Below are 144,179 nucleotides of genomic sequence, written 5' to 3' on the forward strand. Positions count from 1 at the left end.
TTGCGGTGGCTGAGGTAACACGGGGAGCATTACGAAAGCCAACGGCTGGCGGCTGATCATCTCTTTGCCTGTGTTTTCAGGGGACTGCGTTTGAACCAAAACACTTCGTAATTCCCCAGCTCCCGGCCGGGAGGAGGCCGCGGCCCGCTGCTCTCCCCGCCCCCGGGCTGACGCGCCGCGCTGCCGGCGCCCGGCATTGTGGGAGCGGGGAGGCGGCGCCTCGGAGGAGGAGGAGGAGAGAGAGGAGGAGGAGGAAGGAAAGAGGGAGGAGGGAGGGGAAGGGGCCGGGGCTGCGGGTTCCGGTGTCAGGCGCGGACGTGTCGGCCGGGGCCGCGGAACCGCAGGCGCTGCCCTGTCCCCGTCAGCAGCAGCAGCGCCCGGCCCTGGCGTCGCCATGTCGGGGACCAGCAGCCCCGAAGCCGTGAAGAAGCTGCTGGAAAACATGCAGGGGGACCTGCGGGGCCTGAGCCTCGAGTGCCGCAAAAAATTCCCCCCCGTCAAGGAGGTGAGGAGCGGCCGGGCCCGCTCTGGCGCCCGCGGGCGATCGCTTCCAGGCCGGGGGCAGGGGGGAGACGGCGCCGGGCGAGGGGAAGCGATCGCGGCGGCCCCCGGAGCCCTCCCGGCGGAGCCCGGGGGGACAAAGTTTGGGGCTGGCGGCCTCGCATCCTCCGGCCGGGGGCAGGCGGCTCGCTGCGGGAGCGGTCCCCGGGGAAGGCGTTATCACCGGGGGGAGGCGGGCCGGGGGCCTGGGGGTGCCCCCTGCTGCCGCCTGCAGCCCACGAAGCCCGGGCTTAGCTCGCTTTTTCCTCCCGCTGTCAAAATTGCTGCTCGTGTCGGGTCGCTGCATCAAGTCTCGGTTTGCTCCGCAAGCATCCTGAGTTCAGTGGTCTTAAAGAGGAGGGGTACGTGAAAACAGAGAGAAAAAGTCTATTTTCCCCTCGTTTTATGTATATGTCTTAACTGCATGGTTCTCTCCTCATGCAGTCAGTTCAGCTTCTTCCCAGTCGGTAGTTGGTCACTTGTTGGCTTGGAAAACGTTTTTGAAGGAAAAACACTGATATATTTACTGGGAACCAGAAGGGTAACTGGGAAAATATTAAAAGGCTCTGCCAGTTTGGAAGAAAGTAATTATGTCTGTAATCTGATGTTCGCTCCAATTAAGTGATAGCGTATTTAATGTCCCATAAAGTATTACGTGCTTGAGCAGATGAATTGAAACTAAGTGACCGTGATCGCTGGGAAAGGCTTGGAGGCATACACACCGTAGCAGAGCATGATACCTATGGTTGTAGGTCGTAGGGGATTGCCAGGATGATTTGAGGAATAGTGTGTTGTCATACAAAGCCCAGAAATGTGGCAGTCAGATAGACAGAGATCTGCCTCTTTTTTGAGGAGAGGTTCAGGTGCCTCTTCCATGGCCTCCTGCATGTTACTGTGTGACTCCAAATAAGTTGTTCAGTCTCTGAACAGGCTTCCCCACTGTGATGATGTTTACTGTCTTCAAAATCTGTGGAGGGGGTGGACAAGATAAATGTTAACTTAGTGTATATTTGCCATGCTGTGGGTTAGGATAGCCGCTGCACGTGCAGTTCCTGGTTTTGTTTAGCACACTTATAATCCTTGTGCAAGTATGACTTCTGTGTTCTTGTTTACATCTTGACGGAAAGTTGTGTTGCTTACTTTGTTAATGAAGTGCTTTGAAGGAAGCTGTTGAGTTGCCTGGAGTTCAGGTAGGTTTCCTGTATGGAACAGTGCAGAAAGGTGTTTGCAGAGAGGGGGAGTGTGTGCTGCTGTGAGTCGTGGCCTCTTGCGGGAGGTCTGGATGAGCAGCAGTTCCTGCAGGAGGATGGGCAGCAGTTGCAGGAAATGCTCTGACTTCCTCGCTGCTGGAAGCTTCCCCCCTGCCTCTGAGGGAACAAATATCCTTCTTTCCTCTCAAATAGCAACTGCTGGACAGGTATTTTAATTACATGCGTTTGTTCTACTCATGATTAGATTTGGCTAGAGCCATCAGAGGAATGGCATGCTCTTCCAACTGATTTGGAACAACACCAGCTTTTTGAACTGCATTTAAACATAGGCTTTTTAAAGTAAATTTCTACTACTTATAATCTCAGCTTATACTTTCAGTGTAATTAGACTGTTCTCACAACCACTGCCTCCAGTGTAGTTTACGAGCTTACCTTGTGGCTAATATGTATGCTTCTGTGTCACATTGTAAAGTTGTCCTACTGTCATAACTTAATTTTGGGCCAGGAGTTTTTCAATAGGTTTGAGCTCTGTTGTAGTTGCTGGTTACATTTGATAGCTACTTTATGTAGGTAAACTGCTTCTAATAGTCCTTCCAGTTTCTGAGGGAATCTAAAACTTTGCTCACAGCTCTTTATTACTGTCACCCCTTTCTGAAATCACACATTCCTACTTTGTTTATTTTTTGTTAATATTGTTAAAATTCTGCAACGTGAATTTAGCTGACAGTTTTGCTGCTGATAAAAGTGGTGGTGTAGTTCTCAAATCTACTTGTTGCTCAGATGATTTATTTGAACAAATCCTTTTTTGATCAATACTGTAAGGACTTAGAAGCTGGTATGATCAGAAAAACAGTGTCCCTTTAATTCAATAGGGCTTTAGGTTTCACTCTTTAATGGTGCTTCTAATGCATATGTTACTAAGAACTAATGCTATGTTTATTAGGAACAGAGAGACCAAAATGCCATGAAGTGTTTCTTTGAACAGGCAGGTAGATGACACAGCTGAGGAGCTTTATGGAATTTTGGGGCGTGCCAGCAGAAAGGGGACAGCAATTGAAGTCTGTAGCATTGAGACCTTCTTCTCTGTTAGAAGACTGAAGTAAGGTCTTAAATCCTGTTGAAAATGGAACTTGAACTCTTTGCTGTTTTCAGCACTTCCATCTCATATATTTCAATTACTTCTGAGTCTGTAAAGTTGTGTGTTTTTTTTTTTGTAAGTCATATTTATGTGGAAATCGGGTAATTCTAACTCTGATCACCTAACAGTAGCTTCTAAGGTTGATGCTGACACTTTGATAATCTGTCAAGAAACCTTGAATTTATATTTTTTCCCCTCTCAGTGTTAAACTCATGACACAATTATGAGGCAAACGTCTTTCCCCCTAGTTAGCATATTGTTTTTAATTAAGAAATAATGGAACGTACATCCATTATTATTCCATGTGAATGGAGTTCGCACCTCTTCTTTGCTCCATGTGACAAATCATGCCCGCGAGCACAACAGTTGGTTTTCCCAGGTGATGTCACTTGGGATGTTGTAAAATGGGAGCTCCAGCAAGAATCCCTGGGTTTGAAATTGTGTTGCTGGCAATATTTGCGGACTAATTAGTGTGGTAGTCTACCTATTTCTTAGGAGTGCAGCAAATAGCGATTACTACTTGATTCCAGACCCACATCTGTTCATCGCTAGGTGTTCTCATCTGCTTCTGTTGGATAGGTGCGTGAAGTCCTGCATGACGCTTCCTCAGATCAGCACTGACTAAAGCACAGCAAGCATGAAAGCTCTGCACAGTGACCAAAGAGTGATTTGCTGGTTATGGCTGTCGTATGCCAAATCTGCTTATATTGGCAGATGTACAAGGAATGACGCTGCTGGGAAAAAATAAGTATACTTATTTTCACAATTTATTTCCATTTCCCAGTTGTAAAAGTGGACGCCAGCCTGGGATATGATAGAAGCTGTCAGGGTGAGTGTGAATTAAGCAGTGTCCTTGGAGTTTGAAATTACAGAGGCTGAAGCAGTCTTTAGTACCAGCATCAGTCATGCTCCTGTTATCTTAAGTAATCTGACATTTCTCCTAGAAAACAGAATCGTGTAGCTGTTATTCTCTTGTTTTTAATACTCTGGGCTCTAAGCTTTGCTCTGTGTTAGAGCACTGCAACGCCTAGCTTCTGACTCTGGACTGAAGTGTGTGGTACCCATGCAGAGCTTGACAGACCATTTTAACTTGTTAGTGATTGAAGTTTCAGTGTCCTGTGCTGGGTGTGTGGGAAGCTGGATTTATCAGAGTTTGTGCTGTCATCCTTAGTGATTTAAGAAATAAATTCTTTACTATGAGGGTGGTGAGGCCCTGGCACAGGCTGCCCAGAGCAGCTGTGGTTGCCCCATCCCTGGAGGTGCTCCAGGCCAGGCTGGATGGGGCTTTGGGCAATCTGGTCTGGTGGGAGGTGTCCCTGCCCATGGCAGGGGGTTGGAGCTGGGTGGGCTTTGAGGTCCCTTCCAGCCTGAGCCATTCGGTGAGGTACTTTATGGCTGAATTTTAAACCAAAAAAAAAAAAAGAATCTTGAGTAAAATGAGTCTTTTTAGCTCAGTGATCTGGAGTAAGAATTCTGTCATATCAGTGCTAAAGAAGTTACCTACTGTTTTGTATACTGGATGAAAATACTCATCAGTAAGTTGCACCTGAGTTGGGTAAGTGCTTTTACGGGGTGAGAAACCTTAGAAATATGAGGAAAAAATATTTATATTAAGCAGAAGTAAGTGAGCAGAAAGGGAGAAAATAAGCATACTAAAAGTTCTACTCTGAAGTCTGAATTTGTTTCAGCCATATCTAACTCCTTGATATTTAGTTAGATCCAGTCCAACCATCTAACTAGGCTCGTAGTCTCTAGGTTGACGTGGGTTGGCTTGTTTGTTTAAGTGAACCGAGCTTTTTTTTTTTTTTAAATAAATAAATAGCTAACAAATCTGATCAGCTCTGCACAGTTACAGACACGCTTGCTCTGGTAGGAAGGGGAAGGGAGGAAGCAGGCGGGTGGAGAGTGGGACCAGCAGCCCTGCGGGGCAGGAGTGTGCTTTGTACTTGGTGGTCGTGTGGTGTCTGCGTGTTTTAGGATGTTTGCTGCTGGAGTAATTTGGAGCAGTATGTCTGGAAAAGGAATAATGTTCAACTCCCCTTGGCCTTATGTGGCTATTGGAAGAGCAGCATTTCTTCTTTTACCTTTGAATACTTCGGTTAGTTGAAGTGCCCTCTAGAGACTCCTGAAAGGTAGCTTTTGATATCCTCTCTGTGCTGTTTCTCTTCCAGACCTGTGTTTGAGATGGAGCAGGATTGCTCTTGTTTAACTGTTTATTGAGTTATATATACCTTTGGCATACTGAAATATTTCAGGGGCAGTGTTGTAAATAGATCTGCCATGTCTAGAAAAAATAACAATCCAATTTTGCAGTCTTATTTTCCTTCTTTTATTAATAAACCTACTTGCAGACAAGCAACATTATTAAGTTACTTGAGTAAAAATGAGAAAGGTTTGAGCGGCTTCTGAATGAAGCAAACTTTTGTTAAAATACTTTAATTGCAGTAGAAGTGCTGTGGGCTAGCTGAGCAAAGAGCTATTTCTTTTTTTTTTTTTTTTTTTTTTTTTTTCCTCCCCTTTCTGAGGGGCTTTCTGTTATGTCCTATGAACACAGCTTTAGGTCGTGCATTTCTTCCCTGTCGTCCACTCCTGCCCGCATCGAGATCCACGTGGCAGCTCTGTAAGCTGGGTTAAATCCGTCCGCTTCTGGAATGAAGCACTGATAATGAGCACATCTTAGGGCTAAAACAAAAACCTTAGTTTGGAAGCCTGCCTTGCTAGGGAGTCTCTCTGATGTCACTGGGTAACTATGAAACCACGTGTATTGCAGAATGGAAACGTATGTTAAAAAGATGCAGAGCGGTTCATTAGGTTTTAACGTTGAAGTGCTACTCAGGTTCCTAATGCAGCTGTCAGGAACAGTTTAAAATCGAAGCTAATGTTCAAACATTAGAACTTACTTTTTCTGTAACAGTAACAACATTTCTGAAAGTTTGTTGAGTGTCATGCAGGACGCAGATCAGAGAAAGCTGAGGAAGAAAGCAGCATGCTGGAATGCCTTGTGGTGGGGGTATTTGAGTCACTTGATGCATTGCTAGCATTGACGGTTTTCTGAGAGCTCTGTGTTCATGCTGGTCTTGCAGTAAAAAGGCAAGAGCCAAACAGACCAGGCAAAGAACACATCCTTGTACATAGACCATTCGCTACAGTAGTAAAAAGTTTTTGGGGTTTGTGCCTTATTTTGCTATTAAAATGAATTAAATAATTCTGAAGTTATAGTCTACAGGGAACTTAAACTATAGGGAGCTTTTAAGGTCAGTTAATTTTCATGTCTTCACAGTATTAGTTCAAAAAGATGCAAGCACTTTATAGAGTTTTTTTTTGTTTGTTTGTTTGCTTTAATGGGTATTCACTTATCTCACATTCTGAAGGTTCATTTGAAATAGAGCAAGTGATCTGTAAAATGCACGTTGTCAAAATTTGGTAGCATGCACTCAAACATATGTCTCGTGAATGTGACTGGAAATTTTTCTGTGGCATTATTTGGTTGCCGGCCAGTAGCTGAGCTGATAACTTGCAACAGGTGAGTGCTGATATTTCCTACATTTCCTCTGCTTAACCTTTACTGGTTGCCACTTTGGTTAGCTTCATGTTTAGGATCCATCAATTTTGCAATGTTTTTTGCTCAATATTGATCTAGATGCAGTAATACTTTTTCAACATTATTTTTTAAAATGTACTGCTGTGTTTCTAGGGGACTGCCATCTATTCAAATGTGTTCTGAGTTTCAGTACTTGAAAATTCTAGGTTTCTTATTTTAATCTGTGATAAGAAATACCATGTTTTCAAGAATGGCTGTGATTATAGACCCATTTCCTCCAACATGTAATACCTTATGATTTAATGAATGAACACATGAGCAATATTTTCTGTGCCTCACTGTGCCTGTAAACTTTTCAAGGTAGACTTCAGAGCAGGTGCCTAGCTGTGGGTGTCTAAGCTCCCTTCATCAACCATGCAGGGTCTCTGTGTTATGCAGATACAGTCAGTGGAGCGCATGACCAGGGGATTGGTTTAATCTCACCAACACATTCATGTATCTTTGCCACGATACGTTAATGTTTCTTCTTTAGCTTCCAGCAGCTAGTCCAGAAAACATGGATCTTCCATCTGCATGGAATTGTATCAAATACGGAGGTCTAAGGTTAGATGACTGTATAGAGCCCCTCCTAGGGGGTCAGCTGAGTTAGTCCCAGCTGAGTGTTCCTTAATTCTTGAAGCCTCTCCTTAAACCATCTCCAGTTCAGTGGAAGTGCAGATGCTTAAATTTGTACACCTTGATCTCTGACTGAATCCCTGCCTACAGCCCTGAAGATTAAACAGGAAACCTGTAGCAGAAATTGGAAATACTTGGTGACTCGAGCTCTCAGCCTGAGCCCAAAATGTTAAATGTTGTTTCTTTTCACCAGGTGCCAGGCAAAGAGCCATCGCTGTCATGGGCCTACGGTCTGTGACTAGGTGATTGAATCTCGTATTTGTGGTGATGCCTCAGAGGTTTCCTAGTGCAGTCTGCTCTGATTGACAAGCTGAAGGCAGAATTAGTTTGAACTTCAAGTTCAAACTCTTAAACCTCTGAAACAGGTTCTCATGTGCTGATGAGTGTTGTGACAAAAGTATATCATGAAAATTCAAGTGCTCTGTTCCAGTGATTTATAGTCATTTATGTTCTACTTAATGGGTCTCTTCAGAAATGCATGAATGCTTGACGTGGGCACTGTCAAGATGTCTGTACACTATATATAGGTATAATATTACTGTAATTTATACTTATAATACAAAACTAAATATGGGCTAAATCCTGATTCTATATTACTGTGCAAGAGAGAAGTGTAACTTGAATTTGTTGCTTACTAGCTGTATTTCTTCTGTGTCAAGTCTTGGTTAAGTTTTTTTTCCCCTCTGTCTACATTGTTGCTGTTCAGTAATGGATTGTTGTGTGTTACTCCTTCTGATTTGTTCTATTGATTTATATGTGATGGCTTTCCAGCAGAGGTGTACTTCGATTGTCAAATGAAAACTCTTGATACAAAATGTTGGCATTGCATTATCTTTACCTCTACATTCATGTCAAGTGAGTTACCTCCAGAAGTATCAGCTCCGAAGCAATTTAGATAACAGTGGCACCTCTCCTGGCATTACTGATGGTTAACCTTCAGGATTCTGAATTGGCTGCTGATACTGCAAGCTGACAATTTCAGAAGATTGATGGACCAGAGGAGTAATGATTCCAGTCAAGTGAAATAGCTACTTCTAACATCAGGGCAACTAATACAGTTGCATGGAGAGTTGAACATTTTTGATAATACTAATAAAAAAATCTGCAATATCATGTCTTGAATTGATGGAGAAAGTGTATAGGAGAATCAACTAGTGCTCCTGTTTTCTTGGCATTGGAGTTCCTGTAATTGAGACTGGCACCATCTTTAAGAAGAGTGAAATCTAGCATGAATTAGTTTGATATCTTCAACTGTAGTCCCTGTTCTTGGGGCTGGAAATGTAAACTAATTATTTCCTTCATTGAGTGCTAGTAGATCATGACGTAGAATAAACCAGAACTATTTTATTTCCAGGTTGTGTGAACAGTTAAAGAAACTAATTTGTATATAAATAGGGACTGACCATCTGCTGCAATTTCTTGTCTCTAAATGTGAAATAAAGGAGATATGAACTTGAAAATGGAAAGTATAATAATTTCTTGTTTACTGAGGGCTGTTTAGTAGTTCATACAGATAACAAATTCCAAAGTTAAAGTTGAAAAACTAGCTGCTGCTACTTTTGTATGGAAAGTTTTGTTATAGTGAAAGTGGTTTACTAAAATGCAGTTTTCAATTTATAGAGTGAGAAACTTGTGTGAGAATTACAGAATTAGAAGTGGTTTGAAATTATTATTATTTTTAGTTTTACCTGCTTTGTTTCTCTTCTTGTACATATATCCAGTGATAAACACATCTGAGCAGTGATTGCAACAGGTGCGCATTCTCTACAGCCTCCCATTAGTAGCTGTAGGCATTAACAAGCTCTCCCCTTAACTTTGTCATCTTCAGGCTGAACAAATGCATCATCTCCTTATATGCTGTTCTCCACCCCTCTGACTATTTTGGTAGACCTTCACTGGACTAACCACATCGTGTCAGTGTCTGTGTGGGGAGCCCGAAGCTGCACGTTGTATTCCAGCAACACTCTCACAAGAGCAGGAGCAAGGGGGAGACTCCATCGCTCAGCCTGCTGCCTACATTCTTGCTCATACAGCCCAATGTGCAGTTGGCCACCTTTGTGTCACGGACTTGCTGACGTTCACGTTCATCTTCATTGTACGCCAGGACCCTGCGCCATTTTTTGCAAAGCTGGAAAATCAGTCTAGTTAGTCAGCCCCTAGCCTCTACGGGTGTGTGAGGCTGTTCTCCCAAGTGCAGGAATTTGCACTGGCCTATGTTGAATTTCATGAGGTTCCTACCAGCCTGGCTGGGTTCCTCTGAATAGAAACCCATCTCTGCTATATGGGAGTGGATACCTGCCTGCAGACCCTCTTCCATTACCTAGGCTGCTAATGATGTTAAATGGTATTAGCCCCACTGTCTGTCCCTGAGGAGAACTACTAGTAACTAGTTGCCAGCTGGACTTCATACCACTTGTAGTAACCCTTTCAGCTCAACCATTTAGCCAGTCTTCCACTTGCTTTATTGTCCCGTCTGATCTGGCTGTAAGAATACTATAGGAGAAAGCATCAAAGGCTTTGCTGTAGTCATGCTATAGGGTATGTGCTGCTTTCCAATTACCCGCACAGCCCATCATCCCGTTTTATAAGGCACTTGGGTTGGTCAGGCTCATGCTAAATTCACGTTGGCTGTTCCTAGTCTGCTTCTTGTCCTGCGTGTGCCTAGAAATGCCTTGCAGGAGGATTTCTTCCATAACCTTCCCAGGGCCTGCTGTGGAAGTGACTGGCCCAAATGCTCTTCCTTGGCCTCCTTTGAGATGTGTGTGGTGCTTAGCTCACCCCAGTCACTGTGACCTGGTAGAGGGTGGCCTTCCAGTGACATTGGCCCTTGGGTGTGTGGGCTCCTGTGTTGAGGAACTGAAGTACTGAGCTCACGTACTCCCAAATTGTGCCCACCTTTCCAGCAGGTGGTGTTACGTTCCCAGAGGCTTTGCTAGTACCTTTGCTCCAAGCCAGAATGTGAGCAAGCTCTAATCCAAGCACATTAAATTATCCAATATAGTAATTCCGTGTGAGAGTCTTCATCAGACCAGGACTAACTTCACCAGTTTAAATCACAGATGGAATAAACTTATATGAAAGAGAAGGGTCTGAGCAGGGATTGTACTCCTGAGGAGGATAAAAAAGTGAAGAGAAGGTACAGTGCTTTTTTCTCACAGCTGTGGTACACTCGAGTGCTCTCATGGGGTTGGTTTATTGTGCAGTTTTTTGTGTGCATGTCCTTTTCCAAATAATAGTTTAGCAGTGCAGTAGTGGTCCAGAATGTGCTTTTGCAAAGCAAGCTGGGATAACATTGATGTGAAACTGCACTTTAGGCAGGAGAATCTCTGTTCTAAGCTATTGGCTATAGGGTTAGTGTTCTGGTTAGAAAGGCAAAAAACGACAGATAGAAAAAATTGCCCTTTTTATTTCACGTAATGGCTGTGAAAGTGACCATAAATGATACGTATTATTCTCATCCAATCTTAGTAAAAGCTTTGCAAACAGTATGATGTAAATGCCAACACAGGCCATCATACCTGAAATCACTGAATGCTTTTCCTTTCAAAAGAGAGGAATCAAAAACTTGCGTAGCAAATTTAATGGCAATTTTGATATCTCTGGAGACAGGAGTTTGCTTTGAGCATATAATTGAAACATCAATAGTCATTCAGTGCACTTGTGGTGGAAACTTCAGGGCTGATAGTGTTTTGGTAAGAATACTATCCAATCAGAAGCTCATGTAAAATATATATTTAAAGTTGAATCAGTCCTTAGCAGAAATGTCCATGCCTGGCTGTTTATGTGGTAATACCATTTTTGGTTTTAAATAAAAAAGGTGCTGGCTTCTGGTTCTGATTGGGAGCCGCCAGTTTCTTTGAAGATCAGCAAGATGACTCTTCATAAAACCTCTTAGAAATCTATTTTGAAAACTTTTAAAGGTTGCTGAAACATTAAAGACAAAGGGAAAAGGGCCGCTGATGAGAAAGAGATTCAGGGTTACATTTTCTTGTCATCTTTCCCTTGGGAAAAGTAGTCAGCTGGAGTTGTTTCTCAGGACGGGTAGCTCGTTCATGCTTACACCAGATCAAGAATGTAGGGATCTCTGTGGAGCAGCCAAGTGCTGTCAGATCCCATCCCAAGTGGCCAGGTGGCACCTTGCATGCCTCTCCACGTGCATTGCCTTGTTGTAGTTGGGCTTCTACAATGGTTTTGCTTGTGAGAAGTGAACCACCACCCTAAACAATTACACAGTTATATATTCAGGGGCACTGTGTGCCATTGTTCCTTATGGCCTCTCTTTTCTTGGGCTGCCAGGTAACACTATCATCGTGCTGGTAGCTATACTGGCATCTCTTGGTAACGAAGGCTGATCCACAGCAGTGAGGTTTGAGAGCTTTCAGAGAGACAGATTTGAGAAACTGGTGCACTGCAGGCACAGCTGTCACTGGGCTGTGGAGATTGGTGGTTTCCCATTTCATTCAGTAGAATTGCATACCCTAATTGTCCCAGTATTTAATTAGTGCTTGTGGGTTACAGATCTTTATATTCCATGCATGTGTGATTTGTATGGAGAAGTTTACATCTGGGACTCGAACGCTACCGGTTGTTGGAAGATGTTGGTTCTGCATGAGGCTGGGTCAAAGCTTTGCCTGGCGGTAGCTGGGCACGGAGGCAGGAGCAAACTCTGTGCCACCCGCTTGGTGCTTCTGGCCCTGTATAAGGGCTGACGTTGCCAAAAAGCTGGAAGATTCACACCATGCATATCTGAACTGAGGACTGAGAAATCCATGAGATGGGGAAGAGTTCTGGATCTGAGAAACTCAAACTCCTGATTTTTGTTGATAAATTCTCCACTTGCCTTTGATTTCAGAGAACCATAGAATCATAAAGGTTGGAAAAGACCTCCAGGATCATCTGGGCCAACCATCCCCCCCACCAATGTCACTCACTAAACACATCCCTAAGCACCATGTTCAACCTTTCCTTGAACACCCCCAGGGACGGTGACTCCACCACTTCCCTGGGCACCCCCTCCCAATGCCTGACTGCTCTCTCAGACGAAATGTCTCATTTCCCACCTGAACCTCCCTTGGCACAACTTGAGGCCATTCTCTCTTCTTGTCCTATCACTAGTGATTTCCAGGTAACCAGCAAATACGTGGCAAGTTGCAAGGAAGCAGAGCCATGGTGGGACAAGTGCTTGAACCCAGAGGATCCTGATGGATTTTGCTGTGAGATTATAGACTGCTTGATTAAAAGCAAATCAAAGGATCCAGAAGAGATTCATTTGAATATAGGCCATCACTGAGCATCCATCTCTGCTCCTCATCAATATTTTTCTTGCCAAAACTGAATGCTACATTTACTGCAGCAGAAACATCAAACAAAACCCACAGTGGCAGGTGGGCATCTGAGGCATTTGATTTCAGTTCATTTCAGTTATTAGGGTAGCAGAATTGGAAATCGAATTGACTGACGTGTTCAGGTACACTTGAGCTTTTTTATGTTACAGGAATTATGTATGTATTTGCTGCTTCTGAAAGAGGTAACTGACTTGCTCATTAGACTGCTGTTAATTGTGGTGCTAACAGAAACTCTGATTATGTTACTTTTAAAGTGGTGACTTCTTAAAGAAACGATGCCTTATGTTTACATGAAAATAAATTACTGTATCTATACTAGTAGATGCACAGCTTGATGCTGGCCATCTCCCTGATTAGTGTTTTTACGGTATCCTATTCTAATGGGGCAGTCACCCATAGAGTGCTGCAGTAATGCTCAAATTGAAGTAAATTTGTAAACATAGTACCTGATATTGACACCTATTTTCTCTTGCCAAGTTAAACTGAGGCTATCCAAGTACACTTTTATATTGATGTGCATGGGATAACCAGATAACTGCTTATAGTCTCATTATTTCTATTGTTTATTTTTAAACTAAAGACCTTTTTTGTAGATGTTATGTGATTATTTTTTGCATATGTAGTGGAGTAGAGTGTTTGTTTTCCTAATAGGGTGTGTGCAGTGTAGTTAGCTTTTAACTGTAAGTAATTTGATTTGGAATTCTAAATAGAAACTGGAAAACAAAGCATAACCCAGAAAATCGCAGAAATTCTTATATATTTTGGAGAAAAACTGTCATATTTAGAGTAGTAAAAGCTCTAACACCTGTTGTTTTGTTTTACCTTTTTTTTTTTTTTTTATCTGTGATATTTTACGTGAAAGGTAACAGACAACTCAATGGGAGACGTGCTGTTGTAATTCAATTTTTTCCTTTTATGTGATGTGTTTGGAGTATGTGCAGGTGCTATGTGTGTGGCAAGCTCATTGTTTGTTTGATTTGGAGGGAATTTGTCAATACTGGCAAGAAATAAATCACTTGCCAGTAGACGTGATGAGGCTTAGTTTGAAGATAATTGAAGATGGACTGTGACGAATCCTTCATATTAATGAGCAGGAGCAATTTGTTGTGACAAGATTCCCCTCTCCCTCCCCCATTAGCTGACATTTATAAGTGAAGTAGAACAAGGATTGATTTAAAACTTGGACACTTCAACACATTAAGTTAACATAATTGAAATAAATGAGAATAGTCTTTGGCATTCCTCATTTTAATTATGTGGAAGATAAATTTGCATCTTGCTTTGTGTTCATTTGAGCGTGTTGCATGTTACTTCAGGCACTGTTGATACTATTCTATAAATATTTTTTTTTAAGTAGAAAGACTGTTCAGCAAAGCTTATGTAATTTCCCAGATTTTGACAAGTGTATTCAAGTGGTGGTAGGCCTGTGTATAGTCTCCCTGTGGTTATGTTTGGAAACAAAGAAAATGTTGGAAATGCCATTTTTTAAATGGCATTTTTTAGCTCTTTTGAGAAATACAAAATCTTAATGAAAATACTTGATTTTGAATTTATGCAGTCATCTTAGTCTGGCTTTTTGGGAAGTCTTATTGGAACAGTGTTCCAGTGGAGAGGAAATGTTACTACTTGGTAGAACTACATACGTTCACTTTCATATGTCTACTGCCACAGATTGCTTCTCTACTTGTTTTCATACAGTGATAGCACACTTCTCTGAACAGTGATGTAAAATCCATGGAAAAGTGGAAAAGCTTAGTATGTAAAGTACACAGAAACATGAAGCTGAGTTAGAAAGTGCTAGTGTACTTCCAAATTTGGCCGAAAAATATTCTCCAGAAGCGTGTGTCCTATAATTTGCAAAAAACTGCTGCATTTATTTTGGTGCGCAGTGTGCTCATCGAGATTTCTTTAATTGTTTCCGGAGGTTTAAGGTGTATTAATGGAATTACAAAAAATGGACAGAAGCCATTTGCAGTGTATTTTGAATTTTTTACGTAAGACTTGTCAGAAATCTTAATTTTGAAAGGGAAAGAAAGCATCAGTGTTAAATTTTCGGTTTGACTTGACTGTGTTAAGTCTTAGTGATTTACGCTGGAAGGTGTTCGTGGAGGCTAAGCGGGGAGCTGCTGATACCCCTTAGGGGTACGTCACCTCCTTGTGCTGCCCTTCGGTGCAGCGCTGGCGCTCAGCTCCCATGCACATCCCTCCCGCCCAGGTGCCCAGCTGGGATTTCAGGTAGCGCTCGTGGGCAGGTCAGGGTGCTGTCTGTGTGGCATGGTGGCCAGAACTGAATATTGTTAGGAAGGCTTGTAGAAGTTGGACGTGCTGCTGCATGGGGTTAATTTGTATGGGGAATTCTAGACACAAAATACATGGGAAGTTGGGTTTCATTCCAGAAATGTTAGTAAGACTGTTAGCTTTCAAACCAAAAATGCTCTTACCTGGCTTGAAGAACAGTGATAGATTTCGAGTGTGGTGTACCACATCTGATTTATTAACTCGATATCACTACTTAAGTCTTAGGTGTTAAGCATTGATACAATTACTGATATTCACAATTCCTTTAGCATTTCAACCTGATGAATGTGACAGGTTATAATGTATTGTGGTAGTTGTTTTACAGGTTGAAGCTGTACAAAGACTACTTGCCATTTTTTGTTGTTGTTGTTTGCTAGTGAGTTTTCTCTGCATTTATAGGACTGGAAAATAATACAATGAAAATTGTGTCTTCTAAAATATCTGCCCCACAGATTATAGCCTTTTCTGTACAGTTCTGGAAGGGAGTTTCAATTCTACAATAACGCTGCTTGCTGAAAACACTACAGAGATATTTCTTCTCTGAGACTATACATTTTTATTTATCTTATATGCTTATTTCTTTGCAGATACTGATGTGTGAAATAGCATCTAAACTACTTATTTTCCTTCCCCTACAGGCTGCTGAATCAGGGATAATAAAAGTGAAAACGATAGCTGCACGGAACACTGACATTTTGGCAGGTAACTATTTGCAGTACAATGGGAAAAATAAACTTAGGTTACAGATCAAAACATTAAAGATGAGTCTTGGTTATGTGTTACGATGCTAAATGCCTTTTTGTGTGTGTTACATCAGTGATACCTGTTGGCACCTAGCAAAAAAATCCAGTAATGTTGAAAAATTCTACTTCTCTGTCATGCTCGTGCTTTATTGATGCTGAGGAAGGTCTCCATTTTCAGTGGTGGTTCTACAAAAGTAATTATCCACTTAGAAAAATAACATGAAATTATTAAGCTTCAAATTCTCCGTATCTTACTCACTGTCTACGTTCACCATAGCTGTTGTTGAGAGCTCTGTGTAGCATTCTACAGTGTGATCCTCATCTGTGTGTTTACTGTGAGAGTCTAGCCTTTGGAGACTTGTACCTCGCAGACAAAAATCCATCTTAATCTGAGACAAGGTCGTTCAGTTTGAGATGTACCATTGCTTTGAGGGACAGGAGAGTTGCAGCTTTGTAAGTGCTTAAAACAGTATCTCTTGACTTTCTTCAGCTGTATTAAGTAGTATGTAAATCGATGGCTTCTTACCAATTGCCGGTAAAGCCTTTGGCCAGATTTGAATACCCCTGTATGCTTGAGTGTCTACCCTAGCTGTAGTCAAAATCCTTATGAAGCTAAATTATTGTAAAGGTCCAAATGAAATAGATGTAAAACTGTTTCTTTTGAGGTATGTAAATCAGATATTGTTAAGGAGGCAATTTCTAGAATTATTTGAAGTAGCAGTCCCACCCTTCAATATTTCACCTTAATGCCTCGTTTTTATTTGTTTATTTTCTTTGTTTTTCCTGCTGTCATGAATGCTGACATAAGTGGGAAAGCTATGCCAGGTAATGTCAGCCATGCATCAAAATACATAAATGAACAAGAGAAATCTCTAGTTAGCCATTTGGGAAGTAGCAACGTTCTTTGGCATATTACTCCATAAAGATCTTTACATGTTAGAAAGTCAGTTTGTGATTCTGCCAGGATTTTTTTTTTGTCTTTTTGGTTTTGTTTGTTTTTAATCTTCATTTGAATGTGCAGAGATGCAAAAGATTATTGGTTTGGAGCATGGATAGACAGTCATTTATATTTCTGAGGGAACACCTGGTAGTTGGTCCAATTTTGTCATTAGTTTTCATTTGTAAGGTTTAAACTAGAATGTAGTTAGCATTTGTTTCATTCACGAAGAACAGACAAAAACCTGAACAATGACAGTAGAAAACTAACGCTGTCTGGTGACATGCTTAACTTGCTGGAATTCTGAGGTCACTGATGTAACTTGTTGCCTTCTCTTAGGAGAAAAAAAAATAAACAACAAACAAACCACAACAATATCAGTCTGCATTCTTGGCAGTCTGTATGTGCTTTGTAGTTTATTTATGAGGATTTGAGTAATTCCAAAGAGAAGTGAGCCTGTGATTTATAGCGTGGCAGACAAATGTGAGAAATTATTTCCATGTAGCTCTGAGATGTGCTATTTTTAGGTAATTCATGCTTTTAGTTTTATAAGTTCTTTTTTAAAAAAATAGGATTATGATCTTTCTGATAGAATGAAGTAAGTCAGTCTTACTTTCCCCGTCGACATGGTTTGTTATGACAGGTGTCATTTTTAATACACTCTTATGTAATTTTGGTATAGCAAAATGGAAGCACAAACAGATATAAGAACATTTTTGTGTGTTTTAAGACTGAAACTGATGTAGTAGTTGGTACCAAACCAGATCAACCAAACATTCATTTCAGCTTCATAAAGTAAAAGTGCTTATATAGATCTGGTTGTGAGATTGCTTCTAGTGGATTATAGGAAAAATACCAAGTTTGATTTTAAAATCATGATTTTTAAATCTTATATTAACAATAAAGATTTTTGGTATCTTTTAAAAAAAATTTGCTTTCTTCTTTCTGTCAGTTTCTGACTTGGTGGCAAGTCGGAAAGTTGTATGAGTAAGGAAGCTTTTGTATCCAATCCAGCATGAGCTTCCTGAGCTCTCTCAGCTGTGTGTCGTGGGCTCTAAAGGCAGCTTAGTCCTCTTGTTCACACTAGACACTGACGGATTGGCATGTCTTCATTCATGTTTGTGCCCACATTTTAATTGTCTTTGGTGAGGTATTTGGTGCAAGGTCAGCCTCTGTCAGCTGGACGTGAAGACTCTGACATGACTATGGGCTGTGTGTGTGTCAGTATTACCTTGTGAGAGCTACCACATTACAAAAAAAAAAAAAAAAAAAAAAGGAAAAAAAAGGAAAAGAAAAAGGCATCTATTTTAGCCTATAGTTTACAAAGAAATTTGTTGGTCATGTGCTAGTACTTCAGTTTAAAGTATGATTAAAATATGTTTTTATAGTTTTTACCCTGATGTTTGTGTCATTTTTTTTCAAGTCGATCGTACTGGTACTTAAAGAACCTTCATGAGAGCCAAACTTTATATTGTTCAATAACATTCCAACTTGATCATCTTTGCATTTTTATGTGGGAATGTATGTTTTGTTTGTTTGTGGTAAGATCTGTGCTCTAAAAATGTGTTAGTTTTTTCATAGATGTATATTTATTATTACACATAGACTAAAACACATTGGAAGATATTCAGTGTAAGAACACAATCAATTTTCAGCTGTGAGGAAATTTTTATTATCTGAAATGAGCAGCTGAACTCCTAACGGTTTTCATGAATGAACAACAACATATGTGGAATGATATATTAATTGCAATTTTTCTTCTACTTAAAAAAAATCCTGAAACTCGTCATTTCTCATGAAAATGCTTCATTTTAAGAATCTGCCATTCCTCACAAAATCACTGGTTGAAGAGTTCACAGCCAGGTGTGTGTATCCAGGATACAAACATTTGAGTCTCCTTCTCCTCCTGCTTTATTGATGGCATCTTGTTCTTCTTCTTCCTTTTGAGAACTTGGTACTTCTTGTGCCACACATTGTGTTGCTTCTGAATTTGGTTCTGAGGTGACATAGAGCAGAAGGAAAAGGCTACCAGAAGGAGAGTGGACAGAAAGAGCTTTGGGGTAGGCAGAACCTTACGATTTGTTACAAACCAAAAGGATCCTAAGTGGACATTTTGGATTTGGAAAGAGAAAGTTGCTCAAAGAAAGGCAAAATGTTGAGAAAGGAGAGGGAAAGTGCTTGGAATTAGAGAATCAGGGTAGCTGTGCAGGTGAGCCTTGGAAGTTGGTTGTCTTTCTCCCCCGTGGTGCAAAAGTAACTCACAAATTTCCAAGACTGGAGATTGCTTTTATTTTAATAGGTATGATTAACAAATTTTGTATTCTTCGGAGTGTTAAAAATTGACTGCTTCCATATCTCTTTTCATAAGCATTGAAAGAGAACAGCTCAGAGGTAGTTCAGCCTTTTCTTATGGGTTGTGGAACAAAGGAACCAAAGATCACTCAGCTTTGCCTAGCAGCCATCCAAAGGCTCATGTCCCATGAAGTTGTTTCAGAGGTAAGATCAATCTTCATATAAATACATAAATATTTCAGTGTGAGAAATACAGACCCCAGGCTGATGGTGAATACTTTTTTTAGGAGACTGTTTATATTACAATCAACATAGCTTGCAAATTATATTGCTCATTTAGATTATAAAAAATGTAATTTAAAAGAAAACCACAATTTTGACTATTAAAAAAAGTGGTGGAGAAAAATACTAATTTCTAGAAGGAACGCATGAATGTTCAAAACAGCTTATTTAGTTTGTATTCATATAGTGCAGGAACGGAACATGTAACGGTCCTTGATAAACATCACACTTCAAATTACATCCATAAAAGTTACTGAAGTGATTGTGTTTGTTACATACTACTTTCAAAAATAAAATAAAATGGATGTACATTTTCTGCAACTTTAAATGTCAATTGATCTATTATGGTACTGCATATAGAATATGGTAGGAAGTTGGTGAAAATAATAACAAAATATATCTTTGTTTCTGCTTGCATCGTATAAAATTATACTGATATTTCTCTGATATGAATGAATTTTGAGGGTAAAATGTCTTAATGTCTTCATACTATCTCTTTTATGTTTCCAAATAGAAATTAAAGTATCTGTTTTAATTTGGACTAAAAACTAAGAGATTTCTGCTGTCAATTAAAAAAAATATTTTATGAAGACTGTGACAATGAAATTAGCTTTATATTCTGAATGTAGAACTATGGTATGGACAAACAGCCAAATTCACTTAAGACACAGTTACAAGAGTGCTATTCTTAAGTGTGTACATGATACAAATAGAATATAAACATCTTAATTATTGGCACAAAATGTTTTTTTGTAGGCTGCAGCAGGAAACATTATTAATATGCTTTGGCAACTGATGGAAAATAGCCTTGAAGAACTTAAATTGCTTCAGACAGTTCTTGTACTTTTAACAACAAATACAGTTGTGCATGATGAAGCACTATCCAAGGTAAGAATTTGTTACTGCCAATTAGAGTACTTATATCCAAGAGGAAAAAAACAGGAAGAAATTCTACATATGAAGCTTTTGAAAATAATGGAAGAAGAGGGGGGTATCTTGATTCTGTTTTATCTATTGGCTTTATGTTTAGACTCTGAAACAGAATTTCTTCTAGCTTCATTTTTAGTCTGTTTTTTAATTCCTCCACAACAACAAATTCCTGACTTAATGGGGACTTTAAATAAAAAACACTAGACTAATGCTTATTCTTCTGATCTACTAAATTAGTCTTTTCTATTTGTGAAATCAGCACATAGCACAGTGTAAGTTGGCACTACTGCAGCAAATATTAGAAGAAACTGCCCCCCCACTCTGACCTGAATCTCTTCCCTAAGTAGTCCAGCTATTGCTCTTTCAGTCTGAACTGACATAACATTATGAACATTTTAAACATATACAGTTTCAGATATTATGTTACAACTAAGACAAAAAATAAGTATACTGATCATTTTAATCTTAAATTACAAGATGAGGAGCAACACTATTTACCCATCTGTGAATTGTAAAGTTCTGTTTAAGTTCCTTTTCTAGACTGAATTTTATTTGTTTTCTCTCCAACATAAGGAAGATTTTTTAAAAAAATATAAAAATAATAATTGTGAATTGCTGTTGTTGTTATGCTCTGCATTCGGTGTGTCAGTTTAAAATAATAAGTTTTTTTGAGAGAATAGAATTCAAGAATATTTTAAGGTGTTATTTTCTGATGTAGAGATTTCATTTTTTCTTTGCTTCAGGTTTTAGAGAAATAACTACCCAGGTTGTTAAATGTGTAGATATTAAAAGCATTATTAATTTACTTAAGCAAGGAAAAGAAAAAGATGAAAAGAGAACAAAACCAGGTTATAAAGGTCTGCTGAACACAGGATGATAATGGAAAATTTTAAAAATGTGTAAATGAAAAAATAGAAATTAAATAGAAAAATAAAACTAAATAGAAACTTGGTGAGGACTGAAGGATTTGTCAGTCAGTTCATTTTGACTTGAGTATGCAAACTATGTCAGGCTCTTCATCACCACCTTGTTTCTTTTGTTCCAAATGATGCTCATTTTCAAAATTAGATGCTATGTTTAGGGCAGAAACATCATTTTTGAAGAAAATGCAATTCATTTAGAAAATGGGATTCTTTAACTGGGTAGCAGATGTTCTTTAGCAACCTGCAGTAAATTTGTTTTACCAGGTTTGAATTCAGGAGACAATTGCTGTTTAAGGCTACCATAACTTTCTCTTCTGCATATCTCATACCTTTTGTGGCAGTGTGCTACACATCTCATCCCTTGTTTATTCTGATTCCCCTTCCTCTGTACCCTTCCTCCTTTACCCTTAGGTTCCTGGTATCTACATCCTAGTTCACTTACTCTTTTTTTTTTTTTTTTTTTTTTAATGTGTCTCCCAAACACATTTTTCAACATCCTTTACTTATTTCTTCATACCTCTCTTGAAGGTATGGAATTACTAGAGTTTCTGCATTAACCAAATATGAGTCTTACTTAACATGGATTGGTTTGTTGCCCCCCCCCAGGATACTTCCAGGATTTTTTGAGAAGTATTTGAAAGTTACGTCGTTTTTTTTTTTTTTTCCCTGTGTTGAAAAGTTCTTGGTGAAAACGAATGTGAGGCAAACGTGTATTGCATACTCATGTTTCAGCTTGACTGACTGAAATTAAGAAAGCTACTAGTAAACCGTCTTGTAAAGGCCCTTAATATAGGCATTGCAGTTAGGTTAACCTACACAGTCATGCAATGTCTTCTGAAAGTCTAAAGTGTATGATGTATTGTAAAATTTCAGACTAAAATGTTGGGGGTGGGATGCAATCTGAGCAGAGTCCACAAGAAAGGAAAGTTGTGCGTATCGTGTGGCTCAGAGCATACAGCACCATGGCTGGGTGTGGCTGCAGTTTGTGCAAGAACATGAAATAAGGACAAAAGAACAAGAAATACAGGTTTTACCACACATACAGATATTACATTTCAAAATTAATTTTAAAATAAATAATTATTATGTGTTAGAGGTAATACTAAATCCAATGGGAAACACTATTCAGGTCACTGCCAGCACAATGACACATTAAAATATACACCTTAGTGAAGAGTAATAGCAGCACAGCCAACGTGGTTGTTAAACTATTGCGATTTAATTTAATTTAATTTAATGGTGTAAGATTATGTCCATTTTAGCTTTGGAGTTGCCTGACCTTTCTACAATTAACTTTATATTTCCAGTGTCTTCTTTTGGCGTTAGTATTCATACAAGTTGTTTTATGTAGTGATTACGGTGTATTTTCTGTATGGTAGTTACTGTTTTATTGCTGCATCATAAAGTCTTTAATACCATTTCTAGTTCACTTTTAGGGAGGATTACTAAAGAGATTTTTGGCTAGGATAATCCATAAACATATTCCAATTCTGCAGATTTAAAGTTTTTAAAGTAATTTTTAGGCAACCTTTTGACAAGCTATAGTGGAAAATATTCCCCAATCAGCTGTCTTGACTCTTAGCTAAAAGATAATGATATGGTGTTGTAAGGTGTGTGTTTTGTTCTATGTGTTGTTTTTTTTTTTTTTCCAGGCAATTGTACTTTGTTTTCGGTTGCACTTCACAAAAGATAATATCACGAATAACACTGCAGCAGCTACAGTGCGACAGGTAGTTACTGTTGTATTTGAGAGAGTGGTTGCTGAAGATGAACGATATAAAGGTGGGCATACTTCTTACTCTGCTTGCTTTTATTAACCTGTTGTTTGGACACACGTTAGATGTTTATCTTTTTTCAGATAAAGAAGTAGTAAAAATGTCTATAAATTTTATAAAAACGATCACAGACATTATTCATTTTTAAGGTCTTTTATATTTAATCACCTTTTGTATTCAAAGGTGATGAAATCCTCAGCCATTGTGTCAAAGTCAGTACACCACGTATGCATATATAGATAGGTGTATATATACACACACACATAGATATGAAAAATATATTAAAATCTTTTTTTTTTTTTTTTCAAATTGTGAGAGATGGTCTTTGGGTTAGTATTGCAAAGGAATTGGGGGTGAGGGAAGAACAACTTACATCATCTGCCTGGACTTGTGCAAAGCATTTGATACTGTCCCCCATTATGTCCTTGTCTCTAAACTGGAGACACGGATGTGATGGACCACATGGTGGGTAAGGAATTGGCTGGGTTGTGGTCGATGGCTTAATGTCCAGTTGGAATTCAGTAATGAGTGGTGTTTCTCAGAGGACAGTATCAGGACCAGTGCAGATTAACATCTTTGTTGGTGACATGGACAGTGGGATCGATTGTACCCACAGCAAGTTTGCCAATGCCACCACGCTGTGTGGTGCAGTTGACACACTGGAGGGAAGGGATGCCATCCAGAGGGACCTGGGCAGGCCTGAGAGGCGGGCCTGCATGAATGTCATGAGGTTCAACAAGGCCAAGTACAAGGTCCTGCACTTGGGCCGGGGCAATCTCAAGCACAGACACAGGCTGGGTGGGGAATGGATTGAGAGCAGTCCCGAAGAGAAGGACCAGGGGGTGTTGAGAAGCTTGACACGAGCCGGCAATGTGTGCTTGCAGCCCAGAAAACCAACAGGGTGAGGGAGGTGATTCTCCCCCTCTGCTCTGCTCTCATGAGACCCCACCTGGAGGGCTGTGTTCAGCTCTGGGACCCCCAGCACAAAAAGGACATAGATGTATTAGAATGAGTTCAGAGGAGGGCCACAAAGATGCTCAGAGGGCTGGAGAACCTCTCCGATGGGGATAGGCTGAGGGAGCTGGGGTTGTTCAGCCTGGAGAAGAGAAGGCTCTGGTAAGAGACCTTACCGTGGCCTTCAGGCACCTAACGGGGGCCTGCAGGAAAGCTGGGGAGGGACTCTTTGTCAGGGGGTGTAGAGATAGGACAAGGAATAATGGTTTTAAACTAAAAAAAAAAGGGTAGATTCAGATTAGATATTAGGAGGAAGTTCTTTACTCTGAGGGTGATGAGGCACTGGAACAGGTTTCCCAGAGAAGCTGTAGGTGCCCCATCCCTGGAGGTGTTCAAGACTGGACTGGATGGAGCTTTGAGCAACCCAGTGTAGGGGGAGGTGTCCTAGCCCATGGTAGGGGGTTGGAATTAGATGGTCTTTAAGGTCCCTTCCAACCTAAACTATTCTATGATACTAAGTGAGGGTAACTTAGATTACTTAGTGTGAAATGGGCAACAGTAGTGGTCTAAAGAGAACGTTCATTGTAAAGAATTGCTTGTTATTCATGATCTTTGGTATTCAATCTAATCCTTATATCTGTAGAAATTGTAAGTTGTTGAATAATTATCTGGCCATTTTTATCTGTTTGTTAGTAAGAACACTTAATATGTACTTGATTTTGAACAGGTCTTTTAACAAAACTGACTTCTGTTTTTACACAGACACAATCGAACAGCCAGCTGCAGTTCAAGGAAACAGTAACAGAAGATCTGTCAGTACACTGAAGCCATGTGCTAAAGATGCATATATGCTTTTTCAGGTAGTTGGGCAGCATATACTTACACATTTGCACTTATGATTGGGTGCTTCTATGTCTCTGTAAGAAATTTCAGAAATCTGCTTTGGCATATTGGTAAGGTCCTTAACCAGAGCTTCTGGCCTTCCTACATGTGTTTATTGTAATTGACAATGATATGCTGTACCTGAGAGGGATGACTGGAAAAGCTAAGCATGCATGTTGGCATTAACTTTGAGATTCTTTGCCAAACACTGCTACCACAGTCTTAGTTCTTGTGTTGGTACTGTATATTAATGTAAATGTATAATGAAAAGTGATAATTTACATTCATCATACCAATAAAAATCTTCTTGACTTAGCAAATTCACTGATTTTGAGATATCTTTGAGGGCATGAATAAATACAATTACTACAAGGATACCAGTAAATTAACATTTTTTTCATAATAATATAAGTAAAATATTTGAGGAAAAATTATGTTGAAGTGGGAAAATTACTACTTACAAAAGAGTGAGAGAGTAGATTTTTTTGTAGACTCAAAAATTATCACTGTAAAGGACTGTGCAGAGAATGTAAATGTTATTGTATTTCTTTTTAAGGATCTTTGTCAGTTAGTTAATGCTGATGCTCCTTACTGGCTCGTGGGTATGACGGAAATGACCCGAACGTTTGGCCTTGAACTTCTTGAGTCAGTCCTCAATGACTTTCCACAAGTGTTTTTACAAGTGAGTAGTTCTTGTAGAGAAAGTTAGGAAGTCTTTTCTTCACATGTGTAATCATATTTACACATCATTAACTTCTCTTTAATTTAGCGGGAATACTACCTTCAAAAGGACCTGTAGCTTTTACATGTTTGATTTTTCTTTTTATTTGATAGAGAACTATTGCATGCTTTTTGTCCACTTTTTTTCTATCATTCATACTTTGTGCATTTTGTGGAACATGTAATATTATGTTACACTTTTTATTTTGAGTTGTATTTTCTTATCTTGTGTCATTTGTGACACTTATGATGATACAGCTTTGTAATTTAATTTGTAGTATCTCAATGAAAACCGTAATGTTGCAACACTTGCAAAGCAGTAGCAATCACAACTATTTGTGTGCATCTACAACATATAAAGGCACCATAATATTACAGTAACACATTTTAGCAGATACTAGATAAATTAAGAAGCTTAATATATAATAAATCATGTTTTAGCAGGCTATTTTAATTTTCAAAATACAAGAAGAGGAGTGTACATATGAACTTGACCATGTATTTCATCATGTTTTTTGGTAGCTTTAAAGTCATGTCTGCCTTTCTTCCTTTTGATTTCATGAGCTTTTAATTTACACCAAGATTTACATGACTTCAGAGTACTTGATCTTAACAGTAAATGTAAATAAGATGCATAATCAGAGCTACTGAAGTCAACTGAAGTGTATCTGTTTATAATTTGTGTGTTTTTTTTTTCTTTCAGCATCAAGAGTTCAGTTTTCTTCTTAAAGAAAGGGTATGCCCTCTTGTTATAAAGCTCTTCTCCCCAAATATCAAATTCAGGCAAGGTTCTAGCACATCATCTTCCCCAGCACCAGTGGAAAAACCGTATTTCCCCATCTGTATGCGCTTGCTGAGAGTAGTTTCTGTTTTGATTAAGCAGTTTTACAGTTTGCTGGTAAGATTACATTCAAATTTTCTTTATGCAATTCTGTTTTTCTAGATATATGCTAGTACTGTGGTGAATTAACATTAATTACCTGCTGGGAACTGTTGACCTATACTGAGGGAAGAAAAATCTAAATATTGTCTTCTTCTTATGTGTGTTTGTGTTTACGTGTATTCTACATGTATTATTTTATTAAATGTGGGCTTATGCAAATTCTCTGAGTCTTTTCTATACTTCACTTTCTTTCAATTAAGATTTTGGGAACCTTTTTAATCTTCTTATATTGTTTGTCTGGCTTTAGATAGCATTGATTACTGCATTTTGACAATAATTGCTAAGAGGCTTTTGACTCCTGTTGCTAAAGCTGTTGACAGAATATTCATTAAAAACACATGTTCAGCTGTTCTGTACCTCCCAAGTTTTAGGAAAAAAAAAAAAAAAAGTTTTTTTTTTTTTTTATTTTCATTTGTTTACTGTAGCACATTTATGAATTTTGTTGAAATATCTTTAAAGAACTCTTTCAATACAATTGCATATGTATTAGCTTACCAAAACACATTATTAGGTATGTTTTTTCCATAATTTTGAGTAAATACTTAGTGAAGGTATTTTTTAGATCCTGTGTAAAATTTGCACAAAGATGGGACTCCTAAGATGAAACAGAAGATTTTTGGAGAAGATATGCTGCAGAAGGCTTTTTCTTTTAATCTAATGGCTATAAACTGTATCTTTTTAGGTAACAGAATGTGAGATCTTTCTGTCATTGCTGGTTAAGTTTCTGGATGCAGACAAACCACAGTGGCTAAGGGCTGTTGCAGTAGAATCTATTCACAGGCTTTGTGTGCAGCCTCAGCTATTAAGGTATAACATACATCAAATTTCACTTCTACTTACATTTTAAGAAGTCTTTTTATTTTTCTCTGGTGGAAAACACTTCCTAAAACATCGTAAATATCTTGAATCTTGAAATTTACATTCAATAAATTCTTCAAAATAATTTTGTATAAATGAGTAGGCAATACTTATTATCCAGGAAGGACTGAACTACAGTTATTCCAATACGGTGTATTCTAAACCCTCTCTGTCTCACCAGCATCAAAGAAACATTTACTCAAAACTGAAGTTTATTCACCTAAATATTTGCAGTTAAAATGTGCTTTTAGTCTCCAAATTGTCAAATGCTTATTATATTTCCTAAAATACTTTTCAGGTCTTTTTGTCAATCCTATGATATGAAGCAACATTCCACGAAAGTTTTCCGTGATATTGTGAACGCTCTGGGGTCCTTCATCCAGTCACTATTTCTTGTACCAAGCACAGGGAATACATCAGTGACACCAAACCAAACTGGTAAAGCCTTGTCCTTACTCTCGTTTTATTTTATTTTATTTTTGTAATGATCAAATTAGAATTTATTTGGTTTGATACAATTCTCTACTTTAGTATTCATTTAGGTGATAGCTCGAGACAAGCTAGTTTTCAAGTCTGTTACACTAAATGATTTTACATATGTATCTGTATCATGGAGAGGACTCCTCACAGCCAGCAGAGTAGCAGTCCTACCTATCTGTATCTGCTTCTACAAGCTCCTTGGTTTGCAACTTTTGTGATGGAAATTATGAGGGATGTATTTCTAATTTCTGACTATTATAAACTTGACTGAATTCTGTGTGATTTGGGGTGAATGTCATGGAGGGTTGCATGCAACTGAAGTTAGTTAGACAGTGTGTTCCCTTCCTCTTTGAGAGGTGATAGCAAATTCTTCTGGATTTTTAGGGACAAAACTGGACTGAGGAAGACAAAGGGTAAAAAGATGGATCTGTGCTTTATGGATAATCTTTTTCTGTAAGCTGAAAACAGTTGCTTACTGAAAATAAACTTAATTATCTTCTCTTGCAGCCAGGCTTGTGGTGTTTCACATAGTATATTTATATTTGGTATAGGAAGAATTGTTTTCCTATTAATACTTTTGCAGGTAGTCACATCTGAATTAGGGCTTTCTGCTTCTTCCCAGGGTTCTAGAAGCAGAAACCTCAGCAACAAACAACATAAGAATTTCTAAGGCTGTCTTTTGACATGCCTTCTTAAAAGAGATAATTATATTTTAATTACGTTTATTATCTCTCATGTCTACTACTAAATTAGCAAACATTAAAAAGTCTGTGTTTAGATTCATACCTCCCAGGATTCCCTCATGAAGTTTGAATTACAAGTTGGTGTTAACATTGCTTACATGAAGAACTTTATGTCACTTGTTGTTTGATAGTTATCTGTATAGAAGCTGATAGAAGAATTCTATTATTTCTAGGTTAATTTAATGCACTTAAGTAAATTAGAAAAACATAAAACCTCATATTTTCATCATATAACACATACCACACACACAAGAAGCCATTCACCAAATACTCATTCTCCTCAAAACTTACATTTTTTTCTTCACATGAAACAGCATTGCAAAAGGGACATACCCTTAGTGCTGTCACTATTTTTCTGGATTATCGTTCCAGTTTGTTTGTCCTTTACCTTTTCAATTCCTCTTTTCTGAGCATTTTTCATGTCTCTTTCTTACGCATTTCTCTGTGCTTTTTTCCTTCTGTGGCCATCCCTAACGAAGAACATATCAATGCTTAATTTTTGAACTGAAGCTTCTGGCTGCAGTGGTAGTCCTGTAGCAGCAGGCTGTTCATTCAGTTGTGGTTGACTTTAGAGCCTCAGTTTTGCAATGGGTAGCCATTTCATGGGAGAAGGTGAAAGCTGCATCTGCATAAGTTTTGTGTCACTATTATATTGGTGTAAGCCTTTTTACCACTGTAAGGAGTGAATTTGATTAAAAAAAAATAGTAAGTGTGACTGCTTGGTGAGATCGCAGAAAACTGCACCAGTGCAGTTGTGTTCATGTCAGTGGTAGTGCTTGGTTGACCAGTTTAGCAGTATGATACTGTTTTTTTAACCTGGTAAGCTTTACTGTACTGAAGTGTATTTGTTTTTGCATGCATTCATATTGTCTGGATTAGTAGTTTAGCCTCTCTACATAATTAAAAGAGAGCAATAAAAATGGCAGTTGCTGTTCTGAAGTTAGGTGTTGTGAGTCACCTTTTTTGGGAATCTGCACCTGTGGTACCTTCTCCGAGTATGTACAGATTCCTGTCTATGTACAGGAAATGTATATATACAGACTTCCTCTTTTCACCTGTGTTTGTTTGTTTCTTTTGTATTTTCGTCTTCTTTCATTGGAGCCAAAATTTATTCCATCCTAGCTGTTGTTTGGCAGACTGTTGGCTCTTCCCTGATGATGTTAATTTGTACCTTGGGATGGTGCAAATTCACACAGTGGAGTTCTCTGAGTTTCTTCACATGGCTTTTCAGTTCTGAAATCTTTAATGTTTGCGGTAGTCTTCATTCTTGGAACGATGAGCCTTACTTTCCTGCTACTTCTAAATGCAACTATTCAAATGGTCCTTACATTTTATTTAAATATGTCTGAATCTTCAATAAGATATATATTATTTCACTGAGTCTATTTAAGTTCACTTTATTCAGTGTGTTATGAATGCTGCTGCTGAATGCCTTTCACAAAACTTTTTATTCTGACTGAAAGTAGGGCAGTTAGTATCAACTACACCTTTTGAGCTGATTCCTTTGCACATAATACCATGTTCTAGACAGCAGGGGGAGCTCAGAAATAGTTTTTTGTGTTGGTGATGGTGATGTATTGAGCAGGGCATCTCTGATTAATCTAGATGTCTCAACTTGAAAACATAAGTATAGAAAAAGGATGTTTGCTGATCATTAAAATTAGCCTGAAAGAATGGTTAATTTTAATACTTTGATTTCCTGAACAGGAAGCAATGCGTCTGGGAGTACTGGATCAGCACAGACAAACCCTGGAGTGCTTGGAATGGGGGGTGGTGCAACTGTATTACCTGCCTTTGAGTACAGAGGAACTTGGATACCTATCCTGAATGTAACAGTACAAGGCAGTGCTAAAGCTACCTAGTAAGTACCATTATCTTTTTGTATGGAACAAGTACTTTTTTTTAATAATTTGTCTAAGGATTTTTTTATTAGTGATGATTGATGGGTTCGTTTAGCTGGCATTGAGGTATATTATGGCCTTTCTTGTGCAGTGAGGTGGTCTGATTTTTAACTGTTTTGTCCAAATGCTCTGGTTTCTGATCCAAATACCCCCTATGGCTCTAGCATCTGTTGGATTTTTTTTTTTTTTCTACCATACTGTTGTTGTATAACTCTTCTCTTTTAGGCCTTGCTATTGCATATAACAATTTTAGAATGTCTTCTGGTGGTCTCTGCGATGACAAACATTAAGGACATTAAGCCATCAGTAGAAGTGAAAAAACAGTTTTCTTAAACCCACTTTACTGCATTTACACTTTTTATTGAACAGGATGTTCTGGTAGATACTGCTCAGGTTGTCATTCCAAGCAATGTATTGACCTGTAGACGAAGGTTAAATTGTGAATGCTTCTTAGAATGACCACTTACTGGTCTTTTTGTGAAGACTTTGCAGAGTGGAGACGGTTCTAAATTTACAGAGCTGTGTTACTAGGTTGCAATGCTTTTTGAAATAGTGGAAATCTTTTCACAGCACTCATGACCGCTGAATGTCCATCTCTTCCAAATTATTATACAACCTCTTCCAGATCATTTGTACAGCCAATGAAATTTTGGCACACTAATACTCAGTGACATCAGTAAATAGCATGCATCTCTGCTTTAAGGTACTTTACCTGCCTTTCAGATTGAGGACAAATTCATCCTTGGATTTCAAGACTAACAGCAAATATATGTTGACTTTTTATTCCAACAGTGATGATGAATATTCTTTTAGGTTGCTTGGCTGTTCTCAGGACCTGAAATTTTTAAAACAAAAGTAGATAAAAACTGTTTCATGCTTTGTCCAGCTACTGCAGCGTCCTGCTTTCCTACCTTTTCATTTTTCTTAACTTAATTGTTAACTGTAGCTTTGTGTCTTAACTACCTTATATTTTTGTCGTTACTGTTCCTGTATAGAATGAGTATTGTTTCTTCCACACCTTTTTATGCCTGACCTCTGCTACGTTAATAGGAGAAAAAAAGTTGAACATTAGATTTACCTATATTGCATATGCCCTCAGATATGTCTGGCAGCCATCTTCAGGAAAGTTGAAGTAATAACTGAAGTTTTATATTTTTGGAGAAAGAAAGCTTTTGGGGCAGAAAGGAATAGTGGCACTACAGTATAAAAGTGTCTGGTATACTGTAGCTAATATGTAGACTAGGAATGTCTGTCTAACAACGTTTTGTAAAGAAAACCATGAAATGGTAGTTGTTGGGGTAGTAGGTAGTTTCTGTAACAGACTACCTTGCCTTGTGCAGACACTGCAGCTGTGGCAGCTACAATCTTGTTGGATTTGTAACCCAGAAGTTCTTTATGGGCTTGTATGGTAAAATATGAAGAAAAGTGGCAATGAGGCTGAAGTTCCAGAATAATGATGTTTTAACTATGTGGTATTCAGCAGTGAATCATGTAAACGTTTCCTCTTTGTACAAGTAACTTACATTGTCTACCTGTGCATATAGGTGATGGATATTTGGTCATACATTATCTTCTTATGGCAGGCTTTTCCATTTGTATGGACTCAAAAGATAACAATCATGAAACATCTGACTTGTTATCAATTTGTTATAACCATATTCACACTGTCATGACTTTCTGACCTATCATCTCTGTTGTTCCTATGTGCTTCTGTTCTTTGGAACAGCCTTAAAAGTAAAACAATAATGAAAGTAGAATAATTCATTCAGTGATACTTGCTTAAGTGTGTTAATTTCTTAAAATATTTATTGACAGGTCTAAATACTGTACTCAGGGTACCCTTTCATTTACTATTTTATTTAATGACTCATTTACTCTTTTCATTAGTGATGACTTAATAGTCAAGTGGTTGATTTTCTTGAGTTGAGAATGTTTGTTTTTGTCACTGTTCTTACTCACAGTTGTACTATTAAATGATTGCTTGTCATGCTTTCAACTTTTCAGTTTGGAAATGCTGGACAAAGTAGAGCCACCTACAATTCCTGAAGGCTATGCCATGTCAGTGGCATTTCATTGTTTACTGGATCTTGTCCGTGGTATCACTACCATGATTGAAGGAGAGCTGGGAGAGGCAGAGACAGTCAATCAAACCACAACAGAGACAACTTCATTACCAGCACAAGCTTCAGAGCGGCAAGACTTGCAGTCTGTATCTGACCAATCTGACAAAGAGCTAGGTATTTGAAAATGCAAATATAATATAACATACAACAATTTTATGTAAAGCAGGAGTAAGAGAGTTGATGCTTTGTTGCTTGAATTTATTTTTTGAAATCTTATGTAAAAAATTTTAATGAAGTAAGGGTTTTTTGTTTTGTTCATTTATTTTGTAACATTTTGTTCATTTATTTTGTATTTTGTTCGGTAGGTACCTTAAAAAAATTGACCTGATATACTGCTTCTGTCCTCTTGCACCTTAGCCCTACACTCCTCATGGTGTATTAATGCTGTTTTACCTGTATGTAAGTTGGATGTGAGGGAGATAATAGACATTGTCCTCCAGAATTACTGTTCTGCCTTCCTGTGTTCTTAGCTCTTAAGGGACAGCCTGAATGAAAGAAATGTGGCAGTTATGGCCATATTACAGAAAACTGTATTTCTGCTAGCAAGATGAAAAGACAGATGTTTTAAAGGAAAGACTTTAAATAAAATGCAAGTATTTATTTAGGGAAGAACTTAGCTTTAAAAGTGGAAATAATACCAAGTATGTCTTGTATTTGTATTCCATATGAGGACCTTGTATATGTACATACTAAAAGACTTGGGTCTTGAGTGATTTTAGCTTGTGTACAGGGAAGCTGAGGGTCTAGAGCTGAAGTTTGGACTGAGGCATCAGCTCTGCAGAAGGGAGAGGAAATGGGTTTGTCTGGAGCAGGTTCTGCGGCCTCAGCAGTGCAGAGCTCTCCATGGTGCTGTAGGCATCGCGCACTGTGCCTGGGGGCTTGCCATGGCCTGGCAGAGGGAGGGAGGAATGTGGGAATCCACATGGGCAGATTATAGCTCTGTTAGGCTATATTGGTTTTATACTAGAGAAGTGAAAAAATATCCAGGAACCTGGGGAAATGTAAATGTGAGGAGAGAGATTTTTCCTTCTCAGAAAAATTTCAGTAGTGTCTTTCTTGTTTACCCAATGTCCTGCACTTATGCACTGTTTTTGCAAACAAAGATTAAAAATAGTTCTATATACCTTCCTAGGGTTTTAAAAATGTAATTTAGAATAAGTATTGCACTGGTGACATTTTTTACTTTAGCAATATTACTCTAAATATGGCTGCTTAAGTGGTAGTGGTGTGTGTTTGTGTACACATGTATGTGTGTTTGTGCATACATATAGATATGTGTACATAAACCTGAAAAGTTCTGGTAGCAAACATTGAATGTTCATGGTAATGTTTGACTTTCATAACTTTCAATTACGCATTTCTACTATAAACATGTATATGTATTTCATTCAAGTTAACAGAGCTGTCTGGGAAGAAATGGTCAATGCCTGTTGGTGTGGTCTTCTTGCTGCATTATCGCTCCTACTTGATGCAAGGTATTTGGTCTTCCATTTGTCTAGATTTTTCAATTCTAAGCTGTATTTTGAACTGAGTTTTTATGTTGGTTGACAGTTGTTTGAGAGAGCTGTTTGTAGTGCATAAGTAGAGAGGTGTTTGTGGGTTAGTGATGTCTAGACTGATTTGTTACAAGTAAACTACATGAAGGTCCCCAAAATACAAAAGAAAACCTTTAATATATTTCAATATATAAAAATTAATTAGATTTTCAAAGACTTGTATTTAAACTATTTAAATTAATTTTATTCCTTTATTACTTTGAAAGTTTCAACATGTTGAAATTATTCTACTCATGTTGTGACTAATGTTTATAAAGGCCTAAATAATATCTCAGTACTTTTTTTAATGCACAATTTTTCAAGTGGAAGAGCTGTTTATTAAGTAATAACTCTGGTAACTTTCCTGTTGCTTTCAAAGAGTCTTTTGCTATCAGACACTAATTTCTGAAATTAGTATCTCCTTATAATTTCCTTTGCAAAGTCATTCATAACTAAGGACCAATTTTATAGAAAATTGATCTGGAGAATTCTGTTGATTGGTTACACTTGCTCTTCAGTATTTGTAGTGTTGCTGGTTTCAAAGTATGAGTTGTCACTGATTTCACCTTTGGTTAGCTGCCTTCTCTGCCACGGGTTAATTTTTACTAAACTGTGTATACTGTTTTTTAGCACTGATGAAGCTGCTACTGAAAATATTCTAAAAGCAGAATTGACCATGGCTGCTCTTTGTGGAAGACTGGGTCTTGTAACATCAAGAGATGCCTTTATCACTGCCATTTGCAAAGGTTCCTTGCCTCCTCACTATGCCCTTACTGTATTAAACAGCACAACAGCGGCTCTGTCCAGCAAATGTAAGTATATAGATTTTCCTTTATTACTTAAATGTGTTTAATTTTGTTCCATATATTGTCCATAAATCTAAATCCATATTTTAATCGGGATATGATTGCAAAGGTGCACAACAGTATTATTGTTTGGCATAAAGCACTTGGCTGTACTAAATTTACTCAAAAACTATAAAATCTAAAAAAATAGTCATGATCTAGACAGCCTTCTTTCTAGAACTACTTAGTCTTGCAGCATCTGCTAGGTATCATTCTAGTCAACCTAAAACTTCCCTGGATGCTTAGCATATATCAGAAGTTCAGTTCCAAGGAGATCTGTCTGTCATCCTAAAGATCGGTTAGGATATGTAATTAAGGCATTCAAATTCCAAAAAAGTCCCTGTCAAGAAACTCGGATAATTAGTATCTGACTAGAAGATCCTACATTTGTGGTGTCTTTTCTACAATTGTATAGTGAGTGGGAGTACTTACTAATTAAATAGAAGGTCTTAAGTTCTGAGCTCTGTTGAACTTCCAAGAGATTCAATTGGTTCTTCCCATATCCTGAGATAATGTTGTAAATCATGGGGCATGCCAGGTGAGGATATACTCTATTTCTGATTTTGAAAATTAGTTCCTATGTAACCAGAATTGCAACTACCTGGTGAATAGGCAGATGGATTTAATATTAGACCTCTTAATATGAAACAAAATTACCGTAGTATTAGAACAAGGAGTGGAACCTTTTCTCCAGCTCACATGCTAAGTGTTAGATCACAGGTCTGTGAAGCAGTATATGTGACCGACCTACACTAATCTCTGTGGAGTTGAAACAGTGAACTTAATACTATTTTAGTTAGGTTACTCTTCTTAACAAGTGAATTATAAAAAGGTTACTCACTTAATAAGTGAATTATAAAAAGGTTTGCCTGTAGTCCTGTATTGGGAAGACTTTACTAGGTAGCACTTGTGAAACCTTAAATCTGAGAGCAGAAGTAACATGGTAGCGCACAGTTAGATCATTTACAGATAATAACCACAGATGACTGAGTTGAGACATAATCTGAGGCTCATACCTTAGCATCTTAGCACTAATATTTTAGTCTCGACACAAAACATATTAATATATTGCAAAAGAGAGGGAGAAATTACTACTAGTTCCTTTAACCCCATAATGTAATGACAATAATCTAAATATAACTAAAGGTTTCAATTAAGTATTTCAATGAAGTGTAAGCTATTTTTAAATTAATACTGTGAAAACATTTTTAGGAGTATGTTTGCCATCACTCAGGAGTGGTGGTTGTTTTTACTGCAGTAAGTACAGGTTTTAAAATTTGGATTTTTTTTTTTTTTCATTTTCCTCTAGCATATTCCATTCAGGGACAGAATGTTCAAATGATCAGTCCCTCAAGTGAGTCTCATCAGCAAGTTGTAGCAGTAGGGCAACCCTTAGCTCTTCAACCACAGGGAACAGTAATGGTAAGTACAACTTGTAAATGATCTGGCCTTCTTACCAGCTTCTTTCTGCATCTGTGTGTCTCTTTTCATCACAAAACCAAAACACAACAGCATATGAGCCACTATGAAGAAAGTTAACTCTATCCCAGCTCACCTAGAAACACTGTTATTACAGAATAATAAATGTCATGTTTTTATTTTATTTTTATTTTTTGCCAGCTGACTTCAAAAAATATCCAGTGTATGAGGACATTACTCAACTTAGCTCACTGCCATGGAGCTGTTCTTGGTACATCATGGCAACTTGTCCTGGCTACTCTTCAGGTATGTTACGAAATATTGATGGTTTCTGATTTCTTGCATTTCTTTGTACTTTAGTTTTGAGATTTTGTGTGACTAAACAACAACAACAAAAAAGATTCTATTCATGGTGTACTTTGAATTGTCTTGAGTAAGTACTGTAGCATTTTCCTGAATTCTGTTTAGTTGGAAGGCTGTAAGCTAACTTGAGTAGAATGTTTGTTTCATCTCAGCTTTTCTGCTGAAAATCATCCTTTTGTATTTCAGCATCTTGTGTGGATTCTGGGGCTGAAACCTGGTGTTGGGGGTGCCTTAAAACCTGGAAGAGCTGTGGAAGGACCCAGCACAGTAAGCATGATTTTACATTTTATAGTTAATGATTATGCGGTATTTTCTGTTGCAATCTATAAGATAATTATCTGCTTATTTTCAAGGTTCTGACCACTGCAGTTATGACTGATCTACCAGTTATATCCAACATACTTTCAAGGCTTTTTGAAAGCTCACAGTAAGAAATCTTACCTTACAATTAAAGTAACGTGTGTGTATCAAACTTGGTTGTGTTTTGATAGCTGTTATTTTTCAGGTACCTTGATGATGTGTCTTTACATCACTTAATAAATGCCCTTTGCTCCTTGTCTCTGGAAGCCATGGATATGGCCTATGGAAACAATAAGGTATTAAAAGAGTTCTCTATTTTCTTCTTATGTGCTTTTGTGAAAAAAGCAGACGACTTGTGCATTTGTTTTTCAAACTAACTACTTCTAATGTGAAAACAGTAATACATTGTATTTTTTACTCTGGAATAAAAAATAAACCTAAGAATGTCATGTTTATAATGGCTTATTACTAAATCCTGTGGACATTCTCATGGTGTTATTGCTATGGGTTTTGTTCAGTAAGGAATGTCACGTGTTTCCATTTATCAGATCGTGGATGGATAAAATTTTAAAAATCGTTGTAATTTCAGAGGATGGGTATTCTGACTGGCACAGTATGTTCTGTGAGGTGCTAATTTTCAAGTTTTTTAATTATATATTTCAGGTAAAGCATAACAATTTAGGTATTAAATAAAAAGGTAATTCTCATTTACCTGGGAAAATGGTAGTATTCCTGTCAGCCTCAGAAAATAATCTTTAGCTCAGAAAGCTTAAAGACCATGTGATTGAAGAAAATTGAATATGTCTTCTAGTCATAATCTAATCTCAGAGGAGGATTTGTGAAAGTTTTCACTTGATCTATTACACTAGAGATAATGATGACAGAAAATATACTTGATAATATTTGACAATTACAGTAACAAGGCAAAGAAAAGATAATGAATTAAAATAAGATCTTCTGTGTGCTTAAAAACCGGTTGAAAATGAGAATGAAATATCAACAGAAATGTGAATGGTGAGGAGCAGAATAATTACAGTGCAACAGTCAATTTTGAATATGTCTATTGATTTATTGGAGCTTATAATAAATATTTGCATGTGTATTTGATGAATGGGAAATTCATACCATATTCCTGCAGGGCGTTCATGAAGCAGGTGGAAGACAGAGCATAAGGGCAGTCTTAAACTTAATGTTTTATATTATTTGTTCATATAAAATTTTAACTTTAAAAGTTGTGATGGAAAGAAGGCTGATTTGCTAGTAAAATATGTAAAATAAAGTAAAATAAAACTGGTTGGAGAGAGGACTATGTAAAAACGGGAGTTTTGAAAGGATTATTAGGGCTCTGGCTTATTGTTCAAACTTTGAGAAAACTATATAAAAAATATGAAAAAAAGTATTCTTCATGATAGGCTGTTGCTACCCCCTTGTGGCTTCTCATGAAGTACTGCAGAGGCTGTGGAAACTTCCAGCCATACTACCTAGGCTGTGAATGCTGTCACAACAGCTTGTGTAATGCAGTACTCCAGTGGAAACTAGTTACATCTTAATTTACAAATTAGAACGTAGTGAAAGGCTCTGACATTATCTAAGTTACCTCAAAGTCATGTGTTCAAATTCCCTTTTACTAAGGAACCATCGCTTTTTGCTGTTGCTAAATTACTGGAAACAGGACTAGTTAACATGCACAGGATCGAGATCCTTTGGAGACCTCTGACGGGTCATCTCCTGGAGGTAACTAACTGCTTTTATCAGTTGTCCTAGAGCTTAGTTTGTAATAAGGAAGAACTTGTGGCAATACATTTTTAAAGTGTCAATTTTTCTTTTAACCTGAAGTACATTTAGGTGTTCTGTTTTATGTACGTTGTTTTTGCACTTTGATTGCATCACAGCTTGAATTTAAAAGTTAATTTAAATATTAAAATTCCTGTATTTTATAGTTCTTACTGACTGACTGACTGGTGCTGTTGGTCTTTATATATATGTGTTTTACGTACGGTAACAAAACAGGCTTTATTTGGGGATTCATCTAGGGAGATTTTAAGATGTGGTTTTATGTCCATGCCAGATGGATCGAAGCCATTAGGTTACTAACGAAGTTTGTTTGTTTTTAATAAATGTAAATTAACATTTAAAATGGTTTCTTAAAGAGAGTACTAGCAACATAGGTATCATAATCCCATTTCAATTTGTAGAGTAAGTATTTTGACTCTTCCATGGAAAATGTGTTTCAACAAGGAAAAACTCTTAAATTCTGAATTTGAAACTAAAAACAAGGGAAAGAATGTAATTGTAAAGTTTTATTTCTCTACAGGGCTAGGTAGAAGAGTGAAATACAAGAACATGGTTAGATTTAAAGAGGGTAGAGGACTGTAGTGGGTTAACCTTGGCAGGCTGCAAAGTGCCACACACACTGCCCTCTCACTCCCCCTTCTAAGCAACACAAGGGGAGAAAATACGATGAAAAAAGCTTATGGGTCAGGATAAGGACAGGGAGATCACTCAACAATCATTGTCATGGGCAAAACAGACTTGACTTGAGGAAGATTAATTTATTGCCAATTAGTAACAGTTTAGAATAACGAGAAATAAAACTAAGAGCACCTTCTGGCCAGCCCCTCCCTTTTCCCCAGCTCATCTTCTCTCCCGATTTTTCTACCTCCTCCTCAGCCACAAGCCATGCAGGGAATGGGGGCTGTGGTCAGTCCATAGCACTTTCTCAGCCACTCCTTCCTTCTCATTCTCTTCCCTTGCTTCAGTGCAGTGTCCCTCCCTTGGGATACAGTCATTCACAAACTGCTCCACTGTTCATCCCACGGGCTGCAGTTCTTCAAGACTGCTCTAGCATGGGGCCCCGTATGGGCTGCAGTTACTTTCAGAAAACCTCCTCAAGTGTGGACTCCTCTCCACAGGCTGCATTTCTGGTCAGGAGCCTGCTCCTGCGGGGGCTCCTCTCCATGGGCCTCAGCCTCCTCCAGGCCACATCCACCTGCTCCACCGGGGGCTCCTCCACGGGCTGCAGCGTGGAGATCTGCTCCATGTGGGACCCATGGGCTGCAGGGGGACAGCCTGCGCCACCAGGGGCCTCTCCACAGGCCGCAGGGGAACTGCTGCTCCGTGCCTGGAGCACCTTCTCTCCTTCCTTCACTAATCTTGTTATCTGCAGAGTTTTTTTTCTTTCACATTTTCTTACTCCTCTCTTACAGCTGCTGCACAATGTGTTCTGCCCTTTCTTAAATATAGTGTCACAGAGGTGTGCCAGCAGCATTGCCAACTGGCTTAGCTTTGGTCAGCAGCACGTCCCTTCTGAAGGTAGCAGGAACTGGCAGTGCCCACCACAGGGCAGCTCCTGGTCTCTTCTCACAGAGGGCATCCCCGCAGCCTCCCACCCCCATCACAAAACCTTGTGATGTAAGCCCAATGCAAGCAGAGAGATTTTCTTCCTCATTTTCCAGAATGTCAGGTGCTTCCTTTGAACCACTGCATTATTTCGAACAGTACAAAGGATTGGCCACGTCTATATGGAGATCATCTCCACTCAATCTTTTATCTAGGAAAAAAAAAAGGATACTTGAAGGTTTAAAGACTTAAAGCACAGGCATCTCTTTCTCTTGTCCTTTTTTTTTTTTTTTTTTTTTTTTTTTATCTCCAAGACAGTAAGGTTCACCATCCACATCTTGGGACACCGTGTTTTCATTTAGTAAGCAGTCTGTTTCAGTATGTTATCCATTTTGGATATTTGTCAGTGTTTTGTAGGAAATGCATAGTCTATCTCAATTTATTTAAAGTCCTGCCTTATTTACTTTAAACCTTTGTCTTTTTGGTATAGTGAGGAAGGAGAGAGCACCAGCTGCAAATTCAGTTAAAAACAGCCTGAGGGAAGAATTTCTTCCCTGTCTCGTAAACTGATTATCTAATAAGATTCGGAGCACAATGAAGTATTTCAAATTTTATCATCTTATATAAAGTAACAAAAATCAGTAGAATAGCTATTTATTTTCTTCATTTTTTATTTTTTTTTTAACACTAAGCTACCTTTTCTGCATAGCTCTCCATTTCAGTTTAGCTAGTGTCCAATAAGGAGACAGTCCACCAACCCAATCCAAACCATCTGCCTTCCTTATGATCCTGCCTTGGATTTTGAAAGGTGCTGGGTTCTCACACCACCTGAGCTAGATCTGGAAGGGTGGATATCAAAAATTACATAGAGGTGAATGAGACTGTAGCTACCTCATTTATTTGAGGACAACAGATACGGGATTACAGTTCATACTGCGTATCTATGTAATGGGTTTGCACAGCATTTTAATTTTATTCTGTTCTAAAAAAAACTATTAGAAAAAATACTAGGTTTAGATTACAAGGAGACAAAGTGAAAGGAATGAAGACATTTGAACATAAGCGTGAAATAACATTCACTGTTGTTTTGTCAAGTTTTTGAAATAATGATGCATAAACACTTATTTTACATTCAGTAAGTAGTCACTTTTTGTATTTGGGACCATTGAAAAATAGACGCTTATTGTGTTGATTAATGTCATGCTTCCTTATGTGATTGATTATGTATTTTAAGCTGTGTGTATGAAAGATGAAACTTCAGAATTTTATAGTAGCTTAAGGGAGAGTTAAACCTAAGAAGAGCTGTTTGGTACCTTTTAGCCCATCAATATCTGAAACAGTAGTTAGTATGTTGATTTTGGAGAATGTATTGACTTGAGCTGCTGTGGTTTTCAATTTGTTTCCTTCTGTGTCTTTCACTGCTTCCTGTTGCTTCCTTATTCAGAAGGTATGTCCATTCAAAAAAATAATTTATTATTTTTTTACTATTAAGTCTAATTTTAACATTTAAAGATTTATTGTATTATAAAATATTTTACTAAAATACTGTATGTTAAGGTCCACTACAATTTAAATACCCAATTTTAAATATTGTATACATTCAAATTTTGGTTAAATAAAGGTGCCTTTAAACAGAACACTATTGTGATTTCAGGTCTGTCAGCATCCCAACTCCAGAATGAGAGAATGGGGAGCAGAGGCTTTAACTTCTCTCATTAAAGCAGGTCTGACATTCAGCCATGATCCTCCATTATTACAGAATCAGGTAAAATAAGTTTATAGAAAAACTGCTTTCCTCCTTTTCTGGAACTTATAATGAACATAAAATCAAAATCTTCCCTAGAGGAAGTTTTCTGCAGTTCAGTGAATAGGAGGCATTCATAAAGCAATTTTACCATTGAGTTTATAAAGCCTACAGCTGTAACATTCGGTTGTAACTATTGAAAATCACCTCATGCATTCTAATGAGCTACCCTCTCCTTCCTTTTTCAAATACATAACGAAGAGTGGTGATGCTTGCATATCATGTCTGTTTGTTAGAACAAATTGTGGATCACCCTCATGAGTGCAAAACAATTCCAGAATGTTTAGAAGTATGTACGTGATGTAGTGGCATGTAAAAAAAAAAAATGCCTAGCCTTTTAAATCACAGTTATTCAACCCATTATTAATAAAACATTCTAATATTTTTACCGAGGTTCAGTGGGTAGTATTTTCAAGGTCCGTTTAGTAGGAAGCTGAGTCTGGCCCTCCTGAATGAGCATAAAGTTGCATGATGACTTTTATGCAACTGTGACAGCATGTGGTAGCTGCTCTCTGAGGAACCCAAAGACCTGGTAGAAAAGCAAAGGAAAAATGCAGATTTTCTGCTGAGTTCCTTTACAAAGAGCTTTTTTTAGAAGGGCCAGTCTGACACTTGACTTTCAGCATTAAACATCTTAAGAATCTTAGATTGGTATTACGTGGTTTCACATATTGCACATTAAAATAATTAAGAATCAGTTAAAGCTTATTAAGGTTGATAAAACTTATTGTTTACTTTTAGAGACTGCAGCTGCTTTTATTGAATCCACTGAAGGAACTGTCAAATATTAGTCATCCTGATATCAGGATCAAGCAGTTGGAGTGTGTGCTACAGATTTTGCAGAGTCAGGGTGACAGCTTAGGACCTGGTTGGCCGTTGGTCCTTGGAGTCATGGGGGCAATCCGAAGTGATCAGGGGTAAGTGGTCAAAATAAAATTTTAAAATCATGTAAAATGACAACAGTAGAAAGAGTCCTGCTTTTATTTTCATACTTTAATAACTACTTCGATAATAGCATAGTTTTTGCGGTCATTTTTAGCTTATGAACAATTTTACTCATCAGACATACAATTTTGGTAATTTTTGATGTAGTGCATGCTTTTATTTTACTGACTTACTCTTTCAGAAGACCAAAATAATTGTTATAGCTAGGGAGCATGACTGGTCTTCTTGCCCACAAGGGAAAGTAAGAGGTGAAGTTGCAAGTGGTTATTTTGAAATGAGCAGTGGAATGAACATCTGACCCTGGAACTGTAAGCATCAAGAAGTATTTACACACGTTTGGACTGTGTTATTCCTTCTTCTGTATTAGTCATGACTCTGTGTACCATGATAGGTCATCAAATAACTTGGGTATTGAAAGAATTTGCTTTGGCCTATATCTCTTTTCTATCCATCTTAGCTTCTGTCTTCTGGTTGTATGAGCACCTCTTAAGTCCCTTCTTCAAATGCTTGGAGGATTTTGCTCTTGTAGCAGTACTGCTTGCTCTGACGGTAATACTTGCCAAACTCCCCAAGGATATTGGCATACTTGGTTGCAAGCATCCTCTTTTTGATAGCCATGCTTCCCTTCCTATAAAGAATATAGAATACTTTTCTTCAAACACATAGCATTGTTTGATCACCTCATATCAACTACTGTAGGAAAAAAAAGATTAAGCAAGCCTTCTTTTCCTTGGGAAACTGATTATTTTGCTTTACTTATAGCTGTGATCTCAAAATGTGGGCACTATCATACTCTAAGTATAAGCTGTTGACTATTAGACTTTATTCACAAGTGTCTTCCCTCTGCTCAAGAGAACTTCCTGGAGACCAAGGTAGAGATCCATTTTATTCCAGAATGTCTTGGCAGGCTGCTATAAATACAGAAGAAGCCATTTTGAAAGCCACTGATCCTGAAGTTACTTCTGATTGCACAATGCCAGCCTGCAAAACAAAAGAAAATCTCTCTTTGAAGAATTTATTTTCAATGGGTTGTCTGTTCAAGGATAGATAAGGCACTACAGAATATTTCAAGAGCTAAACTTAGGCTTCTTACATTTGTATTTACGTTTTGGGTAGCTATCCATAACATTAAGGACAAATTTACATTTTGATCAGCTGTATTACTGTTCCAACTTGCATGAAGAACTTTGAAACCTTTCTCCAAATGCATAGTAATGCGAGGACATTAATTGGGAAATTAACTTCTTTGAATTTGTTCTAATGGCCTTGCATTTGAATATAGAAAAAGAGGTTACTTGTCCATTAATGCAGTTCTTCAAAATGAGCTGTGTAACTATACTTTCATTTCCTGCCTCCTTTCCTTTTCCTATAGAGTCCTTGAAGATCACATACCTGTGGAGTTTTGTAGTGGAGAGGGAACTGCAGCAGTTTTGGGTGTGTGTCACTTCATAGACTCATGTAATGAATGCAAAGGAAAGTAGTGTGTGAAAATTTCCTCCATAAGTTTAGCAAGGATATATCCTTTGGTCTTAATGTGGTGGGATGGGTGCCTGGTTGCAGTATGCATATTATTACGTAGAATTATTATACTTTTATTGTCCATGTGAACTTTTGCGTGCATTTCTCTGGCTTCCATCTCAGGCTGGCTGGTAAAATACAGTGGTCTACCTATGATACTCATTCTGAATTAATTGAAAAAAAAAAAAAAGAAAAGGTTCTTTTATTTGGGATTCTGAAATAAGTAATTGACATCTCTACTCTGATTGTTTTGGTTTTTTCCCCCCTGGAATATATAGTCTGAAGGACACTCGTTTTCTATGTTACAAACCTTTGGATTTTTCTTTTGTACATTAAGCATTATATAAACTATACTTAAATTTAAATACAGTTATAGCAGTTTGTCTTCCCTATTTTGCATCTACCTATACTCCACTGCTCTTTTGTGATTCCTTCATTTTGTCTCTCACTAAACAAGATTTTGGTTGCGGATAGTCTTCCTTCATGGAGAACTCCTTCTCACAAACCTTTTCCAGACTACATTTTTATTTTATCTGTTTGTGTTCAGAATTTAATTCTGAAGGCAGAGTATTTATTAAATATGTATTTAATGGCAGATATTTTCAAAAGACTTTGACTAACACAATATAGTATTGAAGCAAGTAAGACTACCTTTGTATTAGCATGCATCTTTCCTAATAAATAAAAATACATTTTTCCCACCTGTTTGGCATACTTTAGGTACATATTTTAAGTTGAAGCTTAAACTGAATGTCCTATCTCAAAAAAAGTATAGTTGAAACATTTTAAATCTTGTAAACCCTTTTCAAAATTTATATATATGTGTATTTCTTTTCTAATATTGCTATCTCCTGAAGTACTGTATTCAAAAAGTTTCTGTGCTCTTGAAGAAACTTTAAATTAGAGTGTGTGTATGTGTTTTGTTTTTGTTTTGTTTTTTTAAGAGAGTCCTTAATTCGGACTGCATTCCAGTGTCTTCAGTTGGTTGTGACAGACTTTCTTCCAACAATGCCATGCACTTGTCTACAGATAGTTGTTGAAGTTGCAGGAAGCTTTGGACTTCACAATCAAGAGCTAAATATTAGCTTAACTTCAATTGGTTTGTTGGTGAGTGTTACCTTAGCCAACAGTGATGCTGCTTCTAGCTTTTTTTTTTTTTTTTTCAAATGAAAATCAGTCTGTAGTCTGTTCTACAAATGACAGCCAAAACCCATTTTTCAGGTTGTTACTGGCATCCCATGCAGTCATTTGGAATTATATGTAAATTGAATGAGCACAGTTTATCTTTAATCTTCCTGACTCCAAGGTTGTATAAAACAAATAGTATTGTGTTGTAAATATGTTCACCAGTATCATATTTTTGATACATACTTTTCCTTTTTAGTATCTCATGTATAATTGTGGCTTAAAAGCTAAGATTAAGAAAATTACTTTCTGTACCTTACAGCGTTTATGTGCTATCTAATTCCATCATTGTAGGGAACCTTATAAAATACTTTTAAATGTGAAAATGAGAAACAATTTATTTCATGATCATTAAGTGCGTTGTAATATTTTTATTGTGCAACAACATATCTTATTTGTTTTCTAGTGGAATATTTCCGATTACTTTTTCCAAAGAGGTGAAATAATTGAAAAGGAACTAAACAAAGAAGAAGCAGTGTTGCAGAAACAGGCAGAAGAAAAGGGGGTACTGCTGAACAGACCTTTTCATCCTGCACCACCATTTGACTGTCTTTGGTTATGTCTGTATGCCAAACTTGGAGAACTCTGTGTGGATCCCCGACCTGCAGTTAGGAAGAGTGCTGGGCAGACGTTGTTTTCCACTATTGGTGCTCATGGAACTTTATTGCAACATTCAACGTGGCACACAGTGATATGGAAGGTATGTCGTGTAAGCTTCTTCTGAAGGTTTTTAAAATTTAATTTTCATTCTAGTAACTGTTGGCATATTATTTCAATATCCGTTAGCTAGTTTGTTAACATTCTTTTAAATATAACATATGGTTGCAGAAGTCTGACTTCTCATTTTATTTTTTATACTTTTCTCTTGTCCTTAAAACCTCTTAAAAATGTAATTTTTGTATCTTGATCATTTATTTCGTACACAGGAGTTGTATGAAAGGGCTATTCCTTTCCTGCACAGATGAAAGACTCCTCCTGTTATGTGAAAATATGGTGACATTTGAGTTATCTGATTGGATTGATCTTACACTAGACTGAGCTTTGTTTTGCCCTCTGTTTTGTCTCTCTTCTCTGAGAGGGTCAGTGAGATACCTTGTTCTAGATCACAGTCATGTTGGTTGTGCCTTATGGAAAAATCGGGCTGTGGTTGAGTCTGTTGCCTACTGTACCTGTTGAGGTATCTGAGATCCATAGGTTAGTACAGATCTCTACCAGTAGCTTTCTGCTAGTACTAACACTTCTCAGTGGTTCTGATCACGCCATTTCTAACTCTTCTTAAGTGAACATCAGTTAGCTGATAAGTACTCTTAGCTGTTGCAGGGACTGTGTAGAATAAGGGAATTCCCAAGATGACACAGGGACATAAAGATAACAGAAAATTTGCTATTTTTGTTGTTTTACTAAGAATATAACAATGTTATTTTAAAAGTTGCTTCTTTTTTCATTTTTTTTCTGACTATTGCAGGTTTTATTTCACCTCTTGGATAGGGTTCGGGAATCTTCTACTACAGCTGACAAAGAGAAAATTGAATCAGGAGGAGGGAACATCCTCATCCATCATTCAAGGGATACAGCTGAGAAACAATGGGCAGAGACATGGGTGTTAACACTGGCTGGAGTTGCAAGAATATTTAACACCAGGAGATATTTACTGCAGCCTTTAGGTAAAATTTATGGTTTAAAATTACTGAAAGGTACAGTAATGAACTTCCAGCTTTGTATATTTTTTCCATTACAGTCCCAGGCAAGAACCTTAATCTTAGCTTGCAGGTGTGTTTCTATTGTCTCACCTCAAATGTGAATTTGAGACAATTAGAATTTTTAATTCATGCTCCTTAGAGCCCAAAATCCTAAATACCGATTTCATCCTCCATGTCATGGTACTTGAGTTGAAATCTCACTAGTCACAATTCTGCATGCCAAATAACTTTAACTTACAGTAGCATGATAGCAACAATAATTTTTGTGTTTGGTTGGTTGCCAGAATATAATTTTCCTCTTGTCTTGTTAAGGTTACACAGGTTAATGAAAGGTTAATGAAAACCCCAAACTCCAAAAATGAAATCTTTCTCTGCAGGACAGTTATCATAGAATTTTAAAATTCCTTATAAAATGCATTACATGACCATAGATTTGACCCTTAATTCCTTGTGTATGCCGAGCACTTTTTGAAATCAACAGGCATCTGCTGTGCATAAGAATTTTTTTTTCACTATCCTGAATAAAGAAAACATTTTTTTTCTGGTATGAGATATGATACATGATATATTGCTTGTAAATTTGGCATAAACATTCATATATCATTGCGTTCTTCATATTTGTGTGTTGCATTTGTCTATTGCAATCATTCTCTTTAGTTACAAGCAAACTGATATATTTTGAAAGGCATTGAAGCCATCCTGTAACCTCATGAAATTTCTCTGTGTTTGAGGAACAAGTACATGAACAGCCTTTCAGAGATGGAGTTGGGTTGGGAGTGAATTAGCAAGCTACTACCAAGTTGATTTTTTTTTATTTTCCTATTTTTAATAGGAGACTTTTCCCAAGCCTGGGATGTTCTTCTTGATCACATCCAATCAGCAGCGCTCAGCAAAAATAATGAAGTTTCCTTGGCTGCTCTGAAAAGCTTCCAGGAAATCTTACAAATCGTTTCTCCTGTCCGAGACTCAGAGAAGCCTGACACACCACCTGCTATCAATGTTTCTGTACCTGTGGTGGTAGGGACAACAACTGCCACTAGTCTTGGCAGATCGTTCATGAGAACTGACTCCATAGGGGAAAGGATGGGAAGATACAATGGATCTGAACTACCTGTAGTAACAGATGAAATTGAAGATTTGAATCTTTGGTGGGCAGCTTGGAACAGCTGGTATAGGATTGGTTCAGAAAGTACAAAGCCTCCAATTAATTTTGATAAATTGACTTTCATTCCCAGCCAGCCTTTTCTTACAGCTTTAATTCAAATATTCCCAGCTCTTTACCAACACATCAAAACTGGTTTCAGCATGGATGATCTCCAAAAGCTGGGTGTCATTTTGCATGGTGCTGTTTCAGTTCCGATCAGTTCTGACGCTTCCCCTTTCATCCTTCCATCCTATACTGAAGCAGTTCTGACAAGTTTACAGGAAGCAGTGCTTACGGCTTTAGATGTTTTACAAAAGGTAATAATGGGACTTCAAATGTGTGGTGAAAGGTAAACTACGCTCTCTCAGTTCTTCTTCTTGGAAGTATAGTGCGGTGACATAAGTGTTTACTTATTTAAATTTGCACAGTGTACTGTTTTATAACAATCAGAATTCCGTTCCTGGTGCGACCCAGGTGTTCTGCATTCAAAGGAGTGGTGTAATCTTTATGGAATGCATTTTTGCTAGATTGCAGAAATACCTTAAGTGTGGTGCTACGTTTATATCCATTACTGGTCTAGCTAATGTTTAAGCATTGTACCGTTATGAGTGTCTGTACATGGAGCTGGGGAAATAATCTCCCAAATGGTATTCCTTATGTTGCCCTGGCACTACCATAAACAAAGTCTAGAAGAGTGATGATCATGAGAATTTTGAGTACATGCAAAGCATAAAACCTAAAAAGGTTTCTAGCAGACTACCTTCTTAACTCTTATTAATTACTCATTTAAGGAAAATGCCACATCACTGCATAAAAAATTCTTAATGTAGAACTCATCCTCAAAGAGCACCCTTCATGCAAATTAATTTGTAGACAGCAAATTAGGGTGCCCTTTTACTAGGTAGTAAAAAACAAAAAAGTATTCTTGCTGGAGTTGTAAAAGACCTTGCAAATATGATAATTCAGAAAACATTTATTCAAAAGAAACAAAGTTGATAATGAATGAGGTCATGTGTTTAGATTAAGCACTGCTTAAAGAAAAAAAAACTTGAGAAATGCCAGAGTTAAAACTGTCCATGTGAACTGACTTCATTCACTTTGGGCTTTCATGTTATGAATGTTTTGCCACTACGTGGACATAACGTTTTAAAAATTCTCTTGTCAGACAGGATCCTGTCTCATTCAGCTCAAAGAATGTATGGTGCCTACTTAATGAGCAGCGGTTCAGTGTCTTGTTTTCTTTTTGCTTAGTGAGGGTTGGCTTGTGTCATACTTACTTCAACCCCACAAGAAAGGCAAAATCATTATCTTGCAGTCATACCTTTAGTTTGTGGGTTTAAGAAATATGAATTTTGAGAACATAAGATTAGAAGTTGGTATTAAATTTCAGTGTTGTATGTGGGAATATAAGTAACATGAAGCTTTAAGATGAATTGTATCCACTAAACCATCACCCTACTCCAATCAGGCTTACCTTTTTGTATCCTTTCCGTTCCTGCAGCTCAGCCTTGCTGAGTTAAAGTAAAGGCTTCTGGCACTTTTCACAGAAAAGGTTTCCACAAATTATAATATGGGGAAAAACTGCACATTTTTATCTAGTCTTGTTCTTGTCAAGGTGCTAAACTGTTTTAGCTGAAGTTTTCTAAGACGGCAAAAACAACTGCAACAAATCCATATGAGAAACAGAGACATGTTGACATTATGGGTCCAAGCCTTTGAAAATACAAATAGGAAGTTGTTGGTACACTAATATCAAACAGTACATCCCATAGTTGGGATGTATATACATACATTACTAATAGAACATCACTAAGGTCATAAAAAAATAAGTTAAAATATATTTGGAGATTAGCAAGTTCTGTGAAGTCTCATGATCTTCCCTGTGGGCTGCGTAACCCACTAGAATTCACATGACAAGGCAATCAGCCAGTGCTACGTGTGAAGCAAAGGCTGGCTGTGAAGTGGTTTTGCTGGATGCTGCAGTGTCTCCTTCCTGTGTTGAAATGAATTAATGCTCAGGAGTACTCACAGGTTCCAGTGGGATAGTTAAGGAAGAGCATGTAAATATTTGCCTGCTTCTTGCAGGTTTGAGTATGGGATCAGATTCAAGTTTTGTTCTTTGTCTACGTAGAAAGATTTGGGTCAATTTTCACTTTGTAAGAAGTTCTGGAACAACATTGCAGTTGGAATAGCATGAAAAAAAAAATGTTAAGAATGAACCCCCGGCTGTCCTGATAGAGATTTTATTATGTGATTGCATTACCAAAGGGCACGATAACTCAAGAAGACAGGCATGGAAGGCAAGCTTAGTTCTTGTTTCAGATTTCCACGTTTCGAGTCAAATTAAGACCCTTTGTTCATTTTCTTTTTTATTCCTCATTAGAATTTGTTTTCCAGGCTTTCACTGTTGTAGTCTAAATGCCTGCTTCATCGTATTAGCTCAGTTAAACTTTGTGCCCAAGCCTGAATTCTCTGATTGCGCTCACTGCCTACCTACATTCACTCGGGGTCAATGCTGCAGTGAGCCAGCTGGCTCCTCAGACAGAGGAACACAGATACATATTTGGTTGTCAGATACATTTGAATTCTGCTTCTGCAGGCAGTATGAATGTAAACCCCTTGAGCTGTGGGTGTGGTGCTCAAGGATATATTTACATTTACAACAGAGTTAGCACAGACTTAGCCACTGAGACCTGTAACAATAACAGTAGTCTATGACAATAGCTGCAGTGGGAGTTGTTAGATAAATCTCAAACTATACAAAAATTTGAAGGTTTGTATTAGAATGCTTTAGAGCATAAACTTCTAAAACTAAAGTACCATATCCGTTTTTATAGCAGTGATCAGCCAAGTATTATGTGTTAGGGTTTCTGTGCATTTTGTTGTTGCCTGAACATTACTTTTTGATTTATATGTCTCCTTACTTAAGGATGGAAACAAATGCACTCAATGCAGTAAATACTACTCTATTTTATAAGCAGCTCTTAAAGATACTTTCAGCATCCTTGGTCACACACTTTGCAAGGCCATTTTTGCATTTTTCATAATGATGCATTTTTCATTCTTAGATAAAGATTACCTGGTGTCAGTCAGAAACATAAACTTCTTTGAAAATCAGTTCTAAGTAGGTGGCTTTTCAAAGTAAGGATGGAGTACCAGGTCAGTTACTTTTAATATTATACAGCTAATGTTAGGAGCTGAAAATACCTCAGTAGACTGGATAGAAAATGCTTCTATTTGTAAAATAAAATTTTACAAGAGTTTCATAAAACATTAAGAACAAGAACCTACTGATGCGCAAGCTTTAAGTAGTAGTTATTGCTTTTGTTCACCAGTACAGAAAAAGTAGCATCTGAAGAAGCTCTGGTCATAAAATGAGTAATAATAACAATAATAAAAATTTAACAAGCTAGAATGAACAGCAAGCCTAATTTGAAATTTTACCATTGCAGATGTTAAGTGAGTCTTCTGGGGGTAATGGTGATGTTGAAGATATGTGTACATAAGTTAGATCTGTATGAAACTCATATAGGAATTTCTGGATGCTCCTTTTCCCTTTCTAATCCATGTGGTGGTATTTAAATCATTTCTTACATATATTATCTTGCATTAACCTGTTAAGATTTAGTGTAGTGACTTTGGTCTTGCAGTGTGTCGAGTACTTCAGATCAGCAATTAACCTTCCGCATTCAGCCACACAGGGGAGCATCTAGCATTCAAGTGCCTTTTTCTGAGGTCATTACAGTCTTGGACTTGAGAGAAGGACAGCTTTCTTAGGAGGAGCAGTATTCCACTATATTCATAATGTTGGTTACGTTTTTGGGCATTAGACATGTTTAGAATTGCAGGAAGCTGTGGGAAAGAGAAAGGCCGTTAGTGATTCATAGAGTGCTCCGGTGCAGGTTGTAGATTGCCTGAAGGTGCAGCTTGGTTTTAGGATGATCTAGAGATGGCAGTGTCTGTAACCCCTGTTGGCTTGCTCCATCTCACGGCTGAGGACTTAAGATATTTGCTAGCCACTCGACTGTCATGGCTCAACACAGCCCCAGCATGGAAGCTGTGCTTAAACAGCTTCAGAGCTGGTGGCACCTGGAGTGAGTTTGGACACAACTTGTCATGAATGAGCTTTGGTTAATGGAAAAGGGGTTTGACTCCTCCCCAGAGGAAAATGACAGTAGAAGCTCAAGGCCTTTTTGTAAAGCAGTAGACTGTTTCTTGAAGCTTTGAGAGAAGGAACCTGGGGAGGAAAAGCAAGACTTTAAAAATGACAGAAAATAATTGGAAAAGCTTCATAGAATTGTTGTATCTGGCTTTGAAAATAGACGCCCTGCCTTTTTCTTGGGATTTATTTTGCAACAGGAAATCATTATGCTATGGCAACATGATATTTCTTTGACATCTTCTAAGTACACCCTTCCTAAAATGTTTTCCATTTTAACACAAGATTATGTGTTTCAGCTATGCCAAAATGATATCATTCTGATTTTACTTATGTTTCTTTCTGTAAGACACAAGTTTAACTACTTATGGAAACTTCATATGAATTACTTGTGAGATTTAAACGCTCCTCAAAGTAGAACTTAAAGAAGATGTGGCTGAGTGAGATCAGTAGTCAAGACTTGTATATGACCTATAAATACGTCATGTCAAAGCAGAGTTTGTAAAGAAAATGTGTCATTTATTAGACAAAATGAGATACCTGGCCATATATGGATTAGTAAATACCACTATCTTTCCATATAGTTTTCTGTAATAAAATAACAAAATTTATTTTAAGTTAAATAAGAACTACAAGAACTTAAACTATTAGAACTATACATTTTCTTTTATACAGCATAAATCTTGCATGTTCCAGTTCCTGCATGATACTGTAGTAATCATTCTGTATTTCTGCAATGAGGTTATTTTTTTATTGGTGGTGTTGTTACAGCTTTAGCATTATGTTGGTATAGCAAAATAATTTGTGAGCTAAAATAATAGTAATCCTTACAATTCACAGAGGTAGCTAAGAGGCAGATATGGAGATTTTTTTGTAGGAGCTCCTTGGATTGGGGCAGGTTTTTAAATGCTGATGCTCATGCTTTTGTATTTTCTTTTGCTATAGGCTATATGTGTAGGCTCAGAAAACATGCAGATAATGTATCCTGCAATCTTCGACCAGCTATTGGCCTTTGTCGAATTTTCCTGCAAGCCTCCCCAGTATGGACAGCTGGAAACAAAGCACATTGCAAATGCAAAATATAACCAGGTAATTTATTAGAAGTCTCACTTGTTTCATTCGGCTGGTGAACACAACTCACCTTCAGATGTAGATTGTATAGCCAGATGCACTTATTCTATCTGTAAAAATTTTGCTATGCATGTTGTGTAGTAAGTTGATTTATTAGTATTTTTACATGCTTTTATTATCTTCTTTTGCTCCCTTTGAATTCTACTTTTTTTTTTTTCTTTTTTTTTAATATTCTATATTCCTCCATGTAGGAAGATTCTTGCCTGGACACCAGACGTGGTGACTGTGTCTGAATTTGTCCAGTGCATTAAACTAAAATAACTGCTCCTATATTTGACACTATATTAAATAGAAGGGCACCATAGTTTTGAATGGAGAACATTCCTTCAAACTGCACATTTTTGAATTGCACATGCAGGAGAGAAATGGGACATACTCAATAATTCTTTATATCTGTGTACTCTGCTGTTCACTAAGCATGAGCATCTGATTCGCTGTAATCTAAGAGGTAACTGTTATGTATGTATTAATTCTTCTTGTTCTATTTGTCCTGCAACACAATGGAATCACACTAGATACAACTATTTGCACCGGTGAGTTAAATTTCCTTAAAGATTGTCCTAATGTAGTTGTCTTGCCTAGATTGCAACATTTATCCTACTTAAATGTACTTTACTTCAATGTGGAGTACATTTTCATAGTCAGACCACACTATATTTGCAGTTTTGTTGCTTGGACTATATTCTTAGCAAACCTTGCATGCATTAAACTGAGAGTTCAACGCAAAGCATACAGTTTTTGTTCCTTAATTAATATTTTCTCACAAATAGTTCAGTAATTTACTATTTTTTCCCTAGGCTGAATGGGTAGCATTGAATTATGTACCATTTGCTGAGAGATCACTGGAAGTGGTTGTGGACTTATACCAAAAGACAGCTTGCCATAAAGCTGTTGTAAATGAGAAAGTTCTTCAGAACATTATTAAGGTAAAGCTTTGTCCTGCTTGTGTGCTGAATTAATGAGTTTATTTTGAAAATAAAGAGTTTTATTTTGAGATAGTGTTGATAAGCACTTTCTGGAAAGCTTAAAGCTTTAGTTTTTAAAAAATACTTTGTGAAGATAGGCAGCAGATAACTTCTTGTGATGCTACAAACGCTATTAATTGGGCTGTATGCATTGGTCTTCAGCTGGATGATACAGCATCAGTATTTCAATATTAATGCAAAAATCAACAACTGTGATTTTGGCCAAACAATAGGAATCTTTGAAAGTACTGTGCACCGGAATCTGAGTGCAGGCTTCTTAGTAAATACAACTGAAGGCTAAAGACAAAATTGGCATATATATTTTTGTGGAGGTGTTCTCTAGCTAGTACTTTTGATCTATTTTTAATGTCTTTGTGTGCCATTAATGTAGTTATAAAATGTTAGGGGTGCACAGATGTGCCTTTAAGGTGCAAGTGCCAAACTCATATTTTTTGACCCTGTTTTTAGCAAATAAATTTGGCAAATAATGGAAATAGTGGTAAATGTCTGGGAAAAAACTATATGGGTCCTAGGTTTGTTCATAATGACTTGGTTGACTTCAGGTTGTTCCTGTATAGAAATTTAGCAACATGGATGTGTTTAAAATAGTTGCATGGTATTATTTGGAATCTGTTATGAATTACATGCTTGTATTTCAAAATTAATACATTTGGTTTCCACTTCTGTTTTAATGGGCTAGGTGAAACAAATATAAATGCTATTTTTCTCTGAAGTTCACAGTTAATAATAATGTGGTCTACTGCAGTAGATGAAAAGACTCCTGAAATGACTTTTCATGTGTCTGAAGCCCATGTTGATTTAGAATTAGATTTGACTCATGAGCAAAAGCATCAGAAGAAAGTATTCTATTTATCTGTAGGGTTATATCCTAGCTCTGATAACTATTGCAAAAAAAAAAATAATTATAATTAACTTAATCCCGAGAGGGAGTTCTCCCTTTGCTTTCCTCAAATCAGAAGCTTCCCTAAAGGTATTAGGGACATATGTGTAATGCCCAAATTTAGTTAATATATATTTGAAATATCAATTAAAGAATTTGATTTCCAAGATAACTTGGTATCAGCTCCTAGTTAGGTCACTGTTGACTAACAATGCTAAAAGGAGTAGATACAGTGCAAGTAGTACATAAGCTTGAAGTTTTAAACACGTTATTGGGTTTCTTTTATAGATACTGAAGCTCTCTTTCTGTCCAGAATTTGCTGTGTTTTAATCTGCTATACATTTGTGCTGTCTAGCAGCCTTTATCTACAGAATTTCATCAACTCTTTGCTTTTAAACTTCCTGTGGTTTAACAGTCAGCAATCACCAGATGTTTTGCAGTGATTATGTGTATAGTTCAACTTTTGCATTTTAGGAAAAGTTTAAATTTAGTGTGGCTTTTTTTTTTTTTTTTTTTTTTTTTTTTTTTTCTTTTAAACCTTTGGGAGCACTTGAGAGAACTTTCTAGGGACAGATCTAAACTCTCCAGAATATACTTACGACAAAGAACTGGCAGCAATCTTGTAGGTGTTAGGTGAGCCCATTTGTCAGAGTTGGCAGAAATGGTGGATGGTAATACAGAAAATTAGTAGGTACTTTCGTAGTGTAATTGGTAATGGATCAGATCTGGCTTCTAACCTTCTATTTGTTAACAGACCCATGCTTTAGCAAGCTGACATATGGTAAATTGTCTTTATAATCATATTTTAAAAAGACCATCTCATATACCAGCACAAAAAATAGAGATGTGTACTATCATCTATATAAAAGTCTGCTGAGATCTACAGAAGTGTGTCTTGTTCTTTGATTTCTCTGAGCAACTGTGAATTTTATTTGAACTTGTATTTTGCAGACACTGAGAATACCTCTTAGTCTGAAATATTCCTGTCCTTCGGAAAGCACATGGAAGCTAGCTGTTTCCTCCCTTCTCAAAGTTCTCTCCATTGGACTACCAGTTGCAAGGCAGCATGCATCTTCTGGAAAATTTGACAGTATGTGGCCAGAGCTAGCCAATACGTTTGAAGATTTTTTGTTTACTAAAAGGTAAACATTTTTTTTCTTAGCTGGAAAATACTAATAAGTAATTTGTTCACTAAAGTAGTAAAACAGTGTGCCAGTAGAGTTCAGTATAAACAGCCATATCATTAGTTATTTGAAGATAATTCTAAGGAATGAAGGAAAAAAGGTAACCAGTTTTCTACTTTAAAAAAGCATGCTTTCAGAAAGTAGTAGAAAAAAAGTTCATTCAAGAGGTGAAATGTCAAAGCAAGAAAAGAGCTAAGCTGAGCTCTGAATACAAGGTATAGCCATGCTGGTTAGGCCAAGAAATTCTGTATGGACTTCCAAGCACGCTTGCTGTGGATTTGATAGAATTATTGATGTGTACTCAAATTAATCAGAACTGCAGCATATGTCTCTTGACATAGCTATATGTCTCGAGTTCCATCTTAAAGTACTCCACTTACTACGAATTTTGGAAAAATATTTCTTACCTTGCTGTACACTTAGAAGCCTGTAGTTATTTTACATGTTTCTGCTCTTGACTGCAATTTATTAAATATGTTTTATTTATAATACTTTTTGAAAAGGGTAGCAGGCAGACAGGTGAATATGCATAATCTCCCAAGAATGGAACACTGTAGATGTGGACATGTTGAGAAAGTTCAGAAAGGAAAAATGATAATGATCAGAGATCAGACACTTTGACTTATGAATTTGTTCAAACAAAAGAATGTATTATTAGGAAGACACATTAAATCTTCATAATATGGTAAAAGATTGCTCCAGAGAATAATTATTTTGCTGTAAGGAAGGTTAGAAGATTGTTTAGGAAGGACAGGAAACTTCCATCTCCTGTGAACATCTATGGATAAACAGCTTTCAGCAGTAGTTAAAGTATATCTAATTGCATCTCAGATTAGAGGGCAATATGGAATGTGAAAAATTTAATTCCCTAATTTTCTGTGTGCATTGGTTTCAGTAGCAAATTAATCTGTCTTTTTAACAGGAAACAGTAGGGTTCTTCTGTACCTAATGCTAATATTCTTTGTGTATTTGTGTTTGCAGACTTTTGTGCGCAAACACAAAAATCAGCAACCAAATACAGCTGTACTTATTAGTGATGAATAAATAGTAGCTTATCCAAAACAGATGAAAATTATATACCAATGAAACTTAATTTTAGAGGCCTATCTGTTAGTAAAAATGTTTGTAATAATGAGTGGTTTTGGAATTTCACCAGTAGGGTTGTAAGACCATTGAATGAAAAACCTTTATTTTGTCTTTACATTTACCTGAAAGAAATAATACTAGATAGGAGGACCTGAAAATCAAAAAAAAAGATCATTGAGACTACAGAAAAGACTCTCTATTCACCGCAAATTTTTGTTTTGATGCTTAGCTGTTTCTTGAATTTAACGTATCTTCTCAGTATCTTTTTTTAGTTTTGTTTTCATCTGCGATTAGTAGTCCTGCTTCCATTCTGAGACAAGCCATCCAAATCAGCTAACACTCTAAGACAATATTGTTGGGTTTAGAAAACTAAAATGAAGATTTTTCAGGATATTTAGGAAAGTGTATGTTCAGTTAGCAGTTACTTTGGGAATATGTACTGCTATTTGCTATAACTCAATTATTCCTAAGTATCTGTGAAAAAGATGAAATATTTATTTTCACCTTTTCAACTGACCTGTATTGGTCCTGCCACAGTTTGGGCTATTAACCATTCTTAAGTCAAGGAAAGTCAGATTATCACAGATCTTCAGCGTAATTCAGGATAATCCGTTATCATCTGCATGACTTTTTTGGCCAAATTTGTCATCTGTTTTTCTTAACTGTGAGTGATTTCTACTTTTCTTGAAAGCTGTTCCAACCATAGAAATTCCATCTTAACATGTTGCTTGCTAAAAACAATCAATATCGGTATTAATAGCTTTTGCCAGCTGCCATGCATGGGAGAATGTTCTCTGGAGGTAAAGGAAACATGCTTCTGTGGATATAATGCCCAGTAACTTGTTTGTCTTTGATTAAGAGTCTGATTTTCTCTCTCTAGAGACCAGAGCATATTCTGTAATTTTATATATAAGAAGTGTGCGTAAAGGAATAATCAGCATTTCCATCAGAATCAGCAAAGTTTTCTCAGAGAAGCTACATGAAACTTTTTAGCTCTCTCACTTCGAAGCTTTAAGGTTCAAAAGAATTTGAAGGACTAAAAGTAGGCCGGTGGTTTGTGCACCTTAGGGAAACAGCAGGGTAACTTCCTGGTTATCCAGCCTTCCAGTTAAAGGCCTGGGTCATTACTCCTTCCAGGGTTGTTATCTGTAGATGTTTTTTTGCTTATATAGTTATAGGTTGTGTGGTTATTGGAATGTCTGGTTTTTTGGTTGTGTTCCCCCCTCCCCATCACATCCATCTAGATTGTCTTCCCAAGTGCATGCTCCTCCTAATTACAGTCACAGCCCAATCCTTTGGCAGCCTTCTACCTTCTGCTATAGGATAGTCTTCCTGTTCCCTCCATCAGCCTGAGCCATGTGGTCCTAATATAAGTTAAAGCTAGGAAGGGAGCATATCTGCATTATGCCAGTAGTCATCACAATTAGCAATAGCAGTCATTTCTCCTTTTCGTCCTTCTGTTCCTCCTCTTCCTCCCCACAATGCTCCTGAAGTTTGCCACCCTCACTCTGATGCAAGGAGGGTTCTAGAAATAGCTGTGGAAGTTCCCCACATGGAGGTAATTCTCTTCTGATTTCCTTTGGTTGACTCCTTCTGCACGTCTGTGCAAGATGCTGTGAAACAAGCCTGGGCAAATAGGATAACCTGTCCCTTTTGTTTCAGAATTTTCTAAATTGTGTCTATTAGTGGATTGTAATTGGAGTACAGTCAGTGTCTTACGTTTGTAGTTGTTTCGTAAGGAAATTCAATTCAGAATTTTCAAATTAACCTTGGTTTATTTCTTTGTTATAGTGCTAGTAAAAAATATATGTTAATCATAGTGGTGACTTATTCCAGAGTAATTTGGGAGGATCTGGTTATGGTTTTGAAAGTAACAGCCAAAATTTAATTAGTGAGTTGAGGTACACGCCAACTTTCAGATTACAGCAAAAGGCAGTGGAAAAGTACTTGCTAAAACTGTCCATGTTGGTCCTTCATTTTAGGTCAGCTAGGTGGTATAAAGGCTGTTTTTTTGTGTGTACTCATTGATTTAGATATATTCATGAGTTGTAGTTTTTGAAACTTTTGGTAGTACCTAGACTTTTGTCTGTATCCCCAAAAATAGATTAACCAAGCCACAAACACACCCTGTGCTCTCAGTTAGATTAGTGACTTGGTCATTTGACTTAGTTTTAGTGATCTGGTGACCTTAACTATAGTTTACAGACTCACAGTCGCAGTAGCTTTCCGATGTGCAAATAGGTCATGCAAGATGAGGTCTTTGTTAAGTCAAGTGTAGAGCTGTTCAAATCCGACTGCTTTGCTGGAAGACCAGCATGGACTGAAAAGGTTCTGGAGCTCCAAGCGTTTGGAAGTTGCAATTCAGAGATACCCAGGAGGCTATCAGTGAGACATTATTGCATTACCTGGATTTTTACTATTATCTAACGTGTCTAGTTTCTCCTGTCACCCCTTTTCATAATGACCTGAATACAGTTGGAACTGAAAATTGACTGTCTTACGTCATCGTTCTGTAACTTTTGCTAAACTCTCAGCTTCAAGGAAACTGAAACGTTTTGTCAAAAATAAACTTACTTTTCTTCCCTTCCTTGACTCCTGTACACCTTCCCATACTCCACAGTTCCCACTGTTTAGTGTTGTACATGTTACATGCTGTTTTCTGTCCAGGTTGCATTCAAAACTAGGTAAACATCCCTGGAGGTCTTTAAAAGACGTTTTGATGTAGAGCTTAGGGATATGGTTTAGTGGGGACTGTTAGTGTTAGGTCAGAGGTTGGACTTGATGATCTTGAGGTCTCTTCCAACCTAGAAATTCTGTGATTCTGTGATCTTCCTTTTGTACCTGCCCTTCAGACCCTCATTCTTCAGAGCTGACTTCACGCTTCTGCGATGGTTCTCAATATGAAATGTCTTTATCTCTGCAAACCTTGGAAATGTCTTTCTGTAGTCAATCCTAACAGCAACACCACATAACAGATTTGGCTGAGTTTTCCCTCTAGCTTTGTTCATTAAAATATCCCAGTGTATACTGTCTCATTTTTCTATGCACATCCTCTAAGTCTACCTGGCTGAGGAACCCAAAATTCACCTAGTGTAGAGAGAAAACAATTTCTATTTCACTGATGTTTTCACTGATGTTTTTAACAAAGATTTTAAACATTATTCCAATCTAATTCTTCTAATCACTGTGGTCCTAGAAATCACATCTGTAGATCTTCTAATCTAATGTAGATCTTTTAATCTAATGTAGATCCTCTACCTGTGAAATTGAGTTGGTATTGGTTAGGCAAGAGTCACTGTGCTAAGAATAAGAACCCTTAAGAATCTCCGAACCTGTCTGTTTAAAATAGTGAGCCTCCTCTGCATGGCCTTTTGGACAGGAGCTGGTTTTCAAGCCAGCAGTGGGGCTGAGTGTGAGGAGACACACATTGATATTTGACACGTACAAAGGCAGCAGAAATGGTCTTCGCAGCTTTGTACATCACGCAATTAAAAGCAATAGAGCCAAAAGAGCCCAGGTAAATGAAAAAGGAAAATGTTACTGTCATAGGGAATTAACAGCTTCCAAGCAACAAGCTCTGGCTTTTTATTTTGTTTTGTTTGTTGTTTTTGGTTTTGTTGGTGTTGTTTTTTTCCTTTAAGCAAGCTGCAGCTGAGGGCTCAATAATCTTGATTTTTATTATAAATAAAAGTGACATTTAAAAATTAATACATTTCATGTAACTTAATTTACGCAAAATTGTCTTCTAGTAAGAGGCTGGTCTGTTTATTATTTCATATCATACTTATTTCCCAGAGGCTTTCACGGAAGCATGTCAAGCCATTATATAAAATAAAATTCAACAAACGTGCATATATATAATTTACTAGAGCAGAAGTATGTGCTCACATGAGGGAATTAAATCAATACTTTCCAAAAAGATGCTTGAGAGCAGAGTGCTGCTGTGCACAGCAGGACTCTCAGTGCCTGTTAGCTCTTTGTTGTTAGGTTTTAAAGCCCTCCCTAGACAGTGGGCAGCAGCTGGGAGCTCTTTACCTGGGAAATCCTGCACAGAGCCATAGTGTGCATTGCACTGTCTCTTACCTGCACTATCTTGACCCTTCCCATACGGTTTGGCTGTGTTGCATCAGACAAGCAAAGCTTTTTCCTCTAGACAGATGTTTCATATAGACACCTTTCCCTAAAGGGGGCCCACAGGGAAGCTGGAAAGGGATGCTTTGTCAGGGAGTATAGTGTTAGGGCAAGGAGTAATGGCTTTAAACTAAAAGAGGGCAGGTTTTGATTAGATATAAGGAAGAAGCTCTTTACTGTGAGGGTGGTGAGGCCCTGGCACAGGCTGCCCAGAGCAGATGTGGCTGTCCCATCCCTGGAGGTGCTCCAGGCCAGGCTGGATGGGGCTTTGGGCAACCTGGTCTGGTGGGAGGTGTCCCTGCCCATGGCAGGGGGTTGGAACTTGGTTGTTTTTAAGGTCCCTTCCAACCCAAACCAATTTATGGTTCTGTGATTCTGAGTCTTGGGAGTAGTTTCCTACATGAACAAAAGTCTAGCATAATTTGTGGCATATATGGTAGGCCAGATATGGATGACTGGGTAGAAAAATCATAAAATGTCCGTAAATAAACCTCAGCTCAGAAAGTCAGTAATTCATAAATTAGGAAGTGTCAGAATGAAAGCTTTCCAACATGACCTGCGTAAGTGTATGAGCATCATAATAGTTTGTATTACTATTTAAAGGGTTCACACAGTTAACTTTTTATGTTACAAAAGGTACAGGCTGAACAGCTACTTAATATTTTATTCTTTGCTTTCAACATGTAACTCCAAACTTGCTGACAGCCTAATACATAAGCCAATAACAAATATATGTGTTTTTTTTCCTGTGTGTGTCTTTGGTCATACACATAACTCTTGAATATTTCACAGATAGTGGTGAAGTTATCTACATAAAACCCCTTTGAGGCAAGGAGGTATCTTTATTTTCAAGCAGGAACATTAATAGATACCGTCATAATCGTCAGAACTGAAAATTAGCTGTAGGCGTGCAGATCGGACTCCAGGTGTCTCATGCTAAGCACCCAGGAGACAGAAAAAAACAAGCCTACTTTGCAAAAATCTCTTATTTGACTTAGTGAGCATCATTTCAGAGCACTGGGAGGGGAAATTTTTTTAAAAAAGCTGTTATCCAAACTAACCAGATTTGAATGAGACTTAGAAGACTCCAGCCTTTCATGAAAATGAAAGCGGGATAGAGAAGGCAGGCCCAGATGAGTACCCCCATGAAAAAAAGGCTGGCACAGCTCCATGGTCATATATTTAGCAGCTGCTTTGCCAGTGAACAAAAAAAAAGAAGACCTACCTCCAAAGTCCCCGCTCGACACGTCTGCTCTTTCCTGGGGAGGGGTGTGGGGGTGGAGGAAAAACTCAAAAATACGGGGGTGGAGGAAAAAAAGGGGTTGTGCAGAGGGAGTTTGGAAATGAGCCAAAGCATGCCGGTCTGCTCGCCGCTGCCATACTTGACTGCTTCCTCAGCGCGCAGGCCAGCTCGGTTCTTTGTTCAGCCCAGGGCTCTGTTTTCCTTGCACCTGCCTGTGTGCTGCAGTAAATCAGGCAGGGAATGTGGCAGATCAGCCATCTCATTTCCCTTCCTTTTCAGTAGTGACCATCCTGTGTACTTAATCAGATGGTTTCTCTAGAGAAAATAAGGCATCATCTAATTTAAGATGCGTTGTAACATGCAAACATAGCTACAGTAGCAAGCTGAAGTACCACAGGCAATCTTAATTCCAGTATTTCTAACCGTTCCTTTCAAGAGGTCAAATTTCCAAGCTGTTGCTCAGCTTGAAGATTTTAAAATGTTATCTTAAAAAAGACAAAAAGTCAAATTATGGGAAAAGGAGATAATTTAATCTGTGGAATGATACTGAATTTTTATAGCTCCTTGTCTCTGATTTCTGTTGCTAATGCTGTGAGTCATTCCATTAGCTCGAAGAAAGTTACCTTCCAGGCAGGTCAGACACTACAGGGGCACTGAACCCACAGTCCATTGAGTTTTGCAATTGTCTTTAAATTTCAGAGGGACATAGGTGTGAAGATTTTGACTTCTGCTCTTTGTCAGAAAATTGAGAGCATACCTAGGTCAGAACAGACAGGTATCTAGACCTATCTGCTGTTTAGGAGGGATTACCAGGCTATCTGCTGAAGAGTGCAAGGTGACCACAGAGCGATGCTTTCACGAGCTCCTTCAACCTCCCAGTTTCTGTTGCTCAGAAAGTTCCTGTACCACAGGCTGTCATTGGCTCATAAGGGATTTTTTTTCTAATACTTTGACTATTTTGAATCTGTGTAGATTTTGGCAGACAAGTCCCATGATACAGGATTATAAACAACGTCTTTCAGAGTTTGTCATGTGAAGTACCTCCTTTGATTTTTATTTTGTTAATCTTTTTTTCTTTGAACCTGCTGCTTAGTTCTCTGCCGTCAGTGCCTTACTTGTCAGCAGAAATTATACTTAAAGTACTTAATTTGTATTAGTAAAAAGAGTACAGCGCAGTAGGAGCAGGTCTGTAAAGCAAAGCAGCTCATGACAGAATCATAAAATCATTAGGGTTGATGAGGACCTGTTACCCACAGAGTGCTCACTTTAGGTGCTTTACTCTGGAGTGGCTCTAGTCTGGCTTCCTGTCATGCAAATGTCTTCTAGAGCTTAGAGCTGTAGTCTTTTGGTTTGGTTTCATCAAAAAAGAATCCAGTTCTGTGCACTCTGAGACCAGATGTGAACCTAAGTTTGTAAACAGGGATGTCTGAAAGATGAACTTGAAAAGCCCATGTGGGATCCAAACTAAAAGACTGATGAAGGCACATCAGCAGAAATAGTTGATTGCTTAGTAGGAAGTCCTTACTTTTTCTGTCCTGCTGAGGAGCTTGGCCCGGTAACTCAACAGTAGCATAGTCCAGCAAAGGAAAGAGAATTTGAATCCACTTAACAGGTGGATTAACATAGGATCTTGTAAAGTATGGGGTAATATTCCTGATTGAATTACTTCTGGACATATTATCAGTAAATAGATTTTTATATAAAATGGAAGAATTGCAGAAAGTTCTGAAACTCTTCAGAATTATTCTTTGTAAAATGGGTTTGTCTCTTCCTAAAATTGATTACAAATAAGTATCAGTTATCAAGAAAAGAGACAAAATAATGTCCTGTTAATGAAATGTGTGTTCCTTCAACAAAAAAGAAAATGTAAAATTAGTTCTTGTTCAAATAACTGCTGAAAATCAAAAATCTCTCTTACTCCTTCATAGCGAGAGGAAAAACTAAAAAATAATGAACTGCAATGCCTACATGATACTTTCACAGATGCATCTAAACAATTATTACGACTTTTGCACATATAAGACAAAAGAGATTATTTTGACATTCATGTGAAAAATGGTATTGGTGTTGCAAGTCCTTAAACAGGTCCATCAGCTGTAACTCTTCAACGTAGTGCTTACTGCTGTTTCCTTTTGAACCATTTTTAGCGTTATTACATTTTATTAGATTATTAGATTATTTATTATTAGATTATTTAAATTTTATTCTGAAATGTTCATCATTATCATATAACAGTATCAACTCGATGCATGTAATAACTTTAAATGTGCTGCATTTTCTCTTGCTTAGCTCTGTACGTATTCTGTGAATTTAAAAGTATAATGTAGTATGTTTTTTTTTAGTACACCTCCTGATAATCTCTCAATCCAAGAATTTCAGAAGAATGAGAGTATTGATGTTGAGGTAAGGAGACTATAGCAAATGTATTATACTGTCAAACGTACAAGGTAGTGACGTTCACAGGTAGCATTTAGTTCCTAAATATTTTTTGGAAAAGTTTCCTGTTCACTATTTTATTGAGATTTTTTTTTCCTTTGGAAAATTAGACTAATTCAGAGGCTCAGAATTTGGCTGCTTCAGGGTTTTGCAAAGGATAGAAAGCTTCGTGCCAAAACCTTCTTGTCCACTTGAGTTCAAAACAGCATTGAGTGGAAAACCCAGAAAAACAGAACGTCTTTCTTTCTGTGACCCATTATCTGATTCTTACTTATTATGTTATTGCCAAGCAATTACCCAGGTAATTGTAAACCAAAGGAAGCTGATGATTGAACCTAAAGTGAATGCTTTCTGTGTTGAGGGGTGGCATTCATTGTTGCCATCCAGATGTGTTCTCAATTCTAAAAACCTTGTGTATAAATGGAGAAAAGATGTCTTGTTTGTGCAGTACAGAGACCACTATAATTGTAAGGGAAGTCATGCTTGATTGGATGACACCGAAGAAAATTAAGAAAGATAATACTTGGAGTGAAGAGAGACTGGTCCTCCTTCACTCCAGGACAAAGAGATGTGTTAGACCAGGGATGGTTTACAGAGGAAAGGGAGTTGCAGAGAAGGCATGGCAGTATCTGTGGGTTTGATCTCCTGTCATCTCTCCAGAATGGCAGATAGGATGTAAAGATTTCTGGATAAAAAGTACAAACAATTCTGTCTGCAGTGGGCAGAACTCTGAAATTTAATACTTGAACTTAGGGAGATGTAATCCCACTTTGTTCCCGTGTGTGAGCATCAAGACCAAAGATAACAGCATTTCAGTTAACGTGCCTTGCTTTTAAGCTTGTTTAGATAATAACTCACATGTTCTGTTTCACTGATGTCACGCCGTAAGCATGTGATATATGTGTTAATGTCATTGTGACGATATTGAATTGGGTAGAGAGAGGGAGATCTCTAACATCAGATCTTCTCTTTTCAAAACTGTAAAGAATGTACTTGAAGAATATACTTGAAATGTCAGTGGAAATCTGAATGATAACAGCTTCAGAAACTCAGAAGTAGGGGAAAAATAAAGTTTATTAGTTTGAGTTTAATCTGTTACACACAAATCCACAATTTTTAGATGTATTTGTAAATTATAAAACCTATCATTGGAATATTTTGTGGAATTATATTATGCATGTCTCTCTTGTTTACTGTTCCTTTTGCCTTCTACTAGAATATAATTTTAATATTCAGAAAACCAGTATAAATATATTTAATTTATTTTAGGTGGTGCAGCTTATTAGCACAGAGATACTACCGTATGCTAATTTTATTCCTAAGGAATTTGTTGGTCAGATAATGACTATGCTCAACAAAGGCTCGATACACTCTCAGTCATCCTCATTTACAGGTATGGTAGCTGAATGACAAGATATAGAAAATGATGTTTAAATCTACTAGAAAGTAACAAAAATGTTGGCAGTACGTATTCTAAAAAGACTTGAAATTCCATGACATGTATACGCTACAGATAATTTAATATGCAGCCTGTTTTTATAAATGATATTTTGTCTCATGGAAGTTGCAGAACATTCCTTGCAATTTTTTAAAATTATTTCCTTACTTTTTGGTCAGCATCATGTATAATATTATACTTGTGGTTTTTTTATAGTCTTTTCTGAACTTTCTGCTTAATTTGTTTTCTGTTATGCCAGCTGCAATTGTTGACAGTAATTTCAGGCAATTGTAAGACAGACATGATACCCAGTTCTTAAAAATTAAATGACCATAACATAACGAGATAGTGTACCTAACCAGATACTCTCTCTGCCTTTAAGATTATACATTATATATATGTATTATATATATATGCATTATATATATATGTATTATATATATTATACATTATATACGTGTATTTATATATATGTATTTTTGAAAGTTAAAATAAAATGACATAAAGCATTACAGAGAAAAACAATTGGATTGTACAGTACTAGATATTAGTACTGGTGATGTGGAACTAGGGTTGCCGTTATCTTTTTCTTAAAATAAATAAATGAATAAATTTGCTTTAATGTATTTTGTTATTAAAGCAGTTTTAAGTAGGTGACGTTGCTGAATGTATTGAGTATTCTATTTCTTGAACTGTTGTGAATATTGCAGTCCCTTTTTCTCAGAATGTGTTCTTAATATTTGTCAATATCACTGTTAATCTTATTATCTTTTTGAGTACTACAGGAGTAATTTTGCAAAACAGTACTCTTTTTGCAAAGTATTATTAACTGATTGAAATGCATCATTTAGGGTATCAGCATGCACAGTGGACAATTAAATATGATGTTTTACTTTGACAGAAGCAGAAATAGATATTCGAATGAGAGAGGAGTTCTCTAAGGTGTGTTTTGAAACACTGCTCCAGTTTTCATTCAGTAATAAAGTCACAACTCCTCAGGAAGGCTACATCTCTAGAATGGCACTTTCTGTGCTCTTGAAAAGGTCACAGGATGTATTGCATCGCTACATAGAAGATGAGAGATTGAGTGGCAAATGTCCTCTTCCACGGTATGTTCAATGTCTTTAGGAAATGAAGGGTATTCCCAGTACTGTATGGGAAAAAGGCTGCACTCAAAGTATGTCTCAGTCGTGCGTGTGTGTTTGGGGTGTGGGTGTTCTGGATCCATGTGAAATTTAAAGCCTAAAAAATATGTGAGAAATATTACAAAGAAATGTTGATACCAAAATTCTGTTGACTGGAAAAAGCTTTAAAAGCAATGGTCATGCTTGGTGCTGTTACAGAGAAGATAGGGGTATGACTCAGTAATAAACATTTTCAATTACTGAAACAATGTTTCTGATCTCTCTGATATTTCTGAAATCTGATTTCCCTTTATTCCTACCAGAACTATTTATAGTTTATAAATTGAGAGGTGGGGAGTCTCCTTGAAAATAAGACAAAATATCCAAATAGCAATATTGTGAATCATTACTCAAGTAATTGTTATTGAAACAGAAAATTGCCCTAAGTACCAGGAAATTCCTTCAAATGGGAACTTATTTAAATTTCAGTTAACTTCAGCTGAAATGTTTTTGAAGCATTTGATCATGAATGATGCAATTGATTCTTTGCATGTTACAGTTAATCGTGTACGTGAATATTTTCAGATTGAGATAGGTATGCTGTTACTCTTTCTGAACATCAAATTGAAAGCCATCCTAGCTGGCAACAGGTATGATGGTTGGAAATTTAAAGACAAATTGTAACCTTATTCTCTTAGTATCCTTTTTTCTTGTTAGGCAGCTGTTTTCATTACATTTTTTTTAATGTTGTGTAACTTTCATAGAAAATTTATAGTCTTGAAACAAAAATAAGTAGTTGACTGTTTGCATTTTTCCTTTTGTAGGCAACAAGTAACAGAAATCATATTTGTTTTAAAAGCTGTCAGTACTCTCATAGATTCACTTAAAAAAACTCAGCCTGAAAATGGTAAGTTATTGTTAAATAACCTGGTTCTAAACAATATAAAATTGTATCTGTCACAAAGATTTATTTATTCCTTCCTGTAGTGCTTTTAATACAAACTGGAAAGTGTGTTCTGTAAGAATCGGTATTGTGTAATTCTATGTATATGTAGGTGGCAGGTAAACAAAAAGTTTTTTCCCCAGTATAGCTAACAGTATAAAGTTCTAAGATATGTTTAATAAATACAAAACTTGAATTTCTGATGTCTTTTATTAGATAGAGCTTGCTGTCTTATAAAAACAAAACAAACTTCCATAAAATGTTAATAGAATTCTTAAATATATGTAATTATATTTGTTAGTTTTGCTACATTCTTTCTTTTTTTTGTCTCATGGTACCTCTTTAGGCTGCCGTGGATTGCATTCCCATAGGTGCATTCTGCAGTAAAAGGGGTGTACAAGTGAAATGAATGGGCAGGCTGTTAAATACCTAAACACGAATCTTGCTTTCCTTCCCTTTCTGCTGTAGTACCTCCTGTCCCCATAATGAGAAACATGCCTTCGCTCACTGATGCTAAGCGATGATGTAAATGTTTGACAGATGTATTTAAAGGACTGATTAAAATGGGGGATCTGATCTTCATTTATGTGAATGTGTCCTGGTCCTCCTGTCAGCTGCATGTGTAGAGGGTGCCCACCAGAAAACTCAGTTGGAGATACTAAATCAACTTCTGATAAATAGATACCTTTCTGTTGTACTCATGGGTTGTTTCCCTTTTCCTGAAGTTCCAGATACTCAAGTTGTTAACAGATGCTGATGAGGAATATTATTAGTATCCTCATACTGCCTAGTGCTGTCTCGTTGTTAAACTAGCTGTGTTGTACTCTGCAGCTCTGACAAAATAGCATATATATTGTTCACTCTACCTCCCTTTTTTTTTTGATATTGTGAGGAAGGGAAAAAAAAAAAAGCCTTGTCAGTCCTGAAACAAAGTAGCCTTCCCAGAAAAACTTAGGTGAGTGGGTTTTCTGAAAGATGTGATACCTCGTTTGCAGCATCAGTGAGCAGGCACGTTGATAACGCTGTTTCCCAAGCTGACAGCAAAAGGCTGAGGGCAGATGATGATCAGAGGGCTAGAGCACCTCTCCTGCGAAGACAGGCTGAGGCAGTTGGGGGTGTTCATCCTGGAGACGAGAAAGCTCCAGGGAGACCTTACAGCAGCCTTCCTGTACCTAAAGGGGGTTACAGGAAAGCTGGGAAGGGAGTCCTTGTCAGGGGGTGTAGTGATAGGGCAAGAGGGAATGGCTTCAGACTAAAAGAAGGAAGATTTAAATGAGATATAAGGAAGAAATTCTGTTCTCTGAGGGTGGTGAGGCCCTGGCACAGGCTGCCCAGAGCAGCTGTGGCTGCCCCATCCCTGGAGATGCTCAAGGCCAGGCTGGATAGGGCTTTGGGCAACCTGGTCTGGTGGGAGGTGTCCCTGCCCGTTGCAGGGGGTTGGAACTGGGTGGTCTTTAAGGACCCTTTCAACCCAAACCCTTCTGTGAGTCTGTGATAGAACCACGCCAGGAAACATAGTTTTGGGGCTGAAGTGCTACTTTGGCAGGGTTTTGGTTTAGAGGGGTTAAATAGCCAGCTCAGCTGGACTATTCCCCATATCCGACTTCCTGCAATGAGAGACATTCTTCATTGATCAGCATGTGCTAGTGAGTCCCCAAACTGCAGCATACATTATATTATTATAAGAGGGCCACTGGAGAATCACTTCACACTCACTTGTCTTAGCTTTTAGTCATTTTATTTCTGTAATAAAAATGCTACCTGAAATCAGGGTTTTTGTTCTCTCTTGAAATGAAGTTAAAACAGAGACAAATGAGGAAATGACGTGATAAATAAGATTCATTAACAATGTTTAATTTCACATGTTGGACTAACGAAATTTACCATGGATATTCCTGTGTCTTGGTACAGTGTTTCTCCCTCTGCTTTCTATAGTTCTTAATAGTCTGGAATGCTTTGAAATTAGTAGGCCTCATTGATGGCATTTCCAAAAGTGAAATGTGTCCAATTCAGCTTTCTACCAACAACTGAAAAAAACAGGCAGAAAAATGTATGTGCATTACGGACTTGACAAAAGTAGCATCTTCAATTTGTCACTTACTCTTCATCCAGAAAACATAGTTAATGAATTGTGGAGAAACACAAGTGTGTGGCACCACTTTATGGATATCCCATCTGGCTTGCATCTGCTGCTGCAAAAGAGTATGGCTTTTTCCTGCAAATTCTACATCATGGCTGAGGACCCTGTAGAGATGTCTTAGTGTCTGTATAGCACTAGGTACCTGTGTTTAGGCATCTGAATGTGTTCTTAACTTACTTGTGTATTTAAAAATGTATTGTAAGAATTTGGATGGTACAAAGTGATGTAATCTGTTCTTTTCTTCATTGCAGTTGATGCTAACACATGGGCGCAAGTTATTGCCTTGTACCCGACTTTAGTAGAATGTATCACCTGCTCCTCCTCGGAAGTGTGCTCTGCTCTGAAAGAGGCACTTGTTCCCTTTAAGGACTTCATGCATCCACCAGCATCCAAGGTACAGAACGGAGAGTCTTGACCCCATAAAACTTTTTTTCCTTTTTTTTTAATTTTTGAAGGAAAAAAGTATCCAAAAATGTTTGTTCCCAGGTGAAGTTTCTCTGAGGAAATCTCTTGTGGCTAGTACTTGGCAACTAATGTTGACTGCCTTTTATCTGTACTAACAAGAGCTCAGTAATTCATGAATACAGGCTATATCTCAAAGGTTCCAGAGCGAGTAGCAGTGCAAACCTTTAATAAATTTAACTGAGTAGTTGGAATCATTTATAATCTAATGTACTTGCTACAGTATCTTGAAGTGGTGATTGAAAAGTGGGCTTATGTACAGCTTGTTGTGTATGTGTTAATGATGTAATTAAAAATATTTCAATTCAGTCAGATTTATTAGGCTGGTGTTTTGCACCCTTTTTTGAAGTACGAATTGTACTAAAATTTTATGCAAGATGGTACTGTAACATTCCATATATCTGTAACCAGCCTTTGTAAACAAAGGGAACTGATATACTTGTGTGTATAATAAATGGTACAGTTCTGTATAAAATAGTTGCATTTATTATTTAAATTCTTTTTAAAATATTGATAATGTTAAATGCTTGAAAATGTATTTATTATAAGTTGTATGCTTGCATTTTTACTTACAGTTGGCCTTCTAAATTGGCAGATATGATCATTCATATCTGATCATGTTCTTAGTTTTTGCTTAATTGAATGTATCTTCTCTGTGGCCATTGAACATCTCAATGAAGAGGTCATACGACAAAAGATTGCAGCAAGCAGTCAGCAGCCTGCTGATCTCAAACTTCAAAGTAGTTGACCTGAAATAAGTTTGAATATGCAGAAATCCACTGTAGCACTTCAACACTACCATACCTCACTTCATAATATATTTAAGATGTTTGTTATACTCAAATGTATCCATTTTTGTAGTTGCAGCCTTGCTTTAAGAAAAACAAATACTCGGGGGTCATTAGCCTTTTTTGACCTTACTTGCAGATATCATGGTCTTTGAATCGTGACCCAAGGAAGGTGATTGCAAATATCTGAAATACTTGGCTGTAATATTTTGTTCAATAATTTTAAGTGCTTTGTTTTGTAATGTCTTTTAAACCCAAATTGTTCTAACCTTTTAATTATATACAGTCTGATATAAAACCATGAGAAGTGTATTTTTGAAGTTAGTTATTCATTTAGAAGTGCAGTAAAATTTGTCATTAAATAAATGTGATTTTTCTTTCACTTTCACATAATACACAATTAAAACAAAACACTTTTAATAGTATTGTTTTTCAAGTTTGTAACATAGCATTTAAATTTTTATTTAAAGAATTATTATCTCAATAATGTTTCACCTGTATTCACATATTTTTAAGCTGTGATGTGAAAGCACAAATGCCAAATGTTTTGAGAGAAAAAAAGAAAAGACAGGTGCCTTTCTATTGATTTCAGAGCTTACCTTTAGGATTTTGTTCCTTGACGTCTTTTGTAGATATTAAAAGTGATTATCATGCATAAGAAGTGGTATTATATGTTTGTTTTACTGTTTGCTGACTAAAGAGATGTTAATTGGTACATGTGAATAGATGTAGAATTTGTAGGAGCTTCAAGTGAGGGTGTGAGGAACTGGTCAGGGTTAGAAGTACCCCATGCGAATGATGTTACGCAAGCACAGCTTTGAACAGCTTGCTCCCCTGAGACTCCAGTTTATGATCCTTTTAAAAAAGGGCATTAAAGAGGCTTCAAGAACTTGCACATATATCTTTGAGAGCATTGCATGGAACTTAATCTTCAAGTGTGGATAGTTTTTAAAGAACACACATTTTACATTCAAGAAACAAACACTTTCCATTAATAGAATTTAAATCAAAATAGCCTGTTTGGAGAAGCAGTTCCAGTATACTGCAGACCTGAGTCCCAGGTACAAATAGTAACGTCATCATGCTCTGAAATTGAAAATGTTGCAACTGTCCTACTACTTAGTAAAAGATAAGACAAGGCCTATTGGTTCCTTAAAGAAAAAAAGCAGGGGTCAGGCAGGGCAAGGGTATTCATTTGTTTTAAAATCTGCCTATCTACTAAAAATTGTGGCAAGAGGCATGCAGACCAAACTGTCGATGAGTTTGTTTCCAATTAATTTCTAATTGTTTTTTTTTTCAGTGATAACACAGATACATTCTGTGCATATCTTTATCTATATTTTAAAAAGAGGGTATGTGGGTGTGTAAGTCATATTTGGCTCTAAAGCTTAGAGTACTTTACCACCCATGGATATTACTCTTCTAAAGACTGAAATAAACTACCAATCAGCTGAACTTCCTTCCTTTCCTCTTAATTACCACATGAAAAATATTTATTCTATTTGAGGCATGTTTTGGACATACAAGTAAAGGCTGACCATACTCAAACTGCTTTCTTGTATTTTGTATAAGTAGTTTGAAAACTGAAAGCAAAGGTAACTGGTTTAGAAAATATGTTTTTCATTGACTAATTTTGTTTGTGAATAAGGATTATTCTATTTTCTGTGCCTTCTTGTCCAGCACTCATAATTTCCTCCAACTTTGAAGTATCAGATTCTTGTTTCTGTCTGTACTTCAGGCTAAATATTCTTAGGGCCTCTTTGATGCAAAGAGCATTTTTTGAATATTTAAATTACATATTTTATATCCATTCCTGGCAATACAAATCTTGTTAGTTAATTTAATTAATGCTGCCCATCAAGTAAACCCATGTGCTCAATTCTGTGTGTTTGCCTAGGCATGAGAAATAAAGCAAACAGACATTTTCAGGATTGGGGTCTGCACTGTGTTGCTGAAATCATCTAGAAAGGTGATTGTACAGAAATATGTCAGCTGGAAGCTAGGGGCTAAACGTTAATTGCTGAATGTAATGGCATTCTTCAGCTTTTTTCTTCTTCTCCCCAAACCTTAACAAAGATTCATATTGGGAATCAAAAAATGTGAGGGTCTTCTGCATTATTACAAGGTTCATATCAAGACTTTGGATTATTTGGGAAAACTTGTATGTCTTGGTGCCAAGGGATTTGAAGGTATGCCTCAATGTGCACAGGGATTTAAGATTACATAAGTAGCTCTAAGAAAAAGGAATAGATGACTCAAGCTGGGAATTTTTAATGAAAAAAATATTCTTAGAAATAATATATAGTAGTTAATTTGCTTATCATCAGACATATTTATCTACCAGGGCATACATTTTGTTTCCTTGTACATTTGCTTACTTCCCTACTTGTTCTTATCCATGACTCGTGGAATCTTCACAACGTCACAGAGTGGATGAGGTGGGAAAGGACCTTTGGAGGACATCTGATCCAACCCACCTGCTCAAGCAGGGACACTGAGAGCAGGTTGCCCAGGACCATGTCCTGACAGCTCCAAGAAGGAAGATTCCACTACATCTCCGGGCAACCTGTGCCTGTGCTCAGTTACTTGCGCAGTAAATAAGTGCTTCCTGATGTTTAGATGGAAACTCCTCTGTTTCAGTTTGTGCCCCCTGCCTCTTGTCCTAGCACTGGCTCCACTGACAAGAGCCAAGTTCTGTCTTTGCACCCTCCATTCAGGTATCATTGTACATTGATAAGGTTCCCCTGAGCTTTCTCTTCTCCAGGCTGAACAGTACCGGCTCTCTCAGCCTTTCCTCACAGGAGAGGTGCTCCAGGCCCTTGATCATCTTGGTGGCCGTTTCTCATTCTGGGGAGTCTAGAACTGGACGCATAACTCGAGATGTGGCCTCATTAGTGATGAATATAGGAGAAGGATCACCTCTGTCAACCTGCTGGCAATGCAATCAATGCCTAATGCAGCCCAGGACACCATTAACCTTCTTAGTGGCAAGGAGACACTGCTGGTACATGTTCAACTTGGTGTCCACCAGGACTCCCAGGTCCTTTTCTGCAGAGCTGCTTTCCAGCCGAGTGGGCCCCAGCGTGTACTGGTGCCTGGGGTTCTGCCTCCCCAGGTGCAGGACTCTGCACTTCTCCTTGTTGAACTTTGAGGTTCCTATCAGCCTGTCCTTCAGCCTGTCCAGGTCCCTCTGGATGGCAGCACAGCCCTCTGGTGTATCTGCTGCTGTTCCTGGTATGTTACGAGACATTGAGCCACAAGAAATACATGGTCACTGTTAATTGCACCTGCAAGTCGGAGCATCTGAGATACTTCAACAGTTTAGCATTATATTCCTTTTTATTATTATTATTTTTTCCTCCACCAACACCTAGTTTGTTTCTTCTTGCCAAATGGCAAACCTTCATATAGCTGGCCTTGAACTTTCCAGGCAACGTACTTTTAGTGAGATCAATGCATTTTTCCCCTCTCAGTATATCTCTACATATGGTAAACACAAGTCCTAGTCAGCAATGTATTTTATACTGAAAATTGTTTAGATGTTCAGGATACTGCTGTTGTTGGAAAGGAAAAAAACAAAGCAAAACAACAACAACAAAAAACATTTTTTCTCATTATCTGTTTTTGTACAGCTCATTTCTGTGTCTTTCACTGTTCGCTCACATTGAATTTGCAGCTTGCTATTTATTTCCTGTTGTGGGCAGTCATCTTCTGCAACCTTCAGTTTGAATCCTCATAAGATGAGGCTCTCCAAGTGAAAGAAGGAAGTGCTGCACACAGTTGCACTGTGAGTGGTGTGCATTTTGACCATAGATAGTGCTGTGGTGCCTATAAGGATGTTCAGATGGGAGTAGTTCAGTTTCCAGAGTGTCAGAAAGTTACAAATGAGGCAGCTATGGCACCAGTTTTGTGGATACAAATTGGGATCCAAACTAATGGCAGACGTAGGTTATATCCATACAAATACAGCTCCATCAGCAAAATATTAATTGACAGAAGATTTGTATTCCCTGAGAAAAGCAAAATTATAGAAAGTTGGTTGAATTTCTACACTGGTTAAAAAATTTCCTCTTAAAACATAGGTTGACGATAACTTCCAGTAATATTTTTTGCTTTAGAAATGTGATAAATTAACGTATTTTACAGTGTCTTCAGAAGCAGTAAGTTGGCTTAATTCATGTTTCATTGTATTCAGTGGAGATTCTACTGTGTGACTTCACAAGGGGAAAAAAGATGATCAGTACTGACTGTGTCAAAATACCATAGTCTGCCACATCTAATTCTTTGGAATTTCCTCAATGGTGTAGCCTCAGACTCCAGTAACTTGGAAATTTTAACTTGGAAATTCCACAACTCTTGGAAATTAATTTCAGATTACATGATGACAACACTAGGACACTCCAGCTGTGTCCTTACATATAGCAGTGAGTTCTGCTGCCATGCTCTTTTATTTTCCTGTTTGGATGTGTTTTTTTTTTTTTTTTTTTTTTTTTTACTTTACAATAATGCGAGAAAAAAATAGGAATCATTTAAAATTGGAGTTGGGATAAAAGCATCTTTCTGTTGTACCTCTACATGTAACTCTACTCATAATTTTTTTCTCTCCATGTTTTTGACATTTTCTCCACTTGCTCTGACAAAGGAAAGTAGATCTATGCCCTGGTATTCAGATAAATTGAATAGAGACCTTGCTTAGTGTAACAAAGTGTGAGCTAGCAACTCTCCTCAGGGTTCATGTATTTGTTCTCTTTTTCAGCCTTAAGCGATTGTAACAGGCACTGAGGAGTAGTGTCTAGCCTTATTTTTAACATTGTCTGTCTAAACATAGCTACAAGGGAAGCTTACAGAAATTCTAATTCTGTTTTCCTTGCAAATGGTACTTTGGGATTGTATTGTATGTGATTATTGCAGTATATAGGAGTAAATGAAGTAAACATATTAACAGTGTTTAACATTTTGAAGTAATCTTTACAGCCATGTGGAATAAAAAGTAAATTCTTTGTAATTCCTATTTCATTTAGGATTTGGGTCACACAAGTGATGAGGTTCACACAAGCAGCTAAGGCTCTTGTAGCAGTCACTTAGGCTGTGTGACTGGATATCTAGCGGAAGACAAAATAAGTATTGGGGAAGCAGAGTGATTTGGTACTTTCCATTGCTTGACACCAATGTCAGCAATGCAGAAAAAAAATAATTAAAAAACAACAACAACACTAAAGTATGAATTTCACCTGTTTGTATGTGTTGCAAAGGATATGTATTATTCCACTGGATTTTGAGACTACTTTCAATTGTTCCAAATCTGGCAGTATAAAAGTTTGTTTTTTTCAGGTTTGTTCATTTTAAAGCTAGACTTGAGAGTCTAGCTAGAGTTACACATTGCATTATTTATTTGTTTAGAGAAAAAGTAGCCAATTCCTGCTGAATCACAAATGCAAGCTATTGCAAGCTTTTACTACTAAGAAGCATTCTGCTAGACATTTCCTGTCTTTCCAAACTAGTTAACAACTGGCTTAAGAATGGGATCTGTTCATGGACATCTGTTTGATCTCTTTAAATGACTTACCAGCAAGTTGATAACTTTTACTGCATTATCACTTACTATTTTGCTATCTGATTGGTTACTTTAAGACACCATTTATTGAAGAACGATCAGGTGTACCAATATTCTTTCCTTACCCCTGGGTTTCTGCCCTTATTGTTCTGACAATACTTCTCTGGTGTGTTTTTTTCTTCAGTTGTAGTTTTGGAAGCAGGGACACCTACTTGTCTACACAATATTTTGCTTATCAGGGCAAGTGCAATAAAAATGACTGTAATAGTTCATATAAAACAAAGGTTTCGTTTTGGGAGTAAATACTCTTTAGGTTTCACAAGTATGTTTCAGTTATAAATGTGTGTTTTGCCATACTCATACAAGAGCATTAGAGTTGTGGTGTTGCCTTCTTGAATGCTGGAATATGTATCAGACAATGCTACTCGTTTCTTGTGATGAAATACATTAGAACTCAGCATTTCTTTGTTTCTTACAGCCTTTAGGTTTTATTCAATTAAAAATACAGAGACAATGATGTAGGCAGGATGTGCAAAAAAACTCAATTTAGATTTTGAATTACGCAGAAGTCTTTCACCAAAAAAAAGTGAAATTGCATGAAAAGTAGTATTACAAGGAGGCTAGAAAACAGGATTATAACTCAACTTCTCAGCTGGGAAAATTGTCACCCAAACAACAGATGTGGTTCATCCAGATGACTATAAGATGCTGCACTCAAGTAGCAGTGAGTTTTTTCCATTTAATTTTGCCACCTTTATTGAATAGGAGGCTGAATTTCAAAATAGTTTTGATGGTTTAGGAAATTGCTCCAGTATAGAAATGCTTATCTGTGCATACAGCTGTCATTAACACTATCAAAACTAGCTCTGAAAACATGTTTTGCAGCAATGACTGTTAATAGAAGCATAAGTCAAGTCTAAACATCTTTTTAAACTATTAAAAGTTAACATTTTATATAAGCTTCCTCAGCTGATAAACTTCTGTGCATAATCCATAATTTAATATTATAATTTTTAATCTATACAATTACAGTGTAATTGTATTTAAACTATCTAGCCAAAACTTAATTTAGAAAAATGTACAGTTTTCTATTTTCTGTCAAATAAATACTACTCACCTTCTACTCACTCTGTTTTAAACTATTTCAACTTAATGGCGTATCTTAAGTCTCAATTAAGATGAATCAAAGACAGGAAAGAATTATTGAAATAAAAACAGTAATGAGTGCTACTACCAACAGGGTTTTACTTTGTTGCATTGTAGAGTGCATCACATAGAAGATCTCCAATGCATTAGTTATCATTCACATTAATTTGTGTGTTCTGAGTCAGAATGTAATAGTTGTTGTGTCCTATCAGTTAGACAGTAACATGCTAAGAACTGATCCTTCTATTTCTGAGTTTCTTATTTAAGCATTTATACCTTGATTATGAAACAGATTTGATTAAAAAAAAAGGGGGGGGGGGGGGAGAAGGTGCAATACCTGCATATTTTGGTGTTATCCAAGTATATTTGCTATGCTTTCTGCAGCCAAGAAATGAGTGACCATTGCTCAAATTTCCTTTATTATCTACAATTACAGAAATTCTCAGATAAACCCATTTTTAAACTCAGTATCATAGGCTTTTCGCGTTAACATGTTTATTCCCACCAGTGATCCAGCTGCCCACCTTACGAACTTCTTAAGGAATCTCATTTGTCAACACCATAATCCTCTTTTCACCTGAAGCATGTTCCCAACAGAAAGGATGCACTAAGTACAGCTACCATCTTATTCTTTGATCAAAAATACTGCATAGTTGAAACATACTCAAAGGCCTCAGCCTGTGCCTGGAAGTTTAAGATTGTTGAGGAGGGACGTTGTTGGGTTTATTGTTTGTTTGTTTGTTTTCCCCCCTTAGTTTTTCAGGAGGGATTGCCCATAGGTAAGTAAGAAAGGAAATCACTTGCAAGTCAGATGCCTGTTTGACATTTTCACTGTTTTGTTTTCGCACACCCTGGTCTTCAAGAGGGAATGATAACTACTGCTCTCTGTGTACAGAATGTCTGCTTTAGACTCGCCATGAGCCAAGCGACTTGGCCATGACCAGTAATATTTCCAAAGTTGACAGCTTCAAGACTGCAGAGGCTGGTGAGGATGACAGACTGTTGGGAAGTTGAAACTTGACATTGCCTTGTCTGCTGTTTTTAATGTTAACTATTTCTTACTTGGAACTATTAAAGTTGTCAGAAAATTGCTTATTTTTCTGGCTTTCTTGCCAGAGGACTCCCACTTCTTTCCCCCATCACATCACAGACTGATGCCTGGTCATATCAGGGAAGGGACTCAGAGGCCCCACAAAAAAAATGGCAACCAAAACTGGATTGCTACCAACAAAGGGCCTTTAAAAAGCACAGAGAGAAGTCTGGTTTTGATCAATGTCTTTCATGAGGAAGCATGGAAGGGGAGCAGGAGTATTATATACGTAGTACGACTCACATGTGCATGTACAAAGAACTGGTTTCTGGAGTACATCAGAGCTATTACTTAGCATTATACTTACTGAATATCTGTTCATGCCTCTGGGCTTGGCATTGTAGCATAATATGGCACTGCCTTACCACTGAACTGAGCCCTAGAGTCTGCAGACAGTACTTCCCTAGAACAAATGAGGAAAGATAAATGTTTATTTTAGAAAAGACTGATTTAAATTAAGTATTTTCCCTTAATATATGACATCCCATGTTAAAGCTGTGTGCACTATAATCTCTTAAAATTTTAAGCAGTTACATGTTGCCAGTGCCTTTAAGAGAACACAGTGAATTGATGAATCTAGTGTGCAGCCCTGCCTCTTCAGAGAGTAAGAAGCAAGTTTTTGGACAGCTAAACCATGGTCTGTTTGCAGTAGCTTCTTCTTTCAGTTCAATTTCACTTTATCCAGCTCAATTCAAACAACCAGTTTGGAGACAGATTAGGAGCTGAGAAAGTAGAAAGCTTTCTTTTTCCTCTTCCATGCACAAGACGAGATTTGTGAGGGTAAAATGTATTGTGTCTAAAAGCTGAATGCAGTGCTAGCTAGAAACAATTAGTTCTGTCTTCTTTGTAACAATGTGTATTTCCTGAATGTATCCAAAACATTTAAAATAGACCAGCCTAAGAAATAATTATTTTGAATGCTATTCTCCATATAATTTTACTTTGCATCCAGATAGAGCTCAGTGCAAACTAATGAAATGTTAAATAATCAGGAAAGATGTATTCAGAACCATTTTCTGATAAAATAAAATGTAACCATTTAGAATCTAATAAATAAGCTATTCAATTGTTAAATGTGTAAATGCATTTCCTAATCAGAAAAAGATTGGCAATCTCAGTGCAAATACTATGTTTAATTGCAAAACAACATCTAAATAATTGCTAATGAAGTAGTGAATTCTTAGGAAAGACAAATACAGATGCAAAATAAGGTAAAAAACATAGTTCCCTGCTTATTTGTCATTATTAAAAACAGGTCATTCACTGTTTATGGAAAAGATTCAAACTCAGGAGACACTCTTACCAGAGAGGCAATCTAGAGTATTTCCTTTGAGAAATACAAGTTGGATTAATCTTCTGAGAAGCAGGTAACTACAAGTTTGAGTTCCACCGCAAATTAAGTAGCCTGGCTTTCATTTACAACCAGGGAAGACAAATAGCCAGTCCTATCAGGACATCCAGTCCATCCTAAAAGAGGCCAGAGAAGTTATCGTGCAGAAGTACCAGTACATGCTATGGGAATATAGGACAACTACTTTAGGGTTAGCCATCTGCTGTTTAACGGTTGGTTGTTGGTTAGTTTTTATTTTATTTTTTTCAGTTTACTTTAGGCAGCTCAAAAGAGGGAAGATGAATCTCACTAAAAAAATAGTAGCCAAAGTAAATGCAGCTGACCTCCCTACTGCAACATGTTGATGGTGCTGTAGTTTTTTGAGCTACCCTAAGAGCACTTTGTTTGTTTTAACACATCCTTTGCAAGGGCCTATTCTGAGGTTTGGCTTTTTCCCCCCTCATATTTGTTGTAACCTGTATGTATGCCAGGGTAGGATTCACTGTAGTCGTGGCATTAGTCTAAATACTCAGGTTAGAATTAAGAGCTCTACAGTTACTATTAATGTAGAAAATGTGGCCCTTTCTGAACCTTAAACTCTCCTAGCTACTGATCTGCCCTTGTTTCTGTAAGCTCCACAGTTTGGACGAGTAAATGACAGTATTAAGTTGTCACGAGCTCAGTAAACTGAACTGAACATTTCAAGTCCTGCTACATTTTTGCACACTCCTTACCAGAGATTTTATTTTTTTTATACATTTAACTGCTGCTTTCAACCCAGTTTCAGGTCAGCAAGGTTACAGTTACTTCTGATACATATAACTTGGTGCCTGAATGCTTATTTTTGGCATCTGAATTTCTCACCTCTAAGGGAGATGAGAAAATATTTGCTACTAAGCATGACTTCTTTGAAAGTCTTTACACATTCACATTCTCAGTAAAGACTTGACTTACTAAAAGTAACTAAGGGCATCAACCCTCAAATTCCTCCAGAGCTTTGCATTACAGGGTGTGGGACGCTGTGAGGGTATCACAGAGGCGCGTGGCTCCCACAAATGCTGGGGACTGGCAGCTTGCTGCTTGGTGCCCGCATCCATCTGCAGCTTTGCATGTGTCCCAGCCTTTTAGTTGCTTCCCCATATTTTCCACAGAAAAGATCAGTGTTGTTGTTCTGATTTGACGTATTCTAAATTTGTGAATTATGCTGAGTATCTGTTGTTAGCTTTTAGTTTCATTTTAATTCATTTCAGTTCGTTTAATTAATGAATGTAAAAGGTACCTTAATTCAGGAAAAGGAGTCACCAAGACATGAAATACCTTTAGAAAAGTCGCTTAACATTATTATAGTTGAAATATCCTTAGAACAGGAAGGAGAGGAAGTTGTTTATTTTTAAAAAAGGCCAAAAAATAACCTGGTCTTAACTAAAAACAAAATATCCTTACTATGTATATAGGATTTTTTCCCACTATTAATAGCTTTTGAAATATAATATTCGTATAAATAAATCTATCAGAGTTTTTGGATAGAGAAAAAAAAAAAAAACAACAAACAAACTATGGAACTAGTGAACTTTTGCTTTTCTCCATTTTTAAAATAAACATATTTTCCCAATTTTAGATTGTTTCTTTTTCAGAACTGTTAATTCATCTGTACACAAACTTAACCGAGGAGGACTACAGCCTGCGTTTACTTGGTGCAGCCATTTCTTTGTGATACTCTGCTTCTTCTGAGCTGACCCCGAAGAGCAGGATCACCGAGTCTTGCTGTCCCGAGAAATACCACCACATGGCTTTTCACGGGAGTCGGGAGAAAGGGGGCTGGAGGCACCTGGAGCTGTCATGTTCTTCAACTTTTGCATGAAACCTTCATAAACCTACCAGAAGCTCTTGGTCTGTTTTCTCCAACAAAATGCCACTGGCTTAAATGGCTTTCAAACAAGCAATCGATGTAACAAACCCTGCTGCCTAACATAGATAGCAACTTTAAAACAGCCAACTTACGGGATCGTAATGAAGTGTTTTAATCTTTGGCTCTCCACTTTCTTTAAGTGGGCAGCGTTTTGGCTGCTTTCTGGTGTGACTTTCTCAACTACAGATTTGCTGTGAGCTGTCCGTGAAGGCGTGGATTTTATTCTCGGACCCATTTGTAGGTAGTTTTGCGCTGGCAACTCGAAGGCTATTGTGTTTCGCTCAGTTGTGGCTAAAGGCTGGGTTATTTCCACACTGCGCATCACTGGCGCTGGCACCATCTTCCCAAACCGGACTGCGTGTGTGGTTCTGACTCCGGCAGCCTCCTTCCCCTCGTGTATCGGTACTTCTGCTGCCCACCCCCCCGCCGGCAGCCTGGGGACCGACAAGGGGCCCGAGGGCTCGCTGCTCCTCCTCACAGACGTCCCCGAGAGGCCGCCCCGGGTGGGGGTGCCGGGTGCCGCCCCCCGCCCCGCCCGCGGCTTTTCCCGCCTCTCGCGGGGAGCCCCGGATCGAGAGCGGGAGCCTCTCCCTCTCCCCTCCCGCCAGCGTAACGCCCTCCTGCGCAGCCCGGCGGGAAGCGAGGGGAAGAGCTGCGGCGGCGCGGCGCAGCGCCCTTCTGTGAATCGCGCCCCCCCCGCGCACCGGCCCGCGCCATCTTGACTACCCGCCGGGGGCAGCGCGTCCCCCCCTCCCTCTTCAAGATGGCGCCGGCCGGGTGAGTGACACGTCCAGTCACGTGGGCGGCGGATGAGCCCCTCTCTCCCCCCGCCCTGAGCCATCTCCATGGCTCGGCCGGACACAGGCGGCGGCGGCGGCGGGGGACGGGGACGGAGCCGCGGCGGGAGCAGCCCCCCCGGCTTTGTCTGCGGCCTCAGCAAGGCGAGCGGCTCCCCCCTGCCCTGGCTGCGCCACGGCGGCTCGGCGCCCTCCTCTCCAGCCAGGGGGGAGCCCTGGGGAGCGGACGGGGGGCTCGGGGCGGCGGTGAGGGCAGCGGGCAGGGCAGGGCAGGGGGGGCTGCCGGGGCTGCCTCGGTGCTGGGCGAGGCGGACGAGGAGGGCTGGGGGGGCCGAGGAGGCTCGGGGTGGTGGCTGCCTGCCTGCCTGCCGTGTGTCTCTCCTCACCCCCTTCCCCCCTTTCTCTCTCCTCTTTCCTCCCTCCTTCCTTTCCCTTCCCCTCCCCTCCCCATCTGTTATAGGCTGGCGGAGCCGTGGCTGTTTGAAATTAAACGCGATCTTTACTGTACCAGCTGGGGTCTGTAATGTATCTGATAAACGGAGCGCTCGCCGCCTCGGCTGCAGGTCATGCAAGGAAAAGGGCAAAGCTGGGGAGGGAGCTGGGCGGGGTTTCCCTTTGCTTTCCACAGTCAGGCGAGAGGAGTCTGGTTGATGTCTGCAGCAGATAAAGGAGACAAGAGGATCATCAAAAGACCCCAGAGCCCTTTTATCTCTCTGCTGTTTCTTCCCTCTAATTCCATTTGCCGTAGACGCGTTGTCTGTCTGCTCCTTCTCCCCCTTTCAGGAGGGGCCGGGCGCACCAGGGCCCTGGCTGAGGTAGTAGTTTGTGCTGTTGGTCGGGTTGTGACATTGCCCGCTGTGGAGATAACTGCGCAAGCTACTGCCTTGCTAGTGCTGGTGATGATCAGCTGCAGATGAAGACAATGACAATGGGAATCCCCTTTGTTTTCCCGGGATTGCATGCTGCTGAGGTGGCAACAATTCCTTCTCCTCCTCCTACTCCTGCAGGAGCCTGGCCGTGGCCATGAGGCGCGTGGGGTTTGACCCTCTCAGTAGGATATTGTTTCTTTCGCAGGCTGGATGAAAAACCATTAGTTTCACACTGTTCGGAGGGCACTTGAATTTGAGCTGAAGAGCGGGTGTCTGCATTTTTTTCTGATGCTCAGACCTTATTATTCACATGGCACCGCTGAAAGGTGGATTTTCTATTTCGTGAAGACAAGAGATCAATGACTAACTTGTATTTTCTGTGTTCTGAATGTTCAAAACTTGTATGTGTGGTCTTAAATGCTCTTATTTGAATAGTAAAAATTCTGAGTGTCTAGCAAAGGTGAAAATATGTAAATTATCACTTTCCTTACATTGAAAAGATAGTTGTTTTACAGTTGTTAGTGTTGACTAATTGTACAGCTTGGAGCTAACAATTTTTATAGGTGAACTTCTGAGATGTTTTTTTTTTTCTGTATTGTGATTTACTTATTGTGAAAAGCAAACCCATGAATCTGCTACTGTGAATTAATTAAAATTGCTGGTATGTTTGTAGTGATGGCTAAGGGTATCATTTTGATTGAACTTTACTGTGCTGACCACTTATTACAATGGCTTAAACTCGAAATGCATTAAAACATTTACAATGAATGTGCATAACTGTCTCTTATGTTTTTAAAAATGAGAGTTAACGTTTCAGTAATTAAAAGATCTGAGGGCAGTTAGGTGATGGTTAATCCTTTGAGTGCATCGTGAAAGTTAAAGCTACAGCTAAACACTTTAAGATAAGTTGGTGCCGTACTACTGGTTCTAATTCACAGATCTGATGTATTTATAATATTGGGAAGAGTTGGGTAAACTTACAGATATTTCAGTTTCTTTGACTCATTTTTGAAGTATTCAAACTCTTTATGGGTTTAGACCATATGTAAAGGTTGCTCTTTCACCTCTGCTGAATGTGAAGTGCCCTACAGAATGTAGGGAACGTTGTTTTTGCTGACAAATTGTATTTGATAGTACTTTATTTGTATGCTGTGCAGTGTTATCTGGTAATTCAAGCTCTTCTATAACTTAAACTTTTTAAAAGCTGCATGTCCTCATGCTTATTAATAACATGTTGAGCGTTCTTGCTTGTAGATTCTCTTTGAGGGGGGGAAGAAGCTATCATAGTTGTTGACCATCCACAAACTTAAATGTACCCTGGCTTTTTTTCCCACCTTAACGGAAGGGCGTTAGGATACAGTAGATGCCTGCTTTTCATACCCAAAGAAACATTTCCCAAACAGAGCCCCTTGAGGTTTGCTCTGGAAGTTACAGTGGTATTTTCACCATCTACCTTTAGGCATCTATTTTAACTGGCTAATCCACCAGTCCCTCTCACAGCGGAGGAGGCAGAGCTAGATCCTTGATGCAAATGATGCTTTCAAGTGCCCTAACATAATTTTATCTGAATTGTCCTTTCAAAGGAGCTTTTCTCTGAAGGTTGATTGCAAGGGAGGTGAAGGAGCTTTTCAGCTATGCGAAGTGCCTGTAGGTGGGTGGTGTGAAATTGTCCTCTATCTTGCTTTCCATTCCTATGTTCAGGGAACTTGGGTAAAACTAGGACTTGGCTTCCTTTGTCACTTTTTTTTTTCTTGGGGGGGGGGCGGGGGGGGGAGAAACAATGGGAGAAGATGTTCCATATACTACCATTAAAGACTTGTTCACCTCCCTTGTAGAATATTTCCCTTAAACTTCGTTTGCTGCCTGAGCAACCGATTCTTCATGCTCTGGATGGTAACCTGAAAGTTGAGGAGAATGTCAAGAGCCTATGCTAAAATAAGATAGAACTACTAAAATAGTGCAGGTCAGAGGGACTGCTGGTGAGGTGCTGTGTAATGCATGTGGTGGCTTGTCCTTATGGCCATACAGGTCTTGGTTAGGTATGGCTTGGTGGGCTTTAGCTACATACAACAACTTCCTCAGGGAGTTGCATTCAAGAGGTTTAGCTTTGCTTTAGGGATATCCTTACATTTCTTAATTCAGAGGACTTCTCAATCTTGCATTCAAAGTACAGAAATGAGAGTCCAGGCAAGTCCATTCTTAGCTTTGTCACAGTCTCAGTATTTATTGCTTAACTGTCCAACTTACACAGCTTATTTATATGAATAATGCTGCGACATCATGCTTCAAGGCAAAAAAAAAAAGATTAATTCTTCAGTGGAACAGCCTCATCTCAGTGATGTTGCAAAATCGAAGCTGTTCTTTCTGAAAATGCTGTGAAAAACCTAAAATGGAAAGAGTAGCTCACGTCTTGCAAATTCAGTGATCCTTTATTGTGATTTGATGAATTAGTTTGGAAAGAAAAATTGCATCATGCCAATTAAAAAGCTGTACTGCTGGCACATTATTGTCTATGGCATTGTCTCTTGCTGATTTTTTTTCTCCCCCTTTTATTCTTCAGAGGTTTCACTCAGTCAAACTTCTTGTGTGAATTTGTTATAGAAACATTAAAATAGGCACATGGCTGAGTTGATGGAATTTCTGTGCAAAGTTATTTAGTTTATAGTATCCCTATTGTGTATTGTTTGCTGTGCTGGATGAGAAAGTACTGCAAGAAATGTTCCTCTGTAGCTTTTCTGAGCACTTCTTTTGACTCATGGAATAATAAAAATGCATTGAGATTCACGGCATAGTCGATTAAGCTTTAGATGCTCTTATTCCCTGGTTTGATGTCTTTTTGCGCTATTGTCTTACCTATTTTGTGAAGAACAGTCACCAGCTGCTCGCCCCTCCAGCTACTGTCTGTCAATGCTGCTTCTAAAGATACTGGCACGCATCAACCTAAAATCTTAGATTCCAGATAGTCGCTTCCCTGCAGGGTGCGGTTGCCCTCTCTGTCACCAAGGAGAGTGCCGAGTTCCCATGCTAGCAGAACTGGGATTTGAGAACTTGCCTTCAGCAGGGGCTGCCGCAGCCCTTCTGCTTTAACAGACCCTGGGCAGTGCGCGCAATGGGTGAGACCTCCCGACACCTCCTGCTTGCCCTGGGGAGTGGCTTGGGGCAGCAAGAGGAAACACAAGTTTCAGGAGAGTTGCATCTATTAGCACACGAGCACTTAAAGTGTAAGTTACAGGTCCAACTTGTCCCTGGATGCTTTCGCTTCCCTGTCAGAGTGAGTACCAAATTAGCATAAGGAAATGCTTGCACTAGTGATTATAAATACAAAGAGTGCAATCTACTTTCATTATATATGCCATTTCCAATGTAAATGACTGGTTATCGGATCCCTTCCCTGTCCCTCATCACCTTATTCTGTCTTTCCACCATCTCCACAGTAACTTTTGTGACCATGAACTGTCTTCTTTCACTTGAAAGAAGTTTGCTTTTTTTAAAAAAAAAAAAAAAAAACACAACTTAATCTTTTCACTTCCATGAAAACGTTTAAGCATCTCAGCATTATAGCGGTGTGGTATTTCCCCTTTCACCTGAAGACCACTCAGTGCGCCTCATCCCATTCGGAGGGTTGCTTTCCCTGCCCTTCGCTTCACCTTTTGCAAGGAGTGGGGATTTTGCCTTAAATGAGTCTTAAGCCTTGTCCCACGAAGCAACTAGTAAGAAAATGCTGGCATTGAATGAGCCGAGGTAATGCTTGCTCTGCCTCCTGTGTGAGGGTTTGCATGTGTTGCAGGGAGAGGGGGTGGTTTTGCTTCTGGTTCCCTTTTGAAATACCATCTCAGGAGGAACTGTTAAGTGACCTAGTGTTACCTGTGGCACATGTCCCTGGAAGGATGCTTGATGCTAAGACTTCAGACCTGACAGGCAAGTGAAATCCTGGTATGCCACCTGCAAAGAGGAAACAGTTAAGTGTGGAAGCAAAATAAGTATGGGCGCAGGCTTCCAGCTGTTCTGAAATCAACTTCTTAATCTATTTTCTGGTTTATCTGGTAAAAATCAGTGTGCTGTGGGGTTTTTGTTTAGAGTTTGTTTTGTTTAAAGGAGCTGCTGATGCCTTGTGTTTAAGTCTGAAGCTTAGTTTTCAGTCTAAAACAGATCTGTTTCATTCCCAAAGTTTCTAGACTGTGCTCTGACAGGGGAAGCTTGTCCAAAAACTGGAGTTGGCAACTTTGAGCACTGAGATCATGACTTGATATAAAATCTATTTTGTTTGTTCATCTTGTGTCTGTGCTTCTGTGTATTGCAATGTGTGTAAGAGTGCAGTTGAAGAAGGAATCTTCTTTAAGATAAATCTACTATTAATAGTACTTTTTAGTTGTAAAAAGCTTTGATTATGATAGATAAATGCATTTCAGTATTTGAAGTAAGAAGTGTTGCCCGTAGGTAGGTGTAAGTGAAAGCTGTATTGCTTTTGTCCAATACAATGATATTTTAGGTGAATTGTGTTTCTGTAGAGGATGACGGGATTCAGCAGTCACTGATGCGTGCAGCTATTACAGCCGGGTAAACACGTTTGTCTCTCCTGCAGTGGTGAAGTGTGGCTGTATGCCTAACAAGGAAAACCAAGGGGCCAAGCATGAACTGAAAAACGGATGCATCTTTTTTGAGAACCTCTGTATTGTTCCCTCAACTGGTATGGACGCTTGGGACTTTCAGAACCATCTGAAAACTTTATTGCTAAGTTAATGACCTATGGGTCATTATAGGTACTAATTCATGTAAAAAAAAGCCCCCATCTGGCTCCATTTTTTTCTATTCTCTCTTGACTGGATAAATCCCATTGTTCTATGTTTCCTTGAGTGATATTTGGGTGTATAGTAGCTGAGCTGTGAGGTACACCTGAAGAAAGATGAGTCCAAGGAGGTATATGTTTAACAACGTGCTCTCTTTTTGTTCTCTCTCTTCCTAAATCAAACACACATTTTAGAAGGAAGGGGGTCAAAGTACAGCCCTCTCTGAAATGCTGCACCTGCGTGGTAGATGCAGGGGCTAAGTGATCTGATTCTTCATGGAGCTGAAGCCCTGGGCTTCTTCCAGATTAACAGGCCACCTCTACTGCAAGTCTGCAGCTGTGCTTTACAGGGGGAAAGCTGTTCCCAAAGTTCTTGCCAGGGCAGGCTGTTACAGGGAGGGGACTCACTGTTGCATGCCTACAGACTACACCAACGTGCATAATTTATGTAAGGGTCTTATATAAACCACAGCCCTTCAGCAAGTCTTGCAGAGTTGATCCATGGCTGTATGGCATTAGTTCTTGCTGCTTGTGTCTAGCAATGACAGCTTCAAGGCCGTCTGAATCATGCGGGATGGCACAAGGTCATCTACAGTGATTTAGTTGGAGTTTGGATCCTGGATGTTCTGTCATCTCAGCTTTCAAACACTAACGTCTGCAAAGCTGCTTGCACCTCCTTACAGGTCTGTGCTGTGCTACAGCTTGTGCTTTATCAGGAGAGAGCCTTGCTTCATCTAGTTCTGACCACGTGGACTACTTCAGAATACATAAATCTGAGTCTGCATCGCTGGGTGGCTTGTAGCATGGTGATGCAGAAACTTACCCATTGTAGGGAACTAAGAACTGGATCTATTTTTTATATGTTCTTACCTAAAGGCCTCAGGCTGGGCAGAAAACAAATCACTTCCTTACCTGTTCTTACCCACCTGCATTACCTCGTTATGGGACCACTACTGACACGTACAAGGGGCTGTACTGAATATGTGACATCTGTGCTTCCTGAGGTCTTCTTCCCCAGGTGTACACGTGCATCGTCACTGTCCATCTCCTGCGCTGCTCTGTGCCGTGTAATGCTGATTTACGCAGTGCTTTCTCAGATGCTGAGTTTCTGCAGCCTAGTGATCTGGCGTGGCAGTGAAGCAGTGATCCTTTGCGCTGGGCTCGTTGTTGGTGCCATCAGTATCAGTGTGGCCTTTCATACTGCAAAGCTTGAATACGGAGCCAAGAAATGCTTCTGTCAGAAATGCATGCAGTAGGTTACCTTTGTGTAACCTCACTCAGGTTTGACCAGAAGGCCTAGAACTAAGGTAAGGCTGAAAAAGTACATATGGTACGGTTGGACCTGATGATCCTGGAGGTCTTTTCCAACCGAAATGATTCTATGATTCGGTATGTTTGCACGGTATGAGAGCTAGCACTGCTGCACTGTGTTAAATGTTACAGGTTTATCAGCCTGCCAGCTACAATGCTTTCATTTCCCAGGTCCCTTAAATTTGTTCCTCTCGTAACCCAGCTTTCCCACCACTCCCCAGCCTCCTGAACATCTTTCTCTTTTCTACCACCTGAAAGCTTGCTTTGTAGTCGTCATGGTCCTTGATGTTGTGTGTGGTCTGTCATGCATCCTGTACCCAGCTGCTATCTTTGCTGCTTTAGTACATGATTACAGGCTGGAATTGAATAGAAAACGGGGAAGGATGCCAGAGGAAGCAAGTACTTAAGTTGTACCATTCTTCTTTTTTTTTTTTTTGTTAAGAGTTGAAAAGTAAAAATAGTTTAACCTTTGCACCTTGCTTCCTTACTAAAGTAGATAAATAGTGTTAACAATCCAATCCCAAATGTAATGATCAGTGCAAGGTCTAGAAGGAACAAAGGCCCTTAAATGTTTCTGCAACATGTTCTCCCCTCCCTTCCCCAGGCTTGTACTTCCAGCAGACCTGCTGCTGTACCAGTGTGATGGTGTTGAGGATGTCACGTCTCCTGATAACCCCCAGCAGCCACCATGTGAGCTACCACTTGCCAAAGTTGCATTTGGAGGCACCACTCAAATTGGGTGCCATTGGGATCTGCTTCAGAAAAGACCCAGTGCAGGTGGCTCAGCGGGTCACAGTGATCACAGTAAGCCTGGCCAGATGGCTTTGGTCAGCTCATGTGAAGGCTGGGCTTGGCATTTGCGCATAAAATCCCATGGTAACTTTGAGATCTTTGTGGTACCCTCCACAGCCCCCTGTGTGGAAGGAGGGGTTGCAGGCAGCTGTGGAGCAGGAAGCCCACCCTACTCTGCTAGAGGATGAAGAAGGGCAGAGAGTGAACATCACAACCGAGCAGCGTACAGGTCTGCTTCCAGTTCCTCTGGCATTTGCATCCCGAGGCCCAACCTTGCAATTCTGTATATGGATGCCAGTATTGTTCAGCCCAGTTACCAATGGTCTGCAAGGCAAAATGCAGCCTGTGGTGATAGCTGCAGGTAACACAGTGACTGACAGGACAGTACACATGGAGCATTTACTGTTAAAAAGCAATCCAAAATGTTTTATTAGTCACAGTCCAACGTATTCAGTGTTGTCAATTGTGAAGTACTATAGCTACTAGCAAAAAAGTAGGCTACATCCACAGGATGTGTTGTGTAAAGACCTAAAAGTAGTTTGAGGTAACAGATGGCAACTCTCAGTCTGTTATATAAAATTATTTGTAAACGTCAGGAAAAAAAATAAAAATAGATTTAATTCAGTCAAAATTCCTACTGGTTTAAATAACATACTGAGATTATATCTGATGGATAATAGGAGCGTGTGACAGGAAAACAGTGAAGTGGACCTGCTGTTTGGAAAGGTAAGCCCAAATGGTAGAATAGGGGGGCTTCCCCCTCTTAGATCCTTTGGAATTTGTTGTTTGAGTAAAATGACATGCGGCTTTACCTGCAAGTCAGCACCAAGGTGGTCGCCAGACTTCAGTCAGGATGCACTGAAATCACAAAGCCTTCAGATTAAGTCAAGGCAGCAAGGACTGAGGTATCTTACACCTGTACTCAATTAAATGTAGTCCCAACCATCAACTGAAATACGTGTACTTGGCTACTTTTCATTGCCCCTTTGTGCCTCAGTTTCTTCATCTTTCTTTTCTAGTCCTGATTTTTGCTTTCATGCTAATGAAGTCCTGTTAAATTAGTCAAATGCTTGTCTTCTACATCCTTGAGGCCAGGTAGAAAGTAATGTCTGATGTGATACTAGTTTGGCCAGAGCCTGACATCACAGAAAGATGACACTTGGCTGTAGTGGCTGGTTTGGAAGAATTTGCAAGACCAAATGGCATTATCTTATTTGTTTAACACTTAGATATTTTTTTTCTCCCTTTCTCTCATGTTATGTTTGTGCCTCCCTTTCAGCTTCATGGCATATATCTCTAGGCTATTTCAATTTGTTTTCCTATCTCTGGAGACACTGTCAACGGCGTCTTGGTTTGTCAGGACTGTCAAAACAGAAGTGTTTTTTCCATTCAGCATTTTGTGTACCTAAAGTAACAGGAAAGGGAAACAAATGAAACTTTAGGTTATCCTTCAAATGATTTAACTGGGTAGGATTTGTTACTGCCTCTTCCACCGTCTTTATGAAGGGCTCGTACTTTTCTAGTATGATTGATTGTGATAAAGTATGAGAATTTGAGGCTGTTGGTCTCATAACACTGACGTTTAATATTGTTCAGGATGGTATCATGTTGACTGCTTTGTACCAGTTTTGACAGGATGCATGGACCAAGATAGTCAACACAGGGGCTAGGTATCATAAAGCAAAGACTTAAAAATAAATAAATAAAGCAAACAAAACAACAACAACAAATACAATCTAGTGTCATTGTAGTCCACTCGCTGTGAACTTTTGCTTCTGTGCTTCAGTACCCAGAAAGATGATTGGTTTTGTTCAGCATAACAATCTTCCCATCATACAGTATTTGATTATTGCATATTGATGGACTGATCTTAAGTCAGAAAGGAAATGGAACTATTGGAGCGAATTCAAAGATTGAAGTGTTTGGGGAGGAGGGGAGTGTCTCAAGATGCAAGCCATACACACATTCAGCAGATCAAAGGAAAGGATGGAAGGTAGCACAGCACTTAAATATGGCAAAGCAAACTGATCATGGGGGACTTTTAATGAAGATCCAGTTGGATCTTATGCCACTGATTTCTATTGTTTGAGTGTTAGGAATAATAAAATATTTAAACAATTTACTGGGGGAAGTGGTAGAATAGAACTATACTATAGGTCTTACATACCTTTTCTAACCGCATGCTATGATGCAGAATATGAAAAAAAATGATACATCTGTTGTACCACTGTGATGACAGTGGTACTGGTAGGCCGAAGCTGTACCAGGGCATATCTGTTTTTAGAATCAGCCTCCAAGCCTACTCAATAGCTTGTTACTTCATGCGGTGGGGGCTGGATGCCTCTTTCTTAGGACTTGGTAGTCCTGCCATCCTTATTGTACTTCAGTTCCTCAGTTCCGTTGAGTCCAAAAGGTCAATGACCATGGTAATAATGGTCCTTCTCTTTCCGTAGTGTAAAAATCTCCAGAATGCCTGTGGCTATTAATTGAAAATTCTAAGTCAGCATTTTCCTTTAACTCCTTTCCTTCTGTCATCAAGGAAAGTTAACAACAGACTGTGTGGTATTGTAAGCCACGGTTTTGTCTATGAGAAAGTTACTGCATGCCTGTCAGTAGTGTTTCCTTGGCTTCATATTCTGCTGCTATCAGTGTTCCTAGAAACCATGCTAAGCTCACATTCCTGATTCTGGTTCCCACATGTCCACCTCTAGCATAGGGACACTTTTTTCTCCCTGTTGGAATGAGTCACTTCTTCATGGAACCTTAATGAGTCATCTTCAGCCTCATCCCTTCTGCTGGATGTAGCTCTTCTGATGGTCACCTCAACATATCTGACAGGGCCGTTGGTTACGCAATGTGCTCTGAGCTGGCCAACCTCCAAACCCACTTTTGCAGACTGTCTTCCTTCCTTGCATCTGGGTGGCCTTCTGCCCTCCCACTCACAACAGCACCCAGGCATAGCTTTGTCTGCAGGAGCACAGGATCCTGAGGTCTCCTCTTCTAGACATAACAGTGTCCGCCTGTCATAACCTACACCGGGATGGACAGTCTCTTCCTTCCCTGGGTGGCTACTGAACTCATTTTCCTCTGCCTGTCACCAAAAGCTGGGTTTTACCAGTACAAGTAGGGTGTAGCCTGTGAAACACGCTGGGCCTGCTACCTGCTGTGAGCGTACTGAAACGCTTGGACAGCTGCTGCTGTAGTGGCCTGGGAAGGACAGCAGATAATTCTGCAAGGCACAGTGTTTGCACCTCTGCTTGGTTGTAGGTGTTCTTTGATTGGTTTTAGTCAGTGGCAAATAGCCATTGTAAATACCTGTTGGTGTTATAATTTAAAGACAATTATTTCTTATAAATGGAGAATTTGCATGCTGGAACAAAGACTCACACTCGGACGGATTTGGCAAATAGATTAATCTTTGTTGTTGTTGTTATTTTGTTGTTGTTGTTATGGCATGGCTGTACAGAACACTAAGGCAGCTTCCTTTGCTATCATCGCTGGCTTGGGTTGTGGATAATGCATTGCTTCTGTTTGGGTGCTTATTCAAGCACTGCTACTGCAAAGGTTGTTTTTTTGTTGTTGTTATTTTTTAATTTTTAACTTAGGTTTTAAAAAAAAAGTTCTCTGCATCAGGAAAGTCTGTCCTCTCAAACATTTGGTTTTCTTCTCCTCTTAATCTAGCAGGTTTTGTTTCCCAAATTGCTAAAAGCATTAGAGTCACTCTTTGTTTAGCACCGTATAGTCTATAGAAGGCAACTGTGCAATTTCTGAACCCACTGCTGGGTATGGTCAGTATCCCTTCGCAGGAATGCAGATCATATGCTCCATTTACGGAAGCATCTGAGCTGCTGCTACAGCAAGAAACTATCGTTTAATGTGGGCCATCAGATCAGTCTACGCTATGGTCTGCTTCTCACAAAAAATAAAAACAGCAGAAAAAGGATGTGATAAAGGCTTATTTCCCTAGATTCCTCATTCTTTTCTGCACAGATGATATATTTATTTTTAAGTATCTGTGGTTGTGCCAACAGATTTTTTTTCTTAAGCTAGTGCTGAGAAATTGCTCTTCCTCTCCAAGGACACTCCTCTGTGACCTACTGTAGCATAACCAGCTAAACTTAATCTCTGCCTTGTTCAACACTTGAAAGGATCCATATACAGAATTGTTCAGGGAGCCTGGACTGAGATTTTTCAGCTGCCCCAAGTGAAACTGGGGGATCAGCGAGAGAACGAGGACTTGAACAAGTTGGTACACAGATGAGTCTGGTGGTTTGGAAGAAGCAGCCTGAAGCTATAGCAGAAATGAGTAACCTTTTCTATTGAAACTATAAGTATTCTTCTGAGGAGTCTGCAGCCAGCTGCCACATCATTGTCACCTAAACCACAAATTGGTGCAGTGGCTGTATTGTTAGGCTGTATGTTACAATGTATTGAATCTGATCAAGAACATGGTTTCCTGTTTGTAGTTCAGGGGCATTGCTGTGTAATGCAAGTCAGCTGCATTTCTATTTCTGCAGTAAGTGCCTGTAGAGCTCTACATGTCTTAAAATCTATAGAAAAAAATATAGAGGAATGAAGAAACTCTGTCTCATTGTTGTACCTGAGATTATCAGAGATGCCTGTGGATAGTAACTACAAAAACAAAAGGAGGAACTGCTTGAAAATCAACACACATGATTATATTTTTGCCTATCTCGCCTCCCTTTCCTTATCTGTACCCAGATCTAGCAGGCTGCAGGATGGGTTGCAAATCATTGCATTTAAGATGATACTTGCAAATGATGGGAGGAAATGTGAGTTCTTATGCTGTCTGACTTGATAGCAAATGAATGCTGCTCCAGGTAAGAACATGCTACTTCATATCAAGAAGTATATAAATAAGCAAGTCTTTAATAGTTGCACAAATGAAGGAAGAAATTTTTTTTTCAGCAATAATTCCACTTTTTTTTTTTTTTTGAGAAAAAAAATTTCTTCAAATTTTCTTTTTATTTACAATGTAAGTTACATTCTCTAAGTGATTATGCAGTTTGGAAAACAGATCTGTACATACACATGGAAAATACTTTTCTTATAATGAATGTATCTATTCAAGTGCTTTTTCACAGCTTCGCTGTTTGCTCTTATTTTACTTTTTTTAATTGATTTTGACCATTCCCATGAGATGATTTTCATTAGTCTTTTAAAAAAAATAAATACTGTATTTTAGAGAATCCTAGGTTCTGAAATCAGAGTAGTTTCAAACATAAACTAATGAGGTCATTTTCTTGCATAAAATACATGTTTTTTTATTTTTGTTGGAACAGTATTACTTTACTATGTAATGGATGTAAAATGTATCTCCTGAGTCAGTGTTCCTATAACATAACCCTTTCTCCCTTTCCTGAATTTGGTTACTTCTTCCTAACAGGACGACTGCATTGCATCTCTGGTGATGCTTCTGCTTATTTCAGGTGACTTCTTAATTTATCAGCAGGAATCTCTATTTATAGTGACTAGACTTTTGCTCTTTTCCATTTCAAACAATTTCAGTAAGAATCTGTTTTTTCTATGCCACCTCACAGTTAATAAATACATTGAGAAGAGTATTTTGGGAATGGATTCTAGTAGAATGCATTTCTAAAACTCCTTTAAGATAATACTAACACTAGTGCATTTCCTCTTTCCACAAAGTTTGTTTCCCTATCAAACAAAGCAAGTTTAGTTAGTTGCACTTGATTTCTGATGACGAAGTTAACTACTATTTAATTATTATCTTACCGGTGCTTGAAATTCTCACTGTAAGTTTAGTGTTTCATAAGAAATACAGAACTGTAAGCCCTTATACACACATGCTGTTATGTTTTAAACTAGTTTATGTACTTGTCATTTCCTAGATTTCACCTCATTTCACCCAACTGTGATTATGTAGAAAGAATGGTGGATAATTCCAGTTCAATATTGCTACCTCCTTCACTTCCCTACAAGCCCACACCTCTTTAGGAGAAATTCTAGCTACAGCTTGTGACGACATAAGTTTTAATGTGTCTTCAAAGACAACAAAATGGGAGTGAAGGAGGGGAGACTATTAGATGGCTGAATTTTTGTATGTTTTGAATTTATTTACTTATTTATTTATTTATTGTATTTACCAAAAGAGAACAACTGCAAAAAGGCAAGCAAGTAGTGGAAGTGATCTTTTGAATCACTGCTGCACAGTTCAATTTGATGAGACTGGTGAGTAAAGGAAAAATAACGTTGGGGAACAACTTCACTTTGCCTTAGTGAAGGATGAGAAAAAGAAAAAAATGAAATAGAGCAGTAGACAAGAAGAGGAGTGAAAGCAGCTTTAGCACAGAAGAGGACAAAATTGTGATAGTAGCTGGCACCCAATGAGTAGTGAACATGATGAATGGACTATGAAAGACAGCAGATGATAGAATGGTCTGAAGACAGAAGAAAGAAAAGATGGGGAATCTAAGGAAGGTGTAGTTAGTATTAAAAGGACGTGTGTAACTTTAACTTCCTTCTAAAGAAAAATGGGTAGGCTGTAATGAGAACAGGTCCAGAAGCTAAGATAAAAATTACGGATTTGGATGTGAAAACAATAATGTTCCAGTGAACAGAAGTATACAGATTTCCTAGAAACTTCAGTGGAAATTCCTTGTTGTCTGAAGAAGGAAGGGCAAAGTTATGTTGATCAACAGATGACTCAAGAGTTGGTGCTAAGAAAAATGTTGATGGGTCACTGAGAACACTACAGAGAGAGAGTATTTCTCAATGCATATGCTCAGACAGATGATGTGATTATGTGATTCAACTAAGGCCCATGAAGAAGACAATTACGTTGAGATAGAACTATATTTACATATCATCCATGCCTACATAAACAGAAAGGGGAAGACATAGGTTATGAAGATTCATCACAGAATATGGCATAAAGACAGGCATGTTAGAGCAGCAGTGATTCTAGACAGACTTCTGGGATCAGGGGAAAAGCAAGAGACTAGTTTTAAGAAAACATTTTGTAAACTCAAGTGAATAAAAAGGCAGTTTTTATAAAAAGGCAGTCAAGACAGTTGCAAAAGAACAGCAAGGGATAAAAGAGTCCCTTCCTATTTTATGTTCCTAAATGTTTATCTAGATGTTCTCCGACTGTTTCTCTTGATCCTGACTTACAACAAGTTGTTTTGGTTAACCATTGTTTTGTCATGTCATGCTACTGTTATGTGCTTTTTATTGCAGCCAAGTAGTTCTTAAGCATTTCAGCCTTTCCCATGTCTCTTGAAACAGGAAGGTAAAACAAATACATAGTCACATGCTTGTCTGTTCTTTTTCTTTCTCAGAAGCTTGTTCTCCTTTATAATTTTACTTGCCTTTTTTTTTTTTTTTTTTTTTTCTTCCAGCCTATAACTTGGCTATGACTGGACACTTTAAACCTGACTTTATGAGAAAACAAAAGTGACTGTGCATCTGCCACCCCTTTGTTATGAACTTTGAATTCACTGGCGTATTTCATCCACATTTGACTAACAGGAAGAGAAGTGAAAAATACTAAGTTTCTGAAAAAGTACAACTTATCTAGGCATCTGCTACTGGAAAGATGAAATCACTCTTACCAGTTACCTGAAAATGCACATGAAAACTCATTCTGTAGGCACAAATACAGAAGAAATTGTTCAGATGCTCAAATCCTTCAAAATTTCCGAGGCCCCATGATATGGTTGCACCAGGTGGTCACACTTAAGAATTTTAGCCTAGGAGAACTGGTGTTCTCAAGGCTTGTTTGAGAGACCTCACCTGACAGTTAGGTGCCTGACTTTAAGTATTACTGTAATGCCAGTGTAGATATGGTGCAATGGTGGGACATTTAATGAAACCTGCTAGCATAAATGAAGCTATTTCAGTCTCTGTTGTGCCCCAGGTTCTGAGGTAGCTTTCATTTTTTGGTTTGAGAGATGTTGCTGTTATATCAATACACTTTTACATATTCTTCTATTTCCTGGCAAATCTTGGTCTCATTGTTCTGTAGTTTCCAAGTTTAATTAGTCTGATGGGGCAGAAAACATGATGAACACAGAAAAAAAAAAAAAAAAAAAGTCTAAGAAAAAAACATGAAACTTGAGAGCTTTGCTAAACTAATAGGATACATGCATGAATCATTCTTGGTCCTGGTTTGAAGTACTGCTGCTGATCCCCATCTAAGGGAGTATCTACAGAAAGCATGGCAAAAATTAGCATAGGCTTTCTCAGCAGTAGTCAATGGTGAATATATATCCAAACAGTCTCTGTTCAAAAAGAAAAATTCAGCTGTTAGTAGGAAAGAGAGCATGGTGAGAACACAAATATTTCATAGTGGTTCTTTCATAAACTGCAGTTTTTAAGAGCATAGGGTAATTATATTGAAGTTATATCTTTGGGAATTTTACTGTTACGAATAATTTCTTGAAAATTTGTACCCTCGTTTGCCTAGTAATGCCGATGGCCTAATGCTAGCCACAAGAACTGATTGTGAATGCATTGATGATAGGAATAATGACATTAGAGATGAAGCATATTTCCATTAAACATTGAAATTTCAGTTAAATAGCTTTGACTATATATACTACTGATGATAACCAGCAATTAGTTCATTTCCATAGGGAAGAGACTGAAAGCAGGAAATACAGTATTCAGCATTTTTCTGTTACACAAATTCATTCCATATAAACAATCTATTTCCTTCTTCTGATCTAAAAGGCTGCTTTTGTGCATAATCACATAGTGTGCAACACGTTTATACTTATAGGTAATAGCTGTTATCTGGAAGATGGCTCTTTGTATATGAAGTGCCCTCAGTGCCTTCATCCTAAAGATAAACAAGATTGATCATACATCTTTGATTTTGCAACCCTAGTTTGTTTGCTACTCCTCCACCAGTTGTGTACTGTTTTCTATCTGTTGCAACATCATGCATTTGCACTTGAGCGCCTGATCACTTACAAACACTCTCTAACAGAACCCCAGTGACCCCCTCCTCTCATATCTATTAATGGCATCACTTGAAGTTGAAAAAAATTGTCATCGACTCTGTGATGCGTCCTTGTGAAAGCAAAATGGAGGTTCACAAATTTCCTACCTTATTGCAGTCCTGCAGCTTCCAGACTCCACTCAGAGGATTTCTCTTACTTCTTTATAAACATTATGCTCTACACCTGGCTAATTATTAATACCTTGTTTTGTTTGTTTGTTTGTTCATTTCTGAGGACCAAGTCAGGCTGGATATGTTACTGGAACTAAGTCTTTCTCCAGGAAATATTGAGTAATGTTAAATCTTCTGCAAACAGTTCCACATCTTAATACAGTTCCATAAACTTCATGCTAGTGATTTTCCTGACGTTGAAAGGTTGCCCAGCTGAATGAGTACAGCATTCCTGTCAGCTGCCGGAGTTAGCTCTAGAGCTGAGCCTGCAGAGCAGTGCCGTGTTCTTCCATTTAGCTCCAAGCCCAGGGAGCTGGCACTGCCCTGTGCAGGACAGCCTCTGGTCGCTCCCTGTCTGTAGGCCCCGTGAAGTCCCAGAGATCTGGTGGGCACCTCCATGTGTCTCTGCTGACACAACACGAGTGTTTAGCACATCTACACCTTGGATGGAGCTGTGAGGGGCAGGAGGGCACTGTGGCAGGCTTTCTTTCTCGTTGTCACCCCTACCCACCCCACTGTCCTATGTCTCCAGCTCAAGGAGCTGCCGCCATTTCCCTCACTCAGCCTCAGTCACTGAGGCAGCAAGTGTGTGGCCACCCCACCGCCACAGCCCCTGGGTGATCGGGGGGCGTGTGGGGCCGCAGGGTTCTGGCTGGGCCCTCTGGGAACCTGTGAGGTGCGGCCTGTGGCGGTGCCATGGTGGCCGGGCCTGACCATCAGCCTCCCCGTTCCTGCCCTGCCCTGTGGATGTAGCCAGTCACTACCTGAGGTGGAACTGTGTTCCTGTGTCAGGCTGGTGGCCCTGAGGTGTCTTAAAACATCACCAGGGCTGTGCAGTCACATGCAGCATCACATCCACTCTTCTCAACATAACAGCTGAGTCAGAAGCTGCACAGCCATGGATGAAACATGGCTGTGTGTTGGGTCTTCTCTCTTAGCTTGTCCCAGAAGTGGGCTGGCCCCACCCGTAAAAGTGCTGACTCGCCTTTACAGAATGATTTCTGGTGATCTGGGAACACTGTAATAGGAAATACATAGAAGCTAAGATCCCTTTTTGTTTGCTTGTTTGTTTGTCTTCGCTGGTAATGCCCAGACTGAATCTTCACACAACTTTATGCTTATTAACACAAATATGCTCTTGTATCGTACATCTGACCTGCAATATCAGGCAAATTTGTTTCTAGTTTGCATAGTTTTGCACAGTTCATTTCCTGCTGGTGCCATCCTTGCCCATAGTGCTTGCTCTTCTACATTGGTGTTTGCTGAAGCCCCGGAGCTCACCAAGAGGCTGCACCACCTCTACATGGGCTTCAGCTGTGTGAGCTGGCTTCTGGACCTGTCTTCCACTCATGCACTGGTAAATAAGCCACAAATTCAGTTCAGCTTCTCACGGGCACCAAATTTGCTCCTATTACCCTACCCACATCAGTAAATGTGAAATTTAGCTGACAGTTTTAACTCTCTCGCACACATTTTATGAATTTCTGTGGACATTACACTTCACTAATAAGATGCATAGCATTTTGACTAGATTGTGGAGGAGCATTCGTTAAGCCGTTCTATTTACTCTATTCACTCCTTAGGCAGAACTGTGCTTTTCTTGTTCACACAACATAATCTATATATCTGGGGAGTCCAGCTTAAGTCCTTTCTTAAGCTATCAACATATTTAAGAGACTCTTAACACTATTTTTTTGTTGTGTTTTGTATGCAAATATCTGTGTAACTTTAATCACAGTCTTGGCCAAGCAGACATTTCCTTTGAGCATTTTTCAAGGGAATCCCGTTTCTGGTCTTTGTTGGGGCTGGATGTGGAAACAGCAAGGCAGGCACGCTGTAAGGGAGAGCCAGAGAGTGTGCTCCAGATCTAGGAAGCAGCACAGCATCAAAGGAAAGGGATGTCTTTCACTGGTTTAATGGTAAACACACTGGCAGGTCAGAATATTTGCCTGCAGATTGGTCTTGCAGCAAAGACACTTTTTTTTTTTTTTTTTTTTCTCCCCTCATTCAAGTAGCTCTTAGAAGTTCAAATGAAAAGAGGAGGAGGATGTATAAATGATCACCTCATTGGGCTTGTCAGTTGTTAGATATTTTCCCAAGGTTTGATCATCTCAAATGCTCTCTCGGGTTCTTGCTAATGCAGGAATACTTTTGCAGACTTAAGAACCGAACAATTTTATTTTGTTTCTTTGTTGTTTACTTTCTTCCTTAAATAAATACATCAGAAGCCAGTTGTGATCATGTATGTTCTAGTCCTGAACTGCTGGTACTTCAGCAGTAAGTTTAGACTCTGAGATGCCCATTAAACCATCTTTGTGACTTTTAAACAAGACAACTCCAAGATGAACAGCATTCCAGTATGTCACATGGAATACATCCCTTAAAAGAGATTTTTTTTTTTCTGTGCTGGTAATTGAAGGCTAGCTGTACATTTAAATGACCCTGTAAGACTCGTTTACATCTCCGTACACAATAGTGTTGTTAGAATGAAATCAGTGCTAAATTAAGGGATTAAAAATGAATAAATAAAAAAATAAATCCATATCCATTTGCTGAAAAGCAGTCATTTAAAAGTGTTCTTGATGTCTGTGCTGCTGAATATGCTTACTTGCAATTTTCCAGAATTTGACCAGAACCTATCCAGACTGTGCTTTAGTTGGGAAGAAGTACCCATCGTTGTTCTGGGAGGTACAGAGATTTGTTGGTAAGCAGTGCTCCGAAGAAGAAAGCTCACTTTATTTATTTAGGAGAACCATTTTATGGGTAAAAACATTGTGTAACAACATCTTGTGTGATACATTAACTATATTTTTCCCATTAATTTGAATTTAAATAAAATAATATTGCACATAATTATCAGATTCTCCTAATGTCTCTGTAGTTTGCCATAGGGAACGACACAACTGTGTGATGATGGCAGGAAGGGCAGGCTGGTGTAGGTCTTTTTGTATTCTGCAGGTCCGTAATGGGGGCTTCAGCTTTGTTTTTATTTGCATGAGTTTTGGTTGTTGTTTTAATAGTTACCATTGGCCTCCCTAACCTTTTAGTGAAATAGGTAATTGTGTATGCATTTTTTCTTCATTTTCTTGACAATGTATATAAGATTTGTGTGGGGGAATAGCTTTTCTGCATAGCTGATAATTTATTGTATTGTCTTATGCTGTCTTTTCAGCTTTTTAAATAACTGTTATTATTTCACACTTTGGAGGGCTTAAATATAATTTTCTGCCTTTTTCTCCCATTGTTTGGTGAGTAACTGGACTACCTCAGTTTCAGGTCAGATAGCATTTCATCAGAACAGTGAAATGACTGTAAGCATTTGTCCCCAGTGGATGAAATTCTAACCTGCAGCATTTCAGTCTCCCACCTTGAAGAGTGGCAAGACAATTACTGAGATCCTTGTAGATGGGCTTTAAATCTGGGCATAATCCAGCAGTGAACGAAATGCATAACCCTCCAAATCAGTGACATTTAACCCAACTGCTCGTCAGCCCAGGTGGAAAGATAAAATTGGCACTCAACTGTCTCCAGCTCACTTTCCTGGTTAGTGCTGTAAACATAGGAAATAATTCTGGCGAGCTGATTTTTGTACATGTGCACGTGCATGTGCCAACACACTTTATTCTGTATTCAAATTTTCTGGTGTAGGTAAACATGTAAAGCATCTGTATTTCATTTCATGCTCCCCTTAAAAGCAGTTGTTCTGCCTATGGAGAGAGCATTCACCTTTCCTGTTGCCTTTCATCCTTTCTGGTCTTATTTGTGCAGTGAAATTGCATCACTCAGTTGTGACATTTCAGTGGTGGAAGCTACACTCATTTTAACCAAAAGAATATCCTTCTGAAACAAAACGCAGGTATATGTACATGTCAACAGATATGCCCTATGACTTCTGTAAAGAGAAGTGAATGATAAAAACAGTAAAATATGTGAAACGTTTAGGTAGTTCTGAAATCTACCCTTACAAAAAGCAAGAGCCAGCAATCCCTTGTACCAACTTCTTTTATCTCTTCCAAAGCTATTTCTCATTTACTGTAATGCTTAACAATCCTATTTCACAGTGTGCTTTAGATTCCCAACAACAGAAAAAAAAATTACTTAAGAAAAAACAACTTGCAAATCCAAGACCAGGCGTCCATTTGTGTGCAGTTCTAAATGAAGCTTCACCACTTCTTAACTAATGAGGATCTTCTCCATGTGGAATAAATTCTTAGTACTTAGCAGCATTAGTAATGCTTCAAGAAAAAAGAAAAAAAAAAAAAGTATTTAAAATGGTTCAGTTGCCAACTGTCTTTGACTGTTTCGGTAAGACGTTGAAACAGACCTTCTGCTCTAAATTAATAAGGCCAATCTCAAACACACAAAGCCCAGAATGACCGATCATTCTTCTGGTGTCCTCGCTATCTTTACTGAGGTCAGATAAATCACTTTCAAGCTGTTAAATCAATGATCATAAATTAGGGCTCTGTTTTTACAGCGCCTTGTGGGAAATTCTCATGGTTAAATTAATCTAACAGCTGCAGTGAAGAGCACCTCCCACAAGATCATGTCAAAAGTTCTCTCCCCCTCTCCCCCCTCCTTTTTTTTTTTTATTTTTATTTTTAAAGGGGAAAAATGCCTGAATTATTTGTTTTTACCTAGTGCACAAAATGGAATCCCTCGGTCTGTCCCTGCTAATTCATGTTTCAATTGTACCCAGCTGTTTAAATTGCACTGCGCAGAGATTGCCTTGATCCCCAGGTGCTGGTACTCCATCTGTGCTGCTCCGAGAGACTATTTACAGCAGAGGTTAGGCCAGCGATTGCTGGGATGGAAAACTCATTTCTCAGCCTGGCTTTTATTTACACTCTTATTAAAGATCCTTTCACTCATGTTGGAATGGCAGCTAGTGGCTGCACTGAGCATTTGGCGTTGAGCCAAGCAGCGAAATTACCATGTCGATGAAAGATAGCCCGCTTCCATTTTAACCTTTCACTGTTCTCCCCTTTCCATCTATATTTGCATGAAGAAGGATGATTATTGAAAGAGATAGGGGGACAAAGGGATGAGAGAATCCTTGTCAGCTGAGCTTTTCAAGGGATAAGCCAATGGTTTGTGACCAATTTGGAAAAATCTTTACTGCCTTATTAATTTCCTACTCCTTTCCCTTAATTGCTATTAGAGTTTATTTTCACATGAAGCAACAGAGCTGCTCACGCTCTGCTCCCTTCCTTCCCCCAGTGCTTCCCCATGCCTTACGAGCACAACCCTGGGATATGTCTGCAACGTTGAGGTTTCTCCTTCATCCCCTATGCAGGTCACACAGAGCCACGGCAACACCCTCAAAACGCTTTTCCTATGAAGATGGCTCTCGGAAATGAATCGCCTTCCTGGGAGCAAGTGGCTCGCTGCTCGCAGCATGGCTCATCACCGGGGAGGGCAGCGGAGGGCGCGTGCACAGTTGGTGGGGGAGGCTGGCATGTTACAGACCTGGCTGCACTTAAACAAATGAAAATAACTGTTTACCCAGAAAACACAGCACATCTGTTTTGGGGCGCAACATAGGATTGGCAAAAAGCACCAGAATCCACCTCAGCTGTTGTGAGCCAACAACCCACCATCCTGAGCGCCAGCCACAGCACAGCACAATGAGGACAAGAGCCCCAAACCCTCAAGCCACGCTACCAAACTCCATTCATGAGATAGACAGACCGTGCTCTTCAGTGTAGCCATGCTGCAGGTTCTTGACTGCTACCAAAGCAGTGCTTTGCTTTCTCTTTACCTTCCTGGACAGCAGGAGAGGGGTTTATTTTCCATTTTCCTGGGTGGAAGAGCAGAGCAGTGGCTGTACCACAAGGTTTACAAGACTTGGTGTTCTTGCTCCTGATCCTATTTTGGATAGTGTGCAAATATTAGCTTTCATATATAAAATAAAATAAAATAAAATAAAATAAAATAAAATAAAAAAAATAAAATAAAATAAAATAAAAGGCAATATATCCTGAAGGCTTTAACCTTCTACCTAGCTGCTTGTGTCCTACTGCTGTTTAGCCACTCGATGACTCTTTAACCTCGCAGGTCACCAAGAGTCTTCATCTCCACTCATGCCCAGGAAGCTCAAATGCCTGCAGCTGGCCTGGTGCCAGCAGCTCAGGGGGACCAAGCACCTAAAAGATGGAAGGTTTGTTAACAAAAGCACAAATGTGGACGTGGTTGTATTCTGGGTAACAGACAGCTAAAAAGGGGTGTTTGCAGACCACTGCTTTCTTTCTGCCCCTGGAACATGCACAAACAGAGCACATTTTCCCATCTCTTAACTGCTGTTCAAAGTTCCTTGCCTTTTTTTTTTTTCATACACACATGCAAAAATTGAATTCATAATTACATATAAAATGTTATATATAATACATATAAATATAAATCCTATAATTTATAAGTAACTATAACATTATATATATGTGCTTGTTTACCAGCACTCAGTCTGTGCCATTCAGCTAACTTCAGCACTTCGGGTTAGTTGGGTTTTGTCCTTTGCACTTCCCAACTGACTGAGTGCCTGAGCACCCCTCTGTCTGCTTTCCCAGGGAAGCCATCAGCAGGGAAATTTTGCAGGCGAGGTAGCAGAGAAGCATTGCTTGGACATTTTACATAACTGTAATCTTTTTTTTTTTTTTTTTTTTTTTTTTTAATATTGGAGCTAAACAGACTTTCCCTAAAACACCATTCTCAGAAAAATGTAACCACAGAAAGATTTACTGCCTGAGCATTGTGTTTAATATTTTTCCCATTCATAAAATACTTGTATGTCTGGACATGAGACTCAGTTTGAAGGGTGTGTTTTGCTTCTTGTCTGGCTCATTTAAACTGCTTATATGCTAGTGCTCAAGCAGAGGAAGGGGAAGAATGATGTCCCCTCTCTTATAATGTATTATAAAGTCTCAGATGGAAAATACAATTGCATGACTGCTGGCAGACAACAAGTACTACAAGGTGTGTGCGTGCATGTGTTTAAAGACCACCCAACTATTTATTTATTTAACTGGGAGCAACCTGAACAGAAAGTGCAGCATAAGAAGTTTGTATGAGTTGCTTGTTGTTGGAGTACCTTGTTCTCCGCGAGCTGAGGTGCAGTTGACATTTGGCTGCCACCTTGGGTTAGCTGGAGGATGATGAGAAATGAGACGTTTGGTGCAATTAGCTGTGGTACCAACCCAGGAACAAAAGTGAACAGACAGGCACAACTCGGGGATGAGACCAGCTTTCAGAGTCGAGGTCTAACTTGCTTGAGGATGTAGCAGTTCTCCCCTTTTTGCACATTCTTTGGCAATTTCCTACTTAAATAATTGGTTCGTCTGCTTCTAGATCTTGGAGAAATGCAACTGGATTTGGCGTCCTCTCGCCTACCCCCATCCCGTCCCAGTACGTGCTGGGATATTGCCCTGCTCTGTGGAACAGCTGCCACAGCCCACAGCCGCTGAGGCTCTCCAGCTGCAGCGGGGTTTGGGATTAAACATTGAACTAACACACATTTCAGAGCTCTGGATGGGCAGACGCAGTCTGAATTTTGGAAAAGAGCAAAACGACTGCAGGTGTGCCAGTTGCTTTTACATCCCCGTCTTTTATTGCATGTTATACTGTACAGTGAAACCGAGGAACGGTTTGTGCTACCTGATGAAGGGGCTGTCTTTGTCTCTAACAGCTACTTTCATGGGAAAAGAGTGTATTTTCTTGTAATTTTACTTCAATATCGTGCAGTATCGCTGTGCTTGTCTTACCTTCCTAAAGGAAAAAAAAAATCAGCAAAATTTCATTGTTTTCTGCTTAGTCCCTGAAAAATTGTAGCATTAACTACAGAAATAGGTGACAATTGTCACATCAGAAGCCAAAAGATTCATCTGAGCTTGGGTGGCTCTTCCAGCCAGCTCTTCAGCTACTGAGAAGTAGTTTTCCTAGAGAATAGTTGGGCTGAAGGACTGGGGCGGCAAGGTTCAAAAAGCAGAGCCCTCCAAAATCAACTTAAAACCATAAAAAAATTCCTTTTAAAATAGGAGAACTTGCATATTACATGCATGCATGGTTTCATTTTGAGGTAATGAGCCACATTAAGTAAAAGATAGAAAAGAAATTGTTTCCCTTTCTGCCGGGCTTCCCTTTGGCTAGCAGCGGTTTCTGCGCTGCTGGTGAGCATCAGCTGCCACGGGAGACGAGAGGTGGGGAGAGGGGAAGAGCCAAAGGCTCAGTGGTTCCTCCAAAACAACGGCTACCTGCTCCAAAATATTTTAAATTAAAGAGGAGCATGGTAAGGAGAAGGAAGGAAAAATAACACCCATAGCATAGATGAACCAGATGGATGCTCTGCTGGGGTAGAGCCTGCAGGGAAATGCCTTGGCTTACCACAGACAAGAAAAAAATAAATAAACACACACACAAAAGCACACACAGAGTGATAAATCCAGGGATGAGTGTTGGGTTTAGGGGCGATACCAAATCATTACGGACAGTTGTAGAGCTGTCCTTACAGAACACCACGAAGGATTGCCTTCTATCGCTTGAGGGAATAACTGCTCGGGAGTCAAGTTCAGGGACATTTTGACTCTTTAGAGACTGAGATCTTACCCAGTAATACGCCCAAGAAAAACAATGCAGTTCTAATCTTAGGTGGCCTAAAATTCATGAGGGTTCAGAGATCTCATCAGTCTATGCATCTAAATAATCTGTCTTAAATTAGCCGCAGGAAAGATCTAATTATTTTTTCTACTGCAGCTTCCTCCCTCTCCCCTTAGTATTTTGTGGCAGAGTGCTGAAGAATATTCCTGCAGCTTCAAATTCATGATTAATTATTCTTAAATTATTAAACAGGAGTCTCTGAATCATCCTTTCTTTATCTACCTGTAGATACATTTTGTCTACCTTGATCGTATGCCTTTTATTAACCTTGTCCTCAAAGCACAATATTTCCTCAAGTCATTGTATCTACCTAAGAAGTTATGCCACCCTCTGCTTTGCAAAGTGAAAGAACCTACTTAAAAAAATAAAAAATATCCCTCATCTTTCCTTCTAACAAGAACAGGATGTGCAGTAACTCCGGTTTACATAAGCATTCCTGGAAAGCACGAGTGTGACTCTGGAACCAATAAAAGCTGCAGTCTGAGAGTATATAAAGAAGTACACGTTTTGTGAAGGTGTGTTGCTGTACGGCGTATTTTAGAAGACAAAACTTCAGGCCTCTGTTTTACAGCAACTGCACAAAATACAACAAATTACTGGGGTTGTTCCCTTCGATAGCTTTAGGTAACAAAATGCATTCAGTATAAGAATATGAATGTATTATTGCACTTACTGCATACAGGGAGTATAGAAAATGATGTCCACATCTGAAGAGTTGCATCTGTTACCTAGAAATGAAAATAACGAGCCTTACTTGAGCTACAGTCTCACAGAATTTAGGGTGTAAGAGGTGTAGAAGCAATAGCACGATGCAGAGCGTGCTCCTTGAGGCCCGCTTGGCATGGGGCAGTAACCCATCACTGCACACTACCGATGCTGATTTATTCTAGTGAGGCTGGCAAAGCTATTCCAAAGTGCACTTGCACTGTAATCTTAAACCTGACTCAGTGGTCTGACTGCAGTAGTAAACTGTAGGACTCAGAGGAGAGTAAGAAGAACCAGACCGAAAACAACAAATCCTTCATCCTTGCGCTGTTATGCTCAGTTAACACACTGGGCACATGCAGCAAGCATTTAAAAATCCGGGGTGACACAGAAGAAATGTTTTCACTGCTCGCCTACTGAATTGGAAGTAAAATAAGATCGGGGAGAACTAGTAGCGCTACAAGGCAACACCTGAAGGCAAACAGCAAATAGCACAGCCAGCTCTCAGCCCTGTGCTAGGGAAGGACGCTGCCCACGGCTGTGCTGGTACAGTGCAAAGAGGCAGGTGTTACCTCCCGCCTCTCCCGTACCTTCAGCTACGTCTTTGGTTGCTGAATTACCATGACAACTTGCTTCGATGGGATCAATGAATCAGCTTCGGGTTCACTCTAATAAAAACTTCGGAGTGGAATTTGAGACAGTGATTCCTGAGAAACTGGGGAGGAAAAACATATCCCACCTGCATTGTCATTTCAGAACTCGCACCCAATTTTTCATACCACAGACAGCGGAGAGCTGAGCACTTTGCATAGCTCTTCATTGAGTCAAACACAGCAGCTGGCAACCCGAGCAGTGAATCATAACCTTAAAGCAGCATGCAGCTCACAGGGCTCTCCCACAGCTGGGCTCCTCGGGATCACCCCATGCGCTGAGGCACCTCTCAGGGATCTACTTCATTAGATCTGGTGTGAGACCTCTTGTCAGGGACTCGGCCTTTTCCTGGTAAAACAGTGTGTGCTGCTTGTCTGTATTGCACAGTGAATACACAAGGAGACTCAGGTACTCTTCAGGACAGTCAGAATAATAATGGTTATAGATATAGATGTATATATATAATTTAAAATTTTATTTAAAATTTTGCGCATACACTTCTTCAGCATCCTCCTCTTTTTTTTTTTTTTTCATTGCACTGAAAAGTTTCAAAAAACACAAAATATATCCCTTTACTAAACATTTTTTTTTTGTTCTTAGGTTACAAAAAGATTAACATTTCACAGTCACAAAGCATAAGTACATTGGTCCAAAACATCTTCCTCCAGCAGGTCCTCCATTCCTCAGGACATATAAAACCTAGAGAGTTTTACAGGCCTCAAAATAAGATGACTTGTCCAATGAAGGGAAGAAAACAGTGATGGCTATTAAAAAAAAATACCAAACCAAAATAAGATACCTATGAAAGAACATCACCAGCAACAGTTAAAAAATAAAAAGAAAAAAACAACAATAATAATAATAAAAAAAAAGAGACCGGAGGCGGGCAAGGGCATCCTCCTTCAAGTACGTCACAGGTAGAAATACAGCAGCACAGTTACAGCATTGTTTGGTCACGCTCTATGGCAGCCACATCACTACGTCTGCATCTAAGACACATGGAGGAAAACTATTTACACACCAAGAATGTCGGGGCGGAACAACAATGCCACAGATTTGCAGCTCCTGTTTGATACAAGTGTTGAAATTATTTGCACGTAAGTTTAAAAAAAAAAAAAAGCAGCAAAACGCTGATGCAGGAAGAAACACAGCAGACTGGCTTGGAGTGCGTAGTGTTCTTTAAATCCTAGTAATAGCTCAAAGCCAAAACACCAAGTGCAGTTCTTAGTTCTTCAGAAATATCTTGGAGACACAGCGTCTACCGCATCTCACAGACCTCGCCTGTCGTGTTTTAATATGGAATCAACTTTAACATGAAACAGCACAGCTAATGGCAGGCTATGACCGCTTTCCTTTAGCTTGTCAGACCTGTTGCTCTTCAGAAGTCCTTTTATTAAAAACATTTTCTCTCTCCAGCACGAGGCCATTGAAAATTAGCCCTCTTGGACAACAGACTCCTGTGTTCATACGGGAAGCATCGTTGCATTAATTTAACAGAAGACAGTTGCATGCCTCACTTAAGGTGTAAATGAAATTCTGAACTGCTGTCTTCATCTAATTAAGTACAGGTGAGTTCAGGCTGTAGTGTGAGAGAAAACCTCTGAAATATCTGTCCTACCTTCTGCAACAGCATTCACGGGGGAATGGTAGAAGCTTCTTGGGTTTGGGTTTCTAGAAATTGGACTGGACCAGGCACCAGAAGGCAATGTTAGATGGCGTCTGCTAATCTGAGCTATGTGGCATCCTATTTCCTTTCCTTCATGGTGTCCAAGAAATGAAAACTTGCCGAGCTTTCTGAGCAGTGCCAATGCACTGGCAAGGATACAGCACTGTGCAATGGCAATGCTAATACAGATGTAACTCAGGGCTGAGGCTCCTTGCTGCTCACACTTAAACAATTTTGGATACTAAGAGAACTTCACTAGCCAAAAACAAACAAACAAAACCAACCAAACAAAAAACAACCAACCAACCAAACAAAATATACTGCTGATAGCATCAGACAGGGACTAAGATGATATGCCAAGGACCTAAGATTTGGACTTGGTGCCTAACTTGCTCCAGTTCAAGATGAGCTCCTGATTTTGGAGCTTCACTAAGCAGCAGAGCAGCTACAAGTCTGAACGTGGCCGTATCCATCCTGTGTCTAACTGAAAAATGGCATCGTGGAGCACAGCAACCCTTCCTCCCTGCCGTCAGTGATTTCTAATGCTGCGACTCCCCAGTAATGCACTCTGTGATGAAATAGGGAATGTGTTTAGTTATACCAGCTTCACACGAGCCTCCCCAATGAATGGCTCCTGCTTCCTATTTGTGCCATGCTTCGGCGTGTAGATGCATTTATACCACGCTGTGAAGCAGAGCACAGAGCACAGTGCAGGCATGTAGGAAGCTCCTAATGAAGGCGAGTAGAAGTGAGAGCCCAGGTGCTAAAGCAGCGTATCAGAGGTGAACCAGCGACACTCAGGGTAGGCAAGCCTGTAAATGTGTAACAGGGACTTTTTAAAGAAGCAAAACAAAAAAACATCACAGCATAGTTTCAGTCACAAACATCGGAGTAGAAAGCTTTTTATTACTCTTGAAAATTTTCAGAATTGATGCTAGTTGATGTTAATTGTTGATCCTGTGCTTCTGCCCTTTCCAGGAGAAGAGCTCATAGCTAACACAACTTGACCTAGGCAGGTGCAGCAGCTGCAGAGAAGCAGGCTGACTGATGGCAATGCCTCAGGTGAACAGCAAAACTGGAGGCTGATGCACAAAGCCAAACGAGTGCCTGCAAGATTTTGTTCTGAAACCTGATCCCTGAATTTACTCCCACCGAGTCGTGCACTCTGCCGCCCCATCTCCCTAGGGGTACGTTTAAAAACACCACTGAAAGAGAAGATGCGTTTTCCATTGCCTTGAAATTTCACTTTTAAATTTTGGCTGATGCTATACCGGAAATTAATTTCCACCACATTGTACTCGGTGGTTTTATAATGACTGGTGTGAATGCTGACACCATGTTACTGAATAATGAAGACTAACACATGGGTACCGGAATATTTGACTCTGGCTCGTAGTTGGTAACAGCAAGCATCAGCTTCTTTGCTGTTCATGTGACTTTGGAGGGATTGCCATTAGTTTCTTCATGAAAGAGGATCTTTATTGCTAAAGGACTACACAACTGCATTTGCAAAGAGACAACAGGAGTTACACAGAGCATGAAAAGCATGTTTACAAGTTTATTAGGCCAAAAAAAAAAAAAAAAAAAAAAAGAGTGCAAGAGAAGATCTCTTGTTTGAACTTCAGAACATACGTGGGGCCATGTGAAAAATACTCTAGACTCCAAACCTGCAGATCTCTTTTCACCCATTTGCTCATAGAAAAAGGGGAAAAAATAAAAAGGAATAAAGTGTGATAACACATAATCAGATACACAGTTGATTTATACTAAAGCTCTAGAACATAAAACCTCAGTGTTCTGCACAGCTTTATCATATGCAGGCACTGGGGCACGCATGGAACAGTTTCCAGGCTAAAATCATGCAGTCTGCTGCATGTGTGAGCCATTACACACTCCGCATCGGCTCAGCTCATCTCTGAAACTCCTACTGGGTCTAGAGACTTAGAGAAGGGCATTTGAAATTCTCTGAGAATGTTGCACACGTACTTTTGGATGCAATCAAATAAAGCATCTGGGCAGCTATACCAAACAGCACTGTTCTTTGTTTACATAGCACATTATAAATTATAAAACTGGCAAGCTCTAGGCTACTCCTGTTCAGGAGAAAGTCTGCACACCTCACGGAGCACAGAGGACACAGCATCCTCCTCTTAGAGCTGGCAGTTTCTCCTTTAGGAAGGATATAACATTTGTGAGATGCCTAGTCACTGCTCTGCAATTATGTCAGCTCCCTGTCTTTTGGCTATTCAAGAAGTAGCTTTTATGTACAAGCCAGATTAGCAGCTCCAAAAGAACATGGTCTGGGAGCAATTTAGGTTGAATCTGGCTCCCCAGCTGACACATCTGCCTATATATGAGAACCTTCCTTTTATTTTATTTTATTTTATTTTATTTTTTAATTGCAGCCAATGAAGGGAAGAGCTGTCTGTCTGAGAGCAGGCAGCTAGGTTAAGCTGCAGTTGTTACTCCTTTGGACTTGCTTTTACTCCAATAATGTACTCAGGTTTTCTTTATTTAAATCGATTCAGTACTGCTAAGAAAAAAGCTGATGAAGCTAGTGAAGGGTGAAGGGCTGGTAACTATCACAGTGATCTTTTGATCCTCAACTACAGTTCTCAACAACTGAGAGGGCAGAAAGTTACAGGCTGTCACTTTCTGATCGCCAAGTCAAGCAGGAAGCAGGAATATGCTGAATAGTAAGTGAGGCAGGAAGAAGTGAAATCATTTTTAAACAGATCACTATCTGTGTATCCGAACTGATAACCAGAACAATATCATCAAGTAGAAATCCAGCCGAAAATATACTCAGGAGCCCAAATAAAGTTACTGAATCCCAGCTGATGCAAAAGCTGTGTGTTCAGGGATCCTTTCAACAGGATAAGGCAGACAGACCCATTCAACGAATGAAAATCTCTGATCCCAAAGAAACCACGACCTCCAGGTAAACATCACATAAAGCTGAGTTTGCTTGCTCTGTATAAGCGTGGTATACACACAACAGGGAATCTCAACAAATAATTCCTCGTATCAGAACAAATCTTGCAGTACAAGACTGTGACCTATTTCTCCTGGACAATTTTGCAGCTGGCTGTTTCAGCTGCAGTAAACAGGTATAGTCACACTAAAAACGATTTCAGTTTTCCTACTAAAATACAGGAGTATAGTCTACTGAAGAAGAGACAAGAGGAAAAACGGGGATTCAAAGGATTACACAAGTTTGCAGTTGTCCATAGGTAAGTCATGAAAGCAACTTTTTGGAAGAAGAAAACTTCTGAGTCTCATATATATATATCTATAAAAGTATTTTTAAATGAGATGTAACCCAAGTCACTACTCTGAATATCTGGGGTTAGACTTCAGGAGCCTCCATGGCTTCTGATACCCACCTATACTTTCACAACTGAAATGGCTCTTCCAAGCTACATAGTAAACTGAAAAAAATTAACTTGTATTTCAGGTCTTCACCTGGAGGGATGACAGAATCCACAATATGCTAGCAGCATTTAAATCCCATTCCCATTAAGCACCAGAACCTTTTCTATAGGGGAGTTGTAATCTTAAGGGTTATCTTTAATCATATACAGTATATGTGCAGAGCCCTGCCTTTCAGGCAGAAAAATACCCCTCCAGCATTAGCTTTGAATAGATTACATCAGTTGGAGATGTCCCAGTCAGATCACCAAAACCACATCGTCTCTTAGAGGCCCTTCCTGAAAAGATCCCCTTTCTGCAACCGCTCTCGATGCTACTCTCACGACAGCTTGTTCCCGTGTATTAAAGGAATGACGTAGACAGAAATGTCGTCTCCAGAGCCCAGCCTGTCGTTGGAGATTCGCCAGCCCCGGTCCTTCAGCACTCCCCGGGCTCGCATCACCAGGTCCTGCGCCGCCAACGTGTACCTGTGGAGAAGGCAGAACACAGCCAGGGAGGGCGAGTATTACGGCCTAGCTTGGTGAAGAAAGCCTTGAGATTTACATTTGTCAGGTACAAGTTACCCAGAAGCAGAGAAATGTTAACCACAACATCCCCGGAAAGCAATCCTTCGTAATTCAGTAGCAGTTTTTGTCTCAGAAGGTATTTCACAGGCAGTGATCAATCAAAAAGTGAGTGGTCAGAGTTTTCAGAATTTTTTTTTTTTTTTTTAAAAAAAAGCCTTTACAAATTAAGTTTCTAGGAGTAGTCTGAAAAATTGAGGACACAAAATAGCACCACTTGTTTACTGAGCCCTTGTGGACTGAAACACCTGAAGGTAAATATGGGTTTACTCATTCCATAGACAAACTGTAATAAAGAATGCAATTTGAAAACAAGCAATATTTAAAAATAAAATCCAAGTTGCCCTTTAAACCAAGTAGATAAGCTATTTTCCTTCACTGTAAGAATGATTTTTGAACGTCTTTTATAGTGAAACTGGAAAAAGAAACTTAATACAGACAGATTCAGAGTCCACAGTCCATTTACATTTGTGAGTTCAATGAAAACTGTGTGAATGTGAGTTGTCAAGTGCTTAATTTAGTGAAATACTGACAGTTTCATGTTGCTTCAAACCTCCCAGACTGCGCTGGGCTGAATGGCATTGTATTTATGGGAGTTATTTTCTGTCCTTAGAAAATACCAGATGCTGCTTGGAGGCTGAAGGGTGTCAGAGCACAAGAAGTGGTGCAGAGATAGTGCTCTGCCCTGCACCAGCCAGAATGGAGAACCGGTTGTTTACAACTGGATTATTTCTAAAATGAGTCCTTATTCAACAAACCTGAGCCCAATGCAATATTGATCAGATGTGTCATCCCATATCGTTTTACCTGCTGTTACTAGATCAACACATCTGAGTGCTAATTTAGAAGTTTCCTCTGAAGGAAAGCTCATTATGGATGAACAAGTACTCCAATCAATCCTCAATCCAACACCTGCCTGAGACGTTTTGAATTTAGTTGGGTGGAGCCAAGCTTCTCTATGATTTGCTGATTAAAAATTAATTGAACAGCTAAGACACACACACACACAAAAGACACGTTCAGTATTGTGTCTGCCTGTATTTCATTTAAATCTTAAGTATCAGCCTCTGATGTGATGACGGACTCTATGTAAAGCCAAACTCACAGACCATCAGAAGCCAAACGCATCCGTGCAATTTAAAGAAAGCAGGAAGGATGAGAAGGGTTGGCATTTCAAGACCCCCTTTTCTAGGGAGGATTCTTGCCCAGAAGTGATCTGCCCAGATCTCATCTGAGGCACAGGAAAGAACAGCACCTCCACTGATCACAAGCAGTGGACAAAAGAAGGGTTTATTAATTGAGTATCCCAGGATTGTTCTAACCCCAGATAATTTCACCAAAGAATGAATTATTAAATGTGAATGCTATTAAAAGAGACTTTATTTACCCTCTTGGGCTAACAGAAGAGAAATATCCAACTTATTATGTCCTGTTTCTACAGTTTTGGTTCCTTAAGCTCAAACGACTCCTTTGAATAAGGAATAGATTTACTTGCTCTACTAGAAAGCTACTTTTACTGCAAATAAACCAACGTTTCACTACACAAAACATTTGATGTTAAATCCAAATAATGCTCTGCAGAAGCAATGCACTACCCGCTCCTAGTGGTACTGAGGGAGCAGTAACATTTCCAGGTCTCTCCAGTTTTGACACAAAATTTACTCTTAGCCATAAGTGGAGGGCCCAAGGGTCATTTTGCACCAGGCAAGTCACGAACTCTAACACACATGCTTGCACACCGTCTGCAGGTTCCAAGATCTGTCTGCACCAAAGACCTCAAGGTGTAACAGCAGGAGGTGACAAGAAGCGCTGATTGTACTGTCCTAATAACGACATTACATTTTGTTTTCCAAGGGGAAAGGAACAAACATACATTCTTGCATTCCTCAGTTCCCAAATCCCCAAATCAGATGCAGGGCTAAGAACAAAAGGACTCCGCGTGGCAGGCAAGAAACTGAAATATTTATTCACAGCATGTCTGATGCTAAGAGAGTTTTGGCTAAGAACATCTTTTTCAAGGGTGTCTCAGCTATTGTCAGGATTTAAGAGAAGCAAACCCATCATTCTGGGAGAAAACTTTGCCTTCCTTCTTTTTCTAATTAACAAGGGCTCCCCACATCTAAAGAGTACAAAGCAATAAGTACTGCTCTTTATTGTGTAAAGATGTGCTGCTTAATGTTTGGAGAGGGTAAGATAAAAAAATAAAAAGTCTTTAAGAAACCAGAAATTCTCCTGTAGACAGACTGTGAAATACACAAGAAAACCAGCACGCTGAAGTGGAGGAGAAGGAACAGGTGAAGGCAGCAGCGAGGTAACGTATTCCTCCCCTAGCACCGAGCTGAATTGAGTGACGCTGTTCAACTTGGCACTAGAGGAGATGGGGTGAGTTTCTGGTACCTGGAGATGAATAGCAGCAGCAGTCCATTATTGAATGCTTTATTCTCCAGCGCTGTGAACTTGGGATTCAGCTGTCAAGACAGCATTAGAGAACTGCTGAAGTAGTTTTGAAGTATCTACTTCCTCCTAATGAACAGCCTCGCTGGAATACAACTTCTGTGTTTTAAGAATAAATATATATATATTTTCTCTGGCTCAAGCTTTCAGTATTGATCAGTGAAAGTACTGCAGGGGAAATGGCAGCGGGGGCAACATGCTGTTGTCTGAGCAGCTTCTTATCCGCTCACACACAGCAGAGGTGGAGCAACTCCCCAGCACCTTCATAAATCTCCACATGGGGTGAGAGAGAGGAAGGACAGGAGGGAGGATGAGAAATAAAAGATTCCCAAGGTCAGTGTGTAAGCGTGTGTAAGTGCAGCCAAAGGAAATGGTTAAGATTCTGGCTTCTCTTCATCTTCATACTTTCTCAGACAGATGATGTATGAAAAAGCAGCAGTGTGTCGCTACCACCTGTTCTTCGCTCAGGGTCGCCTTCATGCTCTTGTGGGCCACAGTACCTGTAAGAAATGAGCTGGCTAAGAAATCCAGCTCAAGCCTGGCTTCTTCACTCCATCACAGCATTGCCCAGCCCTCGCGGAGAAGCTGCTCTCTGATCAAGTCTGTTCTCGTCACCCGCTGCCCAGATCCCCTGAGGCTGTGTCTGCATGGCTGGGTGAAGACTTCGCTCCCTGTGCACTTGGAGACGCCCAGGCACATGTTATGTTTGACAGGATTCAGAAATGTTTTTCTGTGGGTAACAAACATTCAGAGCTCTGACAGTAAATACCAACAGGAAAGAGTCCCAAGAGCTTTCCTGAGGGCTATGAGCTCTTATCCATCAGGCTGTAAAATGACTCCTAATTCAAATGGGAGGGATATTGTTCCCTAGAAGAGCTAATTACATAATAGATAACTACTGTGCGGCTCTAAAATCTTCCTATTTGTATTTTCCCCTTTCTCTTTGTTAAATATGCTGCTGTCAGGGAATAAGTAGGGTACTGGGTCAGGTGGATCCAGGGTCCAGGGTCTGCTCCAAACGGTAGGTTCTTCAGAAGACCATGGCATTACCAAGCCCAGGGGGCAAGCCTCTTACATTCTGACAAGTTTTCTGCATCCCTAGAGATTTAACATTTCCAGCTGATCACCTCACCGCAGACTGTGACTGCACCCATCACAGAACTTGACATTTTGTGGGATAACATCTCCTTTAAACATAACACTGATAATGCTGCAAACACGATTTTCCTGTCTCTGAGTAGAGAGAGGAATGAACACAACTCCATCGTCTGAGCTGCTATGCTATTGTAAATTCATTAGTTATACCTCATTTGGACCACTGAAGTAATTACATAAAACCTCTCACACAGTACTTTAAACCCTTTAAATATTCTTTATAACCAAGCAGCAAGAGCAATTCCACAAAGGTAATTTTCATAAATATCATTGTAAACTATATGAGGGACTGTTCTAATTACCTTTTGCAAGCTGGCGTGAGAAATGTCTTGCTACCACTATTTGTAAGCCTCTAAATGACCTGGCACAAAGTCACTTAAAAGAACAAATTAATTTTCGATTCAGATGTCCATTCATAGACCAATAGGTCAAACACTAATAAATGTGTTTGTTCTAACTCGTAATACAGCAGGCCCAATTCTGGAGTGTGTCGTACTCACACTGGTACAAACAAGACTAATCCCCCACAATTACTGGGGCTAAACCAGCGTAAATAAATCTAAATCAAATAAAGAAAATATTATTTTTTCTTTACTATTTCTATGAGTATTTTATAATGGATGAGAAATTACACACCTTGCCTGGCAAGCAGATTGAACAAAGAATTCCTATTCCTACTGCAAGAGAATTGTTGGCTATCGCCAGTGCTGGAAACACCAGAAGGAACAAGAGCGACGCAGTGCACCCAGACTGTGTTCACAGCTAACAGGCCCAGCCAGCACAGCAGGAAGAGCCAACCCCTCCCAATTACCAGAAGACAATGGAGGCAGAGTAGGGCACAGCTATTGCATTATACCAGCTGTGTTTGCAACACGGGACTCAGGGGTGCAGAATTCGGAGCAAAAGCTCCCTACCACCACTGAACAGCGCTAGGGAAAAATAGGAAGGCAATTGTGTGGGTCTCCTCCTACCTTCCGTGAACAGCTGATCTGCAGAGCACAGTGCCAGGTGTCCTGGAAGTGCTCCTCACTCACTAACCATGTAACACAATTCTGCCTGTGATTTGGAGTGGCTGCCACTTCAAAACTCAAGCGGCTGTCATGGTGTCCGTACCCACTGCTGTCCTCCATGTTTGATGATGGACAACAGGGCTCAGCCCCTAAAGATGACCACTCAGTAATAATAGAAACACAAAGCATTTTGAGACTGATTTTCTCCATACTCTCAAGAGCTGCCACATCTAAACAAATGAAACTCGAGCTCTCGCACAGTTCTGCATGTTCTCACTTGGCTGCTGAGATATCCCACTGCTTATGTCCCAGACTCCACTTTCCACAGGCACAACTGAGGATGCTTTAAGGGCTCTTTTCCCCCATACTCATCCCAGGGAGAGGGCAGAAGACAGCGATGGCTAGCCAGGCCTAAAATCAGGAGCAACAGGCGCTTCCCTTTCAGAACAATCTCTGGGGAAGGATGAAGCTATTTCCACTTTCATCATCTTCCCTTTTTGAAGCGAGAGACTTCTGATCTCCAGCTTGATGTTTTAATTCACAGTGACACTGAACTCGGCAGCAGACAGACACTCCAGGCACACAGTGCTCCAGTTAGTTCGGGAAGTTTTGTTTGCTTGGTGGTGTATTTTAAAGAGAGAAACTAACCAAGAGGAGATGAAGACAGGAGAATGAAGAGGATTACATGGGCTACAATTATGAAATTAAACAGAATACAGCTACATGAAATAGAATAAAACTCTGCACCTATTTTGTGAGCACAGCTGCCCAGCAGCTGGCAGGCACTGGGCATCCACTACCAGAGGTGGGTTTAAAGGTCACAGCATGACTAGGAATGAGTGGCACTCACACCGTGCAGTATTTATCCTTAAGTATAGAGTGTAAGAGAGATACCAATAAGGTCCTAGCAAGAAACAACTTTTTAGTGTTAAAAGACTGTCCAGAGGAGAGTGAAGTGTGACTGCTGGAGACAGAGACCTGTTGTCATGTTCTTCTGAGACCTCAGTCTCCTTTAGTTTCCATATGACCTATTATAGCACACAAGATGGATCCTGTGCCAAGATACCATGAGCCCACAACTTTCCTTTGAAGGTAGGCAATTCTGAGTTATAACTGGAAAAAAAAACAAACCCAAATCACATTTGCTGTATGGACTCCATCCAATGTATAAAAACGTGCATATCTACTGCATATCATCTACATCGTATGTTCTACACAAATATGTTACCAAAAAGCACTCTTAACTGCAGAGACGCTAGAAAGTCAGGGATGAGCACAAACCTGTGGGGATCATCAGGGTCACAGTTTGGTAGGAAGTTAGTGACAGCTTCTGCCACTTCTTCATTTAACAGAACATCCCAGAGTCCATCAGTAGCTAGGATCAGAACATCATCCGGACCATGCTCGTACTGCAGGAGGTCGTAGACTCTCACCTAAAACATGAAAAAAAACCATAATGAGAGACATCCCACAGGGGTTGACCCAGTCAGGATGAATCTAAGTGTTCTTGAGAGGGGCTACACAGCACCACGCTGCCTGCGGCCAGCTCTGATCAAAGCAAAGCCTCCCCCCGCCCAGCTGCCTGGTCTGCAGGCAAAGCTCTTGCTATCGCTGGCAGGGCTAGTCAAATGGAAGCTGAATAATTCATTTGATGAATTTTTGATATTTTCTAATAAAATATTCACAAATAATTGTTTTCACTATTTGTCCAGACCCATTTAACTCTGCCAAATAAATTGCGTATGTTGTGCATAGCTGAAGGTATCTCATTTGCCTTTCCAGGCCCGAGGCAGGCGCTGCACTCCCGAACGACGCGCGGGCAAGTGAGCAGTCCCACAAAATGGAGAGAAGCTGTTTACCTGCTCGGTTGTGTGCATCTCTACGGTGTTCAGTGGGTAGAGGCTCATTTGAGTCTTGCACAGAAGCGAACCCCCAAGCTTATCTGAGTTAGGCTGTTTTGTTAAAACGCCCACAGGCTTCAGCACCACAGCCAGGGTGATGGCTGCTGCCAGCACCGCCTCATGGCCTGTACCGCGACCCCCGGCCCTCTCCTCACCGGGGCCAGGGAAAGCCAGGAGCAGAGGCAGAAGCCTCAGAAGGGGCTGGGAGGCCACCAGCTGAGCCCAAATAGGAGCAAAGGTCATCACGAGCATTTTAAAACGAGCCTTTTGGTGGCTGTAGCTCTCCTTCCAGCACACACTGTATTCCAGCTGACAAAGCGCCTGCTCTTGCGATTCCCAGGCTCCAGCAGGGAGCCCTTACAAAGCCCTCCCAGAGCACTTCAATTACCACAGCAACAAGCCCCATCTGAAAGAAGTGTGGCAACCCCGGCACGGCAGACTGGAGGAAACGATGATCTGCACTGAAGTTTGGAAGCAGCACACCTTGTCACACATCCTGCTCCAGCCCTGGGCTTCACCGACAGCAGCAAATTTGTCGGACAAGCACTTGGCATAGCCAGAAGACATGGAGCTGTTTTATTCTCCCCCCTGGTGCACTCTCCCCTTAGGAGCCATGGAGCAGGAAATGCACATAAAACGCCTGGACCTTTTAATGTAATTATGATTTTATGGGACTGCAAGCAGCTCTGGAGAAACAATCATCTAGACCTCACTGCTAATCCTTACTTGTTCGCCTTTCACTCAAAAGCACAAAAAGGTCATTTGTAAAATGTAACCTTCATTTCATTATCTAAGGTAACAGCTGAAAAAGGACTTTGGAGAGGATTAAAGTCAAGGCAAGATACTCTCTTCATTAGAGCATATCTCCTTATTCAGATTGAGTGGGAATACTATTATAGAAAAGATCCTTATATGCAGCACAGCTCTCCTTCCAAGCTCCTGCACAAAAGGCAGCAGTTGTCACGGTCCCCATCTCCCAAAGTTTAGTTAACCTTTAACAGCCCAGAATATATTGGGCTTCAGGGGATAAACCAGGCAACACAGCAACCAGCAAGTGCACCACACATCCTGGTCAAGTCTCCCACGTATAAGCAAGTATTTCAGATAGCATTGTGGCTAAAACTCAGGGGTCCACTGAGCAGCAAGTGCCTCATACAAATAACCAAGCTTCTAACATCACAATCTTGTACACTGCTGACAAAAAAGATCTGTCCAGTCTATCACAGGTTCAGGTTATGCTTACAGACTGCTTGGCTCAGGTGCAGAAATGAGCCAGCTTCTACCTTTCACGGAGCCCTGCCACCAGCTCCCCTGAGCCTCCCAGCCCCTTCTACTGCCCTGGCAAACTTTTGCCCTCTGTAACATATCTGGAGCAACAGGACACCCCTTGAGGGTTTCCAGTTAGGTCACCATACTTCTACCATCCACTGATGACCTATTTGATGTGGAGCAGCTGGAGACCTGTGAAGTAGTTCAATCGGACTTCAACAATCAGCGAATGTGAAAAGCCAGCTATAACGAAGCAGCAGCACCTCAGCAGCACCAACACCCATGACAGTAAGAGTTGGGTTACACCACATTTTATCTCGACTGGTACTTAGAGATCTCTGCTGAAATTCAGCAGTGGACACTCGCCACCAAACCCACAGTCACACACGACACCTTTCTGAACACGCATTATGCGGTTCGTCACACAGTGCCTTTTTTCATTACAGGTATTTCTTTCTAATATTACTCGCCTACACACAATTAGAAATGCTGAGTAAAAGGCTTTGGGCAAGCAACAAATAAGCAGGTGGGCCACTTTTATATTTACATTTCAAACGACCTACCCACCGGACAAAACCTGCGTTTGGCTCATGCAAAGGACCACACCAGCATTGTGAAGGCGCTAAGACTTGCCAGCCAGTTCTGTTTGTAAGAGGCAGCCAACACGAGCCCCTGTGGCGTGAAAACTGTTCAAACAAAGTGGCACAAGAGCCTGCAGCCATCTGAGGTGCTCCCAAGCAGCCTGCCTGGGGGAATTCAAGCCACACAACAGTCTGCATTCAGTTGCCTGCACTATTGATCAACTCAGTCTCTTCAATAAATTAAACCCTTTCTTAATTGTATTGTCCCTTTTTATGTGCAGTGTTATCCAGTGCGGCTCCACTGGCAAACGACGAGATCTTTCAATACCACCCTCCAAGTAATTTATATGTAAATAATAAAAAGCGGGTCCCAACACTGCTCCCTGCAGCACTCACCAATTAATCTCCTTTTAGCTTTTTACTGCCACCCTTTGTTTCCTGCCCTTTAGCCAATTTCCAGTAGACTGTGCCAAGTTTCCACTTAGTCTATAGCTTCATATCTTTTATATTAATAACCTGTGATGCAGAACAGTTTCTCAAATGTTTTTTTCAGAAATCAAAGTGCTCAGGCAAGATCATCTACCGCATTTTTATTTTTTTAATTCTCTGGTAGACATAACCCTGAAGGACTTCAAGCTACTAAAGTGTGATGTTTGCTTCCTTAAACCACCTTGACTCCCTTTGATCAAAGAGCACTTCTGTAAGTACTTGCCTCACTTGTTTCTTTAAATGCTGTAATTCCCCAAGATTTCTCCAGAAGGCAGATGTGAATCTAAAACGGCTTCTTTTGACATATTTGTGAAGTCATCACAAAGATTTTATTAATGCGTTTGGAAGGGGAAAATTTCTCCCTGGTTACCTTCCTCCTATTTGCTCTGGGTGGTGGTATTGGGTTCGTAGTGGCAAGGTCCAGGAGCTGTTGTCGGAGCCACACGGCGTCCACTGAACGGCTCAACTGCTGCTTGAAAAATTTCAGGATGAAATTCTGCTTTTCTGCTGCAACAAGAAGGCTCTTGCTGAGCTTTAAAAAGCAGAATTTCCTGCTGAAAGCTTTCAAATGAGCTGTTCCATTATGAAAAATAAATATTTAATTCCATGCCAGAGAGCCTCAGCCATAGCTTGCCTGCTTTGTGCTACTCCAGTTCATTATAAAAGGCTCAATTCTCTAGAGCTCACCAACCTGCAGAAGTCCTCCAAATCTGGTCTCGTAACAGCTGAGCCACTGAATCCTGATTACATTTGTCAGTCTTGGCTACATGACTTCTCCTCCCATAGCCTGGCGCTCTATCAAAGTGTAAATTCATACCACCCTCAAATTACTTCTGTGCATGTTTCTGGATATAGTCACATGGATGCTTACCTTGCCTTCAGATAAATTTTGGTGGACATACCATACCAGAGTTTTGTCACCCCTGCAGTAAATACACTGAAAACTCACCACCTTGCCCCCACATTTGGAAAGGACTCTGTAATTACAGCACAGAAACACAAGCCAGACTTGGATTCTCCCCATGTCACGGCTCACTGTGAGGCTTCACTTCCTGTGCCTCCCCTTTTCCAGGTCTGGAAACCAGACAACGTGCCTCCCTACCTCTACAAAGACAATTTCCAAATCCAGTGCTGCACGAGGGCCAAATGTGACTGCTGCCTGAGGCCACTGCACTTCCAAGCGCCAGGATGCCCAGATGGCAGCATAAAGAGGTTGTTTCTTAATGCTGCTTTCTGTGCAAGGTGTCCACATATGGGCAGAACAAGTCAGAGAAGAATGTGAGGAAATAAAGCACTGGAGCCCTCTCTGGGAAGACATGGAAGAGATGGTTAAGAGAAGAGGTGCAATGGAAAGCTAGTTGGAACATATTTTACTTCCTAATAAAATTCAGGTTATTTTTTTTTATTATTATTATTATTTTCCTCCTTTCCCACATCTCTAAATCGAGGTGGCAGGTGCTCTGTCTTTCCTCCTGCTTCCCTAGTGCACTTCTACTGAATTTAGCTGAGAAGGGAATATGGAAACAAAGCTAATTTTGCTTCCCTTTAACAAAGCAGTTAAGAGATCCTGAAATGTGGATAGCATAGGAACTGAACGACAGATTCCAGAATTTGAACACACGCTCGCACACACGCACTACACACAAATCAGAAAAGCCCGTGAGAAGCTTTGGTTTATACACACAGACAAATACAGCAGCAGCAGCAATCAGCAGAGATGGTACTGCTGAGATACTGCGCTGCAGCTATTACATTCCCCAAAAATGCTGGGTCTCAGCAAGCCAGAAAGAAAAAATAAATAGGTAGAACTGCATCCTTGTGCTGGCACTAAGCAAATGCATCAGAGTGATGAGGGCAGAGCTGCTGCCTGCCTGGCTGAGGAGAACAGCCCCAGTGATGGGCACCACACACTCAAATGAGGGAAGGGACTGGATTGACAGCAAGGAAAAGTGAAGGGGCTGTCTCTGGATCACCTCCTTTTCCTCAGGGCCAGAATCTCTCAGTGCTTCTTTTCATTTTTAAATTCTCAAAGATGTTCTAAGCAAGGTCAATGTAATACTTTTGTTCCTTTCTAGCAGTGTTATGCCATTTGTGTATTTTCATTCTCTCACGCTGCTGTATCAAGCAGTAAGTTCAAGGTCAGATACTGGGTGTGGTTAAAACAATGGAAAGGCAGCTGACAGTGGACGGCTCTCAGCATTTGGGCCATGGCAGCAAAGCCTCCTCTTTTTGTGCTCTCATAGGATGCTTTGCCCTTGCTTAATATTTTATTGAAAATGTGTCATCTGTTCCCTGATGTAGGAACATGAATAAAGTTCCAGAGAACAAAGTGAGGTTTGAATGTTTCTTGTTAATAACCAAATACATTCAAGCCCATTTAGAAGCCTTTGTAACCCTCACTGCAAGGTGTATGGTGGTCAAACTAGAATTGTTTGCATCGAGGCAAGTCAAAACAATGAAGGCATTTAAAACTGGTTTCCAGACAGGTGAGTAGCAGGTTCACTACCCCTAGTATAGTAAATATTGCCTAATCTCCTCTTTATGTAATCATTTGGGAACTCACATTGCCATTTCTGCCGTTATTTTGGGTTTGCACAGAACCACCATAAAGAATTAAGCAGCGGATGTGAAGGGGCAGCCAGATGGAAGCATAAAGCATTCTTCCAACACACTCTTGGCATTTTCCTACTTAGCAGTTGGATCTGGTATCCTCTGCCTAAAGGAGGATGCCATGCTACCGTGGAAGACATCCAATGCTCCCTTCTGCAGAACACTGGTTCGTGTCAGCTTCTGTGAAGGCTGCATGATCCAGGCCTCAGAGGGTGTTGGAGCACATGAAGATGGGGAGAGATGGGTGTCTGCCGCATGGAATGGTGAGGCTATGGGATAACTAAGGACAAGAGGGTGAGAAGGCATCAGTGCTCTGCCTGGGATGTGGAGTAACCAGAGGCAGGCACACAACTGGAAAAGGAATTTTTAACATTCATACTCCAAGGGTGTTACTAACTTTGGGTATCACCCCGCGAGCACCTTTAGGAAGTGCAGCATATTACCTAGATTGGCCACAAGAATGGAGTCAGATTTTGGAAGAATAAATAAACACTCTAAGTATACTTGTTTCTCTCCCACAAATCAGATAGTCAAAGCTTGGCTGTTTTACCTCAGGAGATGAGGACAGGAAAGGTTTGATGTAGATATTGGAGTCATGCACCTTCAGGTCGTGGTCTCCCAGTCCTCGGGTCACCCCAATTGTTGCCATAACCCGAGCCTGTAAATAGAGAAACGGGATCAAAACTTGTTACGTGCATTGTGTCAACATGGAAAGAGATAACACTCCTACTCCACAACTGTCACAGCTAGGGATGAACTCCCCTTTTACTCCCAGAGGCTTGAGATCTAACATAGCTAATCAACGTATGAACTTTTCACACATCATTTCCATTTCTCATTTTGTATTTGTGCACATGCCAGTCTAAGTATGCCCATCTTAGACTGTGACCATCTGTAAGGGACTGGGACTATGGAAATCTAACTCAGTTGCCTCACTTTCCCATGGTAATCAATGAGAGCACTCCTTCAGCAAATTACACTGTTAATATGAAGAAAACAGGTTTTATAAAAGGGATGAGGAGCCTAATTAATCACTTAAGAAACCTGTGGCCTCTTCCTTTTGACACATTGCCACATATTCTCCTCATCAAGGAAAAGTGCCAAAGGCCACCTCAAGCTGCTGAGTACACAGAGTGCCAGTGCCCACTGGGCTCTCTGAGGAGAGCTGGTCCAAATCAGGTCTGCTCCTGGCTCACTTTTAATGCTTTCTTCGCTAGGCATCCTCCTTTGAGACAGGAGCTGTTTCCCAAGAGGTGCTGGGCTCTTCTTCATTAAAGCTTCTCCAGAGACTGACCAGGCAGCCTGCCCCATAGGCACCCTAACTCCCTGCACATCACCTCCCCAAAACACTAGCTTTGCCGCAGCAGCTTCTGAATAAGATTGCTCACAGCATCAGTAACAGTGCAAGGCTGACTCAAAATTATTCTGCCTCCCTAACCCCTGGCTCCATAAGGCAAAAAAAGAGAAAATTTAAAAGATGTGCGTGAAACCTTTTGCAAATAATTATAAACCTAACCAAATTCAGAGATAAGCTGCAGGTCCAAACCTTTAAAACTTGGGCTAATTCTGAGGAGAGTGTGTTTTTCCACTGAGATAAGAACCTAATGCAGCAGGGGAGCACTATTTAGAAACACAGCGAGCATACGAATATCGGCAAACTGACACCACTGCGTCCTTGTATTGATCCTATTGCTGCATCCAGCTAAGCTTGCTGGGATCAGCACTAATGATCTCACTGTTCTTAATCACGGAATTGGAAACAAAGTTCACCCAAATGGAAGGGTTCACTTCTTACTTTCAAGAAAAACTATCAGCAATCACATCAGAAAAATTCAACAGTGAGTTCACGTACACTAGCTGAAGAAAACATGTTTAAGGGCTGTTATACTTCCTAAATCCTGCCTTGATCCCTCCCCTTCCTAAATGAGGGTTTTTGCATCTCAGAACACTGTAAAATGTTTTTAAACATCCTTCTGCTTCGTTTTCAGCAAACATGACTTATTTTGCTATCTTCAATCATCCTAGATATATTTTACAATGAAAACAGAGACATTTAAAGTCATCTATTGAAGACGGTCTCTTTGCAGCCTAGTTACTTGCAATGAAACAAAACCAAAATGAAACTGAACAACAAATGACTTCCCTCTTCCCCCCACTCCAGACATGAGACTGATTTATAACAGAACTAAGATATTCTTTCAAGCTGTCAAAACGATAAAATAAAGAGATACTGAGTGGAAAACAGTGGACTGCCACAGGCTAAATCGAGTGGTAAACAGCAGAGAATTTGTTCTTCCTTTGGTCTGAGGAAAGCACATGTGCCCACCTTCTTGCCTTCTCCATATATTAGGGGAAACTTCAAGTCGTCTTCCTCAATGGTTTTGTATGCCCTGTGGGGGGGGACAAACAACATTTATAAAGCTTGCACTCAATTAGTGACCCACTGCCCTGAAACAAGCAGATGTGATTATTTAATTATTATTATTTTAAAAATCATTATTTTTCCTAGGGACTCTGCCTTTGATCTGAGAGGTGCATTTCTTTTTCCATGGAAAGATTTTTCACAAAGATTTAGTCCATTTCACCACACGAAAAAAAGTGACCACAAAGTATGTAATGTGCCAGCCTGCTCCTACTGCCTACATGGAGAAAGAGGTAGACTGGAATAGCATCCTCACCAGGTAACACATTGTGGGTTATGGCAGTAGCTATACCATAACACAGTGCCATTAAACAAACAGGAACAAAACAAAAAGCCAAGAAACCAACCAATGCCTCGATTCACACCGTTAATGTGAAATGGTGAGCAGCAACTGAGCGTGTATGTGGTTAAGTGTGAAACAGCTCTCTGATCCTGTTCTCACCTTTCAGGGCTGCTTAAACTAAAGGCAAGCTTCACATGCTGAAGAGTTTTAGAAGGCTATTTAGTGTTCATTTGACCTTGACTGCAACATTCAAGGTTGTCAGAAATTTTACATTTCGCAGCAGTTTTCCAGTGGCCGAGAGACAAGAGAAGTAAATGTTCATGCTCTGATTCTGTTCGCTTCATGCCTGCGTACTCTACCTTTTACACATCCAGCTGTTGACACTGATGAGGTGAGAAGGTGAGCAATTTTGCAAGTGAGAAATAAAATCAGAAAAATAGATGGCTGTCACTCTCACAGCCACAGAGCCCTGTGGCTTGTGTAAAAAAACCTTGGGTCCCTCTTTGGTTGGAGTACCTCACCCCACAGCTTTGCCAGAGGGACACACTTCCCTTCATGCCACAGAATTGTTCCTCCCCATGCTTTCCCTGGGTGTTGTCCTCCCTTTTGTTCTATCCCTGCCCCCGGTCCTCGGGTTGACACCAAAACCATTGTCTGAGAGCATGGGTCAGCAACCCCTGCTGACATGGAAGTGCCAAGCAGGAGAAGGGAAGGGACAGCAGCAGGTCCCTGCCAGCCCCTGCTGCGTGTCTCCCAAGCTGGGCTGCTTGCTTGAGCTCAGGGGAATTGCATTCAATTTAAGCAACGGGACACAAACCAGCAGGAAAATTAAAAAGTAAAGGTGAAATCCTAGATTGTGATTTAACTGCCCCCTGCTTCACCAAAATATGGCACAGACCTGGGAGCAGTAAATGGTGGTGGATTACACCGCTATGCGTGCTGCAGCATCTAGGCAAACCTCTTAAAAAAGAAAGTAGTGTAGACCCACTTGAGACCCCCCTTTCATTTCTTAGTAACCACAGGTAGGGTCCATATTAGGGCTTTGGGGTAGGTGTAGAAAGGAGAAAAAGAAACCAAAACTCAAAGAAGAAACAGTAGTGGAGGACTCTACTCCCACGCTATAAAACATCGCTGGATGGGAAATCCCTAAATGGAACCAGGTAAGGTTTGCAAAACACGGTGGGTGCTTCATGGGAGACCAGAGAGTCAGGAGTATCTGGGGTACGTAGGCATCTCTGCAAGGGAGGCTATGGAGAAGGCACTTAAATGGCTCCTGTACTGTGGGAAGGGAAACTACAGCTCTTAAACTAAAGGCCACAAATCACTACACATGGTGAGCTTGGTAAAACTTCAGTGACATTTAAAACTCGGATTGGCATTTTCTTGGGAGGGATGAGTCAGTCATTCATGGCCTTTGCTCCTGTTCCTGTTCTCTCATCCAGCAGGCAATAGCTAAGGTCTCCGCCTCACTCACCTACTGGGATATCCTGGTTTGAACCAGGACGATAATTTTACCATCACTCTATTTACTCCCTGACTGGTCGCGAACACATCCCAAAGCTTCCGGTTAGAACCACAGCTCTGGAAGCTCTGGCAAAACCTCCCCGAGGAGGAGTCTGAATTCTTCTCATTCCTTTCCATAGAGGCAGTTGTGCTCTGACACCAAGAAAAACGGTGTCAGCTGAGTCTGTGTTGGTCATCGGAATCAAATGACTAATCCAAACCATAAGCCCAAGAAGACAATTCCTATTGGATTTTTAAACTGCTGGAGATATTTGTTACAAAAAAAATATGACTAAGATAATGTGACTTAACTATTTACAACCCCCTTTTTAAAGAAACAAACAAACCCATTCTTTACCCACAAATTATATTATCTGCATGATAACTAAAAATACTGAAGACTGAAGCCCCCACTTCACATTGTAAGTAGCCAAAACAGGGACCAACTTTTCATCCCACTCTCCACCCCCCCCCTTCATTTTCCTTTGTAGCACCTCACACCAACTGTGCTTTAGGAAGAAGGGGAAAAAAGAAGGGGAGGTGGAAGGGAAAAAAGCATCAGTTGGTCTTGTGTCCTTCAAAAGAATGGTCCCCACGGTTAAGTCCTGCATCTTTTATGGACCCACCAAAAAGACCATCTTCCACTGTGACACCACGGTGCAAGGATGCTGGAAGAAGCTATGTTGCAAGGGCTGACGCTAACTTGTTTCATCAACAGATTAGGAAGGACATCAGGCTGGCCTACGACCTCCTGAAGCTATGTGACTCAGTCAGAGATGACCAGAGGGCCACAGCAATTTGTTTCACTGTTTCTCACAAGTAAGTCATCTCCTGGGCTCAGAATGTGGGTGTCAAGACTCATCTCAAATGCATTTTTTTTCCTATTGATATTGCTATTGCCTGAAAAATTATCAGCCCTGGAAAAACAATGCTTAGAACTGCAACCGCAGCAGTGGAGCTGGCTTGGATACACTGAAGAGCGACCTAAGACACTTGAGAGAAGTACCTAAGCCCTGCACTACTAGCGAAACAGAATTAATAATATATGAGCCTGTGGTTTCCTGCAAAAGAATGATGAAGGACAGCTTTTCAGCTAGCAGCTCTGCAACTGCGCCGGGGCGAAGGAAGGAAGGAAGCTATGAAGTTCCCAGTGATTTATTCCGTGTGAAACCTCCTGTACTTTGTACATGTGTTTATTTCACACAGGCTACAACCTTCTGGACTATTTCACTTGACTTTATGTAGTAAAGTTGCATTTATACCTTCCTGTGCTCTTTAGAGAGTATGCTGTATATAAAGATGTAATATGGCAATAGGTATATCAAACACAGACATATGGAGAACCTGAGGGGGTTGTTTGGCTTTTTTAATGCCAACACAGCCTTATTCAGACATCCCTGTAACTCAGCCTATCTCGCTGTTTTAAAAAACATAAAGGCAGGGTTGCGGTCCTCTGAGCTCCCCATCCTCCTCTTCGCCATCCCAGAAGGATTCCACAGACAGCAGGGCATGAGCAGACAGGTTATAAGGTTATAAGGACACGACCATACTACTGCTTGCTGCTCTGAACGAGCCTAAATCCTGTCAGTGCTTCTGCCACGTAAACCTCTATTTCTCCAAATGGAAAAACACAGGGGGTGGAGAAGGGGGAGTAGAAAAGGCAAGCTTGTGCCCAGCTAAATCTAGCTGCATTTTTTTCAGTTAACTTTGTTTCTTCTTTTCGTTTCAAAAGAATTATGAAATGCTACTGCTGTCCAAAAATACTGAACTAGGGCTTGACATATGTACCACCCACAAAGTTACATTTGGACTCAGGATCAACATTTTGGAAAACCAGGCCAAATCGCACCAGGAGCCAAAAGAGATGTCAGAACGAAAGAACTAGGACTGACATGATGTTACTCGTCTGCAAACTGGAATCTGCTCTAAATACATGGTGAAAAATCACCAGAAGCTGATAAATGCCCAAGACAATCTATGAAATAAATTTCCTACAGTACCTGCAGTTGTTAGCAGCACTTTAGACAGTTGTTAAATAAGAGATAGTCAAAATTACCTGAATATTGCTGGGTCAGAACTTGAAAAGCTAGTCAGCTCCCAAACACAAATTTCCGAGCCAAAATCCTAGATAATTTCTTACATATGTTAAGCATTCTCCTGCCATATAATTGGTTCTTAAAATTGGTCTTCTGAAAGCAGATACAAATTCATGTAAGAGTAGAAGTTGTCAGTGACAAAAACCAAAACAAAACAAAACAAAAACCTACTTTGTGTTCTCTTACAGCAAATTGTGCAAGTCTACCGTTCATTGAAGGCATTGCATTGGCATCCCTAGGCACAACAGATGGTAGCAAAAACACAATCTATGCTGACCTGGAAGGCTCAGTTCTGCAGACAACAGGGGAATCCAGACTCCATGCCCACTGTGTGCTCTGCTTTTCCACAGCACTTGGCTTTTGAATGTTTGCTCGTTTTTACATCTCTGCTAGTGACACTTGATAGTAAACTGAGGAACAGCAAAAAGAATTGCCATCAAAGGGCTTTAGCTTGAAGCATAAAGCAAAACCCACTTGTGGCAAGCACAAAGAAAAAGCACTACACCATCAGAAATGTCTTAGTTTATATTGAACACAAGGATGAAGATTCTCCTTTGAGACAGGTTTGTGGACGCAGTGTATTTCTAGCACTACTTTGCTATTATACTGTAAAAAAAAAAAAAAAAAAAAAAAAAGACAAAACAAAACCAAACACAAAACAACAAGCACAACAAAACCCCTCCAGCAAACCAACCAACCTCCCATCATCCTGACCTGTGTTACTCAAGCTCGACCTTTCTTGGTCATACCAACAGAAAACTAGATTTTTATCCTTGAGCAACATAAAATTTGAAAGAAACAGTTCCCAGTTCCCCCCCAGTCCTCCCAAGCAATCAGTGGACTGGAGCTATTTTTGAGTAACAGAGCTCAAATCACCAACCCCGAGGAACTGGTTTTCCTTACTGTCTATCGAAATGCAGGTATCAAACCAATGTAAGTGCTTACTTCCAAATTTTCCAAAAGGAGAAACGATATGTAGCACAGGTTAGGCAAAGAGCCACTGAAAATCTTGCAATTTATGTCTCAATCCAACCATAATTTTTTAAAATGTCCTTACATGTGTGCTTTGCAGAGTCAGGCTCTCTAAATCCAGAGAGCGCTGTCTGATACTAAGTACCCTCTAGATATGTTAGTTTTAATGTTTCAGTGCCTCAGTGTCTTTCCCCTATTACTCATCTGACATAGTTTAATGATGCAAAACTACAATATACAAATACAATAAAAGCACACAAACTATAGCAATGTTTATAAGAGAAAGGATGATGGCAAACCCAGATGGATTAAAGAAGACATGCACGTGTATACGTGCACAAAACAGTTTTTAGTGAAACAGCTATTCTAAACTAAGACACTCTAAAAGGGTTTCCTTCAGGTAAACTGGAAAACATACAAGTTTTAAAACATCTCTTTTCCCCAGAAAAGGCAGCAACCCCTTCTTCTAAACCTGAAACTGTACAGCGTTTAAATTTTGCAAATTCCAGCTTTGTCTACACACGTATACATTTAAAAAAGTTTAAATGTATTGTAAATGTAATGTAAAAGTTTAAACTCTCAGCATGGCTTGCATACAGATATTTTTTCCAGTCTGGTCAAATCAGACTGATACTTGAGCTGTGGGCCTTTTCTGGAGAGGATGCGTTCCCCAGGTACCAGGTACTGCTGTGGAAGTAACTCCTAAGCAAAGTGAACTCCACCCATCTTGGTCAGCCCATTTTACAGACTCGAGCATTGGCATCCTCTCGCAGGCACTTCCCTGAGTGTGGCTGATTTTTTAGTACATTTGCCTCTAATGGAGCATTAAAAGAAAGTAGTGGAGGAAAAGCTGGGGAGCAGGTGGGCAAGGACCTATGGAGGACCTTGTCCAAAAAAGGGCAAATCATGAAAAAATGCAACTAAGGGTAATTTATAAGCACCTTCCCTTACTACTTTTGTGTTCAGGAGGACAGGAGGGCCAAGTGTATTGCAAGCACTTTGCCTCACTGCTTGCGACAGGCAGAGCTTCTCTACCTGCAAGCAACCTAACCATGTGCAGACACTGCAGTTACACAACCAATGGATTCATGCTCTGCAACAGTTTCAACAGGTCTTTTTTCTTTCCAGAGAATTTGCTGACTCAAGTACTTCTTAAGATTTTACTTCATTTCTTCTGCTTTTAAAAGACAAACATGAAGGTTTGTCAGCAACTCACCCTTCAGACAGAGGGATAGGGGAAGTGGGATGTCAACACCCTATGGGCTTAATTCACTGTGATGGACAGAAGAACTGCTTGTAAATTCACATTTTGCTGTACTTCCTGCTAAAAGGCTGAAGTGAAGCAGATGGGAGAAAGACTGCTTGTTCACCTGTAGTGTCTGCTTCGTTGGGAATCGTCTGGAAGGAAAGGAGATCGCTGGTAAGGAAGGACCATGGAGCAAACTCTTCTGAGAAAGATTTGTGTCATATAGGATGGGGTGGGCAGCAAGACACAGCAAGCAGAGCCCTTGCCATCCCACACAGCAGTGCTGGAAGCTCCTCTGGGGAGCACGGGGCCTCCTCTCGGTTGGGAGCAGAGTCTTCATCCAGCTTGGGTGGCAATGGAAAGGAGGACTCCCTGGGGACCCAGGAAGGTCAGGAGGAATTTGTGCAGCTCAAGAAGCCAGAGGAGGTTTCTGGACTAGAAGGCAGGAGTGGGGAAAGAGACTGCACCTCCCCAGGAGGAAGACTTGTTTGTGTGTGTGTTTTCAGATTGAAGATTATCACTGTATTTCAGTTCAGTTTCTGGCTAGTAGAACTGATTCCACAGACTAGGAGCCTTTTGCTGTCATTGCATATGAGGCACCTGATCTTGTGCCGAGGCAAAGCCCAGGCAGAGTTATGCAGCCATGTGGAGAAAGGCCTTGGATGCATTGCTTGCAGAAAACACTCCTGCAGGACATGGCTTGGACCAGACACTTTCTTGCCAGGCTCACTTGGCCCCAGAAAGGCCATTTACAAAGACCTTTACCTCAGACTTAGTTTCCCCTTTTGTTGCAGCACTATTACTTTTTTTCACGGCCAGGAGATGTGCTGTACGCAGCAGGCCAGCTCCCACCTCCCCCTGCTCCTGCAGGAAGGGCCGAAAATCCCCCAAATGCTGGGGCTGTGCACCCGAGTGCCTCGCCACAGGAGCAAAGACAAAAAGCCAGGCGAGTGGCCACGCATTACGGCTCCTGCTGCAAAAATGACACCCTCTGTCTCCTTTCTCTGGAAAGGCCTAATGCTGCAAAGGTGGCCCGTAATCATTAAATTATGAAAATGTAAGTTGCTGGGAGGAAATTAATACCAGGAGTGACTCGGGAAAAGGCTGCTTTTTTTGTGAAGTAATTATGAAATTAAAATTTGATCTCTCCCTGGTGATTGTGCAAAGGATACGGCTGAGGTCTCAAACACAACAATATGGCCGGGGTTTCAACAGAAGAAGCGCAGAAGGTTTCACTTGACAAAAAAGCTCAATTAAAAAATGGGGGGGGGGAGGGGAGAATGACTTTTTGTAAATTACATGAATTTGGCTAAAAGGCGTAATCAAGCAGGTTACGGCACAGGGTCTGCAGACTTCCAATTACTTTTTACAAGTTGGAATCAAGCTGTTAGGAAATGCAGCTTATCTGAATAAGACTAATAATGCTAAGCTAATTAGACCCAGCGGCATTAGCCGGCAGATAAATTCAGGCAGAAAGAGGGACAGTGTCACTTTAAATGCTGCCTTGGGATCGGTGGGAAAGCTAATGAGGAGTGTCAGTCGGGGCTGTTTTATTAGGTGGCTCTCCGGAGGATATAGCCCGAGGTTTCTGTAGCAGGGCTTCTGTGCTTGATTCAATAAATCAATTTATATTAAACGGGGGTGCAGCGCGGGCGCCTGCTTCATAAAGCTCCCGGTGGCATTTCTCAATCTGCTTACGCGCTCCTCGGCCGGCCTACCTGAACGCGCCGTCAGAGGACACGGAGCGGGGCTGCAACGAACGAGCAGCCACACTGGCAATGTTTGTTCAGTCGGGCTCACGCATTACCAAGCAAAACATGTACATTGGCTCCTGCCGTGGCACTCCGGATCCCCAATAAGTGATTAATGAGACCCTGGGTTTTGTGAGCTGGAGCCTGAACCGCAGGCCGTGAGGCAGGCTGCACAATGAAAGTAAGAGGCATCCATCCCAAACCAAATAAAATGGCTTGAAAAGTGAAGTTGCTTTTTTAATCAGATGCTCAGAGGCTGAAAGACATTCCCTGTTGGAAAAGAAAAGGGCGAGCGCAGAATAGGCTGGCGGCTTGCCAGCAAGTGGCCAATATTGACTCTAGAATAAAATGGTTTTTGCTTAGCGCCAGCCCCAGGGCACCAGCCTCGCTGCCTGGGAATAAATCACACGCGCAGCGCTTCCCCAGAAGGGGCTGGCCGTCGGGCGGCTGGTCACGTACCGCAGCCAGGCCTCTGGAGGCACAGGGCTGCTGTGAAGGGCTCTGCAGCCCCTACCGCAATGGGGCACGCTCGGGTGGAGCACGCAGTCCTATCACTCGCTGCGTCCCGGGGCTTCAGCCCACTACGCGTGGCTGGGGCTCTGCTGGGTTGAGCCGCTTTTCGTGGGTCCAGTTCAACTCTGTGCGGTCCTGGAGGGCAAAAGAAGTCACAAACAAATCAGCTCTAAAACCGGACTTTTGTCTGGGGCTCTTTTGCCTCTAAAATCTGCTGGAGTCAAAACATTGAAGCTTTGATCTGAAAACAAGCATTTAAAGAATCCTACTTTAATGAGAACAGCAGAAAGGCCACTGTTTACGTTCCAAGGAGGAGCAAAAAACTAATTTTGAAACCACAAAAGGCCAATGCCAACTGGTAGTGTCTTCTGGCTGCCTCTGGTTAAACACACTGCTGTAAGGATGCTCTGGCGCTGCAGGAGGCTGACGGAGGAACACTGGGAGAAGCAGCTTTGTGTGTACACATGCCAGTAAGGGGCACAGGAAAACAGAAAATCACCGAGCAGGTTTGGGGAAGATGTCTCAGATACATTCAGAGCAAAGCAGAATTGATCTCGCTGGTCTTATCCAAGTGTAAAGGAAAACTTGCCAACCGTGTCTTAAATGCTAAATAAAAGGAAGAGACGGAAAACACTAATTCTGTGCAGTCCTTGAAAGGAGCACAGTAATCACCAGGCCTGCTTCTTTCCCATAATCTCTACCTCTTTTAGCACTGGCAGCACTTTGCTCTCGTGGTCAGAGTCCTCCCTGACGCTTCTGTTGCCAGGACATCTCAGTGTCACCAGAAGTACCCTCCTTTCTGATACGAGCTTAACCTCTGCAAGCCACGGACTGAAAACCCTAGGCCAGAGATCCAGCTGTGAAAGACTGTTAGTAACACAGATGTCTGCCAGCAAATTACAGCTCGAGACAGCTCGGAGGCTTGTTCAGCAGGAGACACAGCTCTTAAGATGCCTTGCCAGCTGCAGTACGCGATCTGCAAGAGTTGCTCAAGCACGATGTGCTGGGGGCGAGGGTGCCAAAGGGGCAGCTCACAGTCAGCTCCCACCTAGATGGGATTTATTTTATATGTATTTAATACAGTGGATTTCCTGTCCCAAATCCCATGGGTGTGAAAGGAGAAAGGGTGAAGGGTGGGAGAGCTCGGGGGAAAAGGGAAAGGCTGGTCTCAAAGCAGTTACGGGCAGCCTGGACTAGTGATGCAGCACACATTGCTGGATCAGTGGTTGTCCTTAATGCTGTGGGGAAACTTGGCAGCTCTGCTACCACTGTGGGCTGTTGAGACAAAGCCAGTGTGGAAACTTCACAGGGAAAAAATAAAAAGGAAGAAAGAAAGAAAGAAAAAGAAAAACGAGAAAAGAAAAAAGAAAAAAAAGGCCAAATGCATTATGACAGACCCAAAGACAATAACCTTTTGTAATCCAAACGAGCTGGGCCAGCCAATTCATTGTTGAGAATCTGAAAAGCTCCAGAGCACAGGAGAAGGGTAAAAAAGAAAAAGAAAAAAAAAAGAAAAAAAAAAAAGAAAAAAAGAACTCATACGGCTTCTAATAGAAAACACAGAAAGTGTCCTGAATTTTAAAATAAAGCAGTTCATTTTCCTGAGGAAACATCACAGCACTGAGTTTTACACCCTCCCACTAAAGGATGAAGTAAGTAAGTGTAAGAGCGGCTGCTTCTTCCCGGCATCACCTGCACCTCTCTACGGGTACATGCAAACGTCAACACACAGTGAAGTCACTGACCAAAAAAAGATTCAGACAATTGATCTTCTGCATTTTAAGTGATAAAGGTTTGGCAACATAAAGGTTTGTCTCTGGCTGGCCAAAGTAGCATCTGACGTTTTCTAGAAAAGGAATATATATGCTAATTTATTTTCCGTGATAGATTTTGTCCATAGAAACAAATGGAGAACAGATATGTCCTTGGCTGCTGGACCCTGATGCACCAATTAATTCTAAGAATTAGAAAGGGAAGAAAACAAGAGCAAGACTCTTGAAGTTTTCACTTCAAGGTGGAAAACAATCACTGAAACGCCAGCCACTTCAAACTGTTACCTCTGAGGGCCCATCACGCTGGAAATCTAACATCTCCTCCACAATCTCAACCTGTAAAATTGACCCAGACTTTTGGATAAATAGAAGCAGATTGCATTTCCTCTGCTTAGGAGATCACTGCATGCAATTCAACAGAAAACAACACTTCCTTGGGCACACACCCTGAGAGAAGAAATGGATCCTTGTTTAAAAGGACTCTGATTTAAATAAATCTTACGATGACAGAGCAGTTCAGGACAATGAAATGGTGAGAGAATCAAACAAAGAGGTAACAGATACGCTAGCTGTGGGGTACAGAACAGCTAGAAGATTCTGATTCTTTTATTTAGGACAAGAGTGCAGCCCCTATTTTCCAATTCCTGCCAGAAGTCAAAAGGAACAGCAGGGAGAGGTAGCATCATCACAGTCTCCACATGCTTTTGCTTGGCAGAGGCCGCCTGGGAAAACACTGAGGTGAATTTAGTCTTGAATTTTCAAGTCACAGTTTAAGTATTTGTTCTGGAACATCTACTTACAGCTAGGTATATTTGTGTTAAATCAGTGATAATCTTTGCACTGACCATATTAGAATCTGTAACTGGATCAACGTGTGTCCCACACTTCAGGAAATTCAGAAAAATCAGCAGGAAAATCAACTCATTTCTCCCCCTTGCCATATGTTAGGGTTAAAAGAGTTCACACACCAGGAGTGAAAAACAATACATCAAATCAAACTGCAATCCATTTAGACTTACCCAATCTTCTACTCACTATTCCACATTTAAAACATGTTCCTTCTTATTTATCTTTCTTCTAACGCCAAACAACACTAGTTGTGCAATAACCATTCTGAATAAGTGCTATGCACAGATTCACAAATAAGGCATGCAGAATTATCCTTTTGTTCAATTTTTAACCATTCCAACCTTGTATGCACCCCAACATCCTGCTCGCAAGCCGAACTTGCGCTGCAGTTACTGACATGGCTCTCAAGTTCATTTGGAATGTCTACTGTGCAAAAATACTTATTTTTCCCACGTCATCCTTTACTTGCTATTTATCAATGCTAAATTTGATCACTGTGATGCCCATTTGTGTAATTTGTTTAAATCTTCTCAGTTCCTCACAGTCCTTCTTGCTTATTAGTAGAAGGGCTGTATCACCTGCAAATACTGCAACTTCAACCATTCTAACCACATTTCCTTCTCAGACATCTAAGCAACTGAGGAAAAGCCAAAACAACTCCCATGAACCTGAACAAAACCTCTTTGCCTTCCAACTAGTGAAAGAATTTTGCTCTTACCCTCCTCTTGGCCCATGATAACTACTGTAGCTCTCCCCAAAATCAGTTGGGTGGTTTGGCTTTTTATCTTTTTTTTTCTTTTTTTTCTTTTTTCCTATTTTTCCCCAATAGCTTCTCACATCTTGAAAAAAAGCTTTTGGAAGTCTACATGAAGCCATTTTTTTCTGATGTCTTCAGAAATGCATGAGTTTGACAAGAAACCTCTCCCTTTGCAGAAACTGGAAGACTGTCTCACAATCTTCCAAATACTTTACTGTTCAAGTCCTCAGTTGAGGCAATGTTCTCATTTTGTTCCTATTCTTTCACTCATGCCTGTAGCCTATTTAAAATGTGCAGCCATAATTTCAGGGAGAGATTAGGTATTTCTACTAGCAGCTGTTCAAGATGATGGACAACGCTGGTTATTCCCAGATTAGCATGTTCTGTACAGTACAAACACTCCAGATTATATTATAAACTTAGGTCATTATTCTGCCATTAAAACATCATTATATTTATGGTCTGTAAAGTATCGGACAATCAGAAGCATGTGGAGTTGTAGTTATTTGTGTACATCCAAGTCTCCAAACATACAAGAGCTCAGGTGTTTTTACCCCCTCCATCTTTTCCTTTTCTGAATGAACATTTTCTAAGGATGCTAAAACGTAAACAGCAAGAAAGTAACGGCCATTTGCATACACAGGGCCTGTTCCTTTATAGGTTGTATACACAGTACTCAACAACAAAGAGTTGGGCTTTGTTAAGTGAAAATCACTTAAGAAGGAGCCTCTTGAGCTGACACAAAACAATTTAACCCAAGACAAAAACCTCATCACTCTTCTTGTCGATACTGTTCATTCAAGCCTTTCATTTTCGGATGGCTATGACTTCTATTCAGATAGGTCCACCTCTAAAACAGTTCCTGAAGGGTTACCCAAATCAGGTGTCAGCTGCGCTGGAGCATGGAAGGCAGCTCTTCCCTTCTGCAAGCACTCCTTGGCATGCAAAGACACGGTGGCCCACTGATCCAGATTCTGTAAGAAGCTACTTGCAAGATTGGAGAGTTGTTCAGCTTTCATGAATACCCCCTGGCATATCTTCCCCTTTAAGTGTTTGCTCTGCTTTGAGTGCTCACACGCTAAAATGAACTGAGGTCCTGGCTGTGGAGGGAGGTCAAGTCATTTCAAATGTGAACTTCTAAAAGAAAAATACATCTGAAAGAAGAAAATACCTTTCCTTATAATACACAGGTGTATACCTCCACCTTTGATGCAGTTTAATCAAAGATGCATACAAAACAGGCATGGGTAGGGGAGAAGATTGACCCCATGCTGAGAAGGGCACATCCTTACCAGCCAGTCATGTTGAAGTCACGGTAGAGCATCCTTTTTCCAACTTCCTTGCGCTGCACCCTCCGTGGAAACTCTAAATGTGTGAACTCATTTCCCAGCAAGTGGGGCTGCATGTAAGCCTGTGGGCAAAAACCAAGCCACAGATACCACATGAACAACACAAAACAAGACATCATCTATTTTTAATGAGATAGCATTACCATCCTTTCTCACTCCCTTCCCACACACTTTTATTTTTTTCCTTTTTAAACAAGGAAGACGACAAGCTCTGCTTTGTGAGGTGCACATATACCAGTTCTCACAATAACTGGTGTCTGGCAGTAGCCCGACTGGGAGTAGTCCTCTGTCCCTCAAAACCCCTCAATTTCTTCTCAGTGCTTCTCAGCAT

General features: G+C 39.8%; 2 protein-coding genes across 6 annotated transcripts in view; one reads left to right on the forward strand and one right to left on the reverse strand.

Moving 5' to 3' along the window:
• Nucleotides 1-237: 237 nt before the first annotated feature.
• On the forward strand, nucleotides 238-76,054 carry MON2 (MON2 homolog, regulator of endosome-to-Golgi trafficking). 4 transcript variants are annotated; one of them, XM_035332753.1, is made up of 36 exons: nucleotides 238-505; nucleotides 15,387-15,450; nucleotides 18,797-18,924; nucleotides 19,759-19,890; nucleotides 22,508-22,637; nucleotides 24,347-24,444; nucleotides 25,023-25,148; nucleotides 25,890-26,084; nucleotides 26,812-26,936; nucleotides 27,286-27,425; nucleotides 29,918-30,071; nucleotides 32,116-32,348; nucleotides 33,628-33,709; nucleotides 34,400-34,581; nucleotides 35,924-36,036; nucleotides 36,235-36,339; nucleotides 36,583-36,663; nucleotides 36,750-36,823; nucleotides 36,902-36,992; nucleotides 38,329-38,430; nucleotides 41,480-41,482; nucleotides 41,690-41,800; nucleotides 42,581-42,756; nucleotides 45,247-45,409; nucleotides 45,894-46,187; nucleotides 46,953-47,151; nucleotides 48,020-48,648; nucleotides 53,436-53,579; nucleotides 54,137-54,154; nucleotides 54,419-54,547; nucleotides 56,439-56,629; nucleotides 65,474-65,534; nucleotides 66,837-66,960; nucleotides 67,907-68,114; nucleotides 68,954-69,036; nucleotides 71,464-76,054. In XM_035332753.1, the coding sequence occupies exons 1-36, from the start codon at nucleotides 395-397 to the stop codon at nucleotides 71,625-71,627; spliced, it is 5,163 nt and encodes a 1,720-aa protein (XP_035188644.1). In that variant the 5' UTR covers nucleotides 238-394; the 3' UTR covers nucleotides 71,628-76,054. The 4 variants fall into 4 exon arrangements, with proteins under 4 accessions (XP_035188644.1, XP_035188662.1, XP_035188652.1 ...); XM_035332771.1 differs by lacking the exon at nucleotides 54,137-54,154; XM_035332761.1 differs by lacking the exon at nucleotides 41,480-41,482.
• Nucleotides 76,055-113,742: 37,688 nt separating this feature from the next.
• PPM1H (protein phosphatase, Mg2+/Mn2+ dependent 1H) overlaps nucleotides 113,743-144,179 on the reverse strand; it is a 134,117-nt gene continuing 103,680 nt past the window's right edge. Inside the window, exons 6-10 of one of the 2 annotated variants that reach the window (XM_035332715.1) lie at nucleotides 143,792-143,910; nucleotides 130,662-130,725; nucleotides 128,886-128,993; nucleotides 122,767-122,918; nucleotides 113,743-116,770 (exon numbers count right to left, since the gene is read on the reverse strand). In XM_035332715.1, coding sequence (XP_035188606.1) covers nucleotides 116,623-116,770; nucleotides 122,767-122,918; nucleotides 128,886-128,993; nucleotides 130,662-130,725; nucleotides 143,792-143,910 — 591 coding nt within the window. In that variant the 3' untranslated portion in view covers nucleotides 113,743-116,622. Of the gene's footprint in view, nucleotides 116,771-122,766; nucleotides 122,919-124,590; nucleotides 128,712-128,797; nucleotides 128,994-130,661; nucleotides 130,726-143,791; nucleotides 143,911-144,179 lie in introns of those variants that run through there. The other variant, XM_035332725.1, reaches the window with a different exon arrangement.

Source organism: Oxyura jamaicensis, chromosome 1 (assembly GCF_011077185.1).
Source record: "Oxyura jamaicensis isolate SHBP4307 breed ruddy duck chromosome 1, BPBGC_Ojam_1.0, whole genome shotgun sequence".
NCBI classification, from domain to species: Eukaryota; Metazoa; Chordata; class Aves; order Anseriformes; family Anatidae; genus Oxyura; species Oxyura jamaicensis.

Excerpts from the sequence above, each read along its gene's own strand:
- MON2 (XM_035332753.1), top strand. The coding sequence starts at position 395 with ATGTCGGGGACCAGCAGCCCCGAAGCCGTGAAGAAGCTGCTGGAAAAC. Across the intron at positions 22,638-24,346 it reads TGAAGATGAACGATATAAAG|ACACAATCGAACAGCCAGCT; the intron begins GTGGGCATACTT and ends GTTTTTACACAG. Across the intron at positions 36,664-36,749 it reads CTGTGGAAGGACCCAGCACA|GTTCTGACCACTGCAGTTAT; the intron begins GTAAGCATGATT and ends CTTATTTTCAAG.